Genomic DNA, 144179 nt, shown 5'->3' with positions numbered 1-144179 from the left:
CACAACTTATCAAAATCCCTAGGACACTATGAAGGCAGTTCTAAGAGGAAAGTTCATTGCACTGAGTTTATTCTATAAGATGGAAAGTTTCCAAATAAATAACTTAACATTACATCTCAAAGCCCCAGAAAAGGATGAACAATTAACACTAAAAGCAGTAGGAGACAAGACATAATTGAAATCAGAGCTGAAATCAATGAAATTGAAAGAAAATATTATCCAAAAATAGACAAAATAAAACTTTGGTTCTTTGGGAAAAAAACAAATAAAATTGATAAATCCTTAGCCAAGCTAACAAAAAGAAAATTTTAAATCACTAAAATTCATGAGGAGAAGGAAATATCACCACAGACACAACTGAAATGCAGTCGATAATCAGAAACTCTTTGGAAACTCTAGACTCCAATAAAACAGAGAGACATGATGACATTGGCAAATTTCTAGAGGCATATGATCCACCCAAATTGAACCAGGAAGACATAGAAAATTTAAACAGATCAGATTCAAGCAATGAAATTGAAGATGCCATCAAAAGCCTACCAACAAAGAAAAACTCAAGCCCAGATGGATCCTCAGCCAAGTTCTACCAGACCTTCAAAGAACTTACACCAATCCTCCTCAAATTATTCCATTCAATAGAAAAAGAGGAATCTTTTCCAAACTCATTCTATGAAGTTGGTATCACCCTGATGCCAAAACCAGACAAAGACACATCAAAGAAAGAAAACTTCAGGCCAACATCTCTTATGAACATAGATGCAAAAATTCATAATAAAATCCTGGCAAATTGCATACAAAACCATATTTATATATAGTGCACCATGATCAAGTCAGTTTATTCCAGGCATGCAAGGTTGGTTCAATGCAGAAATCAATAAATGTGGTTCATCACATCAACCGACTTAAAGACAAAAACTACATTATTATCTCAATAAATACACAAAAGCATTTGGCGAAATTCAGCATCCATTCATATTCAAAACACTAGAAAAACTAGGGATAGTAGGAATATACCTCAACATTATAAAAACTGTCTATGCTAGACCAAAGGCCAATATCACTCTAAATGTAGAAAAATTGTAAACATTCCCTCTAAAAACTGGAACAAGACAGGGATGCTGTCTTTCACCACTTCTATTCAACATGATCCTTGTAAACCTAGCCAGAGCAATTCGACAAAAGAAAAAAATAAAAAGAATATGAATAGGTAAAGGAGAGCTCATACTATCTCTATTTGCTGATAACTGTATCCCTCCTTATGATATGCAATTATTAAATCAAAAAGGATCATAGATATTACTCAGCCAAAAGAAGAATGAAATCATGGCATTTGCCAATAAATAGATGGTACTGGAGATTATAGTGCTAAATGAAATAAGCAAAGATAGGGCAGAGAAGTGGGAGGGGAAGGGAGTGGGAAGGGGGTTAGCAATGATGGTGGAATGTGGTACACATCATTATCCAAAGTACATGTATGAAGTCATGAATTGGTGTGAACATACTTTATATACAATCAGAGATATGAAAAATATGCTCTATATGTGTAATAAGAATTGTAATGCATTCAACTGTTATGTATTTAAAAATAAAATCAATTTAAAAATGAAGTATCAATCCTAAAAATACAAAGGTTGAATGTTCCCTTTGATATCCAGATGCTGATTCAAATAGGTGTGGGGGTGGGAGGAGGGGAGGTTCATCATATTGAAATGGGGGGGATGGGAATGGGAATGACAGTAGAATGAATGAATCACATTTAACCTTCCTATGTTCATGTATGAATACATGACCTGTGTAACTCCACATCATTTACAACCACAAAAATGGGAAGTTATACTTGATGTATGAATGATATGTCAAAACACATTCTACTGTCACATATAACTAAAAAGAACAAATAAAAAAATAAAAGAAAATAAGGATCACAGACTAAAATGTAAGAGTTGAAACTATGAAGCTTATGGGAAAACATAAGAGTAATTCTTCATGACCTCATGTGATGGAATAGCACCCAAAACAAAAACCGAAGAGACAATGGGTAAATTGTTCATTATCAATTGTTTGTATTTCATAAATCAACCTCAAGAGAGTTAAAGAACAATCCACAAAATGGGAAAAAGTTACAAATTACATATCTAATAGAGGACTTATATCCAGACTATGTATGAATTATTTACAACTCTTAAGAGGAAAAACTTTAATTAGAATGACAGATAACATGAATAGATAATTTTACCAAACATATACAAGTAAATGGCCAATAAATACATTAAATGATGTTCAACATTATTAAGTAGGGAAATCCAATGGAAACCATGAAGCATCAGTGTGTACCCCCTTGTATAGTTACAATGAAAAAGGCAATGAATGATAATTGTTAACAAAGGTGAGGATAAATAAGAACACGTATACATTGTCTTTGGAAATGAAAAATAGTTCAGTTTCTCTTGAAAAGTTTCTCAAAACACTGAACAATTTCCATTGCACTCTAAGGGATATGTTCAAAATAATTGAAAGTAAGTGTTTAGAGGAAAAACATAAGCACAAATGATCAATGCAGCATATTCACAATAGCCCAAGGTGGAAACTACCCAAATATTTCTCAGCTAATGAACAAATAAAATGTGGTATATCCATACAAGAGAATATCAGTCAGTCATTAAAAGGAATTAAGTGTTGACAAATGGTACAACATGGATGAACATTAAAAATAGTATGCTAAGTGAAAGGAGTCAATCACATAAGACCTCAGACTGTGTGATACATTTTACATGGAGTGTCTATAATAGATATGTCTGTAGAGACAGAAAATAGATTAGTAGTTTTCTCAAGCTCAGAATTGAGGAATGGAGATTAACTGCTAATGGGTATGAGATTTCTGATTATAAAATCAGATTGTAGTGATTTTTGTAAAACTGTGTAAATATACTAAAAAACTTGGACAATTTAAATGGATGCTTTATGGTCTATGAATCATATCTCATTTTTCAATGGAACAACAGAATAGGAAACACCATGTATGATACTGTGACTGGGTCTTCTGTTTCTGATACATGATTTTGAATGGCTCTCTTTGCATGGATGATTACTGCTTTTGGCCTTTCTTTGCTGACTCAGTATTTCTGAACACCTGGCTTAGCAGATCATTGGGCTGACCCCATAAGGTAATGAGATGCCTATGCTGTTTCCAGGAAAGACCTGAAATTTTGTGGGCCAAAGGGAGATAGATGGAAATCAGATTATAAATAAATTTTAAAGCTGGATTGAGCTTTAAAACCCAGCACATCTTTTTTTCATTAAGCTTCTCCTCTCCCTCGTGCTGCTGATTTATTTCCAAAATTGAGGGGATCTGGAATGGTTTGATAATCCATTAAGCTGTTTGAAACTAATAAAAGAAGAGAAAACAAAAGCAGTGGCTGGGACTGGAGACATAGGAAGGCTAGATATCCAAAATGTTTCACTCTCATGGCTGATAGTTAGCTAATGCCATCTGTCAGCTGGAAACTCAGCTATGGCTATCTACTGGAGTATCTATACATAGGCTCTGTATTTAGTTTGAGGTTCTCACAACATGACTGCATGTCTACCAATCTATCTGCATCTTTTTCTCTTCTCAGTGTTGAGTACATACTCTTTTACCTTCTGTATAGTATGATCAATCTCATACTCAGTGACTCTGACTTTCTCTTGCTACCTTCCTGTCCCAAATCATTTTTATCTACATAAAAACATATTCTAGGACAAGACAATCCAAACATTTTCTTATTTCCTTTTGTAATTATTAACCCATCAGTCTCTAATCTTGGATCCTCTTAAAAATATATCTCATAAACTAATTTTATATTTTCCCAAGCATAACATAATTTTTAGTATAGTCTTTGTATTCTACTTATGGCTGTATACTCTAACACTGACACCATCGCAAATCAATGTCGTGGGATTTGGAAACAAGTAACAACATCTATATACTTTAATTTTCTCATCTATAAATGTAGATTAAAAATGGTGCCTAACTCACTGATTTCTGTCAGTATTAAAGTAGTCAACACATGTAAAGTACTTAGAATTTTTCCTGAAAATTAGTAAAAACACAGTCACTTATACTTACTTGGTTATTTTTAGTTTGTAATATAAAATAGTACTGAAAAGCACTCAATATTATTATAAGTGATTGGTTTTCTTTTATTCTCCTCACCTCTCCATTTTACTCCCAAGAGATAATCCCTTGTGTTTCCAATCTTTCTTTAGTAGTTACTTCCACATTATTTCTAAATCATTCCATGTTCACACTTCTAATTGTTGTCCTGTCATACATTAAGGTTTCAATCCTTTAAACCCATCTTCTTTCTCTCCATTTCTCTATTTCATGGCAAGTTTATTTTCACCCATATTTAGTAGTGGTAGGATTATTACTAAGCAATTGTTTTTTCTCTGTTGGGCAAGTTGTTTAAAATGGTTTCATTACTTTACAGTAAAAAAATGAGTTTCTGCTTGAGTTAAAAATAGATTATTTTCAAAATATGTTGTATTTTCTTAAAATTTCTAGATAAATTTTATACCACCAACCAGAATCTTAGAATATCATGAAGTACCCATGTAAGCATTTATTAGTAGGAGTTTTCACTGGATTTAAACTATCAAGTTATTTGTCAATTTCATTCTTTTCTGAAGTATGTATCTGAAAAGTCTGCATTTTAATTTGGATTTTGTAGTATCATTGCATTACCTTTTATATATGTTCTCCTGATTCCATTTGCTATCTATAATTAGCTGTGATTTTAAATCAGAAACTACTTTTATCTTTTGCAAATCAGGGATCAATTTACCCAACATTATCTACAAAGCAATGTGTTCTATTGCCAATTGATTTGTAGCATAAATTACATAGTAAACTGCACAACCATGTGCATGTGAGTACTTCCTTAATTTTCTTCTTGAAATTTATAATTAAAATAATTATATATTCACAATATATTAAAAAAATAGTACAAAGTCCATTCTTTGTTCTGCTTCTGCTTTGAGATTTCTTATTTTTATTAGCCTTTAATCTGTTCCTGTACCTGAATCATACTGCATACTCATTGTTAACTTAAGTAATAGATCCTTTATGCCTCTGTTGTTTATGTAGACATCCTGTTTGATGTTGTATTTTGTTTGTCTAGTGTAGAAGAAAATTATTAATTTGTTTCAATTGATTAACTAGTAGTCACTGATCTCTCATAACTTCTAATGCATTGACTGATTTATGTTGTTTTCTGCACATATTATTATGTCTCAAACACCCAAATTCTTTTATTTATTAACTTTTTTATTTATATATGATAGAAGAATGCATTACAATTTTTATAGCACATATAGAGCACAATTTTTCATATCTCTGGTTGTATACAAAGTATATTCTCACCAATTCGTGTCTTCATACATGTACTTTGGATCATAATGATCATCATATTCCACCATCATTTATACCACCATGACCCCTCCCTTCCCCTTCTACCCCTCTGCCCTATTTAGAGTTCATCTATTCCTCCCACACACCCCTCCCTATCCCACTATGAATCAGCCTTCTTATATCACAGAAAACATTTGGCATTTGTTTTTTTTTATTTTTTTGAGGGGGGGGGACTGGCTAACTTCACTTAGCATCATCTTCTCTAACTCCATCCATTTACCTACAGATGCCATGATTTTATTCTCTTTTATTGCTGAAGGGCATCTAGGTTGGTTTCACAGTTTAGTTATTGTGAATTGTCCTGTTTTAAACATTCATGTGGCTGTGTCCCTGTAGTATGCTGTTTTTAAGTCCTTTGGGTATAGACAGAGGAGAGGGAAAGCTGGGTTAAATGATTGTTCCATTCCCAATTTTCCAAGAAATCTGCATACTGCTTTCCATATGGGCTGCACCAGTACCACCAGCAGTGTATGGGGGTACATTTTTCCAACATCCTCGCCAACACTTATTGTTGTTTTTCTTCATAATAGCTGCCATTCGTACTGGAGTGAGATGAAATCTTAGAGTAGTTTTGATTTGCATTTCTCTAATTGCTAACGATGATGAAGGTTTTTTTATATATTTGTTGATTGATTGTATATCATCTTCTTATAAGTGTCTGTTCAGGTACTTGGCCCATTTATTGATTGGGTTATTTATTTATTTATTTATTTATTTATTTATTTATTTAGTGCTCAGCTTTTCCAGTTCTTTATATACCCTAGAAATTAGTGCTCTATCTGATGTGTGAAGGGTAAAGATTTGCTCCCAAGATATAGACTTTCTATTCACCTCACAGACTGTTTCTTTTGCTGAGAAGAAACTTTTTAGTTTGAGTCCATCCTATTTATTGATTCTTGATTTTAATTCTTCCACCAAAGGAATCTTATTAAGGAAGTTGAGGCATAATCCCACATGATGGAGATTGGGGCCTACTTTTTCTTCTATTGGATGCAGGGTCTCTGGTTTAATTCCTAGATCCTTGATCCATCTTGAGTTTTGTGCATGATGAGAGATAGGGGTTTAATTTTATTTTGTTGCACATGGATTTCTAGTTTTCCCAGCACCATTTGTTGAAGAGATTATCTTTTCTCCAATGCATGTTTTTGGCACATTTGTCTAATATAAGATAATTATAATTTTGTGGGTTAGTCTCTGTGTCCTCTATTCTGTATCATTGGTCGACCAGTGTGTATTGGTGCCAATACCATGATGTTTTTGTTACTATTGCACTGTAAGTATAGTTTAAGGTCTGGTATACTGATGCCACCTGTTTCACTCTTCCTGCTAAGGATTGCTTTAATATTCTGGGTCTCTTATCTTTCCAATTGAATTTTATGACTGTATTTCTATTTCTATGAGGAATATCATTGGGATTTTGATTGGAATTGCATTAAATCTGTATAGTGCTATTGATAATATGGACATTTTGATAATTTTGATTCTGCCTATCCAAGAACAAGGTAGATCTTTCCATCATCTAAGGTCTTCTTTGATTTCTTTCTTTAGGGTTCTGTAATATTCATTACATAGATCTCTCACCTATTTCATTAAGTTAATTCCCAAGTATTTTATTTTATTTTTTGAGGCTATTGTAAATGGGGTAGTTTTCCTCATTTCCCTTTCTTAGGATTTGTCACTGATATACAGAAATGTCTTTGATTTACAGGTATTTGATTTATAGGTATTCATTGTTTTCTATGCTGCTACTTTGCTGAATTCATTTACTAGTTTTAGAAATTTTCTGGTGGAATTTTTAGGGTCTTCTAGGTACAGAATCATGTCATCAGCAAATAGTGCTAATTTGAGTTATTCTTTTCCTATGTGTATCCCTTCAATTTCTTTCATCTGTCTAATTGCTGTGGCCAGTGTTTCAAGAACTATGTTAAATAGAAGTGGTGAAAGAGGGCATCCTGTCTTGTTCAAGTTTTTAGATGGAATGCCTTCAATTTTTCTCCATTTAGATTGATGTTGGCCTGGGGCTTAGCATAGATAGCCTTTATGATGTTTAGATATGTTCTTGTTATTCCTAATTTTCTAGTGCCAAAAACACAAATTCTTGACTTCTAATTGTTTTATTGTTTTCTCTTGTTCTTATCTTGTACCAATGGTCAGAAATACAAATAATATATGAAAGAAAAATAATAACTGTCAACTTGACTTTTTATGATTTTGAAAGAATTCTCTATAAAGTGTATCTGTTAAGCATGATGCTTGGTGTACATAGATGTTGGCTACATAATTGTTCAGGAAATTCAATAAATTCTCCTTGATTGGAAGTAATTTGAGAATTTTGCTAAGATATTTTTGACATTTCTCCTTTAGAATAAGATATGGTAAATTACATTTATAGAATTTCTGAAGTTGAAGTCATGTAGATTTTCTGATGCAATCCTGATTTTAAAAATCTACTTGGAAATATGTTTCCTACATATTATAATTGTATTTAACTACAATATTAGTTCTATATATGTATGAAGTAAGCCTATAATTTTATTTTACTTAAAGTATTTCAGAACCAATGTTGTATACTAGACATAAAATGAATTGTCAGCTTGCCTTTTGTTAAATACAACTTATTTCTTTCCCTTATATATTTTTCACATGCTATATTGTTTTCTAATATCTTGCCTTACATTATACAAAGAAAATATATGGTAGAAGCTTATTAACTTATATTTATTATTAAAATTCTTATTTGCACTACAGAATAATTTTCACATTCATATTTTTCCCTAACAATTTCATAGTTCAACTTTGTATTTTTCCCAAGAAAAAATTATTTTATCATACAGATTTTTATCTTATCTACTCTCACCCACTTCATGTATGTTCCATTAACTGAGGCTCATGTAAGGGCAAGGGCATGATAATTTTTATCATTCATTTTTGTTTTTAAATTAGTAGGGAAAGATTGAATACCATTTCAAAGTGATTAATAGAAACACATTTTGTTTTAGAAAGTTCAAACTTATGGAAATGTTACAGGTTGATTCAAGTGTTTTAAAAAAACAAAGTGATGATATTTGGTATTTAGTGAGGAAAATTAAAAAGTCAGAGACAAAAAAAAAGAAAGAAAGTAGAGGAAGAGGAGTCAACAAAGGAAATCAAGGAGGAATGATCAGAAGAATAAATTACTAGAAAATAGGAGAATCGAAAAGCAAAAGGAAAACAGACTTTCAATGAAGAGAACAATCAACTGTCTTAGTTCGAGCTGTTAAAACAAATTACCATAGACTTGGTGATTTAAGAGACAAAGAATTCTCGCTGTTCTGAAGACTAGAAGCCCAAGATCAGGGTGCCAACATGGTCATTTTGATGAGGTCAGTTTACAGACTTCCAAAGTCCTGTTTCATATTCACTTGACAGAAGAGGAACGAGAATTCTGTGGAGTCATGTGGGCTCTACCCTAATTCCCTGATTAGGTCATGAAGGTCCACATCTTAATACCATCACATTGAGGATTAGAATATCAACATATACATTTTGGGGTAGATAGGAATATTCAGTCCATACTACCAACTCAAGAGGAAATGCTAAAGTACATGTAATAAAAGCAGCAAAATAATTTATACATAGAGATTAATTCTTTTTTTTTACTTTATTTTTTACCTATTTAGGTGTCAGTATCAGCTATTCTTGACTCTATTTATTTGTATGTGGTTCTGAGAATCAAACACAGTGCCTCACATGTGTTAGGCAAGCACGCTACAACTGAGCCACAACCCCAGCACTGAAATTAATTCTTAATGATGTAAGCTAAAATTTACCATGAAGGTAACTAATCAAATTTAAACATTAAGAACTGGAGTGGGACCATACAAATGTTCTTTGCTCAGAGTTTTTTCTAAAGATAAAAAAGTACTACAATGTGAGAAAATTTTAAGGCAAATATATCTTTTCTGCATACTTCTATTCATATCAAAGAACTATCTAAACTTTGGGGATAAGACTAAAACAGCAGAGTTATAGATATATCATTTTATTTGCAATTTGAAAAAAAATCATCTTGCAAAGTCTCCATAAAACAAGTAAAAAATGGTAGGTTCCTGATTTGGAATACATGAAGAATATCTTTTTTGTCATTTAATTTTTAAATAAAAATGAGAAAAATCAAATAAATGTTAAATGGAAGATCAAATAATAAGTATCAATGAACTAAACAGAAATACATATCAAAAATTACAAAAATAGTATGAGATAAAGTAACAGCAACTAAAATCAATAAAGTAATTAACAGAAAGAGGTACATTTGTGTTTGAAGTAATGAACAGGCTCTTATATTTGATGAGCCAATTAATGAAAAAGAGTAGGTTACATGAATTATATTGAAATATAATTGAATTTCTTGATGATTTGATTAAAAATACTGATATCAACAAAATAACTTAAGACATATGCCACCACAGTGAGATATTGGCAGCAAATTGATTAATGGTACCATTAATTGAAAGAGTTTATAGGGGCTGTTGTGGAATAGGAAAATGTAAAATACACTGAAATTTCATAGTTCTCATAAAAGAGGATTGCAAAACTTGTTAAACACTCTAAACATTTAAATAGCATTTTTAGTGTGATTTGTAAAGCAGAGATATCATTTATACTATCCATAAAAATAATCTCACTATGTTAGAAAACTGGATCCTCATGTTAGTTTCTAGAAAAGGCTAAAAACACCTCACTATGTAAAAATAGGGTCAGAATATGAAACCAGAATTGGATGAAAAGTTTCTCAGATAATGAGTTGGTAAAAGAAATTTTCTGACTGCATTTTTTAGAGCTGCATGTCAGTTTTTTCATACTTATTGCAATTTCTCTCATATTCATTTTATACTCAAAATTTTGTATCCCACTTTTAAGGAATATCATCAAAATTGTATAAAATTTCAGGACCCATGAAACTACCCCTGGGAGTCAATTAAACAAAAAGGTTGGGGAGTAAAAGAGTCCAGCAGTATTACTAGAGTGTAGTATGTATGGCTGCTAACTAAGACTGAGAGAATATTTTCTGATAGGAGATACAACAGAAGGACGAACTTTTCTTTAAACGTTGGCAACTTTTAGATTCTCAAAAAGTGTCTTTTGTAGATTTGGGGAACGTTTTAGAGAGGGAGAAAGGGATGACTGTTAATGGGCAAAGATCTATTCATATAAAAATACTTCATAATGATTATGAAAATAATATCAGCTATTCTTCACTCAGTAATTATGCATTTTATTTCTGGGTATGCCAGACAAATACAGATCACCAGGTTGCCAATACATAAAATAATCTCTAATCCTCATAGCAAGCTGATAGTTTACTGAAGATCAGTCTAATTTTCTATGATCTCATGGCTAGCAAATAGCAAGATTCTACAGTGCATATACATTTCTCTGTATGAGACTATCTTCCCAAGTGAATTTACATATATTCTGAGAAATATATTAAAAATATATGTACCTTTAAAGATCCATTTCCAATTTCTGCTATTATGTGATATTATCTTTACTCTTTTCTAACTTGTAAACTTTTATTCTTCAAATAGTTTTCATTATGCTCTATTTTAGCAATATTATTACCTCCTACTTGTCAGTTATTATATAAAGCATGCTGTCATAAGAGAGAAAGTCAAATTGGCTAAAATCAAAATTGGTCATTTATGGTCATCCTGTACTTACTGATTTTGTACTAGTCTTACTAGCAGAATCAGTTGTGCCACATAGCATTCCCTGAAGTGGATTGTAGTATTATAGTTTGGCTTTTTATTTGTAATAGAACATTATTCTGGAGTGAGCATCTGATCCTTCCCAGTCATACAAACAGGAAGAAAAGAAAGTATTCAATGACACAGCCATGACTAGAAGAGTCCCTGAAGAGAAAGGAGTAAGAGTGACTCTCATATCAAACCTTCTTAGACATCTGCAAGAACACCCACTTGTTTTTAGGTGAAGTTATGGTCCTTAACATTGTTTATTATTGTAGTTGAGAGTGTCACTTTAAATTGTGTTTCCTCCCATCTGATTTTTTTTAAGTGCTGAACTTCATCTATTTGCCATCTTCACTGAAGTGTCAGTGAACTAAAGAGAATACTTGTTTGGGATTTGTGAGGAAATGGCTAAAATCCCTTTTTCAGAGAAAGAGGCAGATTTTTTTTTTCATACAAAACCAAGTTTTAGTGTAGAAGGCATGGCAGACCGACCTTAACTTTAGTAGGAATGTTATTACTTGGTTAAATTTCCTATTATATTTTTCATTTTCACTATATTAAACATAGGAAGATATCTACACTATTACACACTTAAAGGTATAGTTTTGTTAACTATAAACAGTATTGTACATCAGATATCTAGAACTTTCTCATTTTGTGTGACTGAACAGAAATTGCCCATTTTCTCCTCCATCCAGCCCATGGCAGTCACAGTTCTGCTTCAGTAAGTTAACTCTATTAGATACATCTTGTAAAGTGGAATATTAGAATATTTTTATTTCTGTGTCTGGTTTATTTCATTTAACTTCATGTCTTCAAGGTCCATCTATATTGTAGCACATAAAATAATTTCCTTCTTTTAATGGGAGAATAATAATGTTGTGAGGGAGTACCTCATTGTAGTTTTGGCCTTCAGTTCCCTGATATTGAGTGTGGTTTCATATACCTGTTGGTGATTTGTATGTCATTGGAGAAGTCTATGCTTAAGTCCTTTGCCCATTTTTTATATATTTTGGTTTTTTTCTGTTGAGTTATGAGTCTCTTATCCATTTTACATATTAACCACTTATTAAATATATGGTTTTTAAATATTTTCCCCACTACATAGATTGCCTTTCTTTCTCTGTTGACTGTTTCCTTTGCTGTGTAGGTTTTTAGTTGTGGTAGTTCCACTTATCTATAGTTTTGTTAGCTGTGTTTTTAGTTTTACCCCCAAACATCAACAATACCATTGTTGTGAAAATCTTCCCCCATGTTTCTTCAAGGAGTTTTGAGAATATAGGTCATATGTTTAATTGTCTAATACATTTAGATTTGATAATTATGCATGGGACAAGAAAAAAATCCAAAATTACTCTTCTGCATATGGATAGCCACTTTTTCCATTTCCATTTGGTTAAGAATCTATCCTTTCTCCAATTTGTATTCTTGGAACCATTGCCAAATGTGAGTTGACTGCATATTCAATAGTTCATTTCTGGGCTCTCTATTTTATTTCATTGGTCCATGTGTCTGTCTTTATGTCAGCACCATGCATTACTATATTACAGATTACTATAATTCTGAGATATATATTAAAATCATAAAGTATGTAGCCCCAGCTTTTTTATTCTTTTTTGAAAATTGAATGAGCTATTCAGTTTTTTTTGTTGTATGTGAATTTTAGAATCTTTTTCTACTTTTGTAAAAAAAAAACATTAAGTTTTTATAGGGATTTCATTGTATCTGTCGATTGCTTAGGATGGTATAGGGACAGGGTTTTTCTCTATTTGTGTCATCTTCAGTGGCTTCATCAATTTTTTGTAGTTTTAGTATGCAAAATTTTAAAACTTCCTATTTAAGTTTGTTACTAAGTATTTTACTCTTTTTGGTACTATTGTAAATTAGGTCATTTTCTTTTAAGATTATTTATTTTTATTATATAGAAATTCAACTGATTTTTTTTGTGTGTTGATTTTGTATCCTGCTCCTTTGCTGAATTAGTTTATTATTTCTATTTTGTTCTGTGTGAAATCCTTAGCATTTTCTACATATGAGATATAGAATCAGAGACAATGTTACTTTAACTTTTGATTTTGATATATTTTATATTCTCTTTATCTTACTTAATTGCCCTGGCTAGGATTTCCAGTTTATGTTGAAAAGTATGGTGGAAAGTGGTAAATAGGATTGTAAATCTGGGTTCAATCCCTAGCATACCCCCTCCAATAAAGAGGGAGAGTGTCCATTCTTGCCTTGTTTGTGATCTTTTAGGTAAAGCTTTTGATTTTTTACCATTACATTTGGTGTTATCAGTTTATTTTTCATATAGGGCTTTGTCTGATGTTCAGTTAATTTCCTTCTGTACTTAGTTTGCTGAAAGTATTTTTTTAGTACCAGGGATTCAATTCAGGGGCGCTTGGCCACTGAGCCCCATACCCAGTCCTATTTTGTATTTTATTTAGAGACAGGGTCTCCCTGAGTTGCTTAGCCTGGCTTTGAAATCAAGATCCTCCTGCCTCAGCCTCCTGAGCCACTGGGATTACAGGTTTGCACCACTGCACCTGGTATTGCTGCAAGTATTTCATCGTGAAAAGGTGTTAAATTTTGACAAATATTGGCTCCATATCTATTGATAAAATAATGTGTTTTTTTTTCTTTTACACTGTTAATGTGGTATATCACATTCATTAATTTTTCATATTTTGAATTATCCTTCATCCCAGGTTAAATTTTACATGGTAATGGTGCATAGTCATTTTAATGTGCTATTAAATTCATTTTGCAATTACTTTTTGAAGACTTTTGCATCTGTAGTCATTAGGGATATTGGCCTGCACTTTTTTTTTTTAATGGTAGGGTCTTCATTAAGCTTTGATACAAGGGTAATGCTGGACTTACAAAGTTGTTCCATGTTCTATTAAGAAAGATGCACTTTGTTGCATAGAATGTTACTTATAAGTTAATTCCATTTATTCTATAGTGTCATTCAAGTCCTTTATTGTCTTATTCTGCAAGGTTGTTTTATCCATTATTGAATGTGAAGTATTGAACTGTCCTACAATTATTGTGTTGTTCTCGATTTCTCTCTTCATTTTCATGGATGTTTGCTTCATATAATTAGGTGTTTGATGAGGGGACTGGGCATTGACCCCAGGATCACTGAGCCATAGCCCCAGTTTTTTTTTTTTTTTTTTACTGTTTATTTCAAGACACAGTCTTACTATGTTGCCCAGGCTGGCTTCTAACTTTTGATCCACCTGCCTCAGCCTCCCTAGTAGCTGGGATTACAGGCATGTACCACTATGCCTTGCCTATTTAGGTTCTTTGATATTGGATTTATATATTTATGATTTTTATTTCTACCCAGAGAATTGACCCTTTTATTATAACACAGTGTCCTTCTTTGACTTTAGCAATTTTTTTCTTTATCTTAGTCTCTTTTGTCTGATATAAGTATGGCCATTCCTGCTCTTTTGGTTACTTTTTGCATGAAATAACTTTTTCCATCCCTTTAATTTAAACCTGTCATTAATTCTAAAGTGATCTTTCAAAGGCATCATATAATTAATTGTATCATTTTATAAGTCAATTCACTACTACTTTATGTGCTTTGATTGATGAATTTATTCTTCTTACATTTATGTACATAGGTATGTGTGTATGAATTTTTGGTAACAGGGATTGAACCCAGAGGTGCTTAACCACTGACCCACATCCTCAGGCCTTTTTATATTTTATTTAGGGACAGGGCCTTGCCAATTTGCTTAGGACTTCACTAAATTTCTGAAGGTGGCTTTGAACTTGCAATCTTTCTGCCTTAGCCTCCCGAGCCATTGGGATTACAGGCACAGGCCACCATACCCAACTATTCCTTTTACATTTAAAGTAATTATTGTTAGGGGAAGACTTAATATTGTCTTTTAGTTTAGTTTTTTTCTGTCTTGTAGCTATTTCATTCCTCTTTTCTTCTTTTGATATCTTCCTTTGTATTTCATCATCATCATCACTATTTTCACTATGATAATAGTCTTTTTTGTGTGGTGCTGAGTTTGAACCCAGGACCTTGTGCATGCAAGGCAGGTACGCCACCAACTGAGCTATATCCCCTGCACCACTATGATGATAATAATAAATGATAAATGGTAAAGGAATTGTGGCTTGTCATTAATTCATTGCCATAATTTCTTTATCATTTACTTTAGTGTATATCCCACTGATATTTTCTTCATGGTTACCATAGGCTTACATATAACATCTTATAGTTTTAAGGATCTACTTTAATCTGATAACTCCATTTTCACATAAAACCATACTTTGTTTACACACCTCACTCATTGTTATTGATCTCACAAATTTAATCTTTTAATTGTGTATCTGTTAACATATTTTGTAGTTGTTACTTTTGTGCTTTTGTCTTTTAATTTCTGTATCAGAAACAAGAATGATTTATTCATCTATTTTGATTATTAGCATATCACATATAGACAAATGAGAATGTGTATTTATGTTTAGTTGCAAGCTATATGCTTTCATATGCTTTTGTGTTGCTGTTTAAATTTTTTCATTTCAACTTAAAGAACTCACTCTAGAATTTGTTTTCAGGTAGGTCTATAGTGATGAATTCTTACTTTTGTTTATTGGTCAAGTCTTAATGGTTTATGATTTTCTTTTCATTTTTGAGCAATAGTTTTGCTGGACATTATATCATTAGTTAGCAGTTTTTGTTTTATATAAACCTGTTTTATATAAAATCTCACTCCTGCCAGGTGTGGTGGTACATACCTATGAATCCCAGTGGCTCAGGAGGCTGAGGCAGGAGGATCACAAGTTCAAGGCCAGTCTCAGCAACATAGCAAGGCCATAGGCAACTTAACAATATGCTGTCTCAAAAGAAAATATTAAAAGGGCTGGGGATGTGACTCAGTAGTTAAGTGCCCCTGGGTTCAATCCCTGGTAGCAAAACAAAACAAACTAAAACCTTACTACTTTTTGTCACGAAAGTCTTCTGTTGAGAAATCCACTCACTGTCCTATATAGTTCCTTCTATGTGGTATTTGATTTTCTTGTTCTGTATTCAATAATCCCTCAGTATTTATCTTTTTATTTATTTAGTTAGTTTTTAAATACATGACAATAGTGGAATGCATTATACTCCTTATTACACATATACAGCACAATTTTTTGTAACACTGTATATAAAGTATGTTCATGCCAAATTATGCCATTATACATGTATTCTTTTTGCATTATAATTCTTAATACACACACACACACACACACATATATATATATATATATATATATATATATATATATATATCATAATTTTTCATATCTCTGTTTATATATAAGATATGTTGACACCAAATTCAAATCTTCATCTTTGTGTAATTCTGACCATCACATTCCACAATCCTTGCTAATCCCCTTCCCCCTCCCTTTCCCTCCTACCCTCTTCCCTATCTAGAAATAATCTTCCTCCCATGCTCTCCCTCCCTACTCAACATTGAGTCAACCCCCTTATATCAGAGAAAACATTTGGCATGTGTTTTTTGGGGATTGACTAACTTCACTTAGCATTATCTGCACTAATGCCATCCATTTACCTGAAAATGCAAGGATTTTGTTCTTTTATAGTGCTTAGTAATATTCCATTGTGTATATATGCCACCTCTTTTTATTCCATTCATCCACTGAAGGACATCTAGGTTGGCTCCATAGTTCAGCTATTGTGAATTGTGCTTCTATAAACATTGATGTGGCTGTATCCCTGTAGTACGCTGTTTTTAGGTTCTTTGGGTGTAGTCCAAGAAGAGGAATAGCTGGGTCAAATGGTGATTCCATTCCCAGATTCCAAGGAAATTCCATACTGCTTTCCAAATTGGCTGCACCAATTTGCAGTCCCACCAGCAATGTATGAGTACACCTTCTTCCCCACATCCTCGCCAACACTTGTTGTTGTTTGTCTTCATAATGGCTGCCATTCTGACTGGAATGAGATGATATCTTAGAGTGGTTTTGATTTTCATTTCTCTGATTGCTAGAGATGATGAACATTTTTCATATATTTATTGATTAATTGTATATCATCTTCTGAGAAGTGTCTGTTCAGGTCCTTAGCCCATTTCTTGATTGGGTTATTAGTTTTTTCAGTGTTTAGCTTTTTGAGTTCTTTTTATACCCTAGTCTTCTATCTGATGTGTGAGGGGTAAAAATTTGCTCCCAGGATGTAGGCTCTCTGTTCACCTCCATATATACTTTATATAAGGTTTTAAACTCTGTCTTATCTTCTTGAGACTGCCATAATTCATATATTGGTCTGTTTTATGGGATCCCTTAGGCTTTCTTTACTCCTTTTATTTTCAAACATCCTATGTTCAGGTTTGGATTAGATCATTTCAAATGACCTATCTACAAATTCATTTGCATTTGTTCTTTGACATAATCATATGTTTATATAATCCTTCTAGTGATTTTTCAGTTCAGTTATTGCATTGTACAGCTCCACAATTTGTTTGGTTCTTTTCATATTTTCTATCTCTTTACTGAAAAAATATGAAAAGAACCAAACAAATTGTGGAGCTGTACATATTTTCATATTTTTTTAATCTCTTTATTTTCTCTCTCTTTATTTTGTTCATGGATTATTGGGATGATTTTGTAGATAATCTTTCTTAAGATTACATTCAGTTATTTTTCATGTAATGTTATCTCTGTACTAATTTAGTTTTAATAGGGATGGGCATACGTGGGTAAAATCTTGAATAAATGCATAAATGGAAGATGTACTAGAAGATACATCATCTGTCTCTTTAGACTTAGTTTCTGGAGATTTGTTTGTTTATTATGCTGATTTTTCCTGTTTCTTAACATTCCTAACTTTGTTTTGATATCCTCGCATTAAAAAATAAAACACCTTTAGCAGTCTTTACATACTGCCTTTTACAGGGGAAACCCTCACTAATGAGCTCTCAAAACTCCTTTGTGGATGTGTCTTCTACACTTACTCATATAGATCTGTAATTTGAGAAATTTGCTGTTTTTTTCCCAGGAGTTGGTAATCTTTTCCTCCCTCTGGTGTCAGTCTGCTGTATTGTGGGTGCACTGGATCAGTGGCACACTACCCAGCTCTTAAGAGTTCTCAGAAGCTTCTAGAAATGTAGAGTGTGCCTGACAAGCAATGGAGAAACCAAACCATCAGGCCATCTCCTAAGAAGCTGGAGTTAGACACATCCACTCCTCTTTTTCCCTCAGAGAAAGATATCACTGAACTATTTTGACCTCTTTGTGCTGTGCTATTGTCCTTCTGGAGCAGACACATGCCATTGGGCAGTTTTTAGTTCTCAGCATCCTTCAAGCATTTAGAATATCCTGCATTCCATAAATGCTCCAAAAGATTTGAAGTTGACATCAGTACCTTGGATATCCTTTCTGAAAAATCAAGAAATTTGATGCAGGGTCCAATTTTATGTCTCTCTTCCCCTAAGGAAAGCCAGGAGCTGGGAGTTTCCTTCCTTATCACATGGTGATAGGAAGAGATGAGAAGATTCCACAATTTCTTACCAGCTTTGATATGCTTAGTATCATGCCCCTCTTATTTCTGAATTTCTCACAAAGGTAAATAGTCTTTGTTTTGCTGAATTAGTTTCTCCATGAGATGAATGAGTCTGGACCTTCCAGATCTGCATTTGGCTTATATTTTTCTATTTCCTATTGATTTTCAGCTGTATAATATATACAAGTCCTAATTTTTTTCACAATTTAGTTTTACTAGGCATGATAAATTGTTGGGTAATTTCACTAATGAGTATGTATATGTAAAACATAATAAGTGAAGTAAAAATTGTTATATAAAACAATAAAAAATATATAGAAAAGAATAAATTTATATTATAATTATTAATGCATATTAATGAACAAATTAATGGATTTCAATATGACACTTTTGTGCATTGATGTATCATGCTTTGATAATGTCCATCCTGCCCCTCTCTCCTCCCTTACCTTCCCATCTTTTCCTATTCCTTCTGGTTGTCTTCACCTTCCCTAACAATCCCTTAGAAGAGTACTTTTAAGCAAGCCTGTATGAATTCAACTGTTGATTCTATGAGGAGTTGGTGGGGAAAGCAAAACTTCTACAAAATGATAGAGATTACATTAGATGGTAAAAACATTGCTAACAATTCTTCTACTTCTACTATCTCTGTCCCTCTATGTTGAGTCTGGGTTTGGCCATTTGAGTTAATAAATGAGCCTATGTTTTGTTGAACTTTGTTCTTGTACTATTTTATTTATATTTGTATAGACACTGGGAGATGGATTGAATGCTGAGTTACTGTACTACAATAAACATGAATTATTTAACAAATTTCACCATTAGAACAGAGCACTAGCTTTGCCTGCAGCAACTCAGTATTTTGCAGTGGTGGTGAACAGTCCTCTCTTCTTCAAGTAAGAAAATAGATACTAATTTTAAAGATAAACCAAGTAGTTCTAGGTAGCCAGAGGTAAATATAGTCTGAAGTTAATTGACCCTACACTTTGGAATTTCGTCAATAATGCTTTGTCATAGTGTTTATTAAATATTACTTCATAATATTTAAATAACAACAACTTTCTTGATAGAACAGTATTTTAGATTTTCCAAATTTTTCAGTCATTATACTTGAAAGCTGTCCAGTAGCCCACACAAATATATAAGGACCTCTCTCTTTGTGACAGGATAGCTATATTATATTAATATGTCAGTTAAAGTTGTAGAGGGTGTATTGATTCATTAATTTAAATCCTCATTTAACAAAGCTAAGATATTCTGTTAGACCCTATGGAAGAAAGAAACACAAATCAGACAAAGAATATTCAAGAATAGTCCAAGAAAGGCATGGTGTGTGTGTGTGTGTGTGTGTGTGTGTGTGTGTGTGTGAAGTCCTTTTATACAAAATAGGAAATATCATGGCATTTGCTTGAGAGTAATGAGAGGTCTGAGGAAGAGACCACTTACCATTTGGAATATCTCAAGTTTAATTGGAGAAGGTGACATCTGAGCTAAACCTTAAATATGGGAGTTTTGAGGGGTTTTTTGTTGTTGTTTACATGAAAGGAACAAAAAGGAATTTCTAAACAAATAATAAAATAATAAGCATGAAACAGGTAAGTCTAGATTATGTATAGGGAATAGTAAATCCATACATAAAGCCAACAAAAGGAATTGTGGGAGGAGGAACTTCAGGTTACAAACTGAAACTTCAAGATGTTAAATACAGTTTAAGATATTATTTTACTGTGAGAGCAGGGAACTAAGCACCCTAGTATGGGTCCAAACACTAATTTGTTAAACTGATCTCAGGAACTTTGGTAACCTATCTGGTCTCAGGCAGTCTCTTCTGGATCTAAAATCATTATTATTACCTTTATTCAATAAATATCTGGAAACTAATTAAGAATCCAAGAATAAAATGACCAGATCTGTGAATAAAGAGGTCATTTAAAATGATTTAGAAGAATTTAGGAGTGGAGTGACACACAGGGTTCCAGAACTTAAAATAATAAGAGGAGTAACATTCTTTGTATAATGCAAGAATATCAAAGAAGAATAAAGAAGATAATAAAAAGTATATTTTTCATAAATAGAAAATTATTAAAGGATAATTAATAAATAAAAAGGTAACTGCAGGCATAGAAATGAGAGGATACCAATAATAGTTTAGTATCAAAAAGGGGAATCTGAATTTGATAAATATTTCTTTCATTTGTGTCAATTTAATATACTATATTATACATGTACTTTGGATGGAAAATTATTTCTTTCAAATATAAGATAGATGATACTTTTAAATTGTTGTTATTGATTACACACGTGTTAAACTTAACTATGTGAGACTCAGACACTCAGGAAATTTGTAGAAGTTTCAGTTTTCTGTAATGCACCATTACTACTCCCACAGCAATTATTTTCAACAACAGTTTGTGGCAACTCTAATTTCTAAAATAATGTACATATGATTACAGCGATGCATAGTTGTATTAAAGTGCTATGGACTCTAGATTAGAGAACCACTGCTTCTGAAATAGTCTATGTAATAATCTATACATGTGTTTATATATTAATCTTCTGTATGATTAATTTATGTAATTATACACACACACACACACACACACACACACACACACACACAAACACACACTCAATTCAACTCATATATCAAACCCTGAAATAGATTTTAAAATTTTTTTGGTACCAGGGGATTGAACCCAGGGGCACTTAACATTTAACCACTGAGACACATCCTCAGCATTCCCAGAACTTTTTATTTATTTATTTTTTTTATTCTGAGACAGGATCTCACTAAGTTGTTTAGTGCCTTGCTAAATTGCTGAGGCTGGTATTATACTTGTGGTCTTCCTGCCTCAGCCTCCAGAGCCACTGGGATTGAAGGTGTGTGCCACCATGCCCAGCTGGCAATAAGTTTTGAGTAGATATTAATTTTTAATTTTAGTTTGAAGCAAAAAAATGACCCACTAATATTTAATACTTATTGTTTTTATTAAGATAAAACAATATTTCTCAAACTATAATCATCTGGTGGACTTCTTGAATCACAGGTTTCTTGGTATTCCTCCCAGAGTTTCTGATGCAATAGGACATGTATAGGACCTGAGCACCTATTTTACTTTCAAGAGATTTTTCTTTAGTGACCTCTGCAATTGAATTTATTTAAATGAAGAATAATAAGGTGTGGTAATTTTACCTTGCTATATTGTAAGATACTCCCATCAAATTATTGAATAGTTTTGTTATGTTCTCCAAGAAATAGATATTTTAAAACATATTTATATTTTGTCACTTCTTATATATATATTTAAAATTTCAAAGATTCTTCTTGGTGTTTTGCTGATTGTTTATAAAAATGATAGTGAAAACTTTATCTTCAGCATATAGTATATACTTACATTGAAAGTCAGTATAACTAGAAACAATTTTAATTCCAAATCCCAGAATAAAATCCCATGCCTCTGTTGTAGCATAAGAGTTAAAATGTTCAGATGACAAACAGGTGTTTTGCAGCTTCATGTATTTACTCTCATTTCCTCCCACTTGGAAAGATCATTTGTCTCTAGAAACTTACAAAGGATATCTTATGGATTTGTTTTAACACAGTGTTTTAAAAATATCATCCATTCTTACTCTATTACTTTTTTCTGCACATTGAAATAGTCATTAGCTTATATTATCAATGAAAACAGCATTCTAATTTTTACATTTGATGTGCTTTTTCTTCTGGGAATATAGTATTTATTCCATGGCATAAAGTTTTGATTTATTTTAATATAGAAAAAATCATTTAAATGAGATATTACAACTTCTTGTTATTTATTAAATAATAGGGCCACATGATTTAAAATTTAAGTCAAAATTCGTGATTGGTCTTTTCTATAACAATCCAACAATAATCTACTTCCCTTTCCTAGAGATAAACAAGGTTATCAGCTTCATTCTCATACTTTTAGAAACATGCTATGAAAGGGAAGAGGGGAGGTCATAAGGATGTACTAGGAAATAAAATCTATCAAATTATGCTCTCCAAGTATTAATATACCATAATAAATCCTGTTTATGTACATAATCATGATCTACCAGTTGAAATAATAACAACAGTAGAAGGGCGATCAGTACTGTGTAACAACAGGGGGAGGGAGGCGAAAAGGGAAAGAGAACGTATTGAAGAATGAGATTTGTCAAATTATGTACATGTGCAGATATGGCATAATGATTCCCACTATTATTTATAAATATAATGCACCAATACAAAAATTTAAAAAATAAATTATGTGCATCTAAGTATATGTCATAATAAAACCCATTATTTAATATAATTATATTACACCAATATAAAGTTTTAAATATATATCTTGTTTATCATTACATATTAGTGTATAATAAATTATCAGTCTTTTCATAATGCTGTATAGCATTTCATTGCCTGGACATGCCATAAATTAACCAGTTTCCAACACTTAATATTCAGCTGATTTCTGATGTTTTGTTAATATTAAGAAATGACTAAATAAATTACTTTCTTGATATGCCACTTCACATTTGTACATGAACTCCTAGAATTGGAATTAAGTCATTTCGTTTTTATGTGTTTGCATTTTATGCTTTTATATTTCAGTCAGCAATTCACTAGAGTTCCCATCTTCATGTTTATGAATATAGCATGTTACCAAGCCTTCAGATCTTTGGCAATCTGAAAATTTAAAATGCTCTATAGATACAGTGCTAATTTTCATTTTTTTATTTTCATGAGAAATTTAGTAACTCTTTTATATCTAAGATCCACTTTAATTTTTTTGAACTATTTCCTTTTTTAATTATGTTCTTGTATTGATAATCTTATTTTTTTAATGTATTCATTTATGTGTTTTTATGTGGTTCTGAGGATGGAACTCAGGGCCTCATGCATGTGAGGCAAGTGCTGTACCACTGAGCTACAACCTCAGCCCTTGATAGTCTTATTTTTAATTGTAATCTAATAGAGAAACTTTCACTTTGTTTTTACTAAATAACAGTTATTTAGCAGTTTATATTGCCTTATAAAATTCACAATGGATGTTTTGGATGAGCTAGAAAGGCATTTTTTCATCATTTGATATTATATCATAGTTCTGACAGAAGCATAGAGAATATGGACCAACATATGGCTTCCATTTATAGGCTCAAGGGAACAGTTCTAGTTTCTTCTATCCCAGAGATTAAGAAGAAAAGAGAGATCAAGAGGAGCCTAAACAGTTGTTTTAAGGACAAGACTAAAAAATAATATCCCTTAATCTCTATGAGCAATTATTGTCCAGAATTTTAATTAAAACCTATATAGATGCCAGGAAGTATGAGAAATATAGTCTTTAGGTTGGCAGCCTTGTACATAATGAAACTTATACTATAAAAATGTCTTTTGGCTATGTAGACAAAGTATCAATTTGCTATGAGAGATACAAATATGATTTTTCTAGTTCATACCTTTGCCTTTGCTTATTGTGATTTTTTTCCTGGAAAATGGTAGCTTATTTATATATACAGATATGTAATTTTAATGGCTTCTAGATTTTCTGTCTCCCTTTTTTCCCATTTTGTCCTTTTCCTCTTTTGACATGTGAGGTTTGCACTTTTAAACTACTAGTTGCATTGTCAGTCTAATGTCATGACATCAGAGTTAATATTTTTGTATTTTTGTCTTTGACATTACATATCCACACACATTCTAGTATTAAATATTTCCTAAGATCTGTTCTACTTATAGGATTGTTCATAGAGATATTTCAAGATGTACTGAACATACTTGTTTACTACATAGATGTTCTTAATCAATTGCTCTTTGGAAATTACTAAGAACTGGTAAGGTATAGGATGCACATATGATAGCTTATAGAAATATATAGAAAAGAAAGCTTGAAATGCTCATTGAATTGAATGAATAGTGGAAATAAAAATAAAAGTATAATGCTTTCTAAAAGGTGATTTAGTGACTTGAACAGTTTAATTATGGTGATCTGATAGAATTAAAGTGTCACCAAACATTGGTATCCTCAGAATTGATTTGTGAGCACCATTGCAATTTTGTATTGATGAAGCTACAATAGGAGATAAAATAATTTTGTCCTCCACTTGTAGTTCAGAGAACAGAAGTTGTAATGCAATATTATATAAATCCATAACTTTACATCTGTTTTCAATTCTATTGCAATAATAATATTGAGTGGTAATGAGATATGTGATGGAAGTAAAATTGGTGGATCATACCAGTGTGGTTTTTGACTTGCATTTTCCTAATAATTATTGTTATTGAGAACATTTTCTTCTCTGTTCAAATCCTTTTCACATTTTTGAATTGAGATGTTGTGTTTTTGGATTGTTTGTTATTGTTATTATATATGATTTGCAAATATTTATCCTATTCCATGTGTTCTCTTCTCATTCTGTTGATAGTGTCTTTTGGTACACAACTGGCTTAATTTTCATGTAGTCAGATTATCTATTATTATTATTATTTTTTTTTGGTGTCTGTGTTTTGGGTATCACATCTAAGAAATCATTGCCAAATCCAATGCCACAAATATATTCTTCTAAATGTTTTGGAGTTTCAACTTTTATGTTTAGGATATTGATAGTCAAATTCATAGATACAGAGTTATTCTTTCTACATTGGATATAGTAGGTATCCAACTTCACTATTTTACATATTAATATCCAGTTTTCTCATTAACATTTGTTGAAAAGACATGTTTATCTTCATGTATGTTTCCAAGTTGTATTTTTAAAGAATTTTGAGGTAAAAAAAAGTCCTCTCATGTAAGTGAATCTTTTTATTTGTTTTTCAGAAATTTTAATCAATATTAGATATAGAGAACTTGATTGGGTAGTAATAAAATTTTGAGTTCCCGACCTTCAGTGGCATAATCCATTATATCTGCAAAAGCTATTCTGTTCACCTCACTCTGTTTGCTACCACTATACCTCAACTCTGAACTATTAACAGAAGATATTAGGGAATAGATGATAGATTTCTAGGTACAAGCAGGCAAGCTGACAATGGTAACCTGTATTATTAATTAGCATTTCCTTCACAATACATTTTTGTGGAATCCAAAACATTATAGTTTTCAGGCAGCACTGTATGAAGAATTGACTTAGATAAAACAAAAAATAAAAATAAACTTGTCATTAAAAAAACATCCTTCAACAAGAAAGAAGTGTTTATTTAAATTCTTGCAGATTGTCACACTGTAGCCCTTTGGGAATTACATATCATAGGAGCCTCTTTGTTTTGTTTTTATACCACTTCTGCTTCTACTAGAAATAAAATATAGTGGCAAGCATAGAGAGGGGAAATAAGTATTCAGCTAAGACAGTAAGACTTAAAATCTGTTAAGAAATCTGGAATTCCCAGGAAAATGCCACTGAAGTAGAGTAACAAATAATCTTGGAACAGATCAAGTAACAGAAAGGAAAGATTGTATGAGTGGAAACAATCTAAGAGAATAAGGTAGGGGTAGCAAAAGATGTCTATCATGGGCTTTGATTTCAGTGAGTTAGTGTTCTCTGAGAATAAAGTACTGCAGCAGACCAAGATAAGTAAGTACATAAAGTGGCAAAATCATAGATATTGAACATTAAGATGAATAAGATGGTGATTCAAACTCTGGTCATCCTACTCCCTGGTGATATAACCACCTCCAAATTACTTTCCTTATATATAAAATGACACGCATATGTAGCATGTAAGAAAATAACCCAAGCTAATAATTTTCAATCATATTACATAGTTCCTGGACTGTCAGTAAATTATATTTACCATTTGATAGTATTTTTTCCAGATAAATAAAGAGGAAAATGTCAGCAGCATTGTTATAGATAATATGTTACATATAAAGAGATCCTTTAAGTTCACAGCCCATAACCAAACTAGATAAAGCAGTACAGTGAAATCTATATAGCACACACATGAAGAAATAGTAAGACCCCAAAATTCAAACATAACACTGAAAATCACTTTACAAAATAGAAAGCTGTGATAATACCCATTTTAATATTTTAAAGACATACCAACTCTTATGTGCAGAATATTAAAATGTGAAAGAAAAACTCTAATCAATTACGTCATATTGGAATATTGCACTGGTCGTCCCCTGTATGGACAATGCCTATCCTGATTTTTAAAGCTTAATTTAAGCATTGCAACATTTGACTTTTGGAATACTTTTGTTTAGGGTTTTTCTTTCCTCTTATTATTTTGGACCTCTTAAACATGTCAGTACAGCAATCAGCAAATCCTCCTCAGTTCTAGGTGTTAGAACCCCAATTTTTCCTTTATACCATTTAAAGCTGAATAAAGAATGAAGAAACTAAATGTCAGAACCTCAGAAAGTTGAATGGTATACAAGTCAGTGCCAACTTAGTAAAATATTCTTATCCTTAACTTAGAATCTGACTTTGGTAAATATTAATATGTAATCAGGAAAAAAACTTACACCAATATTTCAATATTTACTCTTTTGTGCATAGTAATAATTACAAGCTAAATGTCATTTGATATAGTAGATTTTGGGAAAATGTTTACAAGAAGGTATGTCTCCATTGTAATACTAATTTAAGCTCAGGGAAAATGAATATACAACTCTTAAAACTGCCATTGATCTACAGTAGTGAAAAGTAATTTAGTAATTTTGAATGCTCAATTGTCTGATGCCAGGCATGACTTCTGTTCCTGCCAACAAGATAAGCAATTAAGACAATGTGGATAATTCCTATGAGAAAGCTACAAATGGCTATAGAACTCAGCATAATTTTATACTGATGACATGTTGCCACAGATCCAAACTTCTTGTCACTTTCAGACTTGATTCATCCAAACTTTTGAATATGTTGACTGAAAAGACATGTGTAACTTGAACTTATTCCTCACCATTAAACTTATAAGAATTTTCAATGATGACTTGAAAGGCTCTCAATGTGCCATTGGAAGGTTTGAAAGTGATATTTCTGGTTTCTCACATATTTATCTAGATTCCTGGAAGGATAAACAGAGAAGGACCTACACCCATTTCAAAATGGAAGATAAGAAGAATGATATTTTCATTGCAGTTTCAGTGTCACTAAATTAGAACTGTAGCTCAGTAGTTGTATTTGAGATTATACTTAATACAGTCATCCTACATATTTTCTCATAAATGATGACCTGTTGTCATCCTATTTTGTAAGCATACTGGTTTCACTTGTGCCATTCATAGTGTACTTACTGGAAGATGGACTTTCTGCCCTTAGTGAAAATGGGAAACTGCTAGGCTTTGGCTTTGGAGGTGTTGTTGGAAAGTATCCTGTTGCTTTTAGAGTGTTTCTTCCTTGCTGAAGTTATTTGAAAGGTACTTCTGGATAAAAAGTTCATAGTGTTTAATATTTGCTTTATTCATATATATCTGGTTTCCTCTGATACATCTGTAGTTTTCACCTGTGTCTACCTTGGTTTCACGTATGGATTGTACAGCCTTGAGTTCTGTTGAGCTTTATTTGGGAAACATAGTTGTATATAGAAAGTTACAAACAAAACTTTACTTTTGGACACCATTAGGTGTTGCATTCCTTATTAGATTGAGGGTCAATGAAAATAGTTATTAGACTGGCATCAGAAGCATTTCTTACCACAGTAACTGCTATTGAGTACTCAATATTAGATGGCAGGAAGAATGTCACATTTTACCCCCATTCTTGGTGGTTTGTTAATAAAGGGACTTGAGAACTTGTCTGGTAGGCAAATTGTGCAGCAGTCATTTTTCACTAAACACTGAAGATATACCAATTCATGAATACTGTGAATAGCACCAGGAGCAGCTGCACTTTAAACACCACCAAAGGCTGCCAGGGGTTACAGAAACAAGGCAGGGGTTCCTGGAAATTCTCATGTGGTTTGTGACCTCCACCTCAACCATCTGCTGACATCTTCAGTATATCTTCCTACATTTGGAAAGCAGAGAACAGACAACAAAGGTAACCAGTCTGAGCAATAGGACTTGGCAGAGAAAGAAGCATCCTTCAACTTTGATTAATGTAGCTTCTGTCCTCTTAGGCATAAAGAGCTTTATCTGTCTTCAAGTGAGCCCATGTTATGGTTTAGCTATCAAATTCAGATAAACCTTCTACGGAAGTGTATCTGCATTAATGACGTTTTCCTTTATGGTCATAACTTAATATTTGACAATGCTGGGTACTAAAGAACTTACTCTATTTTGGCTTTTTAAATAATCGTAGACAGTAATGCAGTTGTTTCTTCAACTTTTTTGTTGTACTACTCCAAATTCACTTAGTTCTTCCAGAAGCCATCTCTAAGGCAGATTTTAGTTTAAAGGATAGTTATTAAGGCATGACCTACTGACCATATATAAGGGAAAGAGCAGAGGAAATCCAGCTTATATATATATATATATATATATATATATATATATATATATATATATATATATATATATATATATTTGGCCCCAGCTGTCACCACAGGGGGGATCTGGAAAGCCAGGGTCAACCTCCATGGGGCCTAACAGACCAGAACTTTACATTTATGCTTCCATCTGGCATTGGATACTGGCTGACACGAGAAGAATATAGCTGTGAACAATTCTCCAATCCTACATTGAATCCTAGTAAATGTTCTTAAGTCAAATTATGAAAGAATCATACATGTAGCTAAAAGAGCTAGTTTCAGGTATTCATAAGATTTTGATATAAATAGTCTCATCTATTCAACAAATAAACTCCACAAAAATGAAAAAGCAAAAGAACTGAACAAAAATTATTCTTTGCCACCAAGTAACAAATTCACTAACTACCAAGGCATATGGTAAAATCTTATGGCTTTGTTCAATGATATTTGTAATGAAAAGTATTTTTTTAATATTTTTAGTTGTAGATGGACACAATACCTTTATTTTATTTTTTTATTTTTACATGGTGATGAGGATCAAACCCAGTCCTTCACACATGCTAGGCAACTGCTCTACCATTGAGCCATAACCCCAGCCCTACAGTGAAGGGTTTTAATTCATTCTTAATTAACTTAAACTTTTAAACCAATAGCAAGTTATTAATGTAGAAAATAGAAATCTTACTAACCAAATGTTGCATTTTAAAAACTTTAATTTGGTAATAGAGATAAGAAGGATTTTTGGAGGCTTTGATACTAATTGATTAAATTTTTCTCAAGCAGTAAAAATCTAATATGTAGCAAGAAATGAGTTGTTTCCTTCAGTGTACATGATAGGACCATCATAATATGCTTAATTTTTATGAAATAGCAGTTGAAGCAAGGCAATGATTCCTTTCTGTAGCAAATGATTTTCTGTAGCATGTATTAGGAGAGGTCATAATGTCATCAGTATAAGGAAAATAATCATGGGAACTCACTAGAGTGTTATCCACCAACTGGATATTTTTCATCATGAATATTTTTTCTTCCTTCTCCATATGTGATAATTTAGGATTTGAAACTATTTGTAATTTGAGTTTTGGTTCAAAAATATTATTAAAATAATTGATTATATTGAAAGGTGATATTTGCAAATGAAAGTATTGGTAAGTCATTTGCTATCATACAAGGACTTTGAAATATATCAAATAATGTTTATTCCAAATCAGAAAGCTCTGTGGTATGTTTTATTTTACTGCAGTCTGTGTTGATTTCCTTTTTTTCAGTTAAGGTGGTAGACCTAATGTAGACTCAGATAATTGTTAACATTTTATCTGATCCAACTATTTGTTTTCCATTAATGTCATTTTTTATTATAATTCTAAACAAGAATCTCTACAACAAGCTGTTTTTCTTGAGTTAAATACATGTGGATCTATATGTATATATTATTATATATGTGATATTCATATAAATGTGTAAAATATAACATGTCTGAGAATATTGTCTCCATTGATTTCAAATCTTTATGCTATACCTGAGAGAATTTGTGACAGGAAATTTGCAAAAAGAATCATTAAATTCTTTAACGACTTGGGAGGAAATAAAAAAAAACAAGTAAACGATGATTCACATGGAATATCACTAAATGTGATATTTAATATATTCCCAATGTTTTCATCCTAATTTAGAGTGGGATTTATGAAACAAAAGTAATTAGTGAGTATCTGAATGGAAGAATGACTTTACACCCTGATTTTTGTTATTGATAAATATTGTGTTGAATATATTCACTTCCTACATTACAGTAAAATGTATATGTCAGTACTGATGTAGTTTCCTGTTATGTTGTGTGTATGTACTATGTAAAACTTACAAATAAAAAAGTTTTAGTGCCTCAAAATGTAGTATTTTTCTCCCTAAACAAAATCTGTGGCTCCTGTTAATAGCCTAGGGAAACTACCTGCTACATGGAAGCTTGTGATATTTTCCAGAATCAATATACAACTGCAAGGAATGTGGTAGAAGAAAAGCAAAATGGAAAATGACATGCATAAATTTCACTTGCATTTTATTGGTCAAGGTAAATAAAGCAATATCAACTAACTTGAATTGAGTGGGAAGTTATGTCTACTATGGTCGTGGAAAGAGGGAAACTAATGATAATGGGGGAAATCAGTAGTGATTATAACATAAGACATCTTTGGTTTCAGTGGAACACACAGTTAAAACTAGCTTCCAAGAAAAGGATAATTAACCCCCTCTGTTTATTTTAATACATATACTATTTGATGACAGTACAACTTTATAGTGTTTTCTTTGACTCTGTGTTTATTCATTTTTGCTGAGGTGCAAAAAACCCAAATGAATATAGGTTCCTTGAAGTAACTATTGGAATTATTATCAGAAATTTGTATTACATGGCCAGGCTTATATTGTTATTTATGGGAAAATTTCTTCTAAATTACAGTTGATTCTGGGAATTTCAAGAATGGGTCCATATTTATTCCATTTTCAACATAATAAAAGGAATTTCATATTACAAATAATAATATGGATAGAGGATACCAGGTAGCACTGACTTACCAAACATGGTACATAATCATCATATGCTCCATTATATATCTAATCAATTATTGTAGGCTTACTATGAACAGAGAAAGCACTATTTTTAAAGTCAAACATACCTCAGTTGCAGCTTAACAATTTTGACTTTAAACATGTTAATAATGTTCTCTGCACAGCAGTTGCTTCATCTATAAAATAGCAATAACAATTTAGTTGCACATTTACTGTGAATATTAAACAAAATGGCATATAAACTTCTTAAGAAGAGGCTAAAACATAGTAAACCTTCCATAAATGTGAATCATGACAACTGGTAATAGTTTATGGAAATGACATTCTGACATCTATAAAACATTTTGGCAAATGAACTTGAAAGACAAAACCTGCTTAGGTAGTGCCTTTTAAATTAGATCAATTTCCAACAATTAATGTAAAGATTCAACATTGTCCTGGAAAAGAATAAAAGGAAAATTGAACTTAGAAATATTAGTATTATCTCTAAATTTTAATTTTCCTATTAAATAGGAAGGTTCTGCACCAGGGCTTTACCATACATTATCTCATTCAATTTCAAGAAAAATAATTTGGAACTGATTTTTTTAGTATGTTTTGCCAATTAGGAACTGGTTATACTAGACTATAATGCCAATAAACAATGAAATCATATTCACCTATTTTATCTCTAAAATCATTAGTTATATTCTTTGAGATTAGAAGGTATGCTGGAATCGGATCTTTATAAGGAATTTGATTCTATATTATAGGGTGACAAGGAAAACTAGTGAAATTTAAAAGGACTGTTGAAAATCCCTAATCTACCCTAAATTATGTATTGATGAGAGGTTCCTAGTCATAGATGTGATAGGAAAAGATGGCCATAGGAAAAGATGGCCCATGGGCCAAAATCCCCAAAGAATCTACAGATGTTTCGTACTGATTACATTGAAGGAAAAGAATATAGGGTAAAGGTAAATGTGCTTAGCATCATTATGCAGGTTGCTTTTTCTCTCTTTTTTCATTTCTCATTTTCTCTATGTGGATTAAATAAAATGAGTTATGAACAGATAATACATCAAGGAAACATCAATATCAATTACCAATATGCTAAACATAGAATACCTAAAATATACTTCTGTGTACTATTTTAACTGTGTATGTTTCAAACTAAGTCCTACTAAAGAGCATGTTATTTACAATCATAATATAAAACAATGTCATTTTGTATATCAGAAAAAGCAGGTGACTTTGCTGTCTCTTCTCATTCCTTTTTCACTCAGCACTAATATATGTGTATCCTACTTATAAATTATTTGATTTTTAAAAATTTGTTCTTTTAGGTATACATAACAGCAGAGTATATTTTGATATATTATACATATATGGAATATAACTTATTCTAATTATTTTCATGACCATAAACCTATAAGGAGTTCAAAAATTGAAGTTGGCCCACCAGATGTGTGAGAAATGGATGGGAGATGAAGTTGGGATGAAAACTGCAAGTTGGAAAGAAAAAAAATGTGTTTAGTAGAAATGTTTAAATTATTATAATTATACTCAAAATGGAAGTAGAAAAGTTCTTGAGCATTCTCAGTGCACATGATAAATAAAAACAAATTTGTCATTAAAGCAGATGCGAAAAGGAACATAACAAGATGCCATTTGAATATTATTTATTCTGCAGACTAATATGTGTTTTATTTTTTAAAGTACACAAAAATTTAAAATTATCTGCATAAGTGTACTTTAAGTATTTTCCCCAATTCTGTTTTTTTTTTTTTTCCTGTGGACTAAAGTTTACATGTGAACTTTGGAAATTTGTGTTTTGAGTTTTAGCATTTGTGACAAACAAGGCAATAATGTCTAAGCCAGGAATCAGGCACTACATACAATGCCTTCACATACACACACAAAAATCTATAGCTGATGCTTATTTTGGGTGACTTTATTCTCGCTATCTGATATGACATTGCCTTTTAACATATTTGTCAGGCTAAAAAAATATAGCAATGGCCCTTGTAAAAATTAGTCAAAAATTTTTATGGTTCTCAATTTTCTACCTTTTCATAGTAAAGGAATTGTTTAGGAAAAGTTATTACTTGAAATTCTATAATTAAAAGCACAGTAATTTTTTCTTTATGAACTTTATCAGAATAACACCAAAATCTTTAAAGAATTATTTGAAGATGTCATTAACCATGTAGATCTCTGACCCATTTCTTAACTACTTTTATCTGTGATCATCTTCTAGATAAATGAATGCTTACTGCTTTAAAATATCTTCTTTCCCACCTATATACTGTTACTGAAAGTACATCAAACAGTCTCTTTTTTCACTTTTACATCTTTGTTTGTTCTTATGGTTGTGTATTTCCATCATCTTCCTATATGTTCAAGTGAAAGTGAAGATGCATTAGCTTATTTCCAGAAATAAACCATAAATAACAATGTGAAAATTAAGGCATTCCACACAATATGATGTATGACTCATAAATATTTGGGTTACTTTTATTCTCTGTAGATGTTTCTCTCTTCAAATATGTAAACTATGTTAAAAGTAATAAAATATATTTGTATAGTTTTTTCTCTTTGAGTAAATTTAGAAAGTTTATTTCTATACTGGTCTGTTCAGAATCTCTTAAATCATCATGCTGATTAATAGTTTTATTTTCTTAGCATTTCCCCTTATTGTGAATTATATGTTTTGATAAAATGTATTATTGATATTAGAGTTTAGTCTGGGTAAAACTTCCTGAGGTAGAAAAATATCCCCAGTTAGTACTCTAGCAGAAATGAATGGGTTTTAAGTGTCACTGCAGATAATGTTGAATTACTTTGATTTTTATTCTAGGTTGAGTCACTCTTCTGATATGCAGAGACATGTGCTACAAGATGGCAAAATGCTGCTTGTATTGGATACATCAAATGAACTGAAATAACTCAAAAGTGTAGAGGTTGTACTCAGAACAATAACTGCCACAGTATCTATTTTTTCTCTACCTTTCTTTCCCCTAATCCTTATCACAGTCTGAAAAAAGAAAATCCTTATGCATAATACATTTATATTTATTTGTATTTCAATAACATTGAAAATAAAAATGGCAGATTCATTAGGTGATACATTGAAAGATTACTTTTACTTCTGTCTTCTATGTGTGTACACACACACACACATACACACACACATACACACACACACACACACACACACACACACATGAAGGTTTGCATACACAGTTATCTTTTAGTTTCCATGCAAGATTGATTCTAAGACTCCCTTGGCTACCCAAATCTGCATGTGCTCAGTCCATGGCATAACATAATGTAGTATTTGTGTGTAACCTAGATATACTCTCCTGTATATTTAAATCTTACCTAGATTAATTATCTAGTTTGGTGTAAATGCTGTGTAAAATAGTTGTTATACTGTATTGATTAAAGAATAATGACAAAGAAAAAAAATGTCCACACAAGTTCACACCAGATACAATAGATTATTCAAATACTTTTTTCCTATGGTTGGTTGAATCCTTGGATTTGAAACCCATCCAAGGAGGGCTGATAGTACACACACACACACACACACACACACACACTACACACACACACACACACACACACACACACTACACACACACACACACACTACATATTATATACATGTACATATGCACATGTATGTGTATTTATATTTGTGGGTATAAACACATACATGTCCTTATGCATGCATGTATCTTGATAAATTGCAAAGGGCAATGTTATAAATAGCAGGTGATGAATATTATTTATTAAACTAACTTAACTTATGGTATATAACTCCAAACTTATTTTCAAATACTCTAAAAAAATCATGATAGAACTTATTCCATAGCTAGGTGGGGAGATTTCTTTAAAGGAGAATTCATGAAATGCATTGAATGTATAGTAATTGTGAAACTAGAATATGTACACTTGTTCTCTTTTATTTTTACAAGTATAGTTATCATTGAGGATTGAGAAATTATGTAACTTCCTCAAGTAGCAAAATTGTAGTGTCTACCAGGTTCCTGATACAACCCTAGTCACTATGTATACAACAGAAAACTAAATTGAAATGTTGATCCATTCCTGTCTCAATGAACTTGTGCTCTATTGAAGTTTATAGAACAGAAAATAAATAAACAATATGTGTGGTATATTAGTGATAAATTCTATGGAAAAAAAATCAAACAGGAAAGAGGGATATAGAATGACCTGGAAAGTAGGGAGGTCCTTTGTAAAATGGGGAATGAATATTATTTAAGATAAAAAATGCTAATTGCCAGAGCAAAGTCTTTAAACTTAGTGGGTTACTATAATCAAGTGTTATTTTTCTGATTTGTAATTCAGGGAGCCTTTCTCCCCTTTCTAGTGATACCACCTATTACTCTTAGTTCCCTAATCATCATGGGAAAGCAGAAATAAAAGAGAACCATCTCTGAATATATAAATTAAGAAATGGCAAGTATCAGAGCTATATAGTCCATCAGATACAACCAAACACATGATCCCAACATAATTGCAAGGAAGGCTGGGAAATTTAAGGACAAACAATGGAATATCTAATCACATGAATTGTCTCTTCCAGATAAATCTTCCTAAGAAAGACATTTGTGCCAAGATTGAAGTAATGTTAGCTCTATTTTAACATGTAAGCATATAAAAACAAAATATTGAAGGTCTCCAGGGTCAAGCATCAACTTGATATATTTCACTGAACTTTCCAAAATAAGCAAAACTCCAAATGGTTTCAAATTCATGTATTTTGTGCCTTATTACAGAGGTAGATATACTTGGTCCCAACATGGGTCCTCTTAAAATTGTATAGATGTCATTTACACTTCATGGCATAGAAATAGTACGGCAGAGTAGCAGAGTTATCAATAGAAAACAGAGAAAGTTATTAAAGTTAATATATTCAAAAGCATCATTTTAAATTGCCACATTTCTTGTAGTAGTTACTATCAAGGTAACAATGAAGAACTATTTTGTATACAAAAAAATTAGAGATAGTTTCTGAGTGACATAATTTAAGGACACTGTGCTACTAACACCTCTAGTCATTTCAACATTGAACCAAATTTCCACTGAGATGCAATTAGGATTTTTCCTCAAATTTTAACATTTAACATACTTCCCAGTTTTTTATAGAATTGCATGTAACAAGACCAATTCTATTATAAATTAATTAAAATTAGTATTATTTGATTTACAGTTATTTTAAATCATTGCTTTAACTAGAGAAGAAACTAAATTATAACAGTAGAAAAAAAAAACGGTGATATATTCTCTACCTTCTATATCTTCCCTCTCCCATACCCAAAGGATTGTATATGTTAGAAAATATTCAGATAACCTTTGATTGAATACCCTTGACATTCTGCAGAAGTTCAAAATAGATGCACACATGATATTGAGAATGAAAAGTAGCTGAATGATTCCTGAGCACCTACTCTCCTATTCCTATCAAAGGCAGTGCTGAGGTGGGAAAAAGGTGATGTGTGACAACACCTAGGCTTTAATATTAATTTTTACATTTAATTCAACAAACACTGAATACCTATTCAGTGGAAAAGGCAGTTGTTGCAAAGGTTTTAGGATACAATTATGGAGGAGCCTTAGATCTGCTAGGATAACGAACAGAAATAAATAAGGAATTATGAGAAAAACTAAAGTTTCTCATATGAAAATGGTTCAAATAAATGAATGGGAAGAGAAGAGAGAATGCCTTTAGGTTTTTAGAATAAATAGTAATATCAAGAATCATATAGAAATATGAGAAATATCCTTAAGAACAATTATGTATACATTTATTACCTAGAATCATATAAAGTATCTACAAAGTATCTATAAAGTATCATCTACTATTTAGCTAGTCTTAGATTCAGTTCTCTTAGGAAATGCAGGATAAAGCTAAGCTTCTTTTGCTTTATTTACTAGTTTTCAAAATAAAGAATTGGTTTACTGCAATAAAAACAATTGGAATGTAGCTGAAAAATAATATTGAGGCAGAAATAATAAATAACTGTTCCTGTGATTCAATAAAGAGGGATATACTTGTAATGCCTTCCCTTTGTCCTCTGAATGAAGATTTTGTTGCCTAATTCAAAATTTCTCATGTTTCAACTACCATGTCTTTAACCTTCCCCCGAGCTTGTTTATCATTAATAACAAGGCAGCCTAAACATTAGATTCATACTTTCTTACCAAAATAAATCTGTAGTTTTCTATATTCACTGTTTTCTCCACATTCAGAAATGAATTGGGGGGGGTCAGGGTCAAGAAAGGAAGAAATAAAGGAAGGTTGCAATTTCAAGGTGAATGCCCCCAACAGAGGTAAGGGATATAAAATTTCCCAGTCTAGGGCATAGGTGCACGTAGCTGGTAAAATGCCATCTGAGTGGGTCAGTTACAGTGCATCTTATCTGTCTGATCTGTTCGTTAAATCACAATTTCAATATGCTTTTCTATCCTTTTAATGTAATGGTTGTACTTCTCTTGGCACTTAACAGGTATTGTTATATACTATCATTATTCCTGTACTAGATGTAATACATTAGTTTCCTTGAGCAGTTAATTTTATCTATAGTAACATGGTAAACACTTAAGTTTATTTTATGTGCTAGGTGGACAGATAAACCAAAAAGCAGATAAGGATCATTACTGTTCTTGAGTCATTATGGTGTTTAATGTATTTTGTTTGAAATGAGTAGTATAATCATAGAAAAGGAAGAATGAAGAGTTTTCAGTCTCAGACTTAAAATCAAATCTTAGATCTATTACTTTTTAGTGGGATGATCATAGACAGATAATGTAGTGACATATTGGCTAGTAACTTGTTTGAACCTAAATTTCTTCATCTCTAAAAATGAAAATTTCAATATTTTAGCAGTATTTTTATAGTACCATCTCTATGTGACTCAAGATTTTCAGTTAATATACTTTACTGAAAATATGTAACAAAATTTATTCATAATGTCAATTATTAATTACATATGAAGCGTGAGATAAGAACCAGAGGAGGGAAAGGGCTCTGAGCATGTTCCATAGATGGTGATTATTAGAGAATAAGAGATAAATACCAATATTAATATATTTCAACATGCAGTATTTTGAGATAAAATATATGTAACATGTCCAATTTTGAAGCAGACTCTTTAAGATAATACCTTATGGTGAATTTTAAAGGTTCTTTCAGAAATCAATCCAAAAATCATTGTAAAGTCTGACAGTATCTGTGATATACAGAAATTGGTGATTCTACAGATCCTTCTACTGAAGGACTGTTTTCTACACTATAGTATTAGAAGTAGACATACTAGGGTTGGGGTTGTGGCTCAGTGGTAGAGTGCTTGCCTAGCTTGCATGAGGCACTGGGTTTGATCCTCAGCACCACATAAATGTAAAATAAAGATATTTTGTCCACCTAAAACTAAAAAATACATATTTTTTAAAAGAAGTAGATATACTATGGGGGAATTCACATATTGATGGTAACTTACTTTCAGCCACAGGAAGGTTAAGCATGACTTCTCATTTCAGTTTTCTCCTTTTTACTTTAGACCCATCGGTATGTTTGGGAATGTATCTTGAAACCATGTTTGAAACCTAATATTTTAGAAGAATCTTGTAAAATATAGGTGAGATATGGGTTTACAATAACAGTAAAAGGAAGTAAATAACAATGACAGAAAGGGAAACCAACTTACTGAATCCATACATGGATTTCTACTTTTTAGTTGTTAATTGTTAGCCATTTAGTTCTTTCTTGGAAAAATTATGTCTGTAAAGATAAACATAACTATTAATGAGTCTGTTACCTTGTTTTCTGGATGAACTGTGAATATACATTACCACAGTAATCAAGGGACTCTAGCTAGGTTTGGTGGTGCATGCCTATAATCCTAGCAGCTCAGGATGCTGAGTTAGGTGGATCTCAAATTCAAAACCAGCCTCAGCAAAAGTGAGGCACTAAGCAACTCAGTGAGACACTGTTTATAAATAAAATACAAAATAGGGTTAGGGATGTGGCTCAGTGATCAAGTGCCCCTGAGTTCAATCCCTGGTATGCACCACCCCCTAACAAAAGAGAAAATCCATCCTACCTTCTGAACACCATTATTTGGCAAGTAATTCTAAGGCAAAACTAGCATTCCTGTTCTTGTGAACTTTGTGTTCTATAAGGTCATCAATATCCTCAGTGTAAAAATAAGGAGGTAGATAGAAATGTTAACCCAGTCTCTTTGAGATTGTAGTTGAATCCCAACCTATTGAACTGCAACAAACAGTATATTTAGTCATATTTAATGTATATAGATGTACATGCATAAAATGCATGTATGTGTGTTTTTAAAGAAGTTTTTGGGTTAAGATTAATCATTTTAATGGTTTCTTCAAATTTATGCCTCTAGCAAAGGGATTCTCTGAACTATATTTTAAGTGTAATCATAAGTGGCAATATGGACCACCAAGTTGAGGAGGCTTTTCCCAGTGGATTTATTTTTGGTAGTTTGCTTTTTAGTATCTTTTTAGTCTTTGCTTTTCAAGTCTCTGTTGTGACTGATTATGCTTTCAGTTCAAAATAGCTACTCAAAATTTTGTTACTTCTCAGTTTTACATTATAAACTGTGGCACCTATTCATTATATAAAACTCATGTTGATTTGGGGTTTTCAGTTTTTGTTAATATAGATGCCTATCATTGGCTAAAAATATATTTAAAAATTAGAGACATAGCTTGTCTAAAAATCCGCAAATTAATTGTTTATCACTGATAATGAGATCATTAAATTCAACTATATTTTTGCAGGAAAGAGCGTTGGAAATTTAAATTAAAGCTTTTATTGAATAGTGAAACATGGTATACAGGAACCAGAATGTGGCTTGAATTTAGAACAAGGAATTCAGTCTTCATGCACTAAGATATTGTGTAATTGGGTTACACATTCCATATTTGTACTCTTTTTCTTATTTCACATTTCTCCCAGTGTTCTCATTGAATAAGTACTTCCCAATTAATTTTTAATGTTTTATTAGTATATTATAGTGATAAACAATATTGGGATTCATTTTGACATATTCACAAATGCACATAACAATTTGCTCCTTTTCAATTATGAGTACTTTATCTTTCTCTTTGATTTTTCCTCCCTGATCTCCTTCCTCTCCTGTTTTTTCCTTCTACTTATTTATTGTTTTTAATTGATATATTATAATTATACACAAAAGTAGAATTCATTGTGATATATTCAGACATGCACATGGCATAATTTGATTGATTTCATTAATGATTCCATACCTTTCCCACAACTCTTCCCTCCCTTTTAATTCCCTTCTTATACTCTAAATATGTAAAGAATCATGGCAAGTCAGGGCAGAGAAATTCTTCTATTTTCAAGAGATCATCTTCCCTTTTGTTCCTAATTTTGCTCTAGCTTCTATGTATGAGAGAAAATATTCAACCCTTGACTTTGAGTCTGGCTTATTTCACTTAGCATGATGTTCTTCAATTTCATCCACTTACCAGTAAATGCCTTAATTCCATTGTTTTAGTTAGATTTTTGGTGATGTTAGTTAAGGACCCAACCAGAACAACTATAGAGGAGGAAGGTTTATTTAGGGGCTCACAGTATTAGAGGACTCCATTCATAGGCAGCAGAGTCCAATCCTTGGGGCTCAAGGGGAGAACGAACATCATGGCAGAAGAGTATGGCAGAGGGAAGCAGCTCATGTGATGATCAAAAAGCAGAGAGAGTCTCTACTTGCCAGATCCAAAATATATACCCCCAAACCATGCCCCCAATGAACCATTTCCTCTAGTCACAACCTACCTGCCTTCAGTTACCACTCAGTTAATTCCTATCAGGGGATTAATTCACTGATTGGGTTAAGATTCTCACAACCTAATCATTTCTCCTGTGAACCTTCTTGAATCTCTCATGTGAGCTTTTTGGGGGACACCTCACATCCAAACCATAACATCCATTGTTTTTTTCAGGCTGAATAGAAGTCCATTGTGTGTGTACACACACACACACACACACACACACACACACACCTCAGTTTCTTTATCCATTAATTTGTTGATAGGCACTTAGTCTGGTTCTATAATTTGGCTGTTATGAATTGTCCTGCTATAAGCATTAGAATTCAGGTATCACTATGCTGATTTAAGCTCTTGGGCAATTCCCAAGAATAGCCAGAACTATTCTTAGCACTAAAAACAAGACTAGGAGCATCAATCACATGTACACAATGACATGTTACCAGGAACATAAATGTTTTAAGCTAATTTAATCATATGTTCAAACATTTTTGGTTAGGATATTTTGCAGATATTATAACTACTTTAAATTGTGTCATATCAGTATGTTTTTCATTTTTCATTCCATAATTTTTCAATATCTATGTCTCTCCAACAGCCTGAGATCTGTGTGTATCTGTGCCCGTGAATGTGTGCATGTTTGATTGTGTGAGGAATATGCCCATTTTCTCCCTGTTTTCTTTCCCACAAGGACCTCATCTAGTTCAGAATTCTGGGATATATATGGCAAAATTATCCGTTATCATTGCCAGAAGTAACTCAGTATAAAATGATACATCGTGACAGCAATAGTGGTCATATCTTAGTCCTTTTGCATCTTGGCTTTCAGCCTCCAATTCGATAGCCCAAATTCTGAAAGTTTGACTTAATATTTCTCTATCTTCTCTCTTTCTAATATTACCAGTGCCCATATAGTGTTTACTCAGAACTTTTCAAATTCTCTTAAATAGTTACATACATAATTTTCTACATCATCTCCTATTTCTGTTAATTATTTCCCCAAGAATTAAACTTGTCTTTTCAAAGACCAGATATGATAGTGCAAACTACTGCTTTATAACCTTCAATGATTTCTCATTACCTATAATTTTAAATAAATTGTTTTTGCCTTGTTGTTTAGTGACTTAATATTAAACTAATCTGCTATTGTGCCTAAGGAATTTTCCTGTTCTATTTTAGATGAATTATACCCATACTCCTCCAATGGCCTATAGGTTAATATGTCTGTATTTGCGTTTTTGCCTTGTTATTTAGTGACTTAATATTAAACTAATATGCTATTGTGCCTAAGGAATTTCCCTGTTCTATTTTAGATGAATTATACCCATACTCCTCCAATGGCCTATAGGTTAATATGTCTGTATTTGCGTATTTGTATTCATCACTCATACAAGACCATGTTTAATGTAACCTCTAACATGAACTCTATCTTTACCTCACCTTAACCAGTCTGATGCGGTTTCCTATTCCTTCATTTTGAATTGCCCTGACTCTTTGACAATCTACCTTAGCAATTACCCTTTATTTTGTAAATATTTTTCAGGTAGAAATTTATATATGTTCTTTTCCCGCATTTTAATCTCACATTAAAAAACCCAGTGCCCTAAAAAATAGTGATAATATATCACTTACTTTTATGTTCCAAAATATGATATTTAAGCTTTGGAATGATGTCTGGGTAGAGAAACATTAAGTTACCAGTTAGCGGGCATAGACTAGATTTTTCCATAAACCATATTCCAAAACAAGGTTCTATGATAGCATGATTGAAAATTATTGTTGCTTACATAATGTTCTGAATTTTTTTTTTATTGGTCGTTCATAACATTACATAGTTCTTAATACATCATATTACACGGTTGATTCACTTGGTTTATGAACTCCTGCTTTTACCCCGTATACAAATTGCTGTATCACATCAGTTTCCCTTCCATTGATTGACATATTGCCTTTCTAGTGTCTGATGTATTCTGCTGTCTGTCCTATTCTCTACTATCCCCCCTCCCCTCCCCTCCCCTCCCCTCCCCTTTTCTCTCTCTACCCCTTCTACTGTAAATCATTTCTTCCATTTGTATTATCTTGTCTTGCCCCTCCTTTCCTCTTATATGACATTTTGTATAATCCTGAGGATCGCCTTCCATTTCCATGCAATTTCCCTTCTCACTCCCTTTCCCTCCCACCTCTCATCCCTGTTTAATGTAAATCTTCTTCTCAAGCTCTTAGTCCCTACCCTGTAAGATACCATCTCACTCCAGTAAGACTGGCAGCCATTAGGAAGTCAAACAACAATAAGTGCTGGAGAGGATGCGGGGAAAAGGGCACTCTTGTTCATTGCTGGTGGGACTGCAAATTGGTGCAGCCAATTTGGAAAGCAGTATGGAGATTTCTTGGAAAGCTAGGAATGGAACCACCATTTGACCCAGCTATTCCCCTTCTCGGTCTATTCCCTAAAGCCCTAACAAGAGCATGCTACAGGGACACTGCTACATCGATGTTCATAGCAGCTCAATTCACGATAGCAAGACTGTGGAACCAGCCTAGATGCCCTTCAATAGATGAATGGATAAAAAAAATGTGGCATTTATATACTATGGAGTATTACTCTGCATTAAAAAATGACAAAATCATAGAATTTGGAGGGAAATGGATGGCATTAGAGCAGATTATGCTAAGTGAAGCTAGTCAATCTTTAAAAAACAAATACCAAATGACTCCTTTGATATAAGGGGAGTAAACAAGGACAGGGTAGGGACGAAGAGCTTGAATTTTTTAATTGTAAAAAACAAAAACAAATAAAAACAGAAAACAAGGCAGCTTCTGTCCCAGTGATTTGCACTTATATTCACATAGTCATGTATTCCCTGGATGTATTGGTCTTGTTCACTTAAGCCAGATAATTTGGTCCTATGATCCCAATGTCCAATTTAGAATATTGGATTAGCATGAAGTGACTGAAGTGTTCACATTAAAATCAGAATGATGTAGAACAGATGGAAAGGCCAAAAGCATGAAGCATGTAACACCTGTGAATTATATCCAGATCAGTTACCAATCAGATTCTGGGCTCTATTCAAGGTGTTGACTTTGATCTTTTTCCAATTGTAAATGTTTCATCCAAAACAACTGTGATTTTGGCACTTTTCTCAGGAGTTTCCCAGGACAAAAATAACAGGACTCCCCAGACAAGAACTAATGCTCATATAGTTCTGTAACTCTGTAGATAGTGAGATAAACTTTCAAATTACAAATCCTGATATAGTATTATAAACATGTAAAAAAAAACCTTTCACATGTATTTGAAAATATGGAGATTAAAAGCTTGTGTGTTATTTTTCTAAGATATCTTAACAGTTATCATTGGCTCAAAATGCATGCTGCCTTGGATGAGAGCCATCCTAAGATCTGCCATAAATGATCCAAATATAGAAGCTAAAATGTAAGCTTACATCTATCAGTGAAGGATCCTTATTTTAGGTAATGTTTATTTTTGATAGCTCTTATTGTATTGGCAAGATACCTCATACAAGTATAGGACACTGTAATACATGGTATCCCTTCTGGACTACTTGCCAAAAGATCTACATTAAATTATTTCTGTACCATTTAGCTGTGTTATGACATGACTTTTTGATAGTGCCACATGTATTTGTGACATCATCTCTATGCCTATAACTCCAAAACATGACAGATATATGGCTTGTAAGGCCTTAGTTTCCCATTGTTTCTTTTAATCCTAGTGCCTGAATTTTGTCTGCTCATAATTAAAGGAAAACAATACAGTAGTGGAGATGCTCTGGATACAGCATGTGCCACCCCAGTGATTGTTAAGGCCAATTTGGCTGACAGAACAGGCCTGGCAGTCATGTTTACCTCTCTCCTTCATTTCTCCATGAGGGATTCCTTCTTGAGCCAGCATGTGTGCTGCTTCCAACTGTGAATCAGTTGTTTGGAACTTGTGACAGTTAAATTACTGGGTCATCCCACAAAAGGCTGTGTAGCCAAAATATGGTTGATCCTAGTACAGATAATGCTAATATGATTGTTGCTTTCCAAATGTATATGGGGGGTAGGAGGACTAGAGGTGGAGGAAACAAAGGGAGACTACTTCAGGAATTAACAAAGTAATATCTTGCAAATATACCCTTAAAATCATCAATTAGGATTTCCTTTTTTTCATAACTTTGAACTTGTTCTTAATATAAGTACATAGATCACTCATGTCTTTTAGAGGATTTATATTTAATGGTGTCAGAATATCAGAATGCTGTATGGTAGAGAGAATGAGAAGTAAGCATTTTTATTATAGTTGCTGAAATAAATTTTCAAAAAATTAATTGTCAATAATAATTGTGTGTATTTATGAGGTGCAATGTGTTGCTTTCATCTATTTCACATTATAGAAAGATTCAATCTATCTAATTAGCACATCTATCACATCAGCAATATATCATGTTTTTTGTGGAAAAAGCCTTAAAAATTAGCAATTTTGAAATATAAAATTAACTGTGGTTAATTTTATATTAACTGTCATTAACTGTGGTTACTAAGAACTGCAATAAGTCACTAAAACTTATTTCTCCACTCTAAATAAAACTCTGGGCCTTTCTGCATCTTTCCTTCTCCTTCTAGCTTCTGGGAACTACCTATCTACTCTCTACTTTTGGGTGTTTGATGTTTATATATTCTACATATAATTGAGATAATACAGTATTTGTATTCGTGCATCTAGCTTATTTTACTTAATGTCCTCCATTTTCATCCATGCTATTACAAATGACAGAATTTTTTCATGTCAATAAATAAATTTTAATAAGTAGAATACAGTGAATCAAAGTATATATGTTAATCTTAAACACAACAAGACATATTAAGAGGAAGGTCTTTGTACTGTCCAAGGTACTGATAGCATAATGTCATAACATTAAAATTAGAAATATGTACTTAAAATTCTGCACTTAGATATTTTAAGCTTTGGATAACTCAATATACAAACAACAACTAGAAGTTATATAAGGAACATTAAATAAAGAGAATATGCTGTCTTTTAGAGAGAGAAACACAAACCTTAAAAATTAAAAACTATTTTTCTTAAAATCTTGTGTATAATATATATATATATATATATATATATATATATATATATATATATATAAAACCATAACCTATGTGTTGCATACATATGAGTATATATAGTCCTCTGTCTATATGTATATATATATATATATATATATATATATATATATATATGTATATATGTACATATATAATATATATGAATATATATAATGTGCTGATTTTATTTTTTATAAATAGAATTTTTATTTATTTAGAACTATTATTGAAACTTTCTGGATAAAATATTGCATTTGGTTGTCACAGGACTGAATATCAGATCAATTTTTAATTCAGATTTTCTTGTTTATGTTATTTGTGAGTGAACGAAATTTTTTCCTACTTCTTTTTAGACATACATGATAATAGAGTATATTTTGACATACATACATGGAGTATAACTTATTCTAACTAGGATCCCTTCTATGGTTGTACATGATGTGAAGTTTCACTAGTTGTGTATTCATATATGAACATAGGAAGCTTATGTTTAATTCATTCTACTGTCTTTTTTATTCTCCTCCCCCACTGTCCATTATTCCCCTTTGTCTAATCCAATGAACTTCTGCTCTTCTTCCCCTTATCCTTATTGTATATAAGCATCCATATATCAGTACATTCGATCTTTGTTATTTTGGGACTGGCTTGTTTTACTTAGCATGATATTCTGCAATTCCATTTATTTACTGACAAGTGGCTTTCATTTCATTCTTCTTTTGGCTGAGTAAAATTCCATTGTGTATATATACCACATTGTCTTTAACCATTCATCTGTTGAAGGTCACCTAAGTTGGTTGCATAGCTTAGCTATTGTGAATTGTGCAGCTATAAACATTGATGTGGTTGTGTCACTGTAGTATGCTCATTTTAAGTCTTTTGGGTAAAAGCCAAGGAGTGGGATAACTGGGTCTAATGGTGGTTCCATTCCAACTTTTCTGAGCTATCTCCATACTGCTTTCCAGAGTGGTTGCACCAATTTGCAGTCCCACCAGCTATGTATATGTGAACCTTTTTCCCCATATCCTTGCCATTTATTATTACTTATGTTCTTAATAATTGCCATTCTGATTAGACTTTGATGGAATTTCAGTGTAGTTTTGATTTGCATTTCTTTAATTGGTATAGATGTTGAATATTTTTTTCATATATTTGTTGACCATTCATATTCTTTTTCTGTGAAATGCTTGTTCAATTCCTTTGCCCATTTTTGATTGGGTCATCTGTTTTGTTGCTGTTAACTTTTTTTTTAATTCTTTGTATATCCTGGAGATTAATGTTCTATCTGATGTGCATATGGTAAAGATTTTCTTCCATTCCATAGGCTCTATGTTCTTGTTCTTGATTGTTTCCTTTGATGTGAAGAAGCTTTTTAGTTTGATACCATCCCACTAATTGATTTAACTTCTTCTGCTTTAGGGATCTTGTTGTGGAAGTTAGTTCCTAAGTCTACATGATGGAGGGTTTGGCCTACTTTTTCTCTAGTATGCATAGTCTCTGGTCTAATGCCTAGGCCTTTGATCCACTTTCAGTAGATTTTTGTGCAGGTGAGAGATAGGGGTTCAATTTCACCCTGCTACATATGGATTTCCAGTTTTCCCATCACCATTTTTTGAAGAGGCTATCTTTGCTCTAATATGTTTATGGCATCTTTGTCTAGTATGAGACAACTGTATATATGTGGGTTTGTCTCCATATCTTCTGTTCTGTTTCATTGGTATTCATGTCTCTTTTTGTGCTAATACCATGCTGTATAAGATTATAGTATAATTTAAGCTCTGGTATTGTGATGCCTCCTGTTTCACTTTTCTTTCTAAGGATTTTTTTTTTTTGGCTATTTTGTGCCTCTTATTTCTCCAAATGAATTTCATTACTCTTTTTTTCTATTTATATGAAAAATTCCATGGGAATTTTAATAGGAATTGCATTAAATCTGTATACTGCTTATGATAGTATGGCAATTTTGACAAAATATTGATTCTGCCTACCCAAGAGCATGGAGATCTTTCCTTCTTCTAAAGTCTTCTTCACTTTCTTTCTTTAGTGTTCTGTAATTTTAGTTATAGACATTTTTCATCTCTTATTAGGTTTATTCCAAAGTATTTTATTTTTTAATGCTATTGTGAATGGAATGGTTTTCCTGATTTCACTTTCAGCTGATTCATAATTGATGGATAGGAACTCAATTGATTTATGGGTGTTAATTTTATATTCTGCTACTTTGCTGAATTTACTTATGAGTTAAAGAAGAGGGCATCCCTGTCTTGTTCCAGTTTTTACAAGGATTACTTCCAATTTTTTCTCCATTTAGAATGATGTTGGCTTTGGGCTTGGCATATATAGCTTTTACAATGTTGAAGTATGTTCCTACCATCCCTAATTTTTTTCTAGTGTTTTGAACATTAATGGACGCTGATGTTTTTCAAATGCTTTTTGGCATCTATTAAGATAATCATGTGGTTATTGTCTTTAAGTCTGCTAATGTGATTTCCATATGTTGAACCAACCTTGCATCCCTTAGATGAACCACACTTGATTATGGTACACTCTCCTTTTAATGTGTTTTTGTATGTGATTTGCCAGTATTATATTAGGATTTTTACATCTGTGTTCATCAAGGATATTGGTCTGATGTTTTCTTTCCTTGATGTGTCTTTGTCTGGTTTTGGTGTCAGGGTGGTACTAGCTTCATAGAATGAATTTGGAAGGATTCCTTCCTTTTCTATTTCATGGAAAATTTTCAGGAGTATTGGTGTAATTGTTTTCTTTAAAATTCTGATAGAACTCAGCTCAGAATCCATCTGGACCTAGGCTTTTCTTTGATGATAGGCTTTTGATGGCATCTTTAATTTCATTGCTTGAAATTGATCTCTTTAAATTTTCTAAGTCTTTATAATTCAATTTGAATAGCTCATTTGTCTCTCGAAATTTATTGATGTCTTCATGTTTTTTTTTATTGGAGTAGAGATTTTTCAAAATAGTTTCTGTTTATCATCTGCATTTTAGCTGTGTCCATGGTGATACTTTATTTTTCTTCATGAATTTTAATAATTTGAGTTTATTTTCTCTCTCTTTTTTTTTACATTAGCTTGGCTATGGGTGTATCAGATTTGCTTTTGTTCAAAGAAATTATTTTTTGTTTCATTGTTTTTTGTTTCTTTCACTTTCATTGATTTCTGCTCTTACTTCAATTAGTGCATGTCTTCCACTACTTTTTGCATTTATTTCTTCTTTTTTTTCTAGGACCTTGAGATATAATCTTAGTTTATTTATTTGCTGACCTTTTATTCTTTTAATGATTGAGCTCAATGTAATGAACTTTCCTCTTAGAACCAGAGATTTTGATATGTTGTATCACTATTCTCATTTAACATTACGTATTTTTATTATTTCGCTCCTGATTTCTTCAGCTATCCATTTATCATTCAATAGCATATTATTTAGCCTCCAGGTAGTACTGTAGTTTCTATATTTTATTTTATTATTGATTTCTAATTTCATTCCATTATGATATGATAGAATGTAATGTATTAAATCTTTATTTGCTAGGAGCTGCTTTGTGGCCTAACACACAGTGTATTTTAGAAAAGGATCCATGAACTGCTTAGAATAAAGTGTATTCAGTCCTTAATGGATGAAGTATTCTATATAAGTCTGTTAAGTCTATTTATTATATCTTTAGTTCTATAGCTTCTTTATTTAGTTTTGTTTGGAAGATCTATCTGCTGATGAGAGAGTCATATTCAAGTAACCACTATTATCATGTTGTGATCTATTTGATTCTTGAAATTGAGAAAGGTTTGTTTGATTACATAGGTGCTCCAATGGTTGGGGCATGAATATTTAAGATTGTTATGTCTTATTGATGCATAATTCCCTTAAGCAGTGTGAAATGTCTTTGTTTCTTCTGATTAATTTTGGCTTAAAATCTACTTTATCTGATATGAAGATAGAACCCTCTCTTATTTTCAACATCCATGTGAGTGACATGGCATGCATTTTCTTTCAGATCTTGGTATATATTATTCCAAGACCTCCTAGCTTTGAGGGTCTAGGTTGAGAAAATCATCTGAGATCTGGAATTATTTCCTTCTTAATGTACCTGTTGCTTTATTCTGCCAGCCTTTAAAATTCTGTTCTTATTCAGTATGTTAGGCAGAATAATAATTCTGCCTAATTTTTTTTCCTAATGTGCCTTGGTGTTGGTCTGCTGCTATATTTATATTTTGGGTCCTTTATGCTTCTTGTATTTGATTTTCCATTTCATTGTTCAGGTTTTAGAAAATTTCAGATATAATTTCATTGAAAACATTGTATATTCCTTTGGTTTGTATCTTTGAGCATTCATCCATCTGGATAAATCTTAGGTTTAATTTTTCAGGTTTTCACATATTTCTTGGAATTTCTGTTCATGATCTCTTTTCTTTGTGGTCAAATTTATTTTCAGTATTATATATTTTATGTTCATTTCCCAAAATTTGTCTTCCATGTAGTCTAGTCTATTGGTGATGCTTTCCAATGAGTTTTTAATTTGGTTTATTGATTCCTTCATTATCTGACTGATTCTTCTTCAGTATATCTGACTGATTCTTCTTCAGTATATCTGTCTACTTGTTGAAGTAGTCTTCCACTTGTTATATTTTCTCTCTGATTTAATTTCTTTTGTCATCTCTTACCTCAGATCAGTTTAACCATGAATTTTCTGAATGCTTTCTCTGACATTTCTTCTACTATGGTGTCAATGGAGTCTGTTGAGGTGGTCTGGGTTATTTGAGATGGCATGCTCCCTTGCTTTTTCATATTGTTTGTGTGTCTATCCATCTATCTGGATGGATCTAAAGCTGTAGAGTTTCTACCTTAAGAGTTTGTAGCATCCCTCTATGTTGTTAGTTCCTTACAGATTGGCAGGGGGTGCCCAATGATACCAACAATCTATACAAAAAATATAAAGCAGTAAACTAGGTACTTAATTCCTATTTTGAGAAATTCATTGTTAATTTGTACAATATACAGAAATAGTACGATTAGCAAGTTCCATTAGTAAAACAAGTAATTAATCATGAATTATGTTTGACTTAAAATCAAACAATAGGTGTTCTTTATGACTTCTGCCATATTAATTATTGCTCTGACATTGGTGGTAGAGGCTATGCATTATATCCATCAATTATTATTAAAAAGTGTTAAGAGTAGAGTTGTGTATGTTGAAAAAAGGAGAGATAGGAGACTAGAAAAGTGCTTGCAATTTCAATGAGTGAATAAGGCAGATGCAGTGGTAACTTAGGATGTGTGATTAATAAGAAAGGGGATGAAAAATAAAAGAATATAAAGGAGGAGAGAGAGCATGGATTTTTCCTGTCAGCAATAAAAAAGAGAAGGATACAAGAGAGACAGAGTAATGTCAAAGACTATACAAGACAAAATCAAAATATGCTAATCAAAAAATCTGATGCTCAAAACATAGAGCATGGGAAAATAACACCTTCAAAAACACAAGCCTAGATATGAGAGAGAAACAAATATGTATATATGTAGGTATCCTTGAATCAATCAGTACACATTCTAATAAAACAAAAACAAATATATAAAACCAAAAACAAAGTGAAAACAACTGCAGCATCAAAAAAGAAAAAGAAAAATTTCCATTAAAAGTTAAGAAATTAATGAGTGATTTCTACTCTGGTCAACAAAATAGTGAACATAAGTGTTCAGTCTCTGTGCCCAACTGATTTTCTTTTCATTTCTTCTTGAGGTACCAACTAAGCATGGGGAGTATGGGCTGTGGGTTGTCGAGTCCTTCCTTTTTATTGTGTTGGTAAATGAGTTGAAGGTTGGAGTTTAAGACTTCCAAATTTACATTCTAAGGAGATTTATGTGGGCAGCCTGGGCTTTCAATTGGCTTAGTTGGGCCAAAAGGTACAGCAACTTGTGGAGTGGGCCCAGCTAGCCTAGGCCTGACAGGCTAGGCAGTAAAGCACCTACCTGGGAGGGCCAGGTGGGGAAGTATCTGGCTAGGTTAGGCAGGCCTGGCCATGAAGTGTTGGGCCAAGCAGGCTGGTCTGAGGCTGGGTGGTAAAGCTCCTGGCTGGCCTGGGCCAGGCAGATCAGGGATGGGCAATGGGCCCTGCAGGTGAGGGGCATAGGTATGTGCTGGGCCAGGCTGGCCTGGTGGTGAGGTGATGGCCAGGCAGGCTGGGCTATGAGCTGGTAGTAAAGCTGCATGCCTAGTAGGTAGAGAAGTGGGCAGTGATGGGAGCTGGGGTTCAGGTGACTGGAGGCTGGGGGTCCCGTGCAGGTGCCAGGCTGAGAGTACCAGGGACCATGCTGGTGCTGAGGACCATGCTGGTACCTGGACTCAGTAGGAGCCAGCCCAAGTGAACCCCAGGAACCTAGTGGGTGCTGGACAGGGTAACCGCTGTACTAGCTTGCTGGGCTTACCAAGAGCCAAATGCCCTCACAGCCACCCTTCCAACCTCCCAACCTGATATAGCTGGCCCCATGAGCCCCTGTGAGCCACAGGAGTCACAAGGCTGGGGAAAACAGGGCACTTTCCAGACTCTCCAAATTGTGTTCCCCTGGGCGAAATGCTCCTAGTGTCTGACTTTCCACAGGTTTGCTTGGCCCAGCCAAGTCCTTGTTAGGTTCAGACAGGGCCACGTGACCTAGCCACAAACTTACAGATCTAAGTTTCCAGTTCCAGTTGGCGATGCCCTGCTGCAGGCCTAACATGGCTCCTGGATTGACTTTCTGAAGATGATTCAATTTTTTTTTCTTTTTAAAGTCTCTATAGGGTACAAATATATCTATATCTACATTGATATATATTTTCTTTGTCCATTCATTCATTGAAGTATACTATGTTGATTCTATATTTAAGATATAATGTGTATATATATATATATATATATATATATATATAATGCTGAAATGAAACCAAGAATACAAATATTTCTTCAACATAGGGATTTCAGTTCCTTTGGAATATATACCCAGTAGTGGCATTGGTAATTCTGTTTTTTTTTTTTTTAGAAACGCCCATGCTATTTTCTAAAATGGTTATACAAATTTATATTCCCACTAGGAATGTATGGCGTTTCCTTTTTTCTACATTCTTACCAACATCCTTTCTTGGACCAATGTCATGGATATTTTTTCCTGGGCTTTCTTCTAGTCATTTTACAGTTTTATGTCTTAGGTTTAAGTATTTTATCAATTTGGAATGATCTGATTATAACATCCATAGGATCAATGAATATGATAGTTTAGCTAGTATGGGTAGTTCTCTTTCATATTTTTCCATCATTATTCTCCCTTAAGTCATCTAATTATTAGACAATGAGTAAATTGAATGTTGGGATGGGGGGATATCTGACTGAAATGAATTTGGGGAGAACACCATTTCTTTTGAAGAAAGATAAAGACCAACTAATATGTAAGCTTCCTTACCTGAACTTCCAGACTTTCATTTTCTCATTGTTCTTCAGTGAAGTCACCACAATATTGTGTTGTTTGTTAAAGACAAATAATGTTTTGTTATTGTAGCTATTATTATCTAACATATGGTGTATTATAATTTTATAGACTTTTAAGTTAATGACTTCAGATTTTATTAAACAAATTGGTTACATCTATAGAACATGCCTTAAATAAATAGATTTTTAAATTTAAGGTTAGATAAGGTTCTTTCTGAATGTGTCTTGGAGAAGAGATATGTGTGTTGGAAAGAACACTGATTGAGGGCTAGGATATTTTGCTTCTGGACCTGACCATTCCTTGTTAAATACTATGAATATGTCTTTGTATTTCTCTATTTTCTCCTCATTGTATATGTAAAATAAGAATTTTAAAGTAATAACTACATTGAGAAATAATAGTAAATACCAAATATTTACTATCTACTGCATGTCAAGAACTGTATCAGTTTTATACATTTTTATTGTATAAAGGATGATCTTTGAAGAAGTGAGATTCTTAAATATCAACTTGAGGAAAATGATCTTATTTTGATAATTTTCAGGGACAAAGAAAAATATAACAAGGAACTTTTGTGAGTTGGTAAGTGTTAATATGGAATAGGACTTATTCCCATGAATTTTAGATGATGAAAGCACACAATTGCATTTCTCCTATGGAAAAAAATAGATAAATGTGCACAGGCAAAGAGGATGTAGTAGTTATTGTGGATAACCACCAAAAGTTATTCACAGATCTAAATGCTAGGAATGTTTAGAGTTAACATAATGAAACTCAACTTTGATCAGGCTGCTCTTTAAAATAAGAACACATCTCAAATATTCAAAATTTCACATCACCATGTGACTCACAGTAAATGCTCTGACCAGAGGTGAATGGGAGTTTTGATAGAGTCAAATACGTGGTGAGATTTTTATGAAGAGGAATGGCAATTTTGAGAATATGAGAAACCTTTAGTATATAATGTTCTATAATTAAGGTTTTGAAGGAAGAACCCATAGAAAACAGAGAACCTATAGAAAATAGGTCCTTATATAGAGACATGAGAAAATATGAACTTTCCTGCAAACTAGCCTCTCCTCTTGCCTTTCTTAAAGAAGTTAAAGAGCTAATTGTTCAAGAACATGTCTAAATCACGGATTGCCTAATCTTTTATTTTGCCTCTCAACATCCACTATTTATAACCAATTTTACCCTAGTAAAAATTGTTTTAGTTGGAAGAATACTTGAATGAGTTTTGATGAGTTTTAAGAAGCTTAAATGTATTAATTATATAAATATATATCCCTTAGAAGATAAAAATAATTAAATTATCAAAGCACAACATATTCATTTAAACTTTCATCTGAGAAAACTGTTTACCAAATATGTATATCTGTGAACCTTATGATATGCTTAGATTTCTGCATTAACTTTCATAAATATGAAAGTGTCCTGGATGGTAATTCATGTACAACTAAGTTTGGGGAACCATCAATATATTATTATTTTCAGATAGCATCCAAAGTGTATTTTCATAAATATGTTTCATTTCAGCAAGACTGATAATGTGTACATCACTTAAAAAATTAAATGTAGGCATGTACAGTCATCATCTTCAGATTTATAATTACCTAAATATGTAACCAGGTGATGGAAAACAATCATATAAGATCAAAATTCATGAAAATTTAAAATGGTGATTAGAAGACAGATTAATCATTCTCATTCTAAACATTTTAGGAAAACAGTATTCCTTAGTAATACGGAAAAAAAAGTCAGTAAAAATGACAGAATATTGTAACAATTGAAAAAATTAAACTGATAGGATGGTTATGATGCCTTTTTATATGAAGTTTGACTATGGATTAGTAATTTTTATGTGGTTTTAAGGTGTAATTTGTGTTTATATATATGAGCCAAGTTTCAATTGTGAAATTCCAAAGAAGCAATGGTTTGAATAATAAGAGTGGGATAGTAGAGAAGATTTGGAAGCTTTTTTCTGTCTTCTAGATTATAAGTTTAAATAAATATATACTATTAATGACATAATAAAACAAAGATAGCAAACTTTGTTTATTATATAATCTGTATTAGGGTTTGAGAGAGAGAGAGAGAGAGAGAGAGAGAGAGAGAGAGAGAGAGCACCAAAAGAAAGGAATGATGGAAGGAGGGAGAAAGGGAGAGAGGGGACAGAGTGTGGGAGAAAAGGAAGGATGTAGGGATATATGAGAGGCAATTTGTTAGAGGAATGGGATCAAATACTTATGGAGGCTGAGAATTTTCCTGGTAGGTTTTCTGCAACCTGGAGACCCAAGTAAACTGGTAATATGGCTGCCCAAGTGCAAAGGCCTGAAAAGCAGGAAAATTAATGGTGTAACTCTGAATCAGAGGCCAAAGTGCTAAGATTTTGGGTGTGCATGTGTGTGTGTGTGTGGGGGGGGGTACTGGTGTAAATTCCAGAGTTCAAAGGCCAGAGCATCTGGAGTTTTGATGCTCAAGGTCAGAAGAAGGCTGTTGCAACTCCAGGTCCAGGATGGGGCAGAGAGAAACAGAACAAATTCATCATTTTTCTGTTTTTTGTTTCAACAGGACACCAGTCAGTTGCTTAGTACTTGATATATTGAGGGCAGATAGTCCCCATTTAGTCCATGAAATCACATCCTAATCTCCAGAAACACCCTCACAGACATACTTAGAAATAAGGCTTTACCAAATATCTAGGCATTCCTTAATCAGGTCAAATTGATGCCTAAGAGTAACCAGCACATAAACTTTGTTATTTCTTTATAACTACCAATATAACTTTAGTTTGTAAAAACAATAATGCCATTAAATGCCAATAATAAAATATTCTTTCAAAAATCAAAATGGATATTACTTAATTACTGTGAGAAATAAGAAGTCCAGTGGTCCATTTTCAGAATCTAGTATTTAACCTCAAATGTAAAATTAGGATTTAAGAGAGACAGCCTGCAGCCTATCTATCTAAATTCCTGGATCCAGTCTCCAGAGAATGGCCCAAATGTATCCAATTGTGGCCATTTTGAGCTCCCCAACCTTCATCCAATAGTAGTTATTTTAACTATGGCCCTTCCCTTTGCCCTCAGCAATTTTGAAATTAGTCAATGGCATAGACTGCAGCACTAAACTCCTTCTATCAAAGCAAGGGGCATTACTTTGATAAAAACAGGAGAACTGCCCACTCAAGTGTGCTTGCTTGCCAGACTTTGTTCTGTAGTACACCTTTCTGGAAAAGGAAATTTGGCCATGCCAAGCTACATCTGAGCACTTATCTAATTCTTCCTGACACTCCAGTATTTGTAACAATTACATTAACCATGTTTATTACCATTATTTTCAGGAATATTTATTTTGATTGAGCAAAGTCTATTTTCTTTAGATTTAATATCAATTTATTTAAATTTTTGCAACAAAATAATCAGTACTATGGTGATTAAAACAAATTTGTATTTGAATAAACAAGAAGATCTTTAAAATAGGAAAGGTAGCAGAATACAACAGTTACTAATATGGCATTATGTAAAAATGTGGATGTGTAACTTATGTTATTCTGCAATCTGTATTTGGGGTAAAAATGGGAGTTCATAACCCACTTGAATCAAATGTATGAAATATGTCAAGAGCTTTGTAATGTTTTGAACAACCAATAAAAAAAATAAAATAAAAGATATAGACCAAGTTGTTTGTTCCCAGGTCAGTGCCCTCATTCAGGCAAGCTGTATCCAGCCATTGAATGCTTATTTAGCATTCTTAATTCTTATAGAGAAGGCTGAAAACATATCTTGGATTCTTTGATAATACATAGATATCTGGAAAGGTTGACCTTCATGACTTGATTTCATTCTTTTTGCTGTCATCTCTTGGATGCTTAAGGAAGACAGATAATTTGCATACCTGCAAATATCAGATTAACCAAGCTAAAAAATCTCTGGTTATTTGTAGTCATGTGTTGTTTCAAGTTAAGGCAGATTTAGGGAATAATAACTGAATCTCTCTGAAAATATTCTGTCTTATTTTTATTTGTAAATTTGTGTATGTATCTGTTTATCATCTTTGCCCCAGAGTTACTGAAAACATTCTTTACTAAATAGCCAAATATTTTCTCACTTTCAGCCAGGAATAGAGTTCATCTCAAGTAATGCAATCATGAATTGTTGACCTGGTTTATTATTCCCAGGCAGATATCTGAGTGCAAAAACTCTGCCAATTATCACCTCTAAAACACAGATTTATTTCTTTTAAATGTCATTTTCCTGAGATGATCCTATATATAATTAGATTAAGACTCAAAGCCAGTAATTTCTTACTTAGAAAGTAAACATCTAACAAATATAAATGTTTTTCCCAAGACAAGTTACTAGGAAAACCACACTGTTATGGTACAGCAACTGAAGTCTTGCTAGGTAACATAAGCATGGCATTGCTTGGCTAAAATAATCAATCAAACTCCTCTCCAGTAAGTGAATAAATAACTATCCTTTTAGTTCCCTAATTACACTGGTGAATGCATTTGAACACTGAAGTTGCTACTAGATTTGAAAATATTCATTTACAAGATTTTTTCCTTTACAAAGTCATGTGAATATCATGTTCATTCCACAGTGTGTCCATTGATGGTTTTTATATTATTTTATATTATATTTCTCACTTTCAGCCAGGAATAGAGTAGGGTTGGCCACATAAGAAATACAAAATATTGGCCAGGCACAGTGACGCATATTTGTAGTCCCAGTGGCTTGGGAGGCTGAGACAGGAGGATCATGAGTTCAAAGCCAGCCCAAGCAAAAGTGAAGCACTAAATAGCTCAGGGAGACCTTGTCTCTAATAAAATACAAAATAGGTCTGAGGATGTGACTTAGTAGGCAAGTGCCTCAGAGTTCAATCCCTGGTAGCCCCCACCCAAAATGAAATACAAAATATTTTAAATGGATTCATAGAAAATAAATAAATCTATAGTTACAACAACCCTTGTCACGAGTTTGTATTATATGATGTAGATTCGGAAACTGATCTTGAAGGTTGTAAATATTTAGGCAATAATAATATACTTGTAAAAGCCTAGCTGAGCTCATACTTGTCTGATGTTTACCAAAATATCTTTGCTACCCAGAGCCATATGGTAAATGCTGTATCTATCTCATTTTTCTCACCCAATATTTCCACCAAAAAAAACATGTAAAACTTTGGATGATAAAATCACGTTCAGGAAGAATAAAAGACATTTTCTTTAATTTGAGGTTAACAATATTGTCATGGAAACTCCGAGCATTACTTTTCACTTTTCAACTATGTCTTATTTAGCCCTGAATTTGTCTAGCTTTGTCCAGACAATTCCTTAAAATATTCAAGTTGTTGCTTCTTTAAAGTTAAGTTGTCCTGTGGAGTCAGTGTAATATTAATAGCTTTGGCTTTTATTTGAATTTTCAGAGTAAATTTTCCTTCGAATTTTAGTGAGTGGTATTTGCCCCAAAATGCATTCTTGGTTTTTCTTAAAAACAGGAATTAAAATGTTAAATTTATACAACTAGTTGATGAGGCCTTTGGAAGGACCAAAATACATTAAAAACTAAATTACATAAACTAAATACATGTGTTTTTTTTAGACCTGTCAATTATCTCCTTTTTAGGAATGGAGAAGGAAATAACAGATTAGAAAAACAAGGAAGGGAGTTAAGATAATGTTCTCTTTAAGGTCCCTATGAGCATTGCCATGATTGTCTGCTGAAACCCAGCATATAAATGGTACTCAATGTTATTTCAGCCATAGGCATCCTGTAAGCAGAGTCTTTCAGAGATGCTGATATAAGCTAAATAAATTAATTCATGTGATTTTCATGAAATTCTCCCCTAACTGCAAGTTATTTCTAACTCATAATCTGTCTCTTCTTCACCCTAAGGGAACCTCTGTGTCTTTGGTCCTGGTTTTGATGGTTCACTTAAAAATAGAGGGCAGATTTACACATTCAAAGACTTCATTAAAGTTTCAGGTGGAACAAGATGTAAATCAGGTCTGCTATTTTCATATCAACTTTTGATTGAAATTAAAAAAAGTAGCTCCCTTAAATGGATATCTGATTCTTTTGAAAGAACTATTTTTAGTAGGTAGTCCACATTAAACCTCTAAATAGTGTGGAAGCAAGTTTATTTGACATTTTATTTAACATTTCAGTCCCTCTTCTAGGAATCTATGATATGAAGATCAGTGGTCATGTTGCTGATATTATCATCAGAATCTTATGATTACTATTTTATTACCTAATAAAATTTATCCTTTCTAATAATATTGATCTAATGTGATTGATAGAACCTTAAGTTGTTACCTCAGACTTGATATATAAAGTGATAAAATTGTGAGATTTTTGCATTAGCAAATGGTTTCTTTTGGGGGATGATTTTAGTGTGGGTTATTATCTTTTATTTAAAATGGATAAATGCATAATGGAATACTTTTCTCTGGTAGCTACTGAGAGTCCCACATTATGTTTCTTAAATACTCAGATATCAAAATTCCCTGTACATCTCTACTTGCACGGAAGAATAAGTCATGTACACACACTAGTGATAATTAACATTAATTGAAATCTTATTATGTGTCAGACACTTTAGTGATTGCACACATTATCTCATTTGATTTTCATTTCAACTCTGGGAAGTTTGTATTATTGTCACCTTTTTATAGATGAAAATCTTAGCTCAGAACTTTTATAGTATGACTACAAGCTCGTGTAGCCATAGCATCACAACTGAAAACAGCACATCCAAATAGGGAAACTTAGGATAAGTTTATTTACACAGGGACTATTTGAAAAGGTATACAATAGTGATTGCAGAACATGAAACAAGTACTCCACAAGCCATCATGTCCTTTAGAAGCTCCCAAAGGCTCAAATATACTGGAATACATTCTGAGTTTTTGTCTCAGTAGTATCCCTAATTTTTTTCTATTATGAGCTATTCTTTTTTCATAGCTTTCTGTCCATAAATGAAGGGAGTTGAAAGACATGGTCTGAAATATCAGTCCTTTCTTTTTCTAATCTCTTCTGATTCTCTTTTTTATAACAAAATTATCTAAAATGTTGGTCCCTTTTTTTTGTAACATCTGAAATATTATATTTAAATAGCAGATTCTTGGCATAGACAAAGTGATCTGTTGTTCAATGACCAGATGGATCCATCTATACTTGTGGGCAACTGAACTCTACAGAAGTTATTGACTGTCCTGTTTGTGTATATTTGCAAAGCTCCAATAAGAAATGTATTGTTTTGTGGGTCCTATAACAAAAACCACTGAAGCTAACTATCCATACTCTTGACTTTTAAATGAAAAACAAATATTTGGTTTGTCACATATATCACAGTTATAAAAAACAAATTGGCTGCTTTATAGATGCAACACTTTCACTTTTGATAAGGAATCATCTCCACAATATCACATTGGTGAGAAATGTTATGATTTCAAATGCTAGGCATATTTAGAAGGCAAAATGAAAGGTGATTCTCTGAATTAGATTTGAATTTTACTTGAGAGAGGTCATGCATTTTTTTCATGTTTTGTTTTAAGTCTTGCTATTCTGTCTTACCTTGCTCTTTAAAATGTTATCTTTGAAATTATTTAAAAACAAAAATGGGAGCAAAATTCATTGTGAAGAAATTTAACAATGTCTTTCATTTGTAAGATACTATTTTATATTTCAGAAACCAAATACAGGTTAATACATTGGTTTTTCATTTGGAACAAAATGCATAGTATTATTCTATTTATTTTTCTCTATTTTCTTCTTTACTCTTCTACCTTTCATGAATAATTAGCGTTTTGTCACAAAGGAAACAGTGAAGGGACAAAGAAAAGCAACAATGAACCCCAAAAGAAAAAAATATATATATAGATAAATGACCCAGTACACAATTGTAATCCCTGTTACAATAAATATATGGCTGAGGGTTGCAAAAATATTTCAACTATCTGCTGATTACATTTAGCATCAAAAATAGAAATGATTGAATTTAGATTTGGTACACACTGCTGAAAATATACACAAGAAGGATTTCCCTCTCAGTCAAAATTATATGCTATGTTTATAAAGACTATAATTTTTATCAGTGATCTGAAGACAAGGGCAATTTTTGTCATTTATAAATTATATCTATTAACTTGAAGGTAAGGTAACTGTTAAGTGCACACTCTTAGAGAGCAAGCTAAGTGGTAAATTTGCTCCTTTCTTTGAGGTTATTATTATTTCTTTGAGCTAACTTGCCATTATAAAAGAGCTCTTTACAATTCCAAAAGTCAGAAAGAAAGAACTGAAAGTTCTCTTCTATCAAAATAAATGCATGTCTTTTCAGGAAAGTATTTTGAATTTCTTTGAAATATTGCCAGAGTAGGAAAAAGGCAATTGTTTTCATCTAAGTGACATATATGATTATGATTCCCAGCTGCTATTTGCTCATAGGTGACATTTGAATGTACATGTTCAACTTGGCAAATATAAAAGAGCTTACTGTGAACCCAGGATAGATTAATATGTTATTTTTTGTATTAGGGTAGGTGTGATTTTTAGTAAACTTTTAGCTTAAGTAACTGCAAAGAATAAATACTTTTAATCTGTCATTTTACTTTAGATTTAGTGAATAAGGCAACACTTGAGACAAACCAATTGAATATTTGCCAGAAAAATTTGGATGACTTCAAGTTCTAAAAGGATTCTTAGTCAAAATGAGTTGCTCTTTTAGGCAGAGAAGCCAAAAATGTTGGTAGAATTTTTGTTGCATTCTTGTGTGGTTTGTTAGGTAAAAGACCTCTTTGTAATAAATATCTAGTCTACAATGGCTTCTTTCTCTCTCTCTCTCTCTCTCTCTCTGTCTCTCTCTCTCTCTCTCTCTCCCTCCCTCTCTCTCCCTCTCCCTGTCCCTCTCTCTTTCTTTCTCTTCCTTCCATCCTTTCTTTCTTTTTTTCTTTCTTTCATTTTTCTTTCTTTCTCTTTCTCCCTCACCCCTTTTTTTCTTTGAGGTTTTAATTTCCCAATCTGGAATAACATCTTAAATTTGAGAAAACAAACTATAGTCATTGTATCTCCACATAAATGCTTATAAAATCAAAGTCTGATGTTATCTGGGAGTGATATTATTGTGGCTCATTAATCTTTCCTTTTTAGTCAATATAATTGGCTGAATTAATCTTATATTGGAAAGCACAGAAATCATAATAATAGGGATAATGATACCAGCTCAGTCTGGAGTTAAAGAATGTTGGAGTTCTTAGTCTGGAATGGCTAGAGAAGACCAGTCAACACTATATCAGTTTTAGGATCTAGAAAGATTGATGGTAGCCAGAAGATGCTTACTGTTAGAGCCAGGAAGAGAAACACTATGTGATGGTTGCTAAAGAAGAAATAAGCAGAAAACAGCGTTGAATACATGTGAAGCAAAGTTTGCCTGTGGCACCCTGGCATATCATCCTATGGAGGACAGCAATTGAAAACATACTGATCACATAAAATAAAGAATATGCTACTGTTTGTGTTGCAGTCAATCAGTGTAAAACATAAAGTAAATGGTAAGGCTTATATTTAAAGAACTGAGAACCACTAGTTGGGCATAATATTGGAACTCCCAATGTAAGGGAATGTCACCTTCTATTTCAATTAGAAATAAATAAAAGGAGAATTATTAAAAAAAAGATTAGCTCTGGACATACCTTGGTTTGGGATGAATTTTACAAAATTCTGATAAGAAGAAACTTTGAGGTGTATCAGGTAGTTCTCTAATATAAATAATTGTTCATAATAGCATTGAAGACAGGATATGCAGGTAGAAACTGAAGATGAATGACTCATGTAGGATGGCCTTTAACCCAAGGAAGGAGTCCATGTGATTTCAGAACTTATGTATATGTTACCCATTATTTTAATGTGTATTTTTTAGTTGTGTGTGAACACAGTACCTTTATTTTATTCTTATGTAGTGCTAAGGATTGAACCCAGTGCCTCATGAGTGCCAGGCAAGCTCTCTAGCACTGAGCCAAGGCCCCAGCCCTCCACTATCCCTCCCATGCTCCCACTCCCTATCCTACTATGAATTAGCATCCTTATATCAAAAACTAACATTTGGCATTTGGATTTTTGGAATTGGCTAACTTCACTTAGCATTATCTTCTCTAATTCCATCCATTTACCTGCAAATGCCATGATTTTATTCTCTTTTATTGCTGAGTAATATTCCATTGTGTGTGTGTGTGTGTGTGCGTGTGTATAAATAAACACATTCATACATACATACATACCACATTTTGTTTTATCCATTCATGTATTGAAGGGCATCTACGTTGGTTCCACAGTTTAGCTGTTGTGAATTGTGCTGCTATAAAAATTCATGTGGCTGTGTCCCTGTAGTATGCTGTTTTTAGATCTTTTGGGTATAGACCGAGGAGAGGGATAGCTGGGTCAAATGGTGGTTCCATTTCCAGATTTCCAGGGAATCTCCACAATAATTTCCATATTGTCTGCACCAATCTGCAGTCCCACCAGCAGGGTATGAGTGTACCTTTTCCCTACATCCTTGCCAACACTTACTGTTGTTTGTCTTCATAATGGCTGCCATTCTGACTGGAGTGAGATGAAAGCAGAAAAAGATAGGAAATAATTAAAATCAGAGATGAAATCAAAAAAATTGAAAAAATTGACAGAACAAAAACTTGGTTCTTTGAAAAAATAAATACAATTGACAGACCCTTAGCCATGCTAATGAACAGAAAGAGAAAGTAAACTCAAATGACTAACATACGTGATGAAAAAGGAAATATCACAACAGACACTACAGAAATACAGAAGATAATTATAAATTATTTTGAAAACTTGTACTCCAATAAAATAGAAAATATCAAAGGCATTGACAAATTTCTAGAGTCATATGATTTACCCAAATTGAATCGGGATGATAAACACTATTTAAACAGATCAATTTCAAGTGACGAGATAGCAGACACCATCAAAAGTCTACCAATGGAGAAAAGCCCAGGACCAGAGGGATACACAGTCAAGTTCTACAAGACCTTTAACGAAGAATTAATGTCAATACTCACAATTTTTTTCAGAAGATACAAAAAGAGGCAGCACTTCCAAACTCATTCTATGAGGCCAATATCACCCTGATTCCAAAACCAGGCAAAGACACATTTAAAAAAAAGGAAAATTTCAGACCAATATCTCTAATGAACACAGATGCCAAAATTCTCAATAAAATTCTGGCAAATCGAGTACCAAAACATATAAAAAAGATCATATGCCATGATCAAGTAGGATTCATCCAAGTGATGCAAGGTTGGTTCAACATACAGAAATCAATAAATGTAATTCATCACATCAATAGACTTAAAGAAAAGAAACATATGATCATGTCAATAGACATATACAAAGCATTTGACCAAATATAGCACCCCTTTATGTTCAAAACATAGAAAAGCTAGGGATAACAGGAACATATCTCAACATCATAAAGACTATCTATGCTAAGCCTCAGGCCAACATCATTCTAAATGGAGAAAAATTGAAGGCATTCCCTCTAAAAACTGGAACCAACTCCTTATATACCAGTTTTTACAGGGGAATTTAAGAATGGGTATTCTGGTACTTAATTTGAACAAAGAAGAAGGCATATGTTCAGAAGAAAGATAATCAGAACCTTGGCTAAAACAGTGATCATTTCAGTAAATTTAGATAACTAGCACTGATTTAGCTTTAAATCATATTGCAGGGACAAATGAATCATGAATAGAACCTATTCAAGTGAAAGAGATTGTAGACTATATTTCTACAATGGAGAAGAATTCCTTAAGGAGTTAAGGGTCATAAAAATATTCATAGCTGGGCATGTGGGCACATGCCTGTAATTCCAATGGCTCAGGGAGGCTGAGGTAGGAGGTCTATGAGTTCAAACCAGGCTGAGGCAGGAGGATCACAAGTTCAAAGCTAGCCTCAGCAACAGTGAGGCACTAAGCAATTCAGTGAAACCCTATCTCTAAATAAAATGCAAAATAGGGCTGGAGATGTGGCTCAGTGGTTGAGTGCCCCTGACTTCAGTCCCTGGTACCCCCCCAAAAATCATAGATGAATAAAAATTTTAGAGAATTTTTTGTTAGTAGTCCTAAACAAAGCAAATAACTGAGGGAATTTGTCTAAACAGAAAGGAAATAAGAAAAAAATGCTCTGAACTTTAGAATTCAGAAAGAACACTGGAATGGGTAACAATAAGGCTTGGTATAATAGACTACCATTCTTATTAATTTTTTAAAAATATATTTGATAGTCAAAACAAAAGTTATGACATCACTTGATATGATATATAGTGTATGTACAGGGAATAATTAACATAATTATATTTTCAAAACATAGGGGTAAAGAGACATCAACGGAAGTAAGTACTTACCTTGAATAGGTAAAACAGTGATACCAGTAAAATGTCACAAATTATGTATACATATTAAGTAAAGCAATCATGAAGCAAACTATACAGAGCAGTGCACTCAAAAACACTAAAATATGGACTGGAAATATAGCTCAGTTGTTAGAGTGCACAGGGGCCTGAGTTCAATTCCCAGCACCAGAAAAACAAACAAACAAAAAAAAACAGACAAAAAAACCCTCAAGACACTAAAATAAACACAGAAATTTCCAACAAAATTTAGGTTAAAAAAAGGCTAGAAGGTAGAAACAGTTGAAAAGAACCAGAGAAAACAAATATAAAAAATTTATCACTGTTTTAGTCAGCTTTTTCACTGCTGTGACTAAAAGACCCAATCTGAACAACTGTAGAGGAGGAAAAGTTTAAGGGCTCATGGTTTCAGAGGTCTGAGTCCATATATATAGCCTGCTCCATTATGGAAGAAGAGTATGGCAGAGGGAAACAGCTCACATGATGATCAAAAAGCAGAGAGAGAAAGAGACTCCACTCTCCAGATGCAAAATATATACCCTATAGCCACGCCCCAATGGACCACTTTCTCTAGCCACATCCCATCTGCCTCCAGCCATCACCCAGTTAATCCCATCAGGGATCAACTCACTGATTGGGTTAAGACTATGATCAAATCAGATATCCTCTTAACCTTCTTGCATTGTCTTATGCATGAGCTTTTAGGGGATACTTCACATCCAAACCATAACACAGACTTAAGCTATAACACAAGAATATTTACTTTAAATGTAAATGGTCTAGGAAAAATAGTTACTGTATACATATTAGTACAGTAGATAATTTTAAATAATCCATATTTAGGTGACTTCATCTAAATATTACAGGCATGCACTATATTTAGATGGTTTCATATAAATATTCTCTTGGGTTAGTTGAAGTGAAATGATAGAAGAATATATGCTTGCAAATGTAAATTAACAGAAAACTGGAGCGACTAAATTAATATCAGATAAAATGGACTTTAGAGCAAAGAAAATTACCAGAGACAGATGATAATATATTAGAAATCCAAGAAGAAACACCAACCTATATATGTAGCACCAAATAAAACAGCTGCAAAATATGTAAAGCAAAAGCTAATAGACTTAGGAGTAATATCCCCAATTATAGTTGGAGATAGCAATAACCTCTTTCTACAACTGATAAAACAACTAGACAGAAAATCATCAAGGATACAGAAGAACTTAACAACATCATTAACCAACAGGCTCTATTTGATATTTAGCAAATACTCAGCAGGTACAGATTACATAATCTTTTTTATGTTCCCATGGAATATATATCAAGATAAACTCTCCTGAGCCATAAAGAAAACATTAAGCATATTTTAGAAGTTTAAGTCATACATGATATATTTCTCTGAAAAAATAGTCAATCATGGTATCAACCAGAGAAACATAACAGGTAAATCCGCAAACATTATAAAACTAGCAAGGGATTTTTAAATATTCCATGGGTTGAATATGAAGTCTCTAGATAAATTTTAAAGATACATGGAAATGAGCGAAAAATTCAAAATTACAAATTTTGTGAGGTTCAGCTAAAGCCATGCTGAAGGGAAACTTATGATACCAAACATATATATTATAAAAGAGATAAAGTCTCAAATCAAAATCTAAAGTCCTACATCAAGAAATTAGCAACAGTACACTCAAAATAAGTGGAAGGAAATAAAAAATAAGAGCAGAAACCAATACAGATTAAAATTAAAAGAAACTAATGAAATAAAAATTTAAAAATGAATAATCAGTAATGCTGAAAAATCTCTAATAAGGCTGACAAAGAATTAAAAAAAATGGGGGGCTGGAGCTGTAGCTCAGTGGTAGAGCACCTCCCTTGCACTTGTGAGGCACTGGGTTTGATCCTCAGCACCACATAAAAATAAATAAAGATATTGTGTCCATCTACAACTAAAAAAATATTTAAAAAAAAACAAATTTATCAACATCAGATGTAAGTCTAGATCCTGAAAACAATAGTATGATAAGGGAATGCTGTGAAAATTCTCCACATTTAAATTTGACAATTTAGATGAATTACAGTGATTTGGGAAACAATATTGAGAAGAATAAAGTGTGATGAACCACAATACCTGATTTGAAGGCTTATGATGCAGTAACATTAAGCAAGACTGTGATACAGGATAGGGATATAAATCAGTGGTAGAGCATTTGTCTAGCTTGCCTGAGGCCCTGATTTTGAACCCCAACACTGAAAAAAAGCCTATGTGGTATTGTTTCATAGATAGAATGAATATTTTTTTAAAAATATAGAAGATCATTAGAGTACAGGAAGGAGAATGGGGAGGGTGAACAGGGGGAGAAGGGGAAGTACTGAGGACTGAAGTGGAGAAAACTATATTCCATGTTTGTATGAATATGTCAAAATGAACCCCAATAGTATGTATAACTATAATGCACACAAGTAGAGACAACTGATTTTGGGGAAATATGTGAAAGAATTTCAATGGGATAAAGATATATTTTTCAACAAATGGTGCTAGAGCAAATGGATATCCATATGGTGGTAGTGGTGGAAATCTTGTCCTTTATTAAACAATTAATTCAAATTAAATCACATATTTAAATGTAAAGTATAAAGCTATGAAAACTCCATAAAATATAGGAGAAAAGCTTTGGGTTCTAGTGCTTACTGAAGAGTTCTTAGACATATCACTGAAAACATGATTTCATAAAGATTTTAATGATAAATCACACTTTATGAAAAGCAAATCAATTCCATGAAGATACTCTTATGAGGAAGATTATTATAGACATGGAGAAAATGGGCTCACAGTTGGGGATGTAGTTGGGGATATAGTGCTCAATGGTAGAGCACTTGCCTTGTATGTGTGAGTCACTGGGTTTAGTCCCAAGCTCCACAAAAATAAATGAGCAAATCACAATATGATAAAGGACTCATAATTAGAATATATGAGAAACTCTAAAAAATTGTCGAGAAAAACGATCCAATTAAAATGGGCAATAGATGTGAAGAAATATTTCATTAGAATGGATATAATCATGGTAAATAAACATGTGAAAAGATATTCAGCATCACGTTCAGGGAAATGCATATTAAGACCTCAACAAAATATCACTACACACATATCCAAAGAGCTAAATACATTTAAGGAGAAAATAATAGTGACAGAGCCAAATGCTGGCAGGGAATTCAGAGAAATTAGATCTCTCAAAGATTTCTAGAGGGCATGTAAAATGGTGCAGCCTCTTTGGAAAACATTTGGCAGTTTTTCAAAAAATTAAATATGCAAATGTCATATGACCCAGCAGTTGCACTCTTGAGAGTTTATCCCAGAGAAACAAAAACATGTGCCTACACAAAACAAAGTACATGTTTTACCATAGCAGCTTTAGTTATAATAGCCAAAAAATAAAACCAACCAAAATGTGCTATAGCAGGTAAATGGTTAAATAAAAGGTATTTGTATATTGTGCAGTACTAGTAATCAACAAAAAGAAACAAAGTATTCATAAATATAACTTGGATGGATCCTAGGGTATTATGCTGAAAGGAAAAAAAAGGCAATCCTGTTACATACTCAATTATTTCACTTATAAAACATCCTGGGAATGTCAAAATTATGACCACTTTAATGGTTTCCAGGGATTAAGAGAAAGTGGGAAAGGAGGAGTATGTGTGGCTACCCCCCTCTCTAAAGGGATAGTGTCTAGGTGATTTTTGTGATAATGGAAAAGTTTCAAATTTTTTAACATGGTGTCATTTTTAATATCTTTATTTTGTTTATTTTTTCTATGTGGTGCTAGGCATTGAACCAGGGCTTCATGTGTGCTTGGCAAGAGCTCTACCACTGAGCACCAGCCCCAGCCCCAGCCCCAGCCCAAGTTTTACATTTTGATTATAGTGGAAGCACACAAATCTGATCATAGAATAAAATGACAGTGAAGCATGCATATACATTATGTTAATGTTCATTTCCTGAATTTGGAATTGTATGGTATTTAGCTAAAATATAATTATTAGGAGAAATGAAGTAACAGGTATATAGAACTCTCTGAGTGCTCTTTAAGACTTGTCATGAAGCCAGGCATGGTGGTAATGCCTCTAATACTAGTGACTCCAGAGACTGAGGCAAGAGGATTGCAAGTTTGAAGCCAACCTTAGCAACTTATCAAGACCCTATCTCAATTTTTTTTCTAAACCAAGGAAAGGGCTGGGTATTTAGCTCAGTGGTAGAGTGCCTCTGGATTCACTTCCCAGTATCAAAAAATAAATAAAAATAATTTTGAGTGATTCCAGTTACTTGGGAGGTTGAGTCACAAGGATCACAAGATTGAGGCCAGCCTCAGAAACATAGTGAGGCCCTAAGAAACTTAGCAAGATTCTGTATCAAAATAAAAAATAAATAAATAAAAATAGCTGGAAACACAGCTCTGTGGTAAAGAACTCCTGGGTGCAATTTTCAATACAAAAAAATCTAGTGAATATTAAAAATTTCAGTGATAATGGTTTATAAATAATTTTTAAGTATTGCAGAATTCTATTTGCTAAAATTTTTAAAAGAATCTTTTTATTTATAATCTTGAGGGATATTAGCGTATAGATTTATTTTTGTTCTTCTTTAACTTTCATTCTTTTTTTTGTCTTTTTCGAGTTTGAGATATTAAGTTAATGTTGATATGATTAAAAAAATTGGAGAAATTCTTCTTCCTTTTCATTTTCTTAGAGAGCATAAAATTCAGATTAATACTTTAGACATTTTCTAGAATTACCCAATAAAATCATCTGAGTTGTAGATTACTTTTTCTGCAGAGTTTTAATTAGTCTTTGACTTCTTTAATATCCACAAGTACCTCATGTTGCCTTATTCATCTTGGTTGAATTTTGGTAGCTTCTGGTTCTCAAGGAATCATTCTATTTCTTTTAAGTGGTGGAATGTATAAGTGTAATGTTGCTCATAATATTCAGTTGTTATTCTTTTAAGGTTTTAAGAACTATTATGAGCATTCTTGTTTTATTCCTATTGCTGATGATTTGTCTCCTCTTTTTAAATCTTTTTTTCCTACCATGAAAGGTTTATCAGTTTTATTGATTTTGTTGAAGACTCATTTTTTGTTGCATCAGTTTTCTCTATGGTTTTGGGGATATTAATTTCATTTATTTCTGCATTTCTCTTTATTTTTTAATTTTTTCCTTCCTTTTTTTTTTCTTTGGATATATGTTGCTTTCCTTTTTTAGCTTCTTTAGAAGACAATAGGAAAGAAGTGGAGTGTGGAAGGATGGCTGTGACCATGAAAGGCTAGCACAAGAGATTCTTGTGGTGGAAATCTTTTGTATCATGACTCTTGATGTTAGTCATATGAAATCCATATGTTATGAAATTTCTTTGAAGAATACACATAAACATATACATACATACAAGTGACTAGAATGCATATAAAACTGAAAATCTGAATAAGATTGTTTTGCTGTCAGTTTCCTCTTTATGATATTGTTTTATAATTATATAACATGTTACCATTGTAGGAAATTGAATGAAATTATAAAAATATTTTTCTATTCTTTCTTACAGCTTGATGTGAACCTGTGATCATTCAAAAGAGAGTTCTCAAGAAATGAAGGGTGAAATTTGGATTTGGTCATCCAAGAAGATGAAATTATTTATTTATTTATTTTAGAGGGGGGGGAGAGATATAATTTTTTTAATATTCATTTTTTAGTTTTCGGCAGACACAACATCTTTATTTTTATGTGGTGCTGAGGATGGACCCCAGCACCCTGCGCATGTGAGGCGAGTATGCTACCACTTGAGCCACATCCCCAGCCCAGAAATGATTTATCTCCAGTATTTCTATGGGCATATGAACTCTAAAGCACATTATACAGGATGAAAAATGTGATTCTGGATGGCAAATAAACATGTAAGAATAAATGAACTCTAAAAATGCAAAAATAGAATTAAATATGGAAAGTGAATGTTTAAAGCAACAATAATATTCATGATAAAATTATTTAAAATAATATTATTAAAACTAATAACTAGCATATGTTGAAGTGAAAAATAATTAACAACAGCAAAAAATATAGAGAAATAATGGAAAATGGGAAGAGAACATAATAGGATTGTAGACTACATATTAAAAACTGGCTAAAAGACAAAAATGGTCATATTGAGGAAAAACAGCTCAATGTTGTTTAGAATAAATGTCTTTTAATTATAAGGAGAAAGATAGGTTGCAAGATGCATACTAACTAATCAAAAGAATATTGTTGTGACTATATTAATATTAGCAAAGGGAGATTTTCAGCCATAAATATTATAAGAGACAAAAACATTTTAACAATAAAATGGACCTAATTAATATGAATATATAGAAATAAAAAAATTAGATATATCTAATAATGCATTTTCAAAATGAGTAAAATAAAATTAACAACTAAATGGGGACCTAGACAAATCAACAATCATGTTGGACATTTTAATTAATCTCAATAATAGATAAAACATGCATATAAATATGACAGGATACTTCAGTTCTAATGAGGGTGAAAGAAAGGGTATATGGGGGGATGTGAATATTAAAACTGGGTAAAAAATAATTACATCTGATCATCCCTTCCAGAGAACCAGTGTACTTAGGCACTGTGCTACTTAAAGTGTGCAAAATCATCTAGAATGCTAGATAGCCTATGATGAATTTTGTATGTTTTCAGGAAAACTAAATTCTAAAATTAAAAAAGTCTTGCCTGAAAAGCTTCCTTTAGCTACATTCACATATTGTTTGATTCTTCAACCTACTTTAACTTGCATCCTAAATTTACCACATGCGTGAAACTGTTCACATTCAGGTCACTGTGTCCTCATGTTCTTAAAATTATACTTCTTAGTTGTCTTCTCACTGTATCTCCCAACCATATTTGACACAGTTGAAAATTTCCTTTTTGTGTTAAACTCCCTTAACTTCCATAATGCCACATTGTATTTGTTCTCTTTCTTGCTCTCTGGACACCAGTTCCCAATATCCTGATAGCTTCTTTCTTTTCCATCCAACCATTAATTGTTACAATTCCTCAGGGTGACTTCCAAGGCTCTTGTCTCATCTCATGGCTTACTCTGTTTCTAGGCTATGTTGCTCAAATGTATGACTTCATTTCCTGTCACGTTCTGTCAAATTTGAAATGTTTATATCTTCTGAAATCTAGACTCTAATATCTAACTGTGTTATCCTGTAAGTCTTTGCTTGAATAGCTCCCAAGAATTTCACACTCAACAGAAACAAAACTCAAATCATCATTCTCTTTCCAACCTGAATTTTCCAGAAAAATCTGCCACCATTACTCACTACTTCAAGTTGAAAATGTGGGAGTAAATATTTCTCGTTTATATCCCTGAACCTTCCTCAAGTTCTAATTAGTGTCAATTCTCCCTGTTAAATATCTCAGTAATCTACAACTCCTTTCTATCATTTTTGCTAATAATCTAGTCAAATTCCTGATATATTGAAATTGGCTCTTAACAGACCTTTATATGTAGTGAAATTTTCTCTGTCCTGTTCTAATCCATTACCAGTTCATTCAGGTTTATATATTTGTAAAAAAAAATCTGATCATGTAACACAATACTAAATATAATTCAATGGCTTTCCAATGGATTTGCAAGAAAATCCAGGATCTTTATCGTGACTGACAATTAAGCCTCACATAATCTATACCCTTGAGACTTCCATCTTGCTCATCATGTTTCTTTGCCCATAATCCATAATTCTCTAGTCATGAAAAAATTTTCTCAATTTGTTAATCATTTCCTGATTTATTATCTTGGCCTGTATACCTTAACCCATGCAATTAATGCAATTATCACTTGTGATTCAATTCTACTTTTCAGAATGCTTATGTTAAGTTTAATCACTTATTTATGTGCTTTTAAAATACTAACTTGATGCCTTTAGTTTTTATCACACTTTTATTTATCCAGTTATCTGTCTTTTCCATAACATAAAGATCTCTCTGATGAACAGTAGTATTCACAGAACCAAGAAAAGTCTTTAGCATAATATACTTAATAAATATTTGAATTAATGAATAGACAATTCATAATGTCATATATTAGTTTTTAATCCCATTGTAATAGCCAGTGTGATGAAAAATTGTTGTGGCCATACACCTAATAAACTTAGCATATTAGGTTCTATTTGTAATGTTTTCTTAAATAATGATGATTTAAAAACTTCTATTTTTTTTATAACAACTTATCTTATTTCCAAAATATGTATTCCTGTATGTTTTGAGAAAAGCCTATATGAGCATATAGACAAATGTCTAAAGGAACCTATTGAGAATCAAATAATAGTACTGATATTAGACATTAATTATTTTGTCCATTAAATTTTTGAACATATCTATATGTATATATATACACATATTTTGCTCAAAAGTATGACTTCATTTCCTGTCATCCCTTCCAGACAATCAGTGTACTTAGGCACTGTGCTACTTAAAGTGTGGGAAATCATCTAGAATGCTCGATATCCTATGATGAATTTTGTATATGTATATGTATCCATATACATATGTGTATATATAACAACTCTGTGCCATTTTTTAATCGACCACAGATATAGTGGTAAGCAAGGCATACAAAGGAACTCCTATTGAGGAGATTGTAGTCAATTGAAAGGAAAAATTATGTGGTCATCCAATCAATCATTTGCTACCAGGTGATGACAAGTGCTGTAAAGAAAAGTGAAGCATGACAGAGACACAGAAAATGATCAAGGTCAAGGTAGTGTTAGTTTAAACAGAGAAGTACAGAAAGAGCTTTCTGAGGCAGGGACATTTGTGCAGAGAACAGGATGAGAGGAATGAGCCTTGTAATATCTGTAGAAGGATGTTCTTGGTAAGAAGGAGCAATTAATGAAAATGTCCCAGTGGGAATAAAGTTGGCATGTTTTAAGATAAATAAAGCCTGTCATTGTGATTGGAGAGAAGTAAGGAAAGGCATATAGGATCTGCAGTATGGGGGAACAGGTGAAAAGGAATTATGAGGGACATAAAACATAGGGTCTTACAGAGTATGTAAGGACTTTAAGGGTGATGAGAGATCTCTGAAAAGATTTGAGACAGTCACATGATCTGATTTGTGTGTGTGTGTGTGTGTGTGTGTGCGCGCGCGCGGGCGTGTGTGTTATAAATATCCTTTGGCTGATTTAGACTGGAGAATGGGGTACAGTATTAGAATCATATGACAAAACAAAGGTTTTTTATTTTCTTTGATTCAACTGCAATTTTATATTTGTACTAATTTTTAAATTTAGCAATTTGGCTTTTTCATCTTGTTGACACATTTAACATGGTATATGAAAAATATTTTTCTTGGAAATGCATTTTATTGTTTTCAGTCTTAACTGTCACATGGACTCAATTGGATTTTCCTCAGTCATCTTCTTCCTCTCCAAATACTCATTGAGTTTGCTATTGCATTTTTTTGCTGTGAAATGAAAATAATTTATAAAATCAATTCCTTGAATATTTAATCAGGAAGCTTATTCCAAGGTTTTCTGTAGCATATAATTATATATCAGTAAGCTAGTATTGATCAGTACCTTAGATTTTATTCAAGTACTCATTCTGTAACCAGCCTAATAGTTTATTTATTTTACTAGTTTATATGATCACAATAAAGAAAATTATATATGTTAAATAGGGTAAATTTTTAGTATGTTTGGACAATGATTAGTTGCCACATTGTTCAATGATGCAATGAAGAGGTATAAATAGCAGATGATGAGGAAATTATTTTCTTTCTATATTTATGATTATTATATGCAAAAAAAGATAATTACTTGGAGTGTATATTCTTTATATAAGAAGTTTAGTAGACTAACTTTTATGGAAGTGATAGCCTGTCATATATTAATTCTTAATATGAATGTCCTAAAATACAGTAAAAAGAAGTTTCAAACAATGTTGTTGAGGCATAAATACCATACAGTAAACTGTACCCATTAAAAATATACAACTTGATTCATCTCGATATGTTTGTGTGTTTCTATGAAACCATCAAAACGAAGGTAGTGAATATATTCATCATCCAGGAAGTTTCTTAAGCCTATTTGTAACCACTCCTCCCTGAACCTCATCCTACTTTTCCTAACCAATCATTAATCTGCTTATCTCCACTACAGGTTAATTTGCTTCTTCTAGAGTTTTGTTTCAGTAAAATCATACATTATGTACTATTCTTGCTGGGCTTCTTACAATTAGCATACTTCCTTTGTGGTTTCTTCATGTGGATGGATACACACACTCACATTTCATTAATTCAGTCCTTTTCATGAAAGTATTATTTTATTATGTAAATAAGTCATGATTATTCATTCAGATAATGATAAATATTAATTGTTTATAGTTTGGAACTACTGCAAATACAGGTGCTATGAATATTTACATACATACATACATAACTTTTTAAGACACTGCCAAAATGTTTGTCAGAGTAGTTTTACCATTGTATTTTTTCATCAATACTGTATAAGTGTTTAAGTTCTAAAACTCTTTGTTAATTTTTTTTACAATTTTATTTGCCATAATCATTTATTAATTAGATCTGTCACAAAGATAATAGTTAGTAAAAGTTTAATAGATGTGAGTTTTTGGAATAAATATTTCATAATCATTCTCTTATTGTATTCTAATAGCAAGAATGCAAAAGAGCAATTATTATTCATGTTTTATCGAATAGTAAACCAAAGTTAAGTAACTTGTCACAAAGCACATCAATTATAAACTATGTATTTGAAATTTGAACCCAGATTGTATAACTATAAAAATAGTGCTATTAAGAAATGTACTATTTTTTCCCATTCTCTAAGACATGGATTCTAAGCATGGACCTCTTTGATACCTGGTAAAACTTAAGGTCCTAACACCACAGAGACTTTGACATTTGGTGAAGCTTATCTGAATATGCTGAAGTATGCAAAGAAAAAAAAAGATTTAGGTTTACAGCAGAAGCCCATTATATTGAAAAGTAGTTTTCTGAATATTTAAAAGTTATGGTATAATAATATATTCATTATAAACACATTAAATAGCAAGATAAATTTGTGGGCTTATTCACACCATAATGTCAAAGTAGAAATGAAGGTAAAGATATTTTAGATAAAAAAGAACTATAAAATGATATTAAGTGTTTATTATTTTGTTATCAACAAGGTCACATGTACTTCTAACAGTACTATAATTTATAGCCACAAATATAAGTGAAAATAACATTACATCTTGGTTAAGACTATTTAATTATTTCATTTAAAATAAAATTTCTCTTGTCCCAGTTAACAGACATTTGAATTCTATCCACGGCTATTGGACCTGAGTTTAGAACTCTTGCTCTAGCCCATAAGCTCCATGAAAATAGGATTTGTCTGTTTTAATCACAAGTGCTTAGTACAATACATAGCATAAAGCAAGTTCTACAGGATGAGTAAATTAATAGGATACAGTTTTTCAAGTACTATACAGGGCATTAGTATATTTTAATAGACAAAGATGAACTCCAGTCTCAAGAACTAAAAATATACAGAAATACAAACAGTTAAAATCATGCAGTTATGTAACTCTTGCCAGTTTCCACATTTGTAAAAGAAATGTAATAACAAATGCTCCTTATAGATTTAGTCTGAGCTTTGAATGAGATCTACATACTATTTATCAGTGGGTAGTTAGGAGAATAGACACAAACACATATAAACATATATATGTATGCATGTACATTTCTGTGTGTTGTGTATGCGTGTACAACTTTACAACAGGATCTTTCAGCCTGTGATGTATAAGTAGTTGTCATTTTTACAAAGATAAGAGAAGTATAATGTGCTATAAAATTGCATAGCAGGAGAATATTATTTAATCCGGGGGGGGGATGAATCACCTTGCAAATCGTGTTCTTCAAGATTTGATGGAATGTTGGCAATCAAAGTGAGGGGAAACTTCAGGGCAGAAGATAGTGGAATGATATGCTCAAAGTGCTGAAAGAAAAATAAGGAACCTGCCAACTAAGAATGCTGTGTCCAACAATAAGGTTCATTAAAAATGAAGGAAAATAAACAATTTCTTAGAGAAAATTTAAGGGAATTTCTCATCACGTTACCTGTTTTACAAGAAATATTAAAAGGAGTTATTAATTTTAAAATGAAAGAACAAAATAGTAACACTAGGATATTAGAAAGTGTGAAAGTTATTGGTAAAAGTAAACATAAATCACAAATACAATATTATTGCAAATTGTAGTATAAAAGACAAAATATTTAAATTGCTACGTTACATTAACAGATAAACAAACAGACTTAAACTGTGATGTGAATAATATATAGTATTAGTGGTCTTTTGAGGAGTGCAAGAAAGGTAAAAGTTCAGCGTTCATATATGGTAATAAAGTTATCAACTTTAAAAAGTGATTGTAACTATGTGATAAGTAAACCCTATAGTAACCACAAAGAAAATATTTATGCAAGTTATCCAAAAGAAAAAAAAAGAATCTAAGCCTGTCAATACAAAACAACAACAAGGGCAACATAACATGGACTGAGAGCAATATCTAAAGTGAGGGACAAAAGAAACACAAGACAAATAATTAAGTTAAATTGAAAATAATAAAGCTTTCCCAATCAAATATTTTAAATGTATTAAGCTTCCAATCCAATAATATGTAGTGGCTGAAATAACTTTAAAACAAAATCTAAATATATGATGTCTATAAGAATCTCCCTTTAGATTCAATAGCATACATTGTAAGTGAATGAAAAGAGATTTCATGCAAATGTTAACAAACAAAAAAGAGTGGTCTTACTATGAATAGGCATTATATTAACTATCTTTAGAGAAAATGTTATGATGATCAAAGGCTCAATTAATGTGGAATATATAATAATTATATATATATATGTATGTATGTATATATATATATATATATGCACATATATGCAGTGAACATCAGAGTATCTAAGCATGTAAAGTATATTGACAGATCTAAAATGAAATTAGATAACAATATAATAATAGGTGAATTTACTATCTCCTTTCCCATTTTGAAGAGTGGAAAGAGTATCTAGATGGAAAATTAATAAAGAAACAGTACATTTGAACAACACTGCAGAGCAAATAAAACTGACATACAGAACCTTTAATCAACAGTAGGAGACTACACATTCTTCTAAACCACATATAGAACATTCTGCAGTAGATCTCAAAAGAGGCAACAAATCAAATGTTAATACATTTAAGAACGTAAAAATCATACCAAGTGTCTTTTCTGACCACAATGTAATGAAACTAGCAATTAATAAAAAGAGAATATAAGTTGAATAGCACATGGAAATCAGCAACAAACTCTTGAACAACCATTGAATCAAAGAGGAATTTAAAATATTTTGGGACTAACAGAAATAAAAATATACCAAATTTATGATGTTCAAAAAAGCAGTATTGATATAGTCATAAACACAATAAAAAGAATAAGCATCTCAAACAACTTAAATTTATACTCAAAATTCTGGAAGAAGAAAAAATTATTTTAACACTAGAAGTATGGAAAAAAATAAGGATTAGAGCAGAAATAAACAGAATAGAAAATAGTAAAAAGAATCAATAAAACTAAGATGTGGTTTTTTTGAAAAGTTAAATATCAACAAACCCTTAGCTGTACTAGAGGGTAGGAAAAGAAGACTGAAATAAATAGAACAAGAAATGAAAGAGGAAATGTTACAACCAATGACTCAGAAATAAAAAAGGATCATAAAGGACTATTATGGACAACTATATAATATGCCAAAAATTGGATAACCTAGAAATTAATAAATTACTGTAGATATACAACTTGACAAGATAGAATCAAGAAGAAATAGAAAACCTGAACAGACCTATGACAAAGAGATTGAGACAGTAATCAAAAACCTCTAGACAAAGAAAAACTCAGGAGCAAATCGCTTCACAGGTAAATTTTACCAAACATTCAAAGAATTAATATCAATCTTTTCTAAATTCTTCCAAAAAATAGACAAGGGAACACTTCCAAACTCATTTTTTTCCCAAAGACACCACAAGGAAAGGAAGCGACAAGTAAATATCTCTTATAAGCATAGATGCAAAAGTCCTAAATAAAATACTAGTTCAACAAAATACTAAATCCAGTAGCTCATCAAAAAGATTATACATTCTAACCAAGTAGGCTTTATCCCTGAGAGCCAAGATTGGTCCAGCATATGCAAATCAATGATGGGATATGGAACATTAGCAGAATGAAAGATAAACTTATGATAAACCATAAAGATACAAAAATAGCATTTGACAAACTTCAATATCCATTCATGATTTTTAAAAAAATTAGAATTTTACCTTTACAGACTGTTTATGGAAAGCCCACAGCTAAGATCATAATCACTGGTGAATAACTGAAAGCTTTTCTTGTAAGGTCTGGTCCAAGATAAAGATTCTCAATCTTCACACTTTTCTATTCAAGTTCATGTCCGAGTCAGAGAAATTAGGTGAAAGAATGAAATAAAACGTATCCAAACTTAAAAAGAATAAATGGAATTACCTCCAATTGTAGATGGCATGACCCTATATGTAAAAGTACATAAAATAATTTTGAAAACATAAATTTGGTAAAGTTGCAAGAAATAAATTCAACACTCAAAACGAGTAGTTTTTATTTACACCCAAAATTACCTATCAGAAAAGAACGTTTTAAAAATCCTGTTTAAAAAGGCATCAAAAGGAATAAAATACTTAGAAATATATTTAATCAAGAAGGTCAAATATCTACACAGTGAAAACTACAGAACAATAGTGAAAAAAATTGAAAAAGTTTCAAATTGAAAGATATTCCATGTTCATGGATTGATTCAATATTCATAATATTTTAACAACTCTACATATTTAACCCAATCCCTATCAACATATCAATGACAATTTTTTTCCCTGAAAAGCAAAAGCATTTTTAAAATGCACATGGAACTTCAAAAGACCCAAATCAAGTAAACAATCTTGAATAAGTTCAGATACCACAAGTCCTGATTTCAAATCATATGGCAAGGTTTTAGTAATCCAAACAGTATGGTACTAGAATGAAAACAGACATATAGGCCAGTGCAATAGAACTAAGATCTCATAAATAAATCCATACTTATATGGTCAAATTATTTTCAATAAGAGCCCCAACAGTACACAATGAAGAAACTTTCCTTGTCTTTGTTTTCAATAAGTGGTGTTGGAAATAGGCATAGCCACATTAAAAAGAGTGAACTTGGGCTGGGAATATAGCTCAGTTAGTTGAGTGCTTGCCTCATATATAAAAGGCCCTGGGTTCAATGGACAGCACCACAAAAAAAATGAAATTGATACACAAAAAATCAACTAAAATAGATTAAAGGCTTGAATGTAATACCTGAAACTATAAAACTCTATAAGAAAACATAGAGAAAAGCTTCTTGACTTTGATCTTGGAAATGATTTGTTTTTTGGACATGACACCAAAAGGACAGGCAACAAAACCAAAAATAAACAAATGGGACTACATCAATCTAAAATATTTCTGCATAGCAAATGAAACAAATTAAAAGGCAACTACAACTGGATGAAAATATTTGAAAACCATGTCTGACATAATATTAACATCCAAAATAAATAAGGAACTGAAAGAACTCAACAAAAACCACTCAAAGCAAAATCAAATAATCAAAAAGTGATGAGGAATGGGCATTGAAATAAAATTCTTGCATGTGTGATTTTGTCAAAGTGAACCCAAATGCTATGCATAATTATAATGATATAAAGAGAAATAATCAGACTAAAAAATGGGCAAAGTTCTTGAGTAGAAATTTTTCCAAAGAAAATATACAAATGGCTAACAACCTCATATAAGACAAAACCACAGTGAGATATCACTTCATACCTATTAGCATGGCTAATATCAAAAGACAAAGACTGGGGATGTAGGTCAGTGGTAGAGCATGGGTGAGGCCTTGAGTTCAATCTTCATCACTGAACAAAGAAATCAAAATACAAAAATAAGTATTCGTAAGTATGAGGAGAAAACAGAAACCTTGTTCAACATTGGTATGGATGTAAACAGGCACTAATAGCTATTACAAAATATACCCTGTTCATGGATAGGCAAAAATAACATCATCAAAATGGCGATATTACCAAAAGTTCTCTATAAGTTTAATGCAATGCCAATCAAAATCCCAACAGCATTTCTTGTAGAAATAGATAAAACAATCATGAAATTCATATGGAATAATAAAAGACCCAGAACAGCAAAAACAATGCTAAGCAGGAAGTGTGAATCAGGTGGTATAGCGATACCAGACTTCCAACTATACTACAGAGCAATAGTAACAAAAACAGCATGGTACTGGTACCAAAACAGGCTGGTGGACCAATGGTACAGAATAGAGGACACAGTAACCAATCCACAAAACTACAACTATCTTATATTTGATAAAGGGGCTAAAAGCATGCAATGGAGGAAGGATAGCATCTTCAACAAATGGTGCTGGGAAAACTGGAAATCCATATGCATCAAAATGAAACTGAATCCCTTTCTCTCGCCATGCACAAAAGTTAATATCAAGGAGCTTGATATCAAATCAGAGACATGATGTCTGATAGAAGAAAAAGTTAGCTATGATCTACATACTGTGGGGTCGGGCTCCAAATTCCTCAATAGGACACCCATAGTGCAAGAGTTAACAACTAGAATCAACAAATGGGACTTACTCAAACTAAAAAGTTTTTTCTCAGCAAAAGAAACAATAAGAGAGGTAAACAGAGAGCCTACATCCTGGGAACAAATCTTTACTCCACACACTTCAGATAGAGCCATAATATCCAGAATATACAAAGAACTCAAAAAATTAGATAATAAGATAACAAATAACCCAATCAACAAATGGGCCAAGGACCTGGACAGACACTTCTCAGAGGAGAACATACAATCAATCAATAAGTACATGAAAAAATGCTCACCATCTAATAGCAGTCAGAGAAATGCAAATCAAAACCACCCTAAGATACCATCTCACTCCAGTAAGATTGGCAGCCATTAGGAAGTCCAACAACAACAAGTGTTGGAGACGATGCGGGGGAAAAGGGTACACTTGTTCATTGTTGGTGGGACTGCAAATTGGTGCAGCCAATTTGGAAAGCAGTATGGAGATTTCTTGGAAAGCTGGGAATGGAACCACCATTTGACCCAGCTATTCCCCTTCTCAGTCTATTCCCTAAAGACCTAATAAGAGCATGCTACAGAGACACTGCTACATCGATGTTCATAGCAGCACAATTCAGGATAGCAAGATCGTGGAACCAACCTAGATGCCCTTCAATAGATGAATGGATAAAAAAATGTGGCATTTATACACAATGGAGTATTACTCTGCAATAAAAAATGACAAAATCATAGAATTTGGAGGGAAATGGATGGCATTAGAGCAGATTATGCTAAGTGAAGCTAGCCAATCCTTAAAAAACAAATGCCAAATGACTTCTTTGATATAAGGGGAGTAACCAAGGACAGGGTAGGGACAAAGAGCTTGAGAAGAAGATTAACATTAAATAGGGATGAGAGGTGGGAGGGAAAGGCAGAGAGAAGGGAAATCGCATGGAAATGGAAGGTGATCCTCAGGGTTATACAAAATTACATATAAGAGGAAATGAGGGGTAAGAGAAGAATAATACAAGTGGAAGAAATGATTTACAGTAGAGGGGGTAGAGAGAGAAAAGGGGAGGGGAGGGGAGAGGAGGGGAGGGAGGATAGTAGAGAATGGGATAAGCAGCAGAATACATCAGACACTAGAAAGGCAATATGTAAATCAAGGGAAGTGTAACTGATGTGATACAGCAATCTGTATATGGGGTAAAAATGGGAGTTCATAACCCACTTGAATCAAACTGTGAAATATGATATATTAAGAACTATGTAATGTTTTGAACGAACAACAATAAAAAAAAGAGGCTGATGCAAGAGCATCACGAATTCAAGGCCAGCCTCAGCAAAAAAAAAAAAAAAGAAAGAAAAAGAAAATAGTATGAAGGCTCTTAAATAATTCTAAATACAACAATTATAGGATCCAGCAAGCCCTCTTCTAGATATATATCCAAAGGAAGTGAAATCAGTTCTCAAAGAGGTATTGATTTGCTCATATTCTTGTAGCATTATTTACAATAGCCAAGATAAAGAAAAATCTAACTATATATTGATGGATGAATCAATAAAAATCACAATTTCTTCGTGTGTGTGTGTATAATGAAGTAATCCAGACACAGAAAAATACTATTTGATGGCTCACTTATAGTCACATTCACAGAAACAGGGAGTAGAATGATGCTAACTCGTGCAGTGGTAGAATAGGGATAAAGGGAACACAATTGTAGTCATTCAAGCAGATAAATTCTAGATATCTAATGTGCAGGTTAAGAACTAAAATTAAAACTGTGTTTGAAATTTGCAGATAAAATAGATATTAAGCATTGTAAGCAAACACAAATATAAGGTAACCAAATGAGGAGTTAAGTATATTAATTAGCCATATTACTGGAATCATTGAACTATGTGTGTATTAAAGTGTCATGCTGTACATCTTAAATATATATACAATTTATTAAAATTAAAGTTTAAAGGTGGTGGCATGCTAGGGATAGGTGAAACAGTATTTAATACCTCTGAAAGAGGAAGGTACACATTATTTTTTAAAGAGAGAAAGAGAGAGAAGAGAGAGAGAGATAATTTTTTAATATTTATTTTCCAGTTTTTGGTGGACACAACATCTTTATTTTTATTTTTTTTTATTTTTATGTGATGCTGAGGATTGAACCCAGCGCCCTGTGCATGCCAGGTGAGCACGTTACCACTTGAGCCACATCCCCAGCCCCACATTATTTTTGAATAACAAAACATTTTGGGGGGCTGGAGCAAAGTGTGAAGGGAAAGAGAGGCAAAAGTTAAAGTTGGAGTGATAAGCAGAACCCAAGAGTAGAAAATTCCATGTAGTATTTGTTCATGCCATTTTCAATCTCTTGGAAAGATATGCAACCACAAAAGTGACTTTGTATTAGAGAAATAATAGTAATTGACAAACCAGTGTTTTCAGAATTGTTTTGTGAAATGAATGTATAATATTTTAAAGTAAATTTGATAGGTTCAAATGGACTCCAATTGTATTTCTGCTTAATTCAAATCATTTTTAAATAAAACATAATAAACTGTTACTAATTATTGTTTATGTTATTATACATAGGAGATATTTGTGTGATACTTAAAAGTTAAATGGGGGCTGGCTGGGGCTGGCTGGGGCTGTAGCTCCATGGTAGACAACTTGCCTAGCAAGTATGAGGCACTGGGTTTGATCCCTAGTACCACATAAAAATAAGCAAATAAAATAAAGGCATGCTATCCATCTACAAAAAAAAAAGTTAAATGACATTAGAATAACTAAAATATATGTGTCCACACGGAAATACACAGTCCTTAGAGAAACAGTATTTCAGAATACTCATTGGCATATCTCACATATGCTAAATGAAATATTCTTTATAGTTTCATAATGTAGCTACTTAACAAGCTGTTTGCTTTTTTGTGATGATGGAGGATAGCTCCCCTGCCAAATTGAACATCTGATAGATCCTTAAGATTTTGATCACTTCTCCCTGCAAAGTATTTTCCCATAAAACACTTAAACTTTCCTGTGATATAATTTTGACCATAAATATTAGTTCTACAAAAGAGAGACAGGCTTAGAAGCTTTAGATAAAATTAATAGTGATGGCAATTATAATTTCTTTTTTGACAATACTGATTCATTAACAGTATTATGTAAATACAATATTCATTCTCCTGAAACAACATTTATTTATCTGGTAGACAAGTTGTTTAAGAGATTGAGTTTATCCATTTTCTTACTTTGTGAAAAGAACTCTCTTCTCAAGTCAAAACATCAAGTAAAAAGTCCACCCTTGAGAAAAACACATGGAGTGGCAGAATTTAAATGTCTCCAATTGAAAAAATACATAATATGTTCCTGAAAATTTCTCTAATTTGAAAAATTCCCACAGAATCACAAGAGACAAATTCTATTTGAGAAAATGCATGCTATATAAAACAGAGATGTGGAGCTGAGGGCTCAGCGTCCTGATTTCAAAAGTATAATCAGAAGAGAGACTTTTGCCCTTAAAGGATTGGAAAAATAAGTTAAAATCAGCCACAATTTTACTGTGAATAATATGATGCATGGCAAGGAACTCTACCCTTAGAATAGTTAGGAAAAGAATCTAATCCAAAGGCTTTGCATCTGTACAGAGAAGCGAGTAGATGCTGAAAGAGATTTGCAGATCTACTGTTTTTAGGCAGGAAGAATGCTCGTTAAATGCAGAACGCTGCTCTGGCTCATTTGTTTGCTGCGAGGTGGAGGTTTTGTTCGACTGACGTATCAGATAGTCAGAGTGGTTACACACTGATGTTGTAGCAGCTGCATAATAAATGACTGAGAGAATCATGTTAGGCATGCCCACCTAACCTAACTTGAATCATGCGAAAGGGGAGCTGTTGGAATTCAAATAGACTTTCTGGTTCCCAGCAGTGGGCAGTAATAGAATGCTTTCAGGAAGATGACAGAATCAGGAGAATGATGCTGTTTTGCACTATCTTGATTTGTTACAGCAGCCAACTTATTGGCATGATGGAGTGACAGGAAAAACAGCTGGCATGGAAGGTAGGATTATTAAAGTTATTACATCATTATGAATACAATTAGAAGCTGACCATGACAAAGCATATGTTTGAACAAGCAGCTGTTGGTAGCTGGGGTTTGTTGCCAAGCTCTTCAAACTCTGCAAACAGTGTTGCTTTTACAGAATGGATTTTAAAATTACCTTGTGCTGAGTTAGATTTTTTTGGGGGTGTGCTTGCCTCCAACCTCAGAGAAACACTTCTGGGATAGAAATCAGTGTTAGAAGATTTTAAAATAAAGTATTTCTCAAGAGTCTAGGTTTCTCCAGGTAGATGATGACGGGGGTGGGGGGTAGAATCTATGAGGAAATCTGCCCCAGCTCAGTTATATGCAATTTACTTGTAAGAACTGATTGATGTATTGGTATATTGAGACACTGAGAGAAATGAGAATGTATACAATGTTTGGATAGGTTGAAAATTGTTACACTTGGTTTCTATTTTATAAGGAGTTTGGCTGTCAGTCATTTCTCCTCATCAAGTTCCAGCTTTTGACATTTATTCAGTCATTCTGCATTATATGAAGAAAATATATCAATATCTCCTGCAGGTTTTTTCAACAACTCTAGCATCTGTTTCAGCTATTGAACTGTATTCACGTTTTGCCAAGTTGATGTCGACCCAGCTGGTCTATCATTTCTCACTTGATTACTGCTCTTAATTTCTCTGTATCAGCTAGTTTCAGATAGTGCTTTGAAAGCTGTTAATGGAAAATTATAAATTATTGAAAATTGGAGCACTTTATTTATTTATTTATTTATTTGGAACCTTAATGAGTTTTGCTTTAATTCTTTCTTGCTTGCGTGCAATTTTTAGAACCCCTTTTCCCTATTGCAATATTTCTTTCAATCAGTATATTATACTTATAAATACTATGAAACAAATGGGGCATGAGCATGGACTGAATTTGGCTCCAAAAATAAAGTTTTGGTGATAAGGAGAACAATTTAAGCTATTTGTACAAACTATGAATCGTTTCTATATACTATCTCATACACTGGCATGGTGATCTGTCAGTGAGTGTATATTGGACCGAGCATACTGAAATAGTTTTTATCACCACTAGGGTAACAAGAAAATAAAATATACAAAGCTGTTTTTAACATGCTTAAACACATGTCAAATAATATGGAAATAGATTTTCCTAAGTATGAGGAACATAATTATTAACTATATAATACAGAATCTCTAAGCTCTCTGCCTTTTCTCCCCAGTAGCCTCAGTACCTAAATTATAGAAGTTAATAGACTATTATATATGAACATCTAATGTGACCTTTCTGTATATACGGTGATGTTCATGTATGCTATGCCTTTTCTGTAGCATTTGTAATATCCCAGTTAGTCTGGTTGAGGAACACTTCTGCTGTTATGTAACTTTTTTCCTGTTAGTCCATGTTTTTCAATTACATATTCCTCTTAGAAAGAGTGAGTTAAAACATGTATTTAAATATCAGTGAACCAGTTAAAAATGGGTGGATGATTTCTGCTGCTTATATTCATCCTAATTACTTACAAACATATGTTTTACAAAATAGTCAAGGATTTGGATGAGTAGTTTTTAACCTTGAAGCATACATGACTATGGTTGAATGTTTCATTCATAATTCATATGTACAGCAGGAAAGAAAATAGTTTTCTAGATGTATAATTTTAGCAGCACAAACCCTTTTAATAATTGGTTCAGGAAATCTGATTATTTCCTTTAATACTTTTGAGATTTGTACATGCTCTTATAAAGTCTGTTGCAGTACTTGATTAATCTTTGTGAAGCTCACAAATGGAAAGAATTTTGCATCCAAATCTTACAGGGTTAATTTTGGTTGGTTGACAAAAATCAGCTGTATCTAAACTATTGTTTAAAAAAAGAATATTATTCGGTCAGTTTCATTTCTCAACTTTTTATAAACATTTTAAGTGACAATTCATGTCTGGGGGGGAAACTCTTTTACATTGCTTGTTTAGTAGGACTCTTTTGTGAATTGTCTCCTGTGAGAAAAATGTGAGCTTCCTGCTAGCCCCACACTCCTGTTACCATAGTTACTTGCAAAAGAGGTTTTTCTTTCAATGAAGATAGTGTAATTTAAATCAGCCACTGGACTTCCCAAACCGTGTTTTTTTTTTTTGTTTGTTTGTTTGTTTGTTTGTTTGTAGTTTTGGCTTGCTTCGTTTGTGACTAGTGCTGTGTATTTCATTTCACTGATGAATGGAGATGACGGACACTAGGTGGCACCAGCTGTTGAATATTAATGAAATTTTTAAAGGTTTTGAGCCACACACCTGAAAAGCAGATGTACCCTTTCTGATAAATGCGTTGTAAGAGTTGGAAATGTTTGATGATATATCTAGCTCTGGAATATGATCATCATGCACAATGATGAGATCATGTGAAGTCTCCAAGTCCCAATTACTTAATTCTGTGTTTTCTAAAGTGATTCAGGAGAAAAAGGAGGATGAAGAAAAATGCATAAAAAATAGACTGCAGGAAAAAGAGGTGGTACATAAGGAAATGGACTATCAACATTTAAATCTATTGTTAAAACCTAGAATTGATGGCTTTTATAAATCTCAGTGGGTTTTTCCCAATTCTTTACTAACCAATATTCTTATTTTCTAAGGTGTTTATACTATAAAAACTATTCTTTCTTTTTAGGTAAAAATTTTATTTGGCATAGTTATATTTTTAAAATGTCTCTTAGTTTCCTTTTGGGTAACCCTTGAGAGTTAAATTCCCCAGTTGTGATGTAGTGGCTTCCTTTCAGGTGTGTTGCTCCTCACCCAGAATCATGAGCAGAGGAAGACACTATCAGTTAAGAAACAGGCTTTGAAATATTTTCTTCTGAAAAGCTTGCTTCATCCTGTTATTCTCCCATTCTCATGTCATCTATCTTTTAATAATGAAAATTCAAATAAAAACAGACCACTTAAGCATGCCTATGTGTGTACATATGCATGCAGCACACACACACACACACACACACACACACACACACCTGTTCTGTTTTCAAAACTGTTTAAGAGAACCACAACATTTTAATTTGTCCTGAGATCAATTTTTAAAAGGTGAAAAATATGAGAAAAAGTCCATAATTAGAATGGGGTGAGTAAATAATTGTTGTCTCTTCACTCCGATAATTGTTTCCTTTGCTGTGCAGAAGCTTTTTAATTTGATGCCATCCCATTTCATGACTTTTTTTTACCCCTGAGCTATAGGGGTCCTATTCAGTGGTTTGTTGGTTTGATGGTTGATTAGCTTTCAGTTGCTGGCATGACAAATTGCCAAAAACTTAAACTAACAAATTACCACTAGTTTAAACAACACACTTTTACTGCATTACAGTTCTATAGGACAGACATCTGACTGGATCTTATAAAGCTAAAATCAAGGTCTCTCCAGGGCTGCATTGCTTCCTGCAGGCTCTGGGCTGTCTCTCTTCCTGCCTCTTCCAGCTGCTAGATGCTGACCTCATCCCTGGGCTCATGGCTGCTCCCTCCAGCTCACCACCAGAAACTCAAGTGGAGTCCTTGAGGCACTTTACCCTGACCTCTCCTCTACCTTCCTCATCTACTCTTACAGCCCTTTTAGATGATAGTTGGTGAGCTGGATAATCTAGAAAAATCTTCTTATTTCAAGAGGAGTTGGTTAGCAGTTGTAATTCCATCTGGCTCTTTAACTCCTCAATCCCATGGAACCTGCAATGTTCACAGTTTGCAGAGATGAGGAAGTGGCTCTTTAGCTGGGAGGGGAGGGGAATTATCATCTCTACCATTAAAAAAATTACATGATAGGTAAAGAAATATGAATGTTGGTGAATCATTAGAAATAAAGTGGTTAAGATTATGGGAAAGGGAATCATCTGAAGTAATTGATAATCTAGATCATCTTCTAAGAAAAATGATCTAAAGTCTACCAGGATACAACTTCTAGGCACAAGAAGAAAAAAAAAATGTCTCCTCCATTGGCTTCTCTTTTCTTCATGAATAATGAGGTCCAGCCACTGATTGAAGGAGAGGAGATGGAGTGAGGACGCTGATGACTAAGGGCAGTGATGATGTGAAGAAAGAAAAGAGAGAGAGAGAGAGAGAGAGAGAGAGAGAGAGAGAGAGAGAGAGAGAGAAACATTGGAGTTTCCCTAAAGGTCTAATTGCTCACTCCAGTTAAAAGAACTACTTGTAGATCCCCAGCACCATGTGTATTTACACACACACACACACACACACACACACACACACACACACATGCACACACATACACACAATATAAAGGTCTACTTGAATAAGAGGTAACATTATCAATCAATAAAAATTAATCACCAGGTAGAAAATGAAAATTTCCAGATCACCTAGACAGTTAATTTTGCAGAGAAAGACGATGAATACATAGTCTATTGGTATTGGAAGGATATAAGTATAAAACTGAAATAAACAAAATAAACAAACACACAAATAGGCAGGATGAAAGAACATGGAAAAGAAAGAGAATCTGGCTTTGTTTTTAAGTCTTTACCCCCAAGAAATTTATGATCTAGAGATCTGAATATCATTAAATAATACTGAAATGCTTTTTAAGGGAGTCCAAGAAAAGGCACCAGAATAGAAGCTTCCCTGGATCTCTCCGGGTTTGCTCCAACAGCTTTCTCTCTCTTCTGCTGTTGAGATTTTTCTGCTTCCCTGTCACTCGCAGGGGTGACTCTGGCACATTCAGCTGTGCTCACTTGAAAGGAAGACCCAAGTTCCTGACCACTGAAATGCACATTGCCTAAACACCCCAATCTTTAGAACAGGCTTAGCCTCAAATCCTCATAAACAGAGAAGAGTAGCATCAGCTCCATGCCATTGAATCTTTCATCCAAGAGAGAATAAATTGCTTCCATACCAGGAACCCAGGAAAGGGAAGGGAAACAAATACAGTATTTGAACAGAAGGCTGACAAATGTTCCTTTGATGCAGCTCCTGCTTACACCCTGGGCAAGATGTTCATTGTGTAAGATAGATCACAAAACGCATTAAGAGATATTATGCTGTACACTCCAATTAGCATCACCGGTATCCTTTGGTAGCTCATTGTCCAAAAAATTAATTTTATTGCTTCCAGAACTTTGAACAAACTCATATAATCCTTCAAGCAGAAGTACAAGGCATTAAAAACCACAATTACAGTACTTCAAAGCCATAATTAAAAAGTTTGGTCCTAATTCCAGGCCTACCATTGATTTCTAAGAGAAACACACTTCAGATCTGATGTAAGCCCTAACAAATTACCAGCTTTGAGCAAAATAACTTTAGCTTCCCATAAAGAATAAAATGGGATTTTATTGTGGGAAAAGGGGAAGACTAAATGATTGTAAATTTGTATTGCATTTTTATAACCACTTGGGTTTGAAGTCAAATATATTTTGACATTTTATTGATATTTCCAGTGTTTAAAGCTGACAAGAAGTACATTAAATTTTACCATGTAAATCTGATATGACAATAAAAAGCTTTTCGCACTTCTCATTGGAATTGTTGCCATAAAATGAAATAAGGAGTGCCATCAAGGAAATGAATTTTTTTTCTTTCTATAGACATTATTTTTTAAAGAAGTTCTGAGCTTTTAGAAGTTAAGGTGTCCTTTGAGGGTCAGACGTCTTGTCCTAAGTGATGATGCTCTTCCAAGCCTTTCTGGTAGGTCTCAAGGTATGCTTAAACCTTGCTCACCTTTTGGTGATTCAGTTTTATTCTCCTTCTGATAGCAATATTACATGATCTAAGCAATCTGCATTAGTGTCCTAGGTCTACAGTAATGAAGTCCCACAAATTGCATGTTTCAGATTTCAGGAGGCTGGAAGTCCCAAATTGAGGCATCAGTACAACTTGTTCTCTCTAAAAGAAAGGGAATCCTTCTTACCTCTTCCTAGCTTCTAGTGTTTCTACACTAATCTTTGGCCTATTTGGCTTACAACTTTCTTACTCTCACCCGTTCTCTGTGTCGTCACGAGGCATCCTTCCTGTGTGACTCTGATTTTTTCTTGCATAGACACCAGTCACATTTGATCAGTGTCCCAACCATCTCTAGTATGACTTCATCTCAAGATAACTAATCAACCTGCAAAGATCCTATTTTGAAATGTGGGTGTATTCTTAGTTCCTAAGGATAAGAACTTCATGATATTGTAGAGGGGGCAATTTAATTTTATCACAATCTTGATTGAAAATCAACCATGCAAAGACATCAACTGCCATTGCAGCACACAGATGTGGCCCTCTGCACTGAGTGTGTGTTGCTGTCAAGATGTTTCCGTGAGGTAGATATTTATTAAAAGCAAAACCTGTGTTTTATCTTGGCTGGTGTTCACATCCTGTCACACAGCCATCCATCTGAAGCCACACTGAAAACATCCTTTGACATTGATGAAATTAAACATGAAACAGGAATGTAATGCTCTATACTCAGCAACAGTCTCAACTAGAATGAGCCAGGACACACACTGTAGAAGGTTATGTAAGATAAAAAAAATCGCACTTACTCCTCAGCATGAAGATGATATATATATATATATATATATATATATATATATATATATATATATATACACACACACACACACACACACACACACACACACACACACATATCTACAACCCCAGAGAAAGACCAGGCCCCTTCAGAAACTCCCTCAGAAGAGGAAGGACATCCCTTCCCTGTGTGCATGCGTGTGTGTGTGTGTGTGTGTGTGTGTGTATACACACATACACATAACACTCTTCTAACAATAGCCACAACCCCCCACTTCAATTCATGACTAGAGTTGCCAGTTTTCAGGACTCCTAGTTACATTTGAATTTCAGATAAGCAATAAATAGTTTGTTAGCATAAGTATACACCCTAGAACATTTGTTTATTTTAAAGTAAAATTTAAGTGACAGCCTATATCTTTTTCTTGCTGTATCTGGCAATGCAATCTATGATGCAATGATTGCCTATTAAGCGTTTTTCAGTTGTTTTCCTGGTGTGGATGTGGAGTGGGGAGAAGGAGCACATAGAGAAATAAGCATTCACAAGGTTCACTTGTCTTTTGCAAGGTTTCACTTCAAAGGTCACACATTTCCCAAGGCTGAGGATAGAAATCTAAGTGTGTGTGTGTGTGTGTGTGTGTGCGTGCGAGCATGCGAGCATGCACTCATGCTCACACGTGCATGCATATGCATGCATGTGTTAATATGCACATGTATGGATTGAATTTCACCCCACCAAAATTTATATGTTGAATTCCTATCCAATATGACCATATTTGGAGATGGTGCCCTTAAAAATATAAGTTAAATGAGGTCATGTGGGGTAAAACCCTAATCCAACAGGACCAGTGTTCTTTCAAGAAGAGGGAAAAACACCAGAGATTGCTCTTTCTCCTTTTGCACACACAGAGGAAAGCCTGCGTGAGGACTTAGGGACCTGAGACAGCTGCCTGAAAGCTGGTTTCACCACAAACCAACCTTTCAATAGCTTGATCTTGGATTTCTACTTCCAGAACTCTGTGAAAATAAATTTCTGTTTTAAACTATCCAGTCTGTCTGGGGTACTTTTGTTAAGACAGTCTTAGCAGCCTAATCTTGCACACACACACATACACACACACACACACACACACACACACACACACACACTCACACACGTGGAGTCATGTACCATATAACCATATTTTGGTCAATGACAGCCTTTATATGACAGTGGTCCCACAAGATTTATAATAAAGGTAGGAAATCCCTGTCACCTAGTGATATCACAAACACTGCAATGTCCTAGCACAACATTATTACTTACATGTTTGTGTTGATGCTGGTTTAAATACACCAACATGCACGTGAGAGTATAGGAAATGCAATTATGTACAGAACATAATACTTGCTAATGATAAAAACGACTATGTCACCAGTTTTTGTATTTACTATACTGTGGTTTCGGTCATTATTTTACAGTTTATTACTTCTACTATTGATTTTTAATTTACCATAAAGCTTCATGCTGTGCAAGGTCTGTAGCTGCCTCGCATCTAGCATTTCTGCCTCTTGCTTCTGACATGTTCTCTGGTGCTTGATTTTATCTTGTGGTGTGTCCTCATCCCAGCCACAGGAGCAACAGGCTATCGCTCCATGTGTCATGGGTTATACCAGTAGGTCTAATAATGTTGAGTACACGTCGTCCATGAGGTTCACAGTATGACAAAACTGCCTAATTGATACATGACTGCATTATTATACCATATACATGTATGTGTATGTGTGTACATGCAAATGTGTGTCACATGTATACATTTGGTTGTGTAGACAAGAATTAAGTTCTGTAGCCCTCTGAAATAAGTGGTTATAATCTATTTTATTTTCAACATCAGTGATAGCTATCTAAAAGACATTTCCGGAAATTTCTCAAACAATAGGACTAAGTTCAATGCTTTAAGTTTACAAAGCACTGACTGATAATCAACATCAGTTTCTGACATTCACTTGGAATTACCCATTTTCTGTATGGAAATTTCTTACAGTTGAAGACTGATCTTTGTGAATGAGTTGGAATACATATATATTGATGTATTTCCTTGTAAAATTCAACATCATTATTTTATCTCCTTACTATGAATACTGTGTTGCATTTATTTCACATAGGAAAAGTGTAAAAAGATCTATTCAGTGGAATGCATACTGATTAATTAGAAGAGGAATTCTTTGTATGTTTAACTGGAAAAACAGGTTCAGGGAGGATTAGATTCAACAGCTATATGCTGGCAGCAGTAAGTCCCTTCTGCCAGCTTCCCTGTGTTTGATATGAAATTGTTCTCAACAGTGCCTACCAGCATAGACTTCTACAACCCTAGGGAAAGACCAGACCCTTTGAGAAACTCTCTCAGAAGAGGGAGGACATCCCTTCCCTGAAGATGTCAACAAACTTTACTCACATCTTAATAGCCTATCTTTATCTGCATGCTCTTACTTGAACCAATAACTGTGACTAAGGGATTGGATTATTTAATTAGTTTAAAATTGAGCCAAGTGCCTAGATACAGAAAAACAATTAGATTTGCACAAATGCAAAAGTCACACGGGTAAACTACATGTCAGCTAATACACAGCCTTCCTGGGGGGACATATGGGATTGCATTGCTTTCCCAGTATTTTCATATGAAATACATCAAATGTAAAGGAAATTTAAAAGAACTTTATCACAGGCACCCATATACCCACCCATGTGGATTCCATAGTTGATGTGTTGTTGTATTTGCTTTACCATGTATCTAATCTCTATTTATTGCATTAGGTTTCAATGATCTAACAAACATGGTGTTTACAAAATCTGGTACATCTCTAGAGCAATTACATTTGTGTGAATTTATAATGCATTTGTTCTCAAACACTTTTCGCAAGCTAAGTCAAAGTAGATCACCAAGCTGCACATTGTGTATTCAAAGCTTAGAATTTTAAACTTCTAAGGGTGTAGGTTTCAGCACCCAAGTTTTGATATATTGATTGCGATTATATTTAGATAATTTTCCTGTGAAGAAAGCTTTGTGGTCCTTTTCCAGTTGTATTTTTTAAAAATTTTACAGTGGAACTCAATACATCCATGCTTTAAAGCTGTGACTATCTAAAACTGTCACAGCTCCAATTTCTCAAGGTTCCTCATTCCACTCTTGATCATCTTTCCACATTCCAAGGGGTGTCAGATATTTATTCTTTCAAAGATCAATTCAATTATCACCTTCCTACAGAGTGAAACTGGTCTCTCAGAGTGAGCCTTAGGCCAATCTGTAAGCCTGAGTTTATGCAACTGTACATTTAGTTATGACAACATCTGTCATGTCATTTTTATAATTATTTGTTTATGAGCCTATATACTTCACTAGGATATTTGTATTATCCATATCTGTTTTGTGGTTTCTATCACATAGTGGGTAACCCATCAAAGTTTGAAGAATTCAATTTAAATCAACAGTTATATGTTGGATACAGGATTCAACACTGAAACTAATGAGAAAGAAACTTTCATTTAAAAAATCCCCATTAGATGCGTCAGAAACCAAAATCAGTTTGGCAGCCAATAAACCTTCTAAAATTATGTAACAGAAAACCACCTTAGCAATTATACCTGTTGTATTAAGCTACAAATAGCATTTAGGAGATTAGTCAATCTGGAAGAGTTTAGTCTGAAGTGCTAGGGTTCAAGGCCAGGTTCTTTTTAGCAGCAATATTTTTTTTATTATCTATTTATTTATTTTCCAGCAGAATGCATTTTGACATATTGTACACAAATGGTGCACAACTTCTCAATCCTCTGGTTGTACATGGTGCAGAGTCACTCCAGTAGTGTAATCATGCAGGTATATTGGGTAATAATGTCTGTCTCATTCTACCATCCTTTCTATCCCCACAGCCTCACTCCCCTCTACACAAACCAAAGTTCATTCTTTCCTACCCCCCACCCCACTATGAGTCAGCATCTGCTTATCAAAGCAAATATTCAGCTTTTGGTTTTGGGGGTATTGGCTTATTTCACTTAGCATGATATTCTCTAGTTTCATCCATTTACTTGCAAATGCTATAATTTCATTCTTCTGTAAGGCTAAGTAATATTCCATTGTGTATGTGCATCACATATTCTTTGTCCATTAATCTGTTGAAGGGCATCTAGGTTGGTTCCATAGTTTAACTATGGAATTGTGAATTGAGCTGCTATAAACATTGATGTGGCTGCATCACTGTAGTATTTAGCAGTAAGATTTTGACTACATTACGAGAACTTTTGCAGCTTAAGTTTCTCATCTGTAAAATGGAAATAATAAGGAATACCTGTTTCATGTATTTGTTGGGTGCATTAAATAAGTTAACTCATGTAAAGTATACAGTATCTGACATATAATGAATTCCTAATAAATTTAAATTTAAATTGGTCTGAAAAGAAAAACTGTAGTAGACCACAGCTAATGCTTAAACCATGTCCAAACACCCCAGTCGCATTTTTCTCTTCTTCTAAAAACTTCCAGAGTTTTTCTGGTGGTAGAGGTCCTTGACTTCAGGGTGGTAGGATTTTCACAAAGCCTCAGGAAATAGACCAGGATTAGCTCACCCACTCGGGTTGTTCTCCTACCACTTGGCCTGTGATTAGCCAATGGGATGCTCTAGGTGACATCCAGAAGAAAGGAATTAAAATGGATAGATATGACTAGCTTGCATCATTCCCTCTCTGCCTCTCCCTTCTTCCTGCCTGTGTTACCAAGAGAAGAAGCCATCTTGTCACAAGAAGGGAGAAGGACAAAGTCAACATACCAAGAAAGGCAGAGAAGACAGAATATTTAAGTCTGTGGTGACATCACTGAGCCATTAAAGCGACACTGGGTTATGTGCTTCCCTGTAGATTTCTTGTTATGTGCAAACAATGCCTGCTGTTATTTATCCATGGCAGGGGAGCATTTTGATCCTCCTAGTTAACAGTCTGGCTGGTGTAACAATGGAACATAGCATATCTTGACAGAGGGGGATTTCATGTGGTACATGTATTTTATATAATAATATTATCAATAATAAGAAAAATCTAGAGTCTTGGCCCTATATAAATTTACATTTTTTTAAATATATATGACAGTGAAATTCATTACAATTCTTATTACACCTTCAGGACACAATTTTTCCTATCACTAGTTGTATACATAGTTTAAGTACAGGTATGAAGACATGAGTAGGCTGCATGTTTTTAATGCTTATTCTGCTAAAGGTTCATTGGTCACCACTGGTTCAGTCCTAGCTTGGGTTCATTAACTTTCCCTCTTTTACAGATAGAAGTTGTGTCATCAATCTTGAAAGAGTCTTTTGTTTTGTTTTGTTTTGTTTTTTCCTTAGCTTGGCCTTTAACTACAATGAACTAGGGAGGAAGAGACAATAGATGGCTTGAAACACATCCCCACCTTCTGCTCAAAAGATAAATCAAGCAAATAGCCTCTTGTTTAAGTGCAGTTATGATAGTTCATGTTAACCCCAGGAAGTACATTTCTAACCTGAAATGCTTTAAACAATGGAAGAAATTAGAGAATTGACATTAATGTTTGCCAGTGTCAGAGCCATAGGGGGGAACATTGTGAGCATATCCAACTTTTAAGTTCATTTATTTATTTAATAAATATTCATCAAGTGCCTATTACATGGCACTGTGAACAAAATAAGCCCCATCTCTATGCTCTATCTTAGAGTGGGAGAAATATTTTGGGGTTTCTAACATGGGTGAGGAACAGATTGAGTGTGAACCCTAAATTATGAGAGAAGCAAAGGTGCGGTTGGAGACTAGCTTCTGTCTACAGACATAAAAGATGGGATCAGAAGGGCAGGCAATTAACACTAGTGCCAAGAGGGAAGAAGTTTGGGTTGGCTACAAGAACCCACTTCTGAAACTGGTTCATTTAGACAAGTTAAAAGTCTTGGAAGCATTAGCTCTTCACCTTCCCCAGTTTTATACATGTAGGAACCTTTTGTTTGTTTTGCGATTAGAAGTATTCACTCTGGTCAGATACCTGGCCAAATATTTAGGAAATTCTTTCCTTGAAACTACAGGGGTTGCTTAACATTTCAAGGAGCTTTGATCCTGAAGAGGCAGCAGGTGGGGTGTGTGCTGTATTGCAATGTCAGCATACACGGCATCTGCATAATTCACAGAACCTTTGCCTTCTGCAAATGCAGTCATGTTTAAAGAAACATTTTTAAAGGGTTTGTAAAAGAAAAATTATAGCTAGACAAGTCAAAGCTGAAGCAAGTCTATTCAAGACTATTCAAGAGAAAGATTGAAGTCAGCTCCCCTGGAACACAAAGTGTTGAAGGGCATCACAGGGAGATTGTGTGTCATGGTTTGCATTTGGAATGTCCCCCAACAGCTTCTTTGTTGAAGGGTTGGTCCCCAAGGCAGCAGAGTTCAGTAGTGGAGCCTTTGGAAGGTGATTGGATAATAAAAGCTCTAATCTTATTGATGGATTAATTTGTTGATGGATTCAGAATTTAATGGATCTATTGGGTGGTGGTAGAAAAAGAGATGAAGCTGATTTGAGGGAGTGGGTTCCTGAAGCTATATCTTGTCCCTGCTGTCCCCTCTTGCTTACCATATACTCCTCATATGATGTTCTGCCCTATCACAGGCCTAGAAACAAGAGAGAGAAGTGACCATAGACAAGTATGAACCAAAATAAACCTTTTCACATTTTAAGTTGTTTATCTCAGGTATATTGTCACAGCAGCAGAAAGCTAACATACTATGCAGCTATGCCATCTGTGTTTGCTAATGTGTACTTATAAAAATTAGGTTTCTGCCCTCTCACAAGTCTATAAGATAGTCTTGCTATTTTTCTTGATGATTACATTGCAAATGAATGGTCATTTAGAATGATATTACTAATTTGTAGAAAATTTATATCAAAGGAGCAGAGAAAATATTTACAATCTGCAAATTTTTCTAAAGGAGATGCTCTAAGATGGGAGACATGGTCAAGGGTTTATAGTCAGGGTGAAATTTGTCTTAAGTTTAGTCAATATGAGGAAGCCATTAAGCTTAAGGGGATAATTATGGCAGTTTTATCTGTTTCCTAACTTCTTCTCAGGAGTTGGCAACACCCAGCATAGCCCAGTGGAAAAAACTTTTATTGGGCCACTTGTCCCAGATTACTTTACAACTTATTCATGTTTTATAAATGTCTAAATATCTCCTCTATTGCAAAGCATATTGAGACACAAATCATAAACTATCTATCACAAAAACATTTTTGCCCTTAGATAGATTTGTGCAAAATCAATTGCCAAGCAGTTTCATACAGGTTTCCTTAACGAACATCAAAATTTTACATTTTTTAAAATATATTTTTATTGGTTGTTCAAAACATTACAAAGCTCTTGACATATCATATTTCATACATTAGATTCAAGTGGGTTATGAACTCCCATTTTTACCCCAAATACCGATGTGATTCTGCATTCAAAATTTTAAATGCTTAACCTTTTTCTTGGTTAAACACAAAGAATTTTTATGTATCCTTTCCTTGTTCTGTGATTGCACACTAAACTGTTGATTCCAACTAGACTTCCATCATATGTGGCTGGCTGTATCTCACTTACCTTGCCCACTATCAACCACTTTTTTTTTTGGTGCTGGGGATTGAATGTAGTTCCATTCTACCACTGAGCCACATCCCACTCCTTTTTATTTTTGTGACAGCGTCTCACTCAGTTGCCCAGGCTTACCTGCCTCAGCCTCCCAACCTCCCAAGTAGTTAAGATTACAGCGTGAGCCGCTGTGTCTGGCCGGTGTTCCTTTTTTTATACCTCTCTTTGTTTATTATTAAATTCTCCTCTGGAAAGAATATAGGAATTTGTACTTGACCTTAGAATGATTGACAGTTCTTTGTGTAACTATTCCAAATCACTCCTTAAACTCAGGAGTTGGAGAGTGTGATCAAAGGCTACCTTTACTAGTTCTAAAGAGGTTTTTCCACTACCTCTCTCTCTGAAAAGAGAAAAATCACAACTGAAACCTCTGGCAGGATATCATGCTACATACCCATGCTTTTTTTCTTACAACATCTGGCTTCTGGCAATGCAATTCTCATTTCTAAAGCAGCTCCTATTGGATTTGACTACATTTCTAAAAATACTTAAGCTCTATCTCCATTTATATTTGAACCCCTGTGTAGGGGTTGGTTTTGGAAGAAAAATGAAGGGCATATATTTTTTAAAGATAATGGACAAAACATAAATTAAGCATCTGTAAAACTATGGAAAAGTGCAGCTTCACCTGCCTAGAGGTCAGTATCTCAGCAAAGGTTTAATACATTTAGGAAACCTTTTGCAGGGGATGTCATTTGCACAATGGATCCCTAAGACAAGAATGGATCAGAAGAAACAAAGACATTTTCTTTTGGTCTCATAATGAGATAGATTTCACAAAAACCATCCATGGTTGCTCAGAACTATGGAACTGTTAAAGGAAATATAAAAATAGAGCTGAAGTTAGGAACTTGTAAAAAGGGAACATATGATAATGAAGATTTAACATTTGGCATGTCCTAGTCATTTCTCCAGAGTATTCCCATCTAATCCCAGACAGAGGCACTGAAGTCTCTGGCACCTACCAGTGCTTAAAAATGCAGTGAATGGGTGCAGCATTCAGTCTCTCCAGAAATGTGAAATCTGTGTTGCTGTTAGGTCTTAAATGGCTTATGCTTTTACTTGTAAAAATAAACTCTGTAATGGTGGATAACATACACATAGAAAGACCAGTAACCATAAGCATGTATCTCAATACATGTTCACAAAGAGGACACATTCTAGAACAGTCCACATACTGCAGAAGGTTACCTGGTGTCCAGTCCTTACACACACCACCTGTTCCTAAGATAACACCTATTATTCTCTCCCACAGCACTACAAATGGGTTTTGCCTGATTCTGATTTCACATGAATGTAGTCCTAAAACCTGTTTTCTCCTTTTGTCTTATATTTCTCTTTCTGTGTCTAACTAGTGCATTTCCTCCATGTTGCTGCAGGTGACATCAATTCATTCATTCTCATTGCTTACATTCTACTTTATGGAGACTAATACCCTGGGCATTGTGTTTCTCCCAGTTTGAAGCTATTAAAATTAATGCTGCTCACAGCATCTACTGGGACACGTCTCTAGTACACACATGTTTGCATTTTTGTTAGGCATATGCCTGGAAATGGATCATTTAGTTTATAAAGAAGAGCAGGAGCTTTGGCTGTTCTGCCCATAACCACGATCATTTTCACTGTTTCCATTCTTTGCATGAGGGCTCTCTGGCCACTGAAACCAGCTCAACACCCCTCTCTCCAAACACACACACACACCCATACACACACACACACACACACACACACACACACACACACAGAGTCACACTTATACAGCAATCTGGTAACAGGGGAATTAACACTTTTATTGTAACCCTTAAACAATGACAGACTCTAATCCCAGTGCATCTCTTGTACTCTCTCAGACGTTCCTAGTAAACTCCAGTTGTCCACACCACTAATTTGATTGACAGATCATCACTACTTTGGTTTCCTCCACTACCCTAACTTCTCCAAGTAAACCTCTTGCAATAGAATTTTCTCCCAGTATACTCTTAGGGGAATCTGATCTAAAACAAAAAGGTAGGGCCCTATTCCATTAAGGTTGATAGCACTGGGTTTTCAAAGTTGCAGTGCCTCAATCCACAGCCATTTTGCTTCTGTTTTGTTTCTCTGAAACTGCTTTTGCCTAAGGAAATGCTTTCCTTGAAACCCTGGGCACTCTGGGATTCCATGAAAGCACACTGCTTTAATTATTTTCCTAGTGTAGCTACTGCCTCTTCCCTGAGCTACTCTTTCCATTCTTTCTAAATAGGCTTCTTGAACTTGAATGCTTTCTGGGGTTCATTATTGGCTCACTAATCTCATTTCATACAGTACCCCTGAAACAATCCATCTATCATCACCACTTACTTTTCTATCTGATTATAAAATAATGGTGATTACAGAAAAATGAGAAATTAATACAAGTTTAATGAACAAACTTCAATACTCATAAACCTATCATCAGGAAATAAATCACAATTATTATTTTATGGTAACTTCTTCCAATCTTTGTATCTCTTTTAGGCTTTGGATTAGGCAGAAAGAGAACATGAGCTCCATACAGTTTTAAAGGCAGCCTCAGCATACCCTATAATTAATTCTGAAGTTCCTCCCTCAGGGTTATTCTGGGTTGGGCAAGGGGAATAGTTTGAATAGTTTGTTTTATATATATATTTAGTTGTAGATGGACACAATACCTTTATTTTATTTGTTTATTTTTTATGTAGTGCCAGGGAGCAAACCTAGTGCCTCATGCATACCAGGCACTAGGCAAGCACTTTACCACTGAGCCACAACCCGGCCCCAGGAATAGTCATTTGTACTCACCTTTATTTACTCACTGGAGATAGGCCAATCATGGGGCATGATCCTGAGCCAGCAGCCTCAGCCAAGGCAGGCTCTATGAGGGCTGAGGGCTGGGACTTCCTCATACCCAAGGGGAGATATGCACAATATGTGGCAATACCAACCATAAAATCATATGGGCCATACTTCACATTTTTCTCTGGAACCATCAAGATTTGTATAAATGTAAATATAATTTTTTTATTTGTAAATATCTACAATTCATTTCAGAAATGAATTTGATTGTTATTGCAGGATGCTGCAATAACAATCAAAATCAAACCCTCACAATAAAAATTATTTTTACTTTTATAGGTATTTTACCTAACAGCATTTTCAGGTCAATTGTAAAATAGTTCAGTAGTCTTATTTGTAAATGGAACTCAGGAACTTACACATTTGTTTTCAATGAGAGATTATCTATTCATCCTGGATTAAAATGACCAGGTCTTCTTGTGAAAAGTTATCATTATTATTATTTTTTTTCCTTCTCAATAGTTCCAAAGAGGTTTCTGTCATGCTATATGCTTTCTTTTGTAGAAATTTCAGAAATTGCTATGGAAGTTTATATCCTCATTTGTGGGAACATATAGATAGTACATTATTTTTTCACTGTATTCAAATGTTGCCAGATGTAGTTTGACAACCTCATTGCCTAATGAACTTACTATGGTATGTCTGCTTTTATTTATTTATTTTCTACTACAGCAAAAAAGGGAAGAAGAGAAAGTCAAATGAATTTGCAAATGTAATTAGTCTTGGCACAGCGCCCTGGGACACAGCCCTTGCTCACTGTGCATACAATCGGAATGTCTAAATAAAACTGGTATCCTTACCCAGTGATGGTGCCGTAAAAAATAAAGCTTCACGTGAATTTGTCAAGACTGTTGTATGTGGAAGCTACAAGTCTTGGCTTTATGCCAACTAAATCACAGTATAAGTGTTTGGTTTGGACAATAATTAAGTTATATAGAAAGGCCTGATTCATTTAGGGCCAGCAAAAACCACAGCCTCCACCCCCACCCAAGACATTAAAGGATGTACAGGACAGCAATAATTTACATGCCTGTTTTCACATTCAACAAATCAAGGAGATTCCCACTGAGGCGTGCAGAAAGCTCCCTCTGACACGTGTAGACCAATGCATTAATAAATCAAAACCATTATTAGAATTCTTAAACCAATATTTACAATCAGACATGCTTCTTGTTATCAGTTCTAGAATTAGGTAGAAATATGGTCCATATAAAACATTAATTAATAAAATCAATCACTATTTTTCACTAGTTGTCAAAGATTACTAGCAACACAATCATGGTTTAGAAAACAGAAAAAAAATTTGACTTGCAAAGTTTCTGTGGAGATGTGTTGCAGCTAATAAATTTGTGCAGAGCATGTCCATGCACACCATCCTCAGGCAGAACAAGGGTGGCTTTCATTGCCTGTGGTTTCCCCCAACCTAAACCTTTTTCAACTGTGTCCATGAATTTTTATGCTTATATTTGCAGATGAGGCACAGCAAAGCCAATTAGGTATAAACCAGGATTTGTCAAACCACATGAAATTATGTCATTCTAAGAGCTTTGCAGTTTATAGCAGATGTTGATGGACAAACTTTCTACCCAAATAGTGTCAGGAAACTAGTGTTAGCCATAGATTGACACTGATGACACTGGCAAGCTATACAGTGCTGTATGTGAGTTTCCTATATGAGATTTCAGTGAGGCCAGAGTCAAATTAACACTTTAGCACCTTCTGAATTCTTCTTAATTTTAATTGAGCTGGAAAATAACTTTTATCTACTGTAGCTTTAGCTGCATAAGAGACCATATGTTTTAGAACATTATGTCAATATTTTAATAAGGAAAACTGACATTGAAAATAAATAAATGTGTGTTATGTGTTAGTCACCTACTGTAACCCATACTACAAATACTGAAATTATATTTAAACTTTAACTTAAATTGTTTGTTTTAAACTATCCTTATACCTTTAAATATTTATGATAAGCACTCAAAATATTAAGAGACTGTTGTCTCAATGCATTTGTCCTTGGAAAGATGATATCTTGAAAGTATCTTAATAATATGTTGTTTTTGACCCCTTAGTCTTTCCCCTTGTTTTTGACGTGAATGCTTACTTAGAAGCATGGTAAAGTTAGCATTATATATTCAATAAACCTTAGCAGCTTCATGGAAAAGCTATAGATTTAGCTGTTATGTGCAAAATAGTATTTACAGAACTGAAATTTACCAGAATTTGTCTTTGATGGGCTTTGCTCAAACAGAACTCAAGTATCTGTCTATAGCAAGAAACAATTTTGGCACTAATTTGGTCATAAGCACAAATTGTCACACATTTTCATAGTTTTAAGGAAGTGAAGAAAATATGGTAGTTTATTGTATAAAATAAATTCTTTGTCAGAGCAGACTAAATTCTGGCAGTTCTTAGAGTAAGAAGATTTGGCTCTATTAGACTAATCCTTTTGTATTAAAAGTGTTCCCCTTTCTTGGGAGCAGATATAATAATAAGAACATTAGTGCATAAAAAGTGTAACTTCTTTTATCTTAAGCCAGCAGATTCTAAATACAGAAATGATCTTGGTCTTTGTAAATATATACAGAGGTGCTATAACAGTGCTGTCATGCCCTAGCTATGCTGAGACCAGTACACTGTTCAGAAACCTGGAAGGAGTTAGTTAAAAAGATTGAAATCCAAAGGGATTTCTCTTGTCCTGGGTCTTAAAACTCATTCTGTCCTCCTGTCTGAAAAGTTGCTAAATCTATAATCACTGTCCAACTCTCTATACTAGGTCGCTTTGCCCTTGTTCTGTAACCTTTGTCTAATTCTTACTCTTTTCAAAGAAAGAGTAAAGAAAGGCAGTCACTCTTAAAGTAATAGCAGATGGGGTGCCTTAGCATTGTTAACAAATTCTATCTTCTTTCTTTCTTTAATTCTCATCACCTTAAAACAAATTGGGGGCAGGAGGGAGCTGTCAGTAATAAGGAGAGAATTGCACTGAATTCTGCAGAATGGGGCAAGAGGTATGAAAAAATGAGTAATACCCCCAAATAAAGCTAAGCGTCTAGTAGATACTTATTATAATTAAAACTTTGCTGCTTTACCCCTGTAATAAAATAGAGACAATGAAACGCTCAACTTTAATGTCAAGAACAATTCACAAGGTGCTACTCAATGACGTGTTGGATTAATCATCTAATGGAAGTATCTTGACGCCAAAGATTAATGTTATACTTTGATAGATAGTAGACAAATCTGAGAATTATTAGTGATGCAAAAAAATCTAGTTTCAATTCTATCCCAGTAAGTTTTTGCTGTGTTTTCTTTACTGATTCATTCAGTATTCATTCATTTAAGGACATTTTTATGCAGCACTCACCATGTACCAGGCATTATCCTAGACCCTAGGGATAATAGTAATGAACAACACATTCTCTACCCTTAATGAGTTTGTAATTTTATAGAGGATAATAAATTAAAACTGTACACAAATAGATGATTAGAAATTTCTGATATTGATAAGTTCCATGTAGAACAGCAAATGGGATTGAAATTTGGGATAAGATAGAAGTGAGACAGAAAATTGAGCATTTCATCATTACATAAAATCTGTCTGGGAATGTGGCATTGGTGATGGTTAGGTAAACTAGTAGAAAAAGGTAAAGACCTGAGGAAGAGTGTTCTATGAAGATAAAATAACAAAAGACTTGGAATGGAAACAAGTTCAGTGTGTTTGGAGGTTCCAAAAATGGCCCTAGTGGCTAGACAATTGTCAGCAAGGATAGTAGTCTGAATCAAATGCAGAAAGGCATGCAGACATCAAGGCAGGTAAGGTTTTGATCCCATACGAAGAATGTGGGTTTTATTCAAATGATAATTTAAATTCATTGAAGAGTTTCATTTATTATTTAAAAAGAGTATAATAGCTGCCAGATAGACAATAAACTATAGAAGAAGCAGGATTGAAATAGGAAGACCATTTATGACACTATTTTTTAATCAAAGAGTGAAATGATCATGGTGTGGATGAAGGTGATAGCAGTCTAGATGAAAGGCAGATATATTGAAAATGTATGTTGGAATTAAAGTCAATGGGAAATCCTGGGTTGAATGTGGGACATGACATTCAAAAAGGAGCAATCTTGCTATAACTTACAGTTCCGAGGTCTGTACAAAATCTGAGATGAGAGTGATGTTATAGAGTAGAGGCCGAAGGAGTCAGGTAAAAGGAACTCATTGGAAATCTCACAGATAGATAATGTTAGAGCTGGCATCAACACTAAGTACCTTGAGGACTAAATCCAGTTCATTTCTGTCCTTCAGGAAGCTCCAAAGTGGCCTTTTTATCTATGATTTAATTATTTTCCCCCACTTAGGTAAAAAGAAAAAAAAGTAATACTGGTAATTGTGAAACATTATGTGTTATCAGTAATTATTTTTCATTTTTCTCTCTTCCATACTTTGTTCTTATTTTTTTCAATTTCCTCACTAATATTAATTACTTAATAAAATCCAAGGTGTTTATTTCAATTTTATAGCAAAAAAAGAGATTCATTTCTATTCCATTCACATCATCCATGATCTCAAGGACAATGAGTCTCATATGGAGGCACCTCTACTAACAGTTCTTTGCTCCAAACATGAGATCAGACCCTCAATTCCATGTCTTTTGTTTTTGATGTATTTTCTCCTGGAAGTGACTTTTACCCATTTTCTATCTGACTTTGCCATATTTGTGAATTAGTAGGAGTCTGAATATAATCAAAAGAAATAGATGAGGAGTCATAACAATTCCTGTGTCTCCTTTTATCCAAAGTTCTAAGAAGACCAAGACATGCTCCTAAATGTTTCAGTATACCAATGTCTCTTGGCTACAAGGCATGATAGTATGCACAAGATCCTCAAAAACCAAAATCTGAATGGTCTCTCTGCTGTGCAGTTGCTAATACATAATAAGGGGTGGGGCAGGTAAGAATAGAAGTTCATTGGATCAGACAAAGGGGATTGAAGGGAAGGAAGGAAGGATGGGAATAGGAAGACAGAGGAATGAATTGGACTTTTTTTAGGGAACACCTCACCAGTCCACAAAATGTTCTCCTTGGAATAACACTAAAGCAGTGATTATAGTTGCATTTATGTTTTAGATATAAAAATGTTTACATATTTAAGATATGGAATTGATATCTATTTAGCATTCTCTGCTGTGTTCTATGTCTACTATAAAACATATCTTTCAAATGCTGTATTTAACACATAATTTAAGTTGTCCCTTTAGCATATCTATGGGTCTGAAAAAAGAAGTTGATAGGGTTTAAGACTAAATGAGGTCTTAGAATATTTCCAACCCATCTACCAAGTCCTGGGCACTGATCTAGGAGTTAGTGTCACAGTGATGGAAAAAAAGCAGGTTCTCACGCAACTTGTATTTTAGTGTGTGGAAGGGCAAACAGTAATCACACAATAGAAGATTTTTAGAGAAGGAGAATTTCTCAAATATAGTAAAACAACACAGGGTGCCTAGAGGAGAGCTACTTTAATTTAGGAGTGGAGGAAAGGACTCTCTGCTCATTTTACAGGAGAATGGGATGATAAGACGAAGCAACCAGAAAAAATTTTGAGAAACACATTCTGAGAGTCCTTTGGAAAAACCCAGACAACTCAAATGAGATTTGGCATTGATTTTCCCAGTTCCTTCACTTAGCTTTCAGGCACTTCCTATATTCTTGTCTCCTATCAACACTGCAATCAAATCTAAGTCCACTAGTAACTCAGGCCTGAAGATGTTATGCTACCCTCTGGCTCACCCTCTTCACCCACTGCTGCAAACTGCAGAGGTGCCCAACCTCTGGAGTTAGAGAAGGCATTTACTGAATTGGATTGTACCAAGTTCTAAAGGAATGAAAGTCAACTATATATTTCACTATCTACTGTCTTTTAGGAAAGAGTCTGCTAACCTTTAGGAAAGAATATCTGCTGGTAGAATCTGAGAATTGTTATTTTGGAGAAGGAGTAAACAGAAGGGAAAAGAGAATGCAGAAGGGTTATATTTACATTTGTGATTTATATTAGACCTGTGGGCTAAGGGCTCTTCTGTTATATGTCTGACCGCATTGATTCTGTTTTCCCAAAGTATCTACTTTCACCTTTTCAGATATCCTCTATCATGTATTGATCACAGGAACAAATGTAATATGACCAATAAGGTAGGTAGACAAAGGATCAGATACTCTGAAATGGACTCCGCAGAAGTTATTTTTGTCTGTTTGTTGAGTGCACTTTATGCATACTGAAGCTTCATTATTATATATTCTGAGTAAATATTAACCTTATCTTTAAAAGAAACAACTTTAATTCATAATATATATTTAAAAGTAGTAGAACATTGATTCAAAAAGTGTCCCCTTTTCTGAGACTAATGGGAGACACTGGACATCATACAATTATCTTAGTCTCAGTCAATTCATTGCTTACCTATTGGAGGGATGGGGATGTAGCTCAGTGGTAGAACACTTGCTTAGCATGTGTGAGGTTCTGGGTTCCATCCCCTGTACTGAAAATTACAATTAACTACGGTTCATCTTTTGGATGTTTGCTTCATTTATGCATAGTTTTAGGCCATTTTTAAAGAATCTTGTGAATATCATCATGCCTTGTAGCTAAAAGAACAGCAGAGTATTGAGTTTAAAGGTAAAACCTGAAATTATATGGAAGTGTAAGTAGAAATTTTAAAATTTTATATAACACAGAGGCGCAAGAATTCAAGATGAAGTGTTCGTTTGGAGTTTTGTGCCTGATCCAGGACTGAGTATGTCCATGACCAGTTTTATGAGAAGCTTCTCAGCAATCAGCCCTATGACAGACACTCTGACTCTTTGTGTATGGATTTTTCCAGGATGTGGGTTGACATATTTGAAACTAGACAATTTGAGAGTTTCTCCTTAAGAAAAAGAATCATATTTGCATCAAATATAATGCAAATGTGTTTATTTACAAATGAAACCAGAATAAGATCAACCAAAACTTTCAAAGCTATTGTTATCGATAAATGTTATGCAAAATGTGTTTTCACGTTCAAATCTCATAACTGATTACATCATGCTCATTGAGGGTCATTACCTAGTTTCTTTCTTTATGATCTATAAGATCATAAGACACTTAAATCCTTCTTATGATGGGAGGGGGCATGGGGGAAGGAAAGATGGTGGAATGTGATGGACATTATTACCCTAGGTTCATGTATGACTGCACATATGATGTGACACTACATTATGTACAAAGAAATGAAAAGTTGTGCTGCAATTGTGTACAATGAATCGAAATGGATTTTGCTGTCCTATATTTCTAAATAAATAAATAAAATTTATAAAGCCTTCTTATGAGTAATGTTAAGTAATTTTAAGATGATCATACTCATTAACTAGATTGTCAATGATGCCCTTGTTGTTTTGATATACTATGAGTCTTAAGTTATCTTCATTTATATTAGTAATATGTTTCAAATATGCAAGAAATCTCATTTTTTTCCAATGCACTTACATGATCCACTCCTCTTCATTAGCTGGATTATTAAACAGTTCAAGAGCCTTATTCATTCATTTAATTACTCTTAAAAATCCTTTAAAACCTTAAATAAAATATACACAAAAGCAAATGCATCTAAAACAGTCATTGCATAGTATCAAGCCATATAATTGCATAATCAAATAATTCCCATGCTGCACACATTAACTTATTGAGGAATGTATGCAAAAGTTTCATAAGCAGTGTATTCGGTGTTTTTATATATTTCCCCTTTGTTGGTAGCAATGTTGAATGCCCTTTTGCCTGAGTCACTGGATATTTTTCAGAATAAGAAATATTAAATATTTTTAGTTAAGTTTCATAGACTGGTATGCATAAAACTTGTGCCTAACCACAAGCAAACATGTAGTAGATGAGGCAGCCCTGTACCTTATAAACATAAAATTTTGATTATATTTAATGTGATTCCAATAAAATGTAAAACACACTTTACTTTTATATTGCATGTATTACTGAGCATATTTTTCATGAACTTTTATTTTGATTGTCAGTGACAACTGAATCCATCACTTATACTTTTACATGTCTAAATATTGGAATACCATTCCACACAGTAGCTTCTGGTCTGTACATTCCAGACCTGGTTCTTTTTTACCATGTGTGTGCCTCCAGGGTCTGGCATGAGAAAACACCATCACCTTACTACTGTGTAGCCTCTGACCTGCACTGTCATGTCACAACACCAGAAAAGTGACACAACAACCCTAGGAGTGTGCCCAGAGCCATTCCTACACCAAGATGACTGGCAACAACAGAAATCAATATGTATAACCATAAGCCTCAAAGATGCGCCCCTCACAACCAAACCAAGTAATTCTCCATTTCAGTTTTTGCAGTTTAACTAATCTGCGAATGAAAAGGCTCATAATTAACACTCCAAAACTAAAAAGGAAAAGGCAAACAGAAGGAATCAGAATGGGAAAATCCATGGTTTCAACATGTTGTGATTTTACTATCTTATTTTTGCCACTTTTTGGGGAAAAAAAGTATATTATCAGCCAGGTGTGGTTGTGATAACAATACCAGAAAACAAACCTGATGCCTTCAGTTGTAAGTTGTACCACTATATCCTTAAAACGGAATGCTACATGGATGTTTAGGAAAGAAAGGATAAAGAAGATCCCTGCATATTGTCATGAGAAGTAAAAAATAAAAACAAAAATTAGGTGCAGAAGAGGGTATAAAATATTAATCATAGTGTTTGCTTTAAAGAAATTCTAGAGAGATATTAGGAACTTAAGTCATTGTATAGCAGCAGAGAAGAATAGTCCAAATATGCATTTGCTTGGTTTACATCAATTGGATTTCACGGAATAATTTGGATTTTCAGGTAAAGAAAATGAGTTACACAGGCCAGCTGTAACATAAAATGATGCTAGTAACCTAATTGTGTGGATTTTTCTACCCAGTTTTTGGGTGGACAGACTTTTTAGTAGATGTACTAAGGGGGGCCAACCAGTTTCATACCAGATGTGGAACTTGACTCAGAGATAAATATCCTAATCCCAAAGCCCTCTCTAGATTTCCTAGAGAGGCTTAAAAAAGGCACAGCTGGAAAGAGGCATGAGCAGCTTCTGTACCCTTTCAGGAGCAGTGCTGACTTACCCGTTTTGCACATTAGCCACATTTCCTAAACCCATATAATTTTATGGGTTATGAGAATGTTTTATATCTAATTTCTTTTATAATCAGAATAAAAATAAACAGAATAAGTATATGAAAATAAATCCAGACTGAACTGCATCCATCTTTACACCAGTAGTTATAAAATATAATTTAAAATGTCTTCTTATGGAGGAAGCAGTGCATAAAAACATGACAGAAGTTCCTAATTGCCAACAAAGTTATAATGTTGAGATGTGATCTGAGGAGGAGGGAGCAGACCTAGACCTCACCAGCCCAATGTCAGGGCCTCTTTCTCTGTGGACTATTACCCTGCACCAATACCACACATACCTTGGACCCTTTATCCATACATATTCTTTTAAAATTAGGAAAACAAATTGGGACCAACAGAAGAACCAGTGCCTCATTTTGTCCTGAATTCTCTGGACTTCTTCCTTTCAAGAGCCGAAAACCCCGAACCCTGGAACATTCTAATGGTGGCAAGAACTTCTCTATTTTTCTGAGGCCAAACTCCCCATAGAAGTGTGGTCAGGCTGGAGTCAGGGCCTCCTCTCCCTGATCTTGAGGCCATGCTCTTAGAAAAGAGCAATGAGCCACCTTCAGAGATCCCATCACTTTTCTAGAGGAGATTTGCACTCCTGGGCCTCAACCTGTCAGCCATATCATCCCATGTCATATGCCCTAGATACTACAATATTTTTCCCTCCTTTTCAAAGAAAGACTGAGATCATGTACAAGAATGGGATCCTAATTAGAATAAGTTATACTCCATGTATATATAATATGTCAAAATACGCTCAACTGGCATGTATATCGAAAAAGAACAAATAACAAATAAAATAAGTAGACGAGAAAAAGCAGACTAAAGCAATGGTTCTCTAAGTTTGCAGCAGCAGCACCTGAAAAGTTGATCACTGGGTCCCACTCTAGTTCTACTGATCTTGAACTCTGTAATGGGACCCAGAAATCTGTATTTTAACCAACGCTACAGGAGATTTCTGTGCATGCTCAAGTTTCAAATACGCCACACTAAGCACACAGCATTTCAAGGGCAGATAACAGGTATCCTTGGCCCAGAGATAAAGATGGACCTAGGGATGTGCTACCTAGACTCAAGGTACTTGATCTCTGGCCCAGGGTCCTGGGGCAACAGCACAAGAGCAATTGCAGGCAGCAGCTACTTTTGGCTCTGGGCCAGGAGATTCAAAGACATCAGTCCTGCAGCGTGGTAGTCTGGCTAAACTGCTGCAGATCCCTGCCCCCTTACTGAGCTGCAGGAGATGCACCCATGCCTCTGGATCAGTGGACCCTTACTCCTGCTCCCACCCATGTTCGTGGCTGCCTGGTGATCAGATTCGCCTTGCCTCTCATCTTACAGAATGCCAATTTGGGGGTTCAATAGGAATTTCTGATTCCTAAATCAGATAGGCCCCTCACAGCCCACATTTAAAATCTGCCTTCCTTTCCCACCTCTGTCCTAGGTAACCCTGAGGATCAGCCAGGTCTGGAAGTAGAGAATCTGTTTATGGATTAAAAGGATTCACCTCACCAGAATCCCTTACTCACTGTGCCTCAAGAGTTCAGGGCTAGACATTTGTGACATAATTTGGGGGATCACTGCCACCTTGGTCCTGAGAACGGGACTCAGAGGTGGAAATTTTATAGAAACCTAGTCCAAAGTGTGTCAAAGCTTGTGAAGAGTTCATGTTAGAGACCTGAAGTTACATAGGGACCTGCCCTCTGAATCCAGCCCATTCTCATGGATCTCAGCCTTTCCCAGGCCAATGACATTACCCCGTCCCTCTTGGCTGTTAGCAGGGTCCCCTCATAGGCAGTTTGACCAAGATGGTAGTTTCCTCTGAAATCCAGGAACAATTTAGGAATCAAAGTATCTTTCAACCTTAAGTTGTTAATCTATGTTCATCACCAGGTTTGAATATCTCTGTAGTGTTCCTGTGTCCACCATGGCTGACTTATGTGCACACATCATTCTTAGTTGATTTCTGGAAGGGGGAAAAAACTGTGCAAATTGTCCTCTCTGCAAATAGAAGGGATCCCACCTGACTCCCTCTTCAGAATAAACAGATTCAGACTTTCCTTTGCAGCTCCTGCAACTTCTAATAAATGTTTTAAAGCATTTGTTTTTTTCAGTAACCAATTAAAGATTATGTTTTAGAATATGGTTTGAAAATCTGGATGGATAATATTATCCAGAATATTTAGAGAAACTTTGCAGAATCCTTTCTTGTATTCACCACTCTTATCTTTCAAGTTGCTTTATTTTCTCTCTCTCTCTCTCTCTCTCTCTCTCTCTCTCTCTCTCTCTGGTATGTGTGTGTGGGGGGGGTTCTTTCTTTCTTTGGCAGAAAATATACTTTTCAAAACTTCCTGATCAAAGAAGTAATATTTCCTGTAATTTTAAGGCATTAAGAATGGCCCCTCCCCCTTTATTTTGTTTCCTCTTCTCCTTTCTTTTCTGGTAGGCTTATCCCTTCTTTCTGCTTCAACATCACAACTTCACAGAGTTGTCAACATCTAAATAAGTTAATAAAATGGGTCAAGTACAAGATTAACATTAACTTGTTGAGTCCCATCCCCAGTACCACAAAAACAAAACAAACTGCTGTGCCGCAGCGCTAAAATCCAGTTTGGTTGTTTGTTTTGGGATTCCTCTTGGCATTGACCTGTTCTTTTATAATACAAGGTAGGGCATCTCTAGTCTGGAGTTGGCCTGACATCGAAAAGGTCAGGCAGCCCTTGGGAGCCCCCTCTTTTTCTTTCTGAGCTGTACAGTGGGAGACTTCACCAGTGTCCATGTGTGTAATTGGATGTAAATTTTATTAAGGGAAAAATTAGCTTAAGTAACCAAACTAAAATTTATTATGAATAAAGAAAACAAACAAAAAAAAACTAGTAACTTGAAAAATAATCTTCCTAGTCTAAGATATTTTTAAGTAATGGACAGGGAATGAATATTGTGTATACATGTAGGTATATGTATGTATAGAAATTTTAGTATGTAAATTTGTATATAGAAATTTCTGTGTGAATCTACTTATAACTTCAAATACTCCACCAGATTGGAGATATTTTTGACATATATTAATTTATTGACTTCTTTTTTAAAAATTATTTTTAAAGTAAGAGCATCATTTTGATCTGATTATGTGTAGATCTGTATTATAAATTTATTCCATTATTTTTGCTTAGATTTTAACCAATATTTTCACATAATGAATAGTCCAGTTAATCATCACAATTTGATTTAAATAAACCAACTGTTCATTTCTATAAAGGCTTATGTAGACACTCCATAAAACAAATTAAAGATTAGGTAGTCAAGGATAACAGAGAACAATTATTGTTTTTCCTCTATTAATACTTTAATTCAATGATAGAATATTGATAATAGCCACTGGGGTATGGACAAAGTAAATAAAACAGAAACATTCTTGATGAAAAAATAGAAACATATCATTTACTTCTTATTTCACATAGACTAATTATAGTTCATGAAAAATAAATTATGAATCCACAAACATATAGATAGTTAAAAACAGAACCAGGGTTAAAGTCAGTTCTTTGCCTTCATATCTCATGTACTACTTCAATTTTAATAATTCTGTACTTCAGTCTTTTGAATCTCTTGTGTCATAATCCCAAAGATCCCAATTCAATATTCATGATACATGTTTGTACTCTTTAGGCTTTTTTGGTGCCAAAAATAAATATTGGTTTTGTTCCTGCTTAAAACATCCTGAAATATGTCCTACTCATAAAAATTAAGTACACAATTACTTTGGAGTTATTTTAACAAATGCAAGTGTGTATTTAAAAATATTAATTTAAAACTCATTTGTTTTCATTCAAATCATTATTTAAAAATTATCATTTCTGTAGTTCCTAGTTTCCTGAAACTTCAAGCCACAGATATAAGTTCCATTTTTTTTTCAATTTTCATGATAGTCAAAAATGCTCATTTTTACTTCCTATTGGAAATCTTGTTTTATGATATAAAAATATTTTTACAAGTATTAATTTTGTAAAAATTAAAATGTAAAAATTAAAATGGATTTGTGGCTCAGTAGTAGGGCATTGTACCACATATAAATAAATAAATAAAGGTTCATCAACATCTAAAAAATAGTTTTAAAAAATTGTAGGCTAATCAAAGGACTACTTTATTGTACATATTTGGTAAATATCTACTAAAATATCTCTTATGTAGACAAATATTTATCATAATAAACTCTGTTATTGAGAGTATAACAAAGTTAAATACATGTGAGATGTAATGGAAATTCCATTGTATCCCAAACAATATAAGCATGCATTGCTGCTATCATTCAACTATTTGGAGTGAATTTAGATAATGTATAATACAGCAGAAAACATGAGAGTTAACTATTAAGAAAGAGAGGAAAAATATTAATTATTTGTAAGTGATATGATAACCTCAAAATTCAAAGAAAGTCAATGAACAAAGGATTCAAATTAATAGAATAATTCATCAAAGTACATAGATTCAAGCTCAATATACCCATGAATACTTTTACTTCATACCAACAATAGCCAGCTAAAAATAATAGAAAAATAATCTCACCTAAAATAGCAATATTAAAATACTTCTAGGGGCTGGGGTTGTGGCTCAGTGGTAGAGTTCTCACCCAGCACGTGTGAAGCACTGCGTCCAATCCTCAGCACCACATAAAAATAAATAAATAAAGGTATTTTGTCCAACTACAACTAAAAAAAAATTAAAAAACCCAAACACTTCTAATGAGAAATGCACAAAAAAAAACAGTTTCTAGACCAGGAATAGTACTGGAAAACTATTATTTATCTGTAATAACAACATAGACTAACTGCCAATAAATGATGGATACTTGTTCCAAAAATATTGCTTTAAAATGCAAATTTCAAAATTAAATCATATTTTCCCTTTGACTTTAGGTGAAATATGTGATGATGTTTCTGTATTAAAATATTCTTTTCCAGCATATTTGCTATTAAAATATTTCTCCCAATTAAAAGAAAACCCTGACAAAAAAAATTGCAATGTTCCTTGTTAGTCTTGGACCATCCCAAGGTTTATTTACAAGAAGTGATTACAGCACAATCTATGTATGTTAGGTATGCATACAAATGACCTGTTTGTGTCTATATATGTATGTGTGCATATCACAATATTGTGTGTATTTCAACCAAAGAGAGAAAACTCGTATCAATATTAACTCATTATATCAGATGTGTTGTAAAGGTAAAATTTCTAAGCTGATTCTAAGCTGCAGAGCCTGAGTTAAAGTGTAAAAGACCAGGCATCCTAAAGTTTCCAAAGTGCAGAGATTGGGTTAAAAAGTAAAAGACTAGGTATTGTTAGAGTCCCTCTGCTACCCCCAAAACCTGTAATCCCTGTAGCTTTTAGGACAATGCTGGAACTGCCCAGTAAATATTTCCACTGACTTTCTGGTTGTTTAATAGCTAAGGGTTCTGAGTTGCTTGGCAAGTAGGCATTGCAGGACCTAAACCAATCAGTTTGAATGTGTACCCCACTTAGGAGCACCAATCACCCCTGTCCAATCTGTTCCCGCCAATGTATGAACTAATCCTAACTCAGGGTTGTTGTTCAATTTTCCCGCGCCTCATGATGATTTGTTCTGATGTATGCAAAGCCCCCCCCTCTCCAAAAATGTGTATTTAAGCTCCGCTTGAACTCTGCTCTGGGCTCTGGGCTGCTCTCCCTTCTTGAGTGAGCACAGAGTCCCAGCGCGCTGGAATGGATCCTCAATAAATCCCCTTTTGCCAATTGCATGGAGTCAGTCTCTTGGGCGGTCTCTCCCTCCGACGTTTCGCCAGACCCCCCCTTTACAGTGTCACCAATATTTACTTAAATTAAATAGGAGCTAGGCATTCAATACATAGTGAATATTTGATCAGTACAACATTTGGTCAAAAATTATGACCTTGACACTGAAGGCTAAGCAGGAAAGATATTGTACCACCTTTGGAGAATTCCTAGCTGTCCAGTTTCTTTTGGATCTTTCTGAGGAAGCATGTGAAGAGGGGTAATTTATAGCCTTTGAATAAGTCACAGTTGACAGTCATGGTCAATTTGAATGTTACTATGGAGGCTTTTATTCACTACTTTATTTATCCAATCTAAATGTAAGTACTTCCTTCCATATTTTGGTGCATTGATGAAGTTGTGAGTAATACAGCCCAATGTAAAACTGAAAAAATGCAGTTTATTTGCATGTGGTATTGAAATGTAGTAAGACTTTTTGTTGTATTTTTATTGCTTCTTTGTTGATTTGCTTAAGTGTGAACTTTCGTTTCTTCAGAATCATACAGTACAAACGACAGAAATAAAAATCTTCTTGTAGAACATTTTGATTTTTTAGAACACAATTTAAAGGTTAAAAACAAAAAGAAAGAAACAGGATAACAGACAGGTGGACCTCTCTCTCTCTCTCTCTCTCTCTCTCTCTCTCTCTCTCTCTCTCTCACACACACACACACACACACATACACACACACACACACAAACACACACACACTACATATCTGGATAGCTGTTCCCAATGCAAAACTTGTTTCCATATTTCTAGTCTATTGCAATGGCAAATAATTTCTAATTTTTAAAACCAAAATAAACCTTGGACAATCAATATCATCATTTAATATCCTGATGTTGAGGGCCACAGCCTAGTCAGAATGACACCTGGCATTTTGCCAGAGGGAATGGTTGAAAGGTGCTGCCAGTGAGCCATTGAGATGATGATGGTTAGTTAAGCTGTGTATTCAGTTGTATATTAGACCTTTGCTGTCCGGCAATAGGGCAGCTCTTGCTGCCTCAGGAACCCACTACTTTGGAGTTGAGTTGTCATGGGGTTCCCAGAGAGTTGGGGCAGAGCCCGGTGGAGAGCTGGAAGAGTAAGCGGGGAGTGTGCCTGGAGTGCTGGTGGAGTTTGGGCAATAAAGCTTCCTCTTTGATATACAAGTGCTTTGTGGCAGCTCGGTGATTTGTGCCCAGCCAGACTGGGGCATCCTGACTTCACATTTTTTTGGGAAAAAGTTCACTCATATATGCTTTTTTTGCTAGAGTATGATAGACTTGAAAAAGAAAGAAAACTAAATGAAAAATAGTGTAACATTTTCCATCATTCTTTTTTTGCCATTATTAATAGCACCAGTAACTAAGCATATGTGATTCTTAAAATCATTTTGCATATATTCTTTTATTCTAATTTTCAATTACGGTGGAAATATCCCATTTAAGACAAACTGGAAATACTTAAAAGACACAGCCTTTTAAATAATTGGGTTTATTAAAAATCTAATTATTTAAAAAAACTAATGAGTTATATGATTCTATAAATAACTTGATTATGAAATTATTCTAAAATTAAATCTCAAATGGATGAACAACATTAGAAATTCACAGGTAGTATTTAAGTATAATATTCACTTTTCTTTGGTATAAATTGATTATGTTATGGCCTATTCATTTAAATTGAGGCATCACTTAGGAATTGAACAGTATAAATATTCAACATTTTAAATTTTCTGAAAAGTAAGAAAAAGTTGTACAGAATATTTGAGAACATACTACTAACAAAATATTTAGTATTCTTTTATTGTCTGATTTAAATTCTATGTGTATTTAGAAACACATACTGTGGTTTACTTTAATCTGTACTATTAAATAAGGCCTTTCAATTTTCTTATATATCTGCAATGTTAATTGAAGAAAAGAAACTTTAAAATGTTTGTTTTTTATCTTCCAAAGTAAAGCTAATTTAACTCTGAATCATGTAGAATACATATAATATTTCTATCAAACTTCAATAAGCTTTTGATGGAAATTTAATTATATTGAATCTTCTTAACTAATAACTTAAATTATTTTAGTTGCTTGGATTTAAACTAATTCCCTCTAAATTGGGATATATGCTTTCTGAATTTAATCTCCAATAATTCAAAGCAAGAAAAAATGGTTTTTAAAAAGTGTTAAGTGTGATAGTCAGCAAACAGAGCAGATTTTAGAAATAGCTAATATTATGTACTAAATGTCATAGACAAAGGCACATATTAGATGACATAAGACTTATCATCAAACTTGTATAATTTGAAACATCCAAGAATTTAGATCATAGAACAAGATAAAGTTATACATTTAAGTCATAAGTTAGGACAAAATTAAAGAATGAATAACAGTACAATCCTTCAGGGGGCTCTCTTATTTTAGTTGGCTTTTTAAAGAAATCAATGAGGTGCCTTCAGGATAAAGGGAATTATACTGAGGTGGACTATTCTATTAATATTTTAGAATGGAGTAAAGATTTTTTAAAAATAGTCAATTATCTGAAGATTAGTACAAGAGTTCCACCTTGACAAACAGAATGTCTTAAAATCAATACTGGGGGTGTAGTAAAACTCATTAGAAAATGCATGGAAAAAAATTTCCTGTTTCACTTTACAGCTCACTCTAATGCATTAGCAGCGTCCTCCTGGGTGTTGGAATTAATTCTGCCACAAATATATTTAGTATGTTTCAGGTCCCCTCCCCAGTAGGTTCCATGCTTCATTCTTCAAGATATTGCTGCTATTCTGCATCTCATGCTGTAGAGAGAACTGACAAGATATTGAAGGAAAACGGATTACTTTGGATAGTAGACATAATCTGTTCAATTGTTTTTGGTACAGTTGCTTCTTTTCCCCAAGGAATTTTTCAGAGAGTTTCTTGCCTTTGTTAACCTTGCTCTAGGAAGCAAATTTGTATAAACTCTTATGCATTCTGTTTCCAGTGTGAAATGCAGTAGGACTAATATTGTTGTTGTCACTCATGTTCCAAAGAGTATTTATTTCATACAAATAAGAATTATATTTCTAAAATGTTCTTTAATGATCAATATTGGAACAAAAACCATTTTTAAAATGTGTGAATTACATGATTTTCACATAGACCTGTTTTTTACAATTTTGGTCAAGAATGTTCCAGGGTTCTATTTTCCCTTCTGTGGTTATGTAATTTTTTCCTTGATAGGATTTTTAACTTATGCTTAATGAAGACAAAATGTTATGTATACAAAATAACAAAGTAGGCTTTCAGATGTTTTATCTTGAACTATAATTTGTAGAGGCTAAAGAGACTTATTTATTTCAGTTGGTGATCATGCCATTTTTTCTTAATATTCCCTCCTTTTTGTCTATTTTTTTAATAAAGTGAAAAATATCTGTTTTTTTTTGAGAATGCCTTTCTTTCCATTTCAAACACTTTGGAGAAATAATAATTTTTAGGGAGTATTTAGAAAATGACTGTGATATATTCAATTACTTGTTGCTTATACTAGACCACATTGAAACAGCTGTATCATTTCTCTCTGCTGGATGATTGAATAATGGATTGCTGCTTTCCTAGCAAAATGGAATGCAAGTTCTGCTCATTTAATTAAGATGATCTTTCGGGGATGCAGTTATGGCTCAGTATTAGAGTACTTACATAGCATGTGTGAGGCGCTGGGTTTGATTCTCAGCACAACATATAAATAAATTAATAAAATAAAGGTCCATCATATCTAAAAAAGTATTTTTTAAAAAAGATTGTCTTTAAAAAATTTAACAGGATGTGTACAGAACATTTTCTTTTTGCCAGTGTGCCTCCCGTGTTGCACATTACTAACCAAATACATCTTCAGCAGTGTAATCTTCTGTGCACAGTATCTTACACAAGACATATGGAACACATTAAAAATGAGATTTGGAAATTATCCTTATCACTACATAAAACAAGCTTTTTAATTAAATTGCATCACACAACATAAGTTGCCAAATTCCTTTTTTTATAAACAATACTAAATTTTTCATTGCTTCATGAATTAGTAAACTTTTATTTATCATAAAAATAAAGAGGACAATGCAAGTTCTAATTTCAAGTAACTTTCTCTGATATTTTCTTAATATGATTAGTGTCTAATTTAGATATTTTAAATTTATTTCATAAAGATCTATTGAACAGAATCAAGTTGACTCCATGTTAAATTTCAAAAAATACTATAATGCTAGCCTACAATGAGTTATTCTGCTTCATTTTAAAATTTAGTTAGTTGATATTTTACTTTCAACTTAAAATTACTTTAATTGGATCTTGATAATCAATGTCTAACTCCTATTAATTAACTGTTTCTCTCTTTTGTAATAATTTTTCTTTCTGCTGCCTAGATTTCTTATTTATAAAATAAATATATTAAATAGAATATCTTAAATGCACCTTCATACTATAAACTTTGATTTATAACTGAGATTATAAACTGTACTAAGCTCATAATTAGCATTTATTCTCTTTGCTCTCTCAAAGATGATTTCAAAATTTTTGAAGATTTATACAAGACTATTTCTTTTCTAGTCTGCAGAATCCAAAATTTCTAAATGCTGATTGACTTAAAAACTAATTTTGTATACATAAAATCACACACTAATATTAGTTGTTGATAGACCCTTTTATTTATTTATATATATTCAGTGCTGTGAATTGAATCCAGTGCCTCACATATGCCAGGCAAATGCTTTACCATTGAGCAACAGCCCTAAAAGTTGATTTTGAAGCTGTTCTGTCACTCATCCCTTCATACAGCAGATATGTATAATAAATTCTGGCCAACTTCATAAAGGAATTTTTGCAGAGAAATCAACTTTAGTTGTGTGTTCTACAGGATGGGACCCAGAACTTTGGCATACACACACACACACACACACACACACACACACACACAATTGACATATCATCCTTTTACTTAAACTATAGCAACACTTTTTCAGTACCCATTCCAGTGCCATGCAGTGTTCTGGGGGTAGGTAAATAAGCATTGAAAGGTCAGCCATGTTTTACTCTCTTTGAGATTTCTTGGAAGTATGTATACGTGGATGAAGGTGGGAGTGGGACTAGACACTCAACAAGTAATTGAGCAACTAAGCAGGGGAAATGCAACAATTAAGGGGGGGTGAACAACTTAAGAGACAGGGTAATTGTCAGAGTACTTTGCATCTGGTAGTCTGTGTAGGAAACTCTGAAAATGTGGTCTTGATCATACTTGTTGAAAACTGGAAATGTCACTGCTCCTGAAACACAGATGGTACAGTTATCAAGAAAAGACCATATCAGAAACATCTTGGCTTTCTATTGCTGTTGACTTGCAGAAGTTCCTCCCCAATGTGACTAACCTTAGAAATCATAGGTAGGTCAGAACCACAGGTAGGGATGATGGAACAATGGACTATGTACTTTAAAAAATTTCAGAAAATGACTTGATAGGCAATCATATTTGGACATCCCATCAGTTGTTGAATGATGTTTGACTTTGTAACATGGCACTACCTGTCATCCTAATCTACTGTGTACAGTAATCCTACATGTGCTCCTGCACAAAAACACACACTAGTGATGCAAACATACACTACCCACATATCTCACAGGCAGTAGAATGCTCTTTTGACTGTCATCTCAACAAAAATATTCTTCTCATTTTTCTTTTCTTCCCCTGATGTTCGCTCTCCCTTCTACTACCTCACTATTACCCTGGTTGAATCTCATTGTCTGTTCCAAGTTCAGATAACTTTAATCCTCTTGTCATATCTTACATAGTGACACAGGAGTTCAAATTCCTTTATGCTCCTGTAGCATTATTGGTATGTTTTAATTGCAATATTTCTCTTCTATTATTTTAATTCTAGCTTTTGTTTAAAATAAGATTTAGTAACTCTAATTAAACAGTCAAGTTAATGAAATTAGAGAACATAGAAGTGGATCACAGATATTTTCGCCGGGTATGCAGTGAGAATACCAAACTGAAAGATTGAAAATAATTGAAAAAAATTCTAGAATAACATGATTATTTATTATACTCACTTAAACTTATGTTAGACCTCAGTCATAACTACATTTAATGTTTTCTAAATTGTTTTCACCCATCAGTTTTATTAATGGCCCTGAGTAAACAACAATAGCACTACTACTAAATGTTCTAAAAAGGAAAATGGTGAATATAAATATGATGTATTTGTTGATTTGTTTTAATTCACTTTTTCATATCATCTTTTTTTTTAATTGAACAGAGTGTCTCCTTGATATTTTATTTAAATCTAAGAAGCTTCATGGGATCCCTAAAGTCACTTATTCACCCTACATTAAATTGCAGAATATTGTTCTCAACTATAATAGTAGCTACTTTCTATTATTTATCTTCAGGGTAACAGGCCTATAATTTACACAGTCCTATCACTAGAATTTTGCTGCAATAGTTCATCGTAAAGTTGTTGCAGTGCCTTCAGAAAACCAACCTCTCAAAAAGTTCAATGTTACATCTAGGTTTTTTATCACAACCCAGTTAAGCTGAATTGCCTATATTGGTTTATTGATTATTAAAGCTATTGATACTGTTTTTAAGGTAAGTAAGCAAATACTCTGGAAATTTCTTTAATTAGTTTGACCTAGTGATATATTTTTGCATAATATGTCATTCATCCTATGACATCAAATACTTGTCTCTTCTGTGTCATGTTTTCTCTCATTTCTTTGAGATATTGCAGTATTATAGGAAAATATTATTTCTTTCTCATAGGTTTTCATTAGTACTATTTGTATATTTAAGATGAAGTATTAACCATTTGATATAATTAGTATGTAAGAAAGCTCAAGAACCATTTTTTAGATGTTGTTTACATCTTTTAATTAGAATGCAAGGTTACATATATTCTTAAATTTTGTTCTCTGATGGCATTTATGTGGTTGAATTTTCTCCTAAGAGCAGTGTATACCTGAATGTTTAGTGTAGTAATTTAAAAAAAATTTTAGTTGTAGATGGACACAATACCTTTATTTTTTTTTATTTTTATGTGGTGCCAGGGATCAAACCCAATGCCTCATGCATGCTAGGCAAGCACTCTACCACTGAGCCATAACCTCAGTCCACTATAATAAATATTTTTTAAAAGTGCCACAGCTTTTAGGAAAGTGGAAAGTTTTACTGGTGTTAACTGAAACTGTTTAGAATTAATGTCTATCTAATTTAATGTGTGAATGTGTATGTATTCGTTAGTTTTCTGAGAGATGTGTTCTAAAGCCACACTTTCCAATCAATGGCTTTGATTTTAATGTGAATTATTAGAATCCTACTTCAGTTTTATTATGCTAGCTTTGATAGGAACTTTTATTTCATGTCTTCTTGGAAGTTTGTAGAATACATTCATAAGTTTCTGCTTTCATGAAGAACATGTAAAGAGAAGGAGTCCCTGAATGGTTTTTCTCAGAGAAATGGTAATAGTGTGACATCTTGCAGCAGGAGGGGCCATTTTAATTTCTTTTAGGAAGCTATTGTTACCTATACAGAAGCAACATTACTACCCAATCACCAGAGAATCTTTCTTTTGTTTTCCTTCTGCAAATATGTCAATCAATCTCCTTTTGAATTTTCTATCACTTTCAGGTGTTTGTATCAATAGATTATTTTTTACCTAGGGAAACCATCTTCTCCCTTGTGGACTGCATTATTCTCCATTGCCTTTTATTTTTGAAGTATGTATTTACATGATTTCTTTCTAAAAAAAATTAGTTACTATAATTTTCATTAAAGTTAGAAGTAAATAAGGTATACATGGGCCATCTCTGGGCATAAATCAATGTAATATTCATGATCAGGGACTATTTATTTAGTCATTTTACCACTAAATATTTTCTTGAGGATTATATATATTCTTTTTCTTTTCATTTTTCATTTTCCTTTCCTTTTTTTCTTTTTCTGAGGAGTGGAATTGGAAGTGGGAGAGTTAATTCAGATTGGTGTGTTTCCAAAGTAAATCACTGAAGCTCAAGGAAAAATGACATTTTATTTGCTTTTAAAAATAAAATTTTAATTAGATTTTTTTAAAGAGAGACAGAGAGAGAGAGAGAGAGAGAGATTTTTTTTAATATTTATTTTTTAGTTTTCAGTGGATACAACATCTTTGTTTGTATGTGGTGCTGAGGATCGAACCCGGGCCGCACGCATGCCACGCGGTCGAGCTACCACTTGAGCCACATCCCCAGCCCCTTAATTAGATTTTTAAGAATTATATTAATGGCTATATATTGAGTGTGTGTGTGTGTGTGTGTGTTATGGTTTGAATCTGGGGCACTTAACCACTGAACCACATCCCAGCCCTATTTTGTATTTTATTTAGAAACAGGGTCTCACTTAATTGCTTTGTGCCTCACTGTTGCTGAGGCTGGCTTTGAACTCACTATCTTCCTGCCTCAGCTTCCCAAAAAGGGATTACAGGCTTGTGCCACTGTTCCCAACTCAATTATAATATTGTTTTTTATTTCAGTTTAACTGGTGAAATCTTAGTAAAATATCTACTTATACATTGACTGAAATAAGTCTACTTATACACTGACTACCTAAAAATAGGTTAATATTTATTAACCTGTCCATTAATCCCAACTTTCATCTATTTATTCTGTCTCCACCCAAGGCTCAGGAAATGCACACAACTGAAGTTGGAGGCACTGGGAGAGGACCACAAAATGGTATCCTCCAGAACACAAACCTGGGACATTATAAGGTATAGGAACTGTCCATGTCACTTGGAGGGTTCCATATGTTGGGTTAGACCTGGAGGCTGAATTTTAACAGGGAAAGAAAAGTAAGAATTCAGAACTCTAAGGAAATACAATATAATTCCAGTGGAACATTTAGTCAAAAAACACATTGACAATAATATTCCTCAAATGTTTCTAAAGATACTGAATGATCTCTTCATCTTATTTATAATCTCTTGTACACACATCCTGATACAATGGTTCAGGAACCATTTGTTCAAAATCTCATTTTATAATTACAAGTATTTAAAATGTTTGGCCAACACCTATAAGTTACAGGATACATACTTCAAATAAGTGGTGTTTTTTGTTTGTTTGTTTGTTTGTTTTGTTTTTGAGTTTCTTTGGTTAGCTGGACTTATTTTTTTTTGTAACCAGCATTTGTTGAAAGATCTCTTCATATGGAGACAGACATTAACTTAGAATACCATATCATTTTCTGAAAATTTTTCTATGGTAATAAATTAGTCACTTTCATGTAAGCTGGACTCAAGCCAGTGATTTGGAGTAATAGAATCTTTGTCTCATCAGTCTCATGAACCATTTAGTCCTCATTCCAAGAGCAGTTTTAAGTCTATTTCTAAATGTGTATTCTATTTTTATATTATACCAATCAAATATGCTCTCAATAAAAAGCTGAGTGAAGGGTTCAATTATGGCCATTGATGTCTTTCCCCTCTATTTCAGGACCAGTGCTTCTAAATTACTGTGGGCAAAACCTGAATATTCCCTGGGGTGGGGGGAGAAATAATGGAAGAGGGAAAAAAAGAGATTTGATACTCTAGATTTAGAGTTCAGTATTTTAGTTTTAATCCTTATTCCCTTGACTACATATATGGAATCATTGTATTATTCATTCATGACTTACCTACAATTTTAGGACAATGTAATTTTTTGTGCATCAAAAAATTTGTTTCTTCTAAAAACATAACTTTTTTTATTAAAAATCTCACACACTTTTGCAGAATATACATCATGTAATTATAAAAAACAATACATTAAATAACAATAATCAACATGAAATTTTTGTGCAAGAGATGGCAACCTTTTAAGCATGAGTTAAATATAAGGTGTTTTCTCTTTTTGCTGTTTTAAGCTTTCTACTAAGCATAAAATATTTCCTTTGATAATAATTTTTATGAAAGAACTAGAAAATAAATCCTGAATTAAAATGTCTAATTGTCATAGCTATTTACAATTTTCACTCTGTATGTTTCATCTACAGATAGGAGCTATACAAAGGAAGTAGATATCAATGATACTTCTCACAAAATCCTCCTCTGTAAAAGCCAGGAAGTAAAACTGTACATGAGTGTGTGACCTACATACCATTTTTTCTTAATGATCAGACATGACACAACCATTAGCACTGTTTTATGTTTTTGACTGTGAGCACGTGCAAATCAGTTGATGTGATTCTTCTGAACCTGATGATGGCTGCTGTAACCTGAGCTGTGGGTTGCTATTTCTTCCCAGGAGTTTGGTTTTATCATATGTATTTTCCACAAATTTAACAGTTTCATACTTTTTGAAAACAGTATTGTCATGCCTTCACATTCCAGTGTTTTACCTTTAAACTTCTAAAAATTATTGCATTTCCATTTTTGCAATAAACAATTTTTCTAAAAGTATTTTATAGACATAAATGTTCACAAAATATTAAATAGTGACATTTTAGCTATCTTTTAAATTATGCATCCTATATTATTTCATCAACTGGTTCTCTTTTCCCTCCTCTCCCCACTAAACAATGCCATTTATTTAGAAATGTGGTGATTATGTGATCTAAAATGATTGATTTTTCAACATAAGCGTAAAAGCTTGAATTTGAAATGTGAACAAACTAGAGAAAATCAGTGTGAAATTCTCTTGGATTCATTCAACACAACTTCCAAAATGTGTAGCATGGCTGTACTTCAAATCAAATTGTTCTCATGGAAATATCAAATTCAATTCCTCTAGGTTGTCTAGGACCTTTCCTTAAAATATCATTAAATGGAAAATTTAGTTTTATTTCTTATCTTCTAAACACTCTACCATAAGAAAAAGCAAAGTTTAGATTACTATTTTAAGAGCATCAGTTTTCAAATAAAAAGTTACTTCTATGCCACCAAAAAAAAAAAATCTTTACTTTTTCTCATTCTATTTTGAGCTATAAAATGAAGCAAAATTAGTATCCCTCTAATGGATACTAAATGCCCAAGATAAATATTCCCAAAGTGTGGTTTATAAAGAAAATATAATTTAATTCATAAAGTTTTAAATAGGTTTATAAATCACAGCATGAGATATGGTTTTAAAAACAGATTGTATTAGATTGTTCTCAGATTCCTAGATGGAATGAGCATGAACCTGACTTAATATAAAAATCTTACTTACTAATTAACACTTTCATATTTTTTTCATTATCAGTTTTCAGGAGAAAAAGTTTTTTTTTTTTTTTTTGTTTTTGGATGCCTTTTACAATTTGTGATAGAATCGTAGCATGATAATTACATGGATTGGAGTCATGGTATATTGGGGTCTAATCTTCACCCTCTGCTTAACAAGTTACTTAAGATCTCTGTGTCTCAGTGATGAGTGTAAAATAGAGACAATGTTAGTATCATCCTCATAAAGTTTTTATTTAAAAAAAATATTTTAAGGCACTTAAAATGTATTGAAGGGTCAGTAGCATAAACTCCCTAAAAGAAATGTTATATAATTAACACTTAAAAAATACTTTTTAAAAGCTTTTGGTGATGAAAATTATTCATTATGTATTAATATAATTTAAAAAAATAAAATATTATATCAGAATGAGAAAAGAAGAAGGAAAGGAAGGGATGGAGGTAAGAAATAAGAGAAATAAAATTGGAAAGAGAAAAATTCAGAAAAGATATTTGTATTAGGACAAAGTCTTATAAAATGTAGTTATAGGCATGTGATTTTGTTTGTGTCAAAAAATTCTTTTAAATTAATTTTATATATGATAAAAGGATAGAAAACTCTAATAATAAATTACCTACCAGTAGTGCCCTCAATCTTTATCCTTCAATATTGGGAAATCTGTGCTCCATTCTTTTGTCTTAATAACTATGACCTCAAGGATCCATCATAATATTTTCCATGAATTATCTTATAGATAGTTCTGAGTTTATTTCTTTGTGGTAAATCCAAAATCATGGACTCATGAGATTTTGAGGTCTTTGAATAATGGTGTTATGTACTATAAGAAGGAAGAGTGATTAATTTTTCCCAAACAAATAACAGAAATTTTGAAGCAAAGCACTTAGAATATCATAAGTTTAACTGAAAATAAAAGCAATAGAATTGAACTTGCTTTGTTAGGTGCTGTGTATGATTGTTGTGAAAGCTGTTAATATCTAATCATTTTTGTGGGTAAGGCATTTTTAATTAGAAACCATTGACCTGTCAGTAAGATTACTATTTGTTTTTTTAAAATCATTATATCAAAGAACATGGAATTATATTTTCTTTTATATAATAACATGCATATAAATTAAATGAAATAATATGATAGTAATAAAGTTAAATTTCTTAGCATCAACTTCAAAGAAAAACATGTCAGAATTTATAAGAAGTAAACTTTACCCAAATTTGGTAATCTTTTAATTTTTGGTGATGATTTTTGAATAGTCAAATTAATGATTATGAAAAATATCTGTTCTTAAAAATTATGAAAAAATGGTGTAAATGTAAATCTACCTTTATACAACTATAATATTTTCCCTAGAGCACTGAACAATTTATAACTCCAAAATGACATATCTTTGAAAGATTAATCTATTTTGTGTCCTTTAGTGGGCTAATAGCTTCCACTTATTAAATATTCCCTGATGAGAAGTTACTGCTTTTACCATCCCATCTCGTATTTTAAAAACCCTACTTCACAGGTATTAGGAGAGATCTAAGTGAAAAATAAGCTCAGTGAATGGCTGTTCAATTAGGGTGTAAAACCTTTTTAAGTACCATTTCAAAAAGTCAGACTATGTACTTGATATAACTTAGAGGAGGTCATGTGCCAAAGAATTACTCATAATTATTTAATTCATTCATTATATAGATTATAGTTTCTGCTCTTCTATTGATGCACTGTGAATTTATGTGTTTAACTCCCATTAATGCTAATGGTAGCTTTGCACATAAAGCAGAAATATCTTTAAAAGAAATAGTGTCTTTTCCAATCTGTTAATTATCTACTCCCTTTACTTTCCATACCTATGTACAATTTTGGATTGAAATAAAAAATTTAAAAATTGTACAATAAGGACATTTGAATTAATGATAGATTTACTTTAGAGGGATATCTTTAACATTTAAAATCTTCTAAGTGTGATTGACTTACAAACTCAGAAAAGTATTTCTTTTCTGAATGTCATTATTTAGAATCAATTTTACATGTTTCTTAATGAATCAGCATAGAACATTCATACAAATCCTATTTGTATAAATAGTGTTAAGCTTAATATCTTGACAGCCCCTCTCAATGTACATGCTGAATTTTACCCAAAGATACTTGATACATATTTAGATTTCCTAAAATTCATACTTGAAAAAGTTTCACATGTCCAATGTATCGCAAACTTTAGTTTTAAAATTTTTGGAATAACTGAATTTACTACTAAAATAATGCCCTCTAGTACCTGTATCCAAAATGACAAAAGTGTTCTGTTAAAAATTAAAATTTCTTTAACAATCGATTTTTTGAATTCTTATCCAGTATTTCCTCCACTTCACTGAATTTATGAGTTGTGAGAGTTTTGAACTTTTGGAGGCATTTTATTGTGTTGCTATTTTCCTATTGTTTTCCGTGTTGAAATTTGCCCTTCTATTGTGAAGGATATCTCTATCACAGTTAAGTGAATGCCTTTTTGGTGAACTACTTTCTCTTTATTATGTGTCATGAGCTAGGAGTGCATCTCAGCATCAAATACCAGCTCAACATAATAACAATGCTATGATCAGTCTGTAACCCTCTTAGAAGGAGATAGTAATTGGCAACTTCAGAAAAAAGTCATAAAACTATACAGCTATACAAACCATAAAATTTTATATAAAATATTCTTCATGAATCCACTAGTCTAAAAATGGAAAAGGAGAGCAATAATCTGGAATAGTCTGACAAAAAAGATATTAAAGAGTGTCAATTTATATTGAAAGTTTATAGGACATAGAAATAAACAAACTAAAAACTAACCAACCAATAAACAAATAAATCAAAGAAGGGGAAAGACTGAGGTAGGTAATACAAGGAAAGAGGGGGGAAAAAGACAAAAGTGTAGAAAGTATAAAAAGAAGCATGAATAAAAAAGTTAGAAAATATAAATCTGTTAACCCATTCAAAATCAAAAGAAATACATAAAATTGGATGAAAGTATACATTATCAAATAATAGTGGGGATGTATCAAATCAACAAAAAAGAATACCAATGAAATTTAAAAAAATAACAACTAAAAGTAGAGAGAATTATATTATTCCTTGCTAAACTCTATGATGTGGAGAAATTCTTTTCTTTTGGGGGCTTCCAGATTTGGATTCCATCAGGATTTTGGAGGCATTAGTTTTTGGGAGATAAATGCACATGTCTCCAACCCAGCCCCACATGACTACAACTATCATCCAGTTTGTTCATCAACATAGGATTGACTTCTTAGGTTATATCTCTTATAACATTATTAGATTTTAACCTTGTTAGGTTATAGCTCTAATCATTTCACCTCCAGCTTTAACACAGGAGCCTTGGGGGAACACCTCATATGCAAATTATAATATTCTATCCCTGTTCCCCAAAACCCCATTGCCGTCTCATAATGAGAAATGCATTCAGTCTATCTCCAAGAGTCCCCCTAGTCTTAAAACAGTATTGCCCCAAAATCCAAGTCCACCATCTCCTTTGAGAATTAAAGTAAATTCTTTATTTTAATTAATAGCAGGCTACATATATTCAATATGTAGTAGCACAGGATAAAATTTTCCTTTTCAAAATGGAGAGATAGAGTCAAAGAAAGAAGGGATAGGCCCAAAGAAAGATATGAACCTAACCAGGCAAAAATTTCCTATACCTCCACTCCCAGCATCTGGGCACAGGGTAATGAGATGTTCTCTCCAAAGGGCTTGGACAGTCCCATTCTTTGGGCCTACTGGAGAGATTATTCATGGCCTCTTTCTTGTTAGCATATCTGTCTCCACAGCCAGCAGCTTACATGGGCAGATAGTACACATTAGTGGCATCTCTTAATTCCCAGTGTCTCCACTCCAGGTTTAGTTCCACCTTCACATCTTCACACATCAGCAATTCAGGGAAAGCCCACAGGGATTCTGACCTTGCTACTCTTCACTTAGCCCTCCAGACCTTCCTTTAAATCTTGGTGGAAGCCTCCATGACCCTGTATCACCAGCACTTGCATTACTAAAGAACAAGCACCTTGTGCACAATGTCAGGGTCTTCTGCCAGCTTAAGCAGTAGCTACTTACCCTGGTACCAGAGCTGCAGTGGCCTCTGATCTGCCTGGGTGACTGCATATGGTGAACCAACTTCTGGGCAAACAACTTCTAGAGCATGGTTTCTTCTAAAAGGAACTGTTACTATTACATCCTTGAACCTGAGATGAATTCTTTAGTGGATGTAATCTTTTCAACAACCACACCTTCCTTGGCTATATTTTCATATGCACTTTTCTAGCCAAACTGCAAATTTTTAAAATCCTTTAACTTTTTTTTCCTGCTCCCAATTATCACAGCAAATATGGCTAAAACCTAATAGCAATATCCATGCTACAGCCTGAATGCTGAGTTATCTTGAAATTTCCTCTTCCAGATTAATTATTCCATCACCTGTTTTCATGTAAAGTCTCAAGTGGTGGGTGAATATATATACACATTTTTTCCAGAATATATAACACAAATGTCCTTTAGTCCAATTCCCAACATAATTCTCATTTCCTGATATAACCTCATGAGCACAGTCTTTGGTATCTGTAATCCTATCACCATCCTGCTCTTCTGAGTTCCCACAGAATCACCTATTTCTCTCCGCTTACAATATATTCTCATGTTTCTCCAGTCTGCATCTCCAAACTTTTGCAAAGTGCTCCCACAAACCACTTTTGAATGTGTCTGAAGTTATGGTTAGATTAATCACAGTGACAACCCCACTTCTCAGTACCAAAGCTGTATTAGCCAGCTTTTCATTGTTGTGATCAAAAGACTTGACAAAAACCACCTAGAGAATGAAATTTTTATTTTGGCACACAGTTTTGGAGGTTCAGTTCATGGGTTGTGTCCACCGCACAAGAGCAGAGCAAGAATGCTACTGTCTGCAAGCTAGGAAGAGATTCATCACCAGAATCCAACCATACTAGCACCTTGGTCTTGGACTTTCACCTCCAGATTATGAGAAAACCAATTTCTGTTGTTTAAGCTACCTAGTATATGATATTTTGTTATGGCTTCCTGAATTGAATTGATATTTTGATACTAAGAAATATGGTACTACTGTAACAAATTCCTCAATATGTATAAGTGACTTTAGAACTGGGTAATGGGCAGAGGCTAGAAGGGTTTTTAGGTGAAAGTCCAGAAATATGGACATTCAAGGCAATTCTGGTGATATCTTAGAAGAAATTAAGGAACATGTTATTGGAAACCAGAAGAAAACTGATTCTTGTTATAGAGTAGAAAAGAATTTGACTGAACTGTGTTTAGCATTTTATGAAAGGTAAAATTTGACACTGTGAAATTGGACATTTAGCTGAGAATATTTCTAAACAAGGTATTGATGGAGTAGCTCATTTCCTCCTGCTTTATAGTGAAACGTAAAAGAGAAGAGATGAATTCAAGAAGGATTTCCTAAGCAAAAACTGAAGCAGAACCAGAATTTGAAGATTTGGAAAATTCTCAGCCTATCTGTATTGTCAAAAATGAGAAAACTTATTCTGAAAAGAACTCCAAAGACGTGACTGAACAGCCTTTTGAGATAATATGTCCAACTCATGGACTTGACTTGATCAACTATCAGCAGAATTCAGGAATAGAAGTGGATTTATTCCACAAAGGCATTGCCAGTTTGTACTAATGGAGGCAAAACAAAACAAAATGAAGGAGGATGTTAGACTGCTTGGATTCTGCAGGACTGTACCATAAAACTACATAGCTGCAAGATACTGCCTTCAAAAAAAAAAAAGATCAACCCCTCAAGTGGGTTTATTTTCATATGTTTCTGCACTGTCTGTTGTGATGTTTTAATTAAAGCATATGAGGAAAATCTAGGCTTGAACAGGTATGGAGTTGAAAAGGGGGAGAATATTTTAATACATGTTTCAGAAAATTGTGGATATTCTTTTTTTAGGTACTACATTAAAACTCGCTTAAGGGTGCTTTCTGAAATTGTAGTTTAATATGGAATTTGAACATTGTATTCTCTGTTAAAATCTGTTCATTTTGAATGGATCTTTTTCCCATAGTTTTAAAATATTACATGTGTTATTTGGAAAATCCTTGTTCTCTGTGTTATGCTTATTTTAAATGTTAAAACATTTTATTGCATAACATAAGAAAAATCACATTTGTTAATATCACTACTAAATCTTACAAAATAGTCTTTAGTATTATGAAATTACCAAACTCACATTTGGAGATACAGATTTCTCAAGATTTTAACGTTACTTGAAAAATTTTATCTTTTGCAGCCAATACTGTTAGTTTTCTTCCTTGAGGTTGACATCCTCACTTTTTCATTTTTAAGAAAATGTCTTTTAGGTACCAATTTGAATAATCACCAATTTGTCTTCTTGTGGATTTTTCAAGTAAAAGTATTATATGACAAAAGTGACCAGTTCAACTTACAAAATAATTGATTTTATTGGAGCTAACAGTCATAGCTGATATAATGATTAAAAAGTTGCCTTGGGTCTCCAGCACTGAAAAGAGAAGGTTGGGGAGGGGAAGGAAGGAAATAAATTTGCAAGTGGGAATGCTTCTCAGTGTTAAGAGTACTTGTGTAGCAGGCATGAGGCCCTGGGTTCATAGCAATGTGGAGGTCACCCTGCCTGGCAGGGAAAGGCACCATTTGATTTCTGATTCCCTATGTCATTTTGGCCAGGATATAGAGGTATGGGTAGCAAGGAAAGGAGATCAGTTAGAAGAAAATTATAATGATCCTGGGGAGGGATAATAAGTCTATGATGAAGTCAGTGACATCAGCAATGAAGAAGTCTTCAACAGCAGAAAATAAAATGGGCAGGAATTTCTGGCTACCCAAAGGAGAAAAATTATATTTTATAGTATCACACAGGCCTAAATTTGAGCACTAGTCATGTCACTTACTAAGCTTGGACACATGGTCCTTTGGTGGTCTCCCATCTATAGAATGGAGAAAATAATATAAGAGATGGTCCTGCTAGGCTATGTAATGCTCCATCATAATGTTCCAATGACTGTGAGCTTCTTGAAGGCAGGCACTGGGCCTGACTATTCCTTGTATTGCCAGAACCCAGCACTGAGCCTGGAGCACATATGTGCTCAACGCTGTGCCTTTGAATGAACAATAGATGGTTAAGGTTGAGGAAGGGGAAGAATCGAGGATGAGCTCAGGCTCTGCCTTTGGCTGACTGATTTACTATTCACCAAAACCACAAGTATGGGAGGAAGGGGGCACATTTGAGGGGGCAAGATCTGCAGCTTTGTTTTAAACAGAGATAAATAACAGCAATCACTGGATGAGAGAGTTCAGGGAATTGCTGTAGGAGTGAGTGGGTGATTGTGGGTGATTAAGGAAGTGAGGGAAACTTTGACATGTTGGAAAAGTTGTCCACACAAATGTTAAACAGACTTTTTTTTTTTTTTTTACTACTGAGTTACATCCCCAATCCAGTTTAATTTTTATTTTGAGAATGGATCACAGTTGTTTAGGGTATTGCTAACTGGTTGAGGCTGGCCTCAAACTTGTGATCTTCTTGGGTCAGTCTTCCTGTCCCTGGGATTAGAGGTGGGCATCACTGTGCCTGGCTAGAAGCTGAACTTTTTTAAATCAGACATTCCTTTCTCACCTGGACCTGTGATTTTCTTTCTAATAACCTCTTTGACTTGCTGCCTCCAATTCAGCCTCTATACTGCTGCCCAATAGATCCTGAAAAACAGAAGTCAGATCATGCCAGATTCATGTGGACTCTACAAGGCACTGAAGAGCAAGAAAAATACAATACTATTTTGTATAAAAACGGCAGTGTGTGTTGTGGATTGAATTGTGTCCCTCAAAAAAGATACGTTCAAGTCCTTATTTGGAGATAGAGTTCTTGTAGATATAATAAAGTTAAGATGAGGTCATGCTGGTCTAGAATGGGCCCTGAATCCAATTATTTATAATTCCTTATAAGAAGAGGAAAATTTAGACACAGAAACTATGTCAAAGCCATGGAATGATGGAGGCAGAGATTGGGATAATTGAGTTACACCAAGATGGTTTCCAGCAACCACCAGAAACTAGGAAAAGGCAAGCAACGATCCTTCCTGGAGCCTTCATAGAGAATGTGGTGTGTCAACACCTACCAATTCTGGACTTCAAGCCTCCAGAACAGTGAAAGAATAAATTTCTGTTTTTTCAAGCCAATTTGTTTGTGATACTTCATTACCACTACCCTAGGAATATAATAGACAGGGAAATAGGAATACATACATAGGATTGCTTATGTTCTAAATACTAACAACAGAAGGAAACAACTAGATGATTGGTGATCTCGGTTAGTCTTGCTGGAATGACTGGCGGGGGTTACTCAGCTCTGTTCCACATCAATCTATTGAAGATTAGGTTTGCTCAGGTGTTTTCTCAGGTATAAGTGAATACATAGAAGTGGCCAAGAAACTTGGATGTCTGGACTTGGAGCAGGCACATTATCAATTTTGTTTCATTATATTAACCAAAGCTCTGCACAAGCCCAGCCCAGACTCAAGAGGTGGTAAAACAAAATGAACTTTTTAAGTGAGAGACTGAAAAAGACATATGGAATACAGTTGTAGAAAAGAGTGAAGAATTAAAGCCACTAATGCAGTCTCCCACACTAATGTGTGTATCTATGTATACATGTGTAGGTGTGCACATATACAAACACATACACACGTGTGTACACACATGTATATTTAATAGAATAAAGCACACAAGTCATTATATTCATGTTTCTAAGATCTAAAATTTTCAGGATAAGAGACAAGACATGGGAATCAAACAAGATACAAATATTAAAACCAAAGGAGTAAAAATTATTTTTTCCTTTTTGGTATTCCTGGGAAAAAAAAACCCAGGAGCTCACTTGTGCTATGCAAGTACTCTATCACTGAGCTACACCCCAATTCCAAAATGCAAACTCTGTCCTATTTATTTGGAGTTGGAAATAACAGTATGAACTCAGAATCTATATTTTTCTTTCTAAGAAATATGTATTCCTCATTTCTGATTACTGAAAGATCCAGAAGTGGTGACGAGTTGGTAGCTACAAAAACTGCTACTGTTAACATTGTATTTTCAAACACCCAGGGCTGTTCCTAGAAATGGTTTATTCCAGGTGGAACTGGAAATGTTCCAGAAAATCTGGGTCTTCTTTTCCTGTCTAAAATCAAGCTCTTGAAGCCTTTGAGGTAATGTCAAAAGCACACAGCAAGCTGGGCAAGGTGGTGCATGCTTCAAATCCCAGAGGCTCAGGAGGCTGAGACAGGAGTATCCTGAGTTCAGCGCCAGCCTCAGCAACTGGGCAAGACCCTAAGGAACTCAGGAAGGCCCTGTCTCTAAATAAAATATTAAAAAGGGCTAGGGATGTGGCTGAGTGGTTAAGTGCCCCCGGATTCAACCCCTAGTACCAAAAAACAAAAAAAATGACATAGCAATCAACTTGGTGGGGCTCCAACAAACCAAAGCTGGGAAATAGGAGCATCAAAAACAATGACAGCAATGAAGTAAAATGTCAAAAATATAAACTCTAAGAGTACAATAGATTCTATTTATGAAAAGCTATAATTTGTTACTTTTGGAGGTTACTGGGATACCAACTCACTTTTGAATAAAAATAAAATTCAATGAAGTATTTATCTTGTTCCCAATGATATTCCTTTTCCTTCCTTCCTGACTTACCCCGAGTACAGGTAAGTGGGCTTCACATTGAGGAAATGGACCTTTGGCAGCATGATGCTAACCTTTGACCTGTAGAAATGAATGCCCAGAGGAATGGAGACACATCAGCAGTGTGTACTACATAAACCAGCACTCCAGGTCTAATGGCTGGTTTACAGTACCATGAGAATACAATTAGACAAATTCATAATGTGAGAAATAATATAGGATAAAGGACTAAGTCTCTTCTACAAGTTAGTTGCTTTAGGGAATAACTGGGGGAGGGGAGTGTTATAGATTAAAAAAGACTTAAGAGATGCAGGTGGACCAAGGGCAATGTGTGAACTTTGCATATCCATTTAAATATAAGAACTGTATTTTTATAAACCAGGAAAAAAAAACTGAACATGGACTGAATATTAGGCAATATGAAGAAATTGTTTATGTAGTTGGCTGTGATTGTGATATTCAAGCAATACTATTTTTAAAAAATCCTTGTTTATCAGAGAATTTACAAAATAGATGAAAAGTATGGCAGTAACAGTTGTCAAATTGAGATGATGGGTGTGGGGATTCATTATGCTATTCTTTCTGTTTAAATCCTTATAAAAGTGAAGAACAAAAAAGGAGAGAATGAGAAGAGGTGAAGGAGGGGGAGGGGACGGGGAGGAGGGGGAGGGGATGAGGAGGAGGGGTAGGGAATGAGGAGGAAGGGGAGGGGGAGGAGAGGAGGAAGGATAGAGGAGGGTACACATCAGACAACCTGGGTTTGAATACTGACTATCACTTTCTAAACAAGATGAGCAAGTTACTTAAACTCTGTGTGCCTCAGTTTCTTTAATCTGCAAATTAGGCTAATAATGGTGGCTAATTCATGATTGTGACAGTGAGTTAATATCAGTAAATTGTCAGAACACTGCTCCGTAAATATTAGAGCTTCTTATTCCAAGCGTGAATTCCAATTTGTAACAGCAGGCAGGGGGGGCGGGGGGGGCAATCAGGGACTGCTGCCTTCTGGTCCCTTAGCAGGTGGCAGTGGGGGAGGTGATTATGCAAAAACCTTGCATCTGCATTTGGTGGGAAAGTAGAGAGATGCTGGGGGAAGGAAGCACCAAGGGAAGGAGAGTATTAATGGACAGCTAGTTGATTTGGAGAGGAGGTGTGGCTTTCTGGGTTTTTGCTTCAGGGACAGAAAGAGGTGACATTTAACTGCCAACAGTGGTGAGGCCACAGGAGGCAAAGTGGGAGGGGAGCTGAAGGAAAGCCCAAAGGTTTAGCAAGTGCTGGGAGACCTGGGGCTGTGAGTGCTGCTGCTCGGTTCGCTCCCCCAGCCAAGGGGCCCCAGGCTCTGGTAGAGGAATCCTCAGGGGCAGCGCGTACCCATTAATTACTACCCACAAATAATTCCCTGGCAATGGCTGGACGTCATAAACGTGCGTGGGAGTGGCTGGACACTCATCTAATGGTTCTCACCCTGGAAGATAAGTAGTGTGCAAATTTCAAAGAGCTCATGGGACCCAAGTTATATCTTCCTACCTCAACGCAAACCTCTGAAACTAAAGGAAGCATTAATGCCCCACCCTGGAAAAGAGGTTTCTCCTTATAGTTTCTTTCCAGCAGCCTCAGGACACTTAGCCAAAGCGAGGATGAGCAGTGTTGGCGGAATTGCTTGAGAGTAGTCCGGGTTCCTCTCCCTCCCAGTCAGCTCCTGACAGGGTGAAATGCCTCTGAGTTCACCCCTGCGGAGTTCTGGATGGAATTTGGGGTTTGCTAGATTCAAGAGAAAACCTGTTAACACATCCTAAATAGCCTTGATGGGCCTGGGGAGAATTCTCAGGGCCCAGAAGCTATTCTTCCTCTGCTGATTTTGCATCTTTCCACCCTCCACTCAAAGGGACCATTTTGCCAATGGCGGATTTGAGAGCTCTTTGGGTGAGGACCAGCTATAATTATAATTATTCCTAAGAGCTTGGAAATGAGAAGAGCCAGAGCAGCTTGGTGCAATGGAAAGATGTTGGAATTTGCAATTGGAAGAACTGGTTTCCAATTCCAGAATTGCCACCTGCTTGTTTGTTTGTTTAATCTTGGACCAATCAGTTAACCTGTCTGGTCCTTATTTGTAAAGTGAGAGTAATAATCATATATTGACTATCCAGGGTATTTGTGAGATCATGTGACATAAGGGGAGAACAGAACAACTTTTTCCAAAATCCAATTTTATGCAGAACTTCAATATCTAAAACAGATTAAAATGATGCTTATAAGGATAAACACATTTTATAAGTTAAAATTTCTAATATTAACTACTTAATAACTGTAATAATCAGGAGGTTGCTTTCATAAATACAAAGTTTGAAATTGAGATGGTGATTGATAATTGCAACCCCATGTATCCTTTTTATTAATTTTATTTTGGTTACCCAGAACAAAAATTCTGATTCCACAAATAAATAGTTGTAAATCATAGCCATATTATAAACCTTGTAATTAGAGGATCCTTTTTAATTATCTATCTTAATTTCAGAAGTTTCATATAATAGTGGAGATTTTCCTCTGAAACAAAATCAATAACAATATTCAACAACAGCTGACATTCTTTATTTTGATACAAAATAAATCTTGTTCCACTCACATTAAGTTAACCATCTAGAAGACAATATTAGCCCAATGCCTCATTTGTTAACTTGTTATACACTGGCAATTATGTCATGAAAAAAATGGGCTTCAAATAGATATGCTTCAAGCCTCCCAGGGTCAGGGTGAAAATTTATAAACACTCCATGTACAGCACCTAATGCTGAACGGCCAAGAATTGCTAACTACCTTTGAATGTAATCTGCCCTAGAATACAAATCCTTCTAAACATGCTCATAGATTCTGGGAGTTGGAGAGGGGGAAAGTGTAAGGAAGAATTTAAGTAGCAGGTACTCAATCACTATACTGTGGATGTTGAATGTCCCCCAAAGGTCTATATTTAAAAGCTTGGAGAGCTGGAAATATAGCTCAGTTGGCAGAGTGCTTGCCTCGGATGCACAAGGCCCTGGACTCAATCCCCAGCACCACACACACAAAAATTTTGGTCCCCAGGATAGTGCTGTTCAGTGGTGGGGCCTATGGAAAGTCCTTAGGTTGTGCCTTTTAAAGTGACTGTGGGACCTCACATGTCCCTTCTCTGTCTCTCTCAGCTCCTATCAGACATGTGATCCTTTTACTCCAGCATTCATTCACCACCATTGCCATCCTTGCCATGAGATGGATGAAGTCCAATAGCACCTCTGATCAAGACTCTGCTAGGCTCTTTGGACCTTGAATCTCCCAAACTGTGGGCAAAATAAATCTTTTTCTTTATAAAATTAATTGCCTCAGGCATTTCTCTTGGTAACACAAAGCTGACAGATACAATAGTCCATAGTAGCCACTATTAGTTCACTTTCAAGAACATAGTAACTGCTCAATGGATCCACAGAGGTGTGAGAAATCATAAATGCTTGTTTTAAGCCACTGAGTTTGGGAGTGATTTGTTGTGCAGTAAGTGTGATATAAAATGTAATTTCCATTATCTTTCATCTTTGCCTCCCTTGCATCCCTTTTCCTTTTATGCTTAAAGTATCACATTTTCCTCCATCATTTTCAGTCCATGTGACTCGGTTTCAGAGGTGGGTGTGAATCAGACCTGGTCAATCTATTGGAGACATCATTGATAGGCAAGCAACTCCCCTTCCCAACCCTTTCTCCTTAATCCACTTAAAGTGGCTTCATGATCCACTGTTGGCCAGTAGGTTATAAACAGAAGTCTGTCAAGTATCTCTGGAAAGTACCAAAGAAAATTCATGGCAGTGCTTCCTCCTTCTTCTTACTACACTTGAACGTGACAATGATTTTTGGAGCTGCTTC

Source organism: Urocitellus parryii, unplaced genomic scaffold (genome assembly GCF_045843805.1).
Source record: "Urocitellus parryii isolate mUroPar1 unplaced genomic scaffold, mUroPar1.hap1 Scaffold_60, whole genome shotgun sequence".
Lineage (NCBI taxonomy): Eukaryota > Metazoa > Chordata > Mammalia > Rodentia > Sciuridae > Urocitellus > Urocitellus parryii.
Note: the sequence above shows the minus strand (reverse complement) of the source record.